The 105,698-nt window shown below is 38.2% G+C and overlaps 5 protein-coding genes across 7 annotated transcripts; 3 read left to right on the plus strand and 2 right to left on the minus strand.

Moving 5' to 3' along the window:
- Nucleotides 1-6,734: 6,734 nt before the first annotated feature.
- Nucleotides 6,735-8,713, plus strand: si:ch211-222l21.1 (prothymosin alpha-A). The gene is made up of 5 exons (XM_038269387.1): nt 6,735-6,910; nt 7,462-7,539; nt 7,856-7,919; nt 8,079-8,152; nt 8,230-8,713. Exons 1-5 carry the CDS (start codon nt 6,860-6,862, stop codon nt 8,299-8,301), a joined length of 339 nt encoding a protein of 112 aa, XP_038125315.1. The 5' UTR covers nt 6,735-6,859; the 3' UTR covers nt 8,302-8,713.
- A 3,479-nt stretch (nt 8,714-12,192) lies between these two features.
- On the minus strand, nt 12,193-25,360 carry slc45a1 (solute carrier family 45 member 1). Of its 2 annotated transcripts, XM_038269372.1 has the most exons (10): nt 25,154-25,360; nt 24,171-24,611; nt 24,001-24,093; nt 23,140-23,364; nt 20,317-21,215; nt 20,070-20,223; nt 19,808-19,984; nt 19,527-19,732; nt 15,839-16,064; nt 12,193-12,851 (listed from the first exon to the last, which is right to left on the minus strand). In XM_038269372.1, exons 2-10 carry the CDS (start codon nt 24,589-24,591, stop codon nt 12,823-12,825), a joined length of 2,430 nt encoding a protein of 809 aa, XP_038125300.1. In that variant the 5' UTR covers nt 24,592-24,611; nt 25,154-25,360; the 3' UTR covers nt 12,193-12,822. The 2 variants fall into 2 exon arrangements, with proteins under 2 accessions (XP_038125300.1, XP_038125299.1); XM_038269371.1 differs by lacking the exon at nt 12,193-12,851 and having other exon boundaries at nt 15,163-16,064.
- Nucleotides 25,361-27,212: 1,852 nt separating this feature from the next.
- prxl2b (peroxiredoxin like 2B) lies at nt 27,213-41,550 on the plus strand. Its single transcript, XM_038269392.1, has 7 exons — nt 27,213-27,396; nt 27,703-27,907; nt 28,875-28,926; nt 31,362-31,425; nt 31,602-31,677; nt 33,685-33,803; nt 40,706-41,550. Exons 1-7 carry the CDS (start codon nt 27,334-27,336, stop codon nt 40,730-40,732), a joined length of 606 nt encoding a protein of 201 aa, XP_038125320.1. The 5' UTR covers nt 27,213-27,333; the 3' UTR covers nt 40,733-41,550.
- A 1,450-nt stretch (nt 41,551-43,000) lies between these two features.
- On the minus strand, nt 43,001-76,379 carry mmel1 (membrane metallo-endopeptidase-like 1). Its single transcript, XM_038269373.1, has 24 exons — nt 76,200-76,379; nt 70,060-70,236; nt 69,694-69,738; nt 69,486-69,545; nt 69,190-69,351; nt 69,015-69,095; nt 67,626-67,721; nt 67,024-67,142; nt 63,302-63,367; nt 63,070-63,204; nt 62,295-62,384; nt 60,258-60,394; nt 60,071-60,164; nt 59,863-59,991; nt 52,796-52,894; nt 52,637-52,720; nt 52,461-52,564; nt 52,116-52,174; nt 50,315-50,434; nt 50,042-50,175; nt 49,873-49,938; nt 49,640-49,735; nt 49,271-49,347; nt 43,001-47,819 (listed from the first exon to the last, which is right to left on the minus strand). The coding sequence occupies exons 2-24, from the start codon at nt 70,214-70,216 to the stop codon at nt 47,720-47,722; spliced, it is 2,310 nt and encodes a 769-aa protein (XP_038125301.1). The 5' UTR covers nt 70,217-70,236; nt 76,200-76,379; the 3' UTR covers nt 43,001-47,719.
- Nucleotides 76,380-93,522: 17,143 nt separating this feature from the next.
- Nucleotides 93,523-103,129, plus strand: LOC119772765 (migration and invasion inhibitory protein). Of its 2 annotated transcripts, none has more exons than XM_038269386.1 (9): nt 93,523-93,593; nt 94,477-94,643; nt 96,503-96,608; nt 97,638-97,749; nt 97,837-97,916; nt 98,005-98,125; nt 101,098-101,194; nt 102,120-102,236; nt 102,879-103,129. In XM_038269386.1, the coding sequence occupies exons 2-9, from the start codon at nt 94,488-94,490 to the stop codon at nt 103,008-103,010; spliced, it is 921 nt and encodes a 306-aa protein (XP_038125314.1). In that variant the 5' UTR covers nt 93,523-93,593; nt 94,477-94,487; the 3' UTR covers nt 103,011-103,129. The 2 variants fall into 2 exon arrangements, with proteins under 2 accessions (XP_038125314.1, XP_038125313.1); XM_038269385.1 differs by lacking the exon at nt 93,523-93,593 and adding an exon at nt 93,618-93,834.
- The last annotated feature ends 2,569 nt before the right edge of the window (nt 103,130-105,698 follow it).

Genomic DNA, 105,698 nt, shown 5'->3' on the forward strand with positions numbered 1-105,698 from the left:
AGGATTTCCTAAAAGCGTTCACGAGTCTACGGAAACCGCGGCAGACCAAACCAGATGAAAGTGCGCATTCAGCTCGGCAAAGAACTCATGCTCTTCCTCAACACTGAAGTCCTCAGACATTTTTCTTTCGTTGTTTCTTTCTTTGCACAGGTAAACAGCACATTTCTTCTTCAACGCTTGCATTATCGGCAGAGCAGACGCTGAATGCGCACTTTCGTCTGGTTTGGTCTGCCGCGGTTTCCGTAGCCTCGTGAACGCGCTTTTAGGAAATCCTATACACTACTTTTTATGCTCTAAAAACATTCTAAATGACTTCGTTTCGAGTAAATTATGGACGCTACCCACTCAGGACACTTGGAATACATTGGACGACCAGTATGGAGGAATATTGACACGTTTTTTGTGGACTTTTATGGACCTTTGTGCCTCGGACGCCATAGACCTCCATTATTTGAATGTCAGCAGACAGCAAGAAGCCTCCCAGATCTCCAGATGCATTTGAGATATCAACAAAGTACTCCAGAGTGTTGTTGAGCATGGGGGTGAGTAGAAAAGGAAGGCTAATCATGTTTTGGGTGTACTATTCCTTTAAAAATTTACCGTGTTAATGCTACTACTTCCCATTCATATGCCCAGCAGTCATATGAGATTTTTAAGTGGGTGGGCATGTTTTTTTTTTTTGTTTTTTTTACCTTAGAAGTCAAAACTCAGAGTTGACTTCATAGAAAATTCAACATGCTGCAGTTGCAAGTCAGAAAATTTAATTGGATGTACCTATATTTACATCTGTTTGGCTAATAAAAATAGGACCTTTGGCAGTTTAATGGATCTACAGTAAATAGTGTAAAATAATATTCAAAAGACAAAATTTAGATGACAGATTATGTATTAAATACAATCAAATACATCTTAGTGCAACTATGGCTTTGTTTCATGTGTGAAGCAGCCACATTTAAATTTGAGGTTAATATTATGTTGACCTTAAATCCACAACCCAGATGTAGGAATAACAACCCTCACAATTCATTTATGCTCCAGTTTCAGTTAGTGAAACCACTGGGATTTGCTATCTGTAGTGCTTAGCAACCACTGCTAACAACCTAAGAGGCTTACCAATGTCTGCATTTTTTTATTAAGACATTACAGCAATATTTCACTAACATAGTGCTAATGTGAGTAACTAATCAAATTATATCAATATATATCAGAAACGAAAATAAATATTTCACCCCTGCTATTTTTTACCAATGCTTTTTATATAATATTGTGCAGGATTATGAGGTCAGGGAGTATGAAATAATGTTTTGACTGGAAAACGCCATTGCAATATTGCTGTTGATGCAATATTATTCATCACAGATAACTTAGATTTACAAGTAATAAAATGTGATAGACTAATTTTCCTATTGAATTTCCATAGCTACTCCTACCAGCAAAACACGCTAGTAAGCTAGTATGCATTAAGAGACATCTAGAAACAAATACACTTACAGTTGTCGAATAGTACTGATATTAATAATGAATTAGTGGAGTAAAAAAAGTTTATCATACCAATCATAGCTACACTTTACATGGGGAATGCCTTCTTCCACTTTTTGGGAAACTACAAACTTCTTGACTGAATAAAACTGTACTAAACCTGCTGTATTCCATCTGCAACTTGAAAAACAGGTTGGATATAAAAAGCGATGTGTTTAGTGACTAGGCTGACCGCTGTTAGCAATGTAAGCCGATAACCACACGTTACTCATGTTGTGCATTCAAAAACTCTAGTGACATGTCTCATGACGGAAGGTGTACAGTGCTATCTGTGCAGCTCCTTAATCAGAGAAAAATAACTGAGAATAAACGGTTTATGCCTGGAGTTGTCCTTCTGAATGTTTACATGCAGCAGCTACAGTGGACTTTGGGAATGGATGTGGATGAAGCCTTTCCAGGGATGTTTTAATGTTTTCTCATTTTGAAGCTGGAAAGTCTGATGTCTGAGTAGTAAGAAAATGCACCGCGAAACCCCCGACTTCCTCTCTGGGACATTTACCTTAAAGGGGAATCATAGTTAACTTTTCTGACTTGGGATGTGGAAAGTGTGACGTTCAGGAGCACATAAGATTATAGGAGGAGCAGAACCTCTGGAGTTTCTATTGGTGGATACAGAATAAGTATCTACACACCCTGCAGAGGTCTGCCACAACTTGTAATATGTTCCTTCATTATCAGTGCAGATTTTTCTTCATGTTACTTATTGCAGTTGAGGACTTTTAACAATGTTCCTTTTAACTGTATGTCTGACTTAAAGTTCCCAAGTGTGAAGTCAATATTATGTTGCTCTTAAAGCCTGCGTGAGTCAGTGAAAGGCCACCGGACCTCGCAGGACACCGCAGTTCAAAACAAAAGAGCTCAGTGTGCCCCTACCAGTTCCTCCAATTATCGGGACCCCTCCCCCACTTGGTTCTGACCTTTGCTCTTTCATGGGCCCCACTTTACTCTTCCCCCTGAAAACCAAAATTCCACAAGTGAGGTATGTTCTTTGTGCTCAAGAAATTAAGGTGAAATTAACCTGCTTGTGTTTTACATCTTTTATCCTCCAGTTCCTGAACCTAGCAGGTAGCAGATCTGTAAACCAAAAAAAAATAAAGTTTTTTTCTTGGATGCACACAAAAGGACCGTTGCACATTACACGTTTTTTTTAAATATATATATATAAGTCACTAGGAATACAAAGGGGCTTTTCTTCAAATGAGTTTTACTGTCTTTGCCCATACAGTTTTTAGTGTCTTAAAAAAAGTGTTTCTAATACTGTGAATGGAAAGTGTGGCAAACAGAGTGGCTGGCAGAAATAGGAGGCGTACAAATGACCACATCACATTTCTTTTCCATTTTTTTACAGTGACATTTCCTACTTCTCTTACCTGCAGAATGAACAGGGTGCTTACTCTTTTTTGTGTTTGTTTTGCTGTAGGTCAGTTGCAAATGGAAACATGTTTGAGGTAGGCAAATGAAGAGAAAAAAAAGACAGGAAATGATCTCACAAACAATCCCCTTCTCTTTGATTGCTCCCATTTTCCATTTGCAGAGAAAGTGAGTTATGCTTTCTGCTGTAGCTTTTAAGCCTGCTGCACAGATCCCAGGCTACTGTTCGACGGATTTTAACATTGAGGCTTTCGGGTTGTTGTCTGCCAAGATTTTACTTTTTGCAGCAGTGATGCATATACTGTAGTTTATTGCTCATATATACTTTTACATATTTAAAGTGCACTGCTTTTGGGGAACAAGATAATTTCTAATCTTTTTCCGATGTTAATCAGACACATATCCTTAACGATTCAACTAAAAACCAAACAAATCTGCAACAGAAAACTTATGACAGTTTATAAAAGTAGCTTATATGTGTTCAACCAACCTTAAAAAAAGTTCTTCCAATTCATTCAACGTCTGTGGATGTCTCTGGATGACATCCATTTTCTCCTGACTTCTGTAACTTTGTTATTTTGACTCACTTTGAGACTTTGTCACACAACCGATTCCAAAAAGATCAGTCTAAATGTTGATTGGAGTCTTTTATTATTAATCTCCCTCGACAGACCATGATGCTGTTATCTCCATATTTACCTGTAAGCATGATGTTGTTTTGGGGGGATGAGCAGCTGTGACCCAAAAAAGGTCCAGCTGAATGCAGCTGTTTACGATAACACAGAGAACCCAATCACTTATAGTAAGAAAATACTTGTTCAGTATTACTGATAGCTGTTTGGCAACTTGACTGACTAGTTTTCATCTTCTATATTCCTGCATCTTGGAAAAAAAAACTTCGATTTTCTACTGTTTCCAAATATTTTCCCCACTTACTGACTGTCCTAATTGTATAATGCTGGGTGTAGAGAAAGTATGTTCTGAATATTTTTGTTTAATCTTCCCCTGAACGAAATCTTTGTACAATGAGATTATTTTCACCCTATGCAACAACACTGTAAACTATGGCTTAAGCTAAATAAGAGAATATAGGGAAATTCCTGAACAGATCAAACTCCCTTCAAGTTAATCAGATTCTCTGCAGTTGAATGGTAAATGCAAACTCAATAGGGAATGAAGTCTGTAACTGAAAGCATGTTCCAGTATACTTAACTTTTAGCATTGGGACACTTTTCTTCTCGGGTTATAGCAGCTTTTTGATTCTTGTTAATTATAATAAGTATTTAAGTTAAAGTAGGATAATTTTGGAAATAGTTCATCATGGTCTGAAATTTTAGAAGCGTGCTTATGTTGAGAGACCATCTTTCTAAAAAAAAATGTATGTATCACCATTGTTCCACAGTAAATACAGATTCAACATAAGAAATGGCGACATGAAGAAGAATCTAATCCGTTGAAAAACCGGCTTCTACTCTGTACACAACCTTTTGATCTTTAAGAGTAATTACACTCCTGGTAATTATATTCTAGTTGAATGTGGCGTAAATGGCAACATAGGGCCTAGAGGCTTCTTTGGAGTCAGTAAGATATCAGAGTTTGAAACAAATGGAGACTGGAACTGACACAGGGTGAGATAGATTTTCAGAGGCTTCAAAGGTAGAGCGGAAATAGCGTCAAGGTAGACGGCTAGAATGGTTTATGGTTTAGCATGGTTTAAAACAAAGACTTTGACTGTGTTATAGGTGGGGAGCACTGCAATGTTTTTAATGATGAACTTATTGGGTGGAGAATAAATTGTTGCAATAATGACTAAATGGTGAATGTTAAACAAACATGTAAGGCAATAAGTGAGACAATGACAGATGGCAGAAGTTCAAGTTGAAATAATTTTTTCGGAAGATAAATGCAGCTACCTACTATAAGTCTTCTTGACATTAAAGATCTTGACATATATGACAAGATAAAACTAAACTGCTGGCTTAATTTTCAGAAAATATTAAATTCATACTGCTTGATTTTTTTAAACTATTTTTTTTTTATTACGAACAACAACGTTAGTGTTCAACTGAACAATAGATAAAAAACCAAGTAAAGCATAACTGTGAGTGTGAGAGCAATCATTCTCACCGTAGTCAATATTTTGAAGATGGACTCAGACCTGAACCTTCAGAAGCAGATAAAGGCAGTTACTAAGTCAGCCTTTTATCACCTGAAGAACATTTCAAGGATTAAATGACTAATGTCCAAGCAGGATCTAGGGAAACTCATTCATGGATTTGTCTTTATTACAACTGATACTGCAAGAGTGTCCTTATAGGTTTGCCTAAAAAGTCCATCAGAGAGCTGCAGCTGATCCAAAACGCTGCTGTACATGTTATTACTAGAAATAAGAAAGTAGAACACGTCAGCTCAGTTCTGAGGTCCTAACATTGGCTCCTTATTGTTTAGTTAATAGTCTTTAAAACCCTTCGGTTAGTCTATAAATCACTAAATGGATCAGCATCTAAACACATAACAGAATTGTTTTCAGTGTATCAACCTCCCAGAGCATTCAGGTCTTCTAGTTCCAGTCTACTCTGTCCACCCAGAATCAGGACCAAACATGGAGAAGCAATATTTTGTTCCTATTCTCCACTTATCTGGAATGAATTCAGAAGACTGTAAAAGTGCTGAAGGCTGAGTTCCTTTATATCAAAGTTAAAAACAAATTTGTTTAGATCTGCCTTAGACTGTTAAAGTTAACTGTTAACTGAGGTTTAATTGGTCTAAGTTTGTGGTCCAACTGTTTTATTTACTTTACTACCTGCTTTTATTCAGATTCTATGCTCCTTCTTTTTCACTGTTTAATCATGTAAAATACTTTCACCTGTCCGTACTGAACTGTGCAATGCAAGTACCCTTGCCTTGCCTTGCCTTAGTACAAAATCCTTGTGTCAAAAGAGATTCTTGTGTACCTTCAATTTAGAAAGTACACTGAATATTTACAGGAGAAAAAAGAACATTTTATGAGGCTTCTCTCCAGACCTTTGGACTAGTTTCCCAACAAATTTACAAATAATATGATGGTTCATCCATCATTCATTTTTTATTTACAATAGAACATCTGATCACTGTTAACCAAGAGATATTTAGAAATAAACTCAAGCTGTAAAAACAGAAACAATCAATTTATTGTAAAGTTAAAGTTGCTAGACTAAATGCATGCTAACTACTTTAACTTTTTAGAGGATGTCAATCCTCCAGATAACAATATTAATTTCCTTTTAATAAATTGAAGGTTTAAAAGTTCTGCTTATTTGTGTTGGATGAGCAATGGTCTGTTCTTGCAGAAAGTATAAAGCCACTTAATCTGGTGCAGATTCGAAGAGTTAAATAAGGAAAAGAGGTGTGGCCACCAGTTATTCACACCGTCACACTATTCCGTTTTTGTGTGTAATTTGACACCTTATTTCTGCAGAACAAACCGCTTAGACAAAAGATGTTGCCTGTGGCCATGTGGTGGAAATACTTACCTCAGTAATATACACTTAAAACGGAGATGTAGAATATATATTTACTATCATGAGTTCAGCAGCTCTTCATTTCAATCCATTGTTTGCATTTAAACATAAAAAAAAAGATATTTTTGCAATGTTAGGTCAAAAAATTTACAACAACGTGTTTAAAACAATCGACCAATCAGTGACGCGATAGTCGGAAGGCGGGAGTTACATCTGATTGACATGACATTCATCCAATCGATCCCCGCAATTGTTGACCTCAGCCAATCAAGTTGGAGATCGAGCCGTGGCGTCCAACGAGAGTGGATTTTCAACGAGACCGAGAGAAAATCTGAGAGGGGAAGACATCATTTCTCTCTGTGTCTTTGGAGCTAAGCACACGAAGACAACGATACGGAGAGAATTTCAAAAGGATTCTATTTATATAAAATAGTCCACTTAAACTAGCCATGGCCGATACAGCTGTTGATACAACCGCCACCACAGAGGTTACAGCCAAGGTGCGTCTTATTTACTTTGAATTTCTTCCTCGAGGTATCACGTTTAAAAAGATTAAACTAACTTTCTTTTTGGCTTTGAGTAGTTTAACAGAATTTGGCTTAGAAGGTCAATTAGTGAGAAAAGTGCTCGATTTAAATCGAGGCAACGTGAATCTACTAAACCAAAGGTAGATTATCTAAATTAATATTGCCTGGAAATTAGTTTTTCGACGCCAGTGCTCTACGGGGGGTTTTCTGTTGTCGATTTGAGGTTATGGAAAAACCTTGGTTTTACCTGTTAGTTTAAAAAAATGCCCTAACATGTTTCGCTTCGAGGAGACAAAGCGGCTGAAATGATGCAGCTGGTGAAGCGGAGCTGCTGTGGGCGGGAAGCCGAAGCGCGTTCACATTGCGCGGCATGGGAACTGAAACGCTCTTTTTCTAAAGTTATTTAGCACGTCGTTCTTGTGTTGTAAACCAGCTTCGTTAATGGCGTTGAAGCAATGTATATATGGAGTGTACTTTCTTTTTTTTTTTTTTTTGCGAATACTAACTGAGCTTTTATTTTGTAGGAGCTGAAGGAGAAGAAAGAAGTAGAAGCGGAGGAGGAGAAGACGAACGAGAGCGGGGACGCACCTGCCAATGGCACAGTGAGTCTGCCGCCGCCGCGTGGCCTTTTGTCTTAGCGCCCCTCGGTGTGCAGGTGTCGCTGCACGCCCCGCTCCCCCCTCCTGCTCAGCTGCTCCTTCCACTTTATAGCTTTGTTTGGGTTGTGAAATGGCACAGATGTTACAGCTCCTTTAGACGCATCCATTTGCCCCTCTAGTGTCTCACAGCTTCCTAGTTAATCCTCCTGGGAGGTAACAAGACCTCCATACACTTCCCCTTTTTTTAGTGATCTAAATGACACTATTTGCTCATCAATTCATCCACGTTTTAAATTCCCTTTAATTTCTTTTTTTATAGAATGGTGCTGAGCACAGTGACAAAAAAGAAGAAACTACAGAGGAGGAGCAAAAGAATGGAGATGGTATGTTGCACTTTTTTAATTTTGAATGCTCTCAGGTTGCAAGTGAAATATTAATTTTTGCCCTTGATGCGAGAATTCCGATTAGTGTTCACCCTTAAGTGCTACCTGAATATAGGTTGTAAAGACTCAATTTATGGTTTGACATCCCTGTCTTTGCAGAAAAAGAGGAGGCGGCGCCCCCTGCTGAGGAGACTGATGCACAGCCTGTGAAGCGCACAGCTGAAGAGGAGGAGGTGAGGCTGAATTGGAATTAATATGACGAATCTGGTGATTTCTCTGGCTCTATTTAATTGATTTTGTTTCCTTTCAGGAAAAAACTGAGACAAAGAAGCAGAAGACAGAGGAGAATGGAGATTCAAAAGAGGCAGATGTGGAGGCTTAAGTCTTTACCCTGCTACTTGTTTGCGGCACTGTCCTACCAGCCTGGTCAACAACATTTTGTAGAGCTTGTGCTTTCTATGTTTTTCGAAAGAGATTTTCCTTTTGGTTGCTCCCATGTTTTCACATTGCACTGGAGTCTTTTGAAATGTAGTGGCCCTGCATACTTCTTTTTTATGAAATGTTATTTATTGGTCTTGAAATGAACTTTTTTTTCCTACTTGTTCAAGTTGGGCCACGCCATAAGATCAGTTTTTTCATTTCCTGACGTTTCACATCAGTATATGTTAGAAGCACAATCTCTGTGGAAGTGTTGACCAGGTGTCTCATACATACAGGCAGCTGCTCACCCTCAAGGCTCATTTTTGACCTCTCAGATACATAAAAAAAAGACCAAAGATAAGTTTTAAGCAGGGGATAATAGACAGTTGTCGGCATTATTAGTTGAGGTGTCAATTTTTGTGTTAAGCTGCTACTTAATTCCTGCCTGACCTGTTTAACATAATAGATGGTGCAAATGAGTAAAGGGGCTCTCTTACACCTCCACTGATTGTGTAACCATTTTATTCTGTGGAGGCAGGAGTTTGCAATGTTAATTAACCCCTCTTAAATCTTAAAGCTTTGGTCATTTGTTCTGTATGCATTCCACGCAAGTTTGTACCATTTATACTTGGATTTTTTTTTTTTTTTTGCATTTTCAACGAGTTTTGTTATGGTTGAGTAGCCCACTTCTGTGTAGATCGCCTTTTTCATAACCAGAATGGCATTTGGTTACTTCAGCCACTGCTTTGTATATTCTGAGTAAGAAATAAATTTGTCTTTTTACTTAAGTGTCTGTTTTATCTCTGTTAGTAGGTGACTTTTTCTGAAATTACTACTTATAAAAAGTGATGTCACTTGACCTATTTTGTGTCTTCAATATGGAAAATGGCTGACTTGGATGGAGGCAGGAAGCAGCAGGGATAATTTTTCTCACTTGGTAATGGAACATGATGCACTGGTTTGCTGCTCTTCTATGGCTCCCCCATGTGGTGTAGAAAAGAATTTAAAGTAGAAATAGTGAAATACAGACTCCTCAAAACTAGTCTGGACCTATTAGTCTGTAGAAAATAGAAACATCTTGACCTCATGTAGGGAAATGGCTAAATCCTCCAGCTCTAGAGGCCTGTTAAAGACACAGATGTTTTTATTGGGTTGATGCATTTAAAACTTATCAGTTATCCAAAATGGATTTGTGAATTATGATTTTGCCGTTTGAAGCCTGAATTCCAGTTTCTTTGCAAATCTAAATATACCAGTTTATAGGGTTTCTAATGCAGAATTTGGACCATTTATTGTCTATATCCTGGCAATATAGTCTGAACACTTGGTTGAGTTGCCTTTTGGATGAAGTGTTGTATAAAAACTTCCTTAACACTGCTCTGAAATGGCACTCTGAGCTGTCCGCTTCTTCAGCTATCACCTTTTGTGGCAGAGGATCCTAATGACTACTGAAAAAATGTCAGCAGGTGTTACATGATAGCTGGCTAGTTCAAAATATAAAACAAACCTCAGATCTAGGATGTGAATGCCAAACAGATGTTGGGTATGATCAAGTCCTCCACTGGTAATTACATCTGATTTACATAGATTTTTTTTGTGTGATTTTGAATGCCAGCACATTCAACTTTATACAGAACAAAGTATTTAATTCAGATCTAGGATATGTTAATTGAGTGTTCCTTTTATTTTTAATTAGTGTGTATGAGCTGCACTTGACTAAAAGCCACTGATATCTACAGGTGCTGGTCATAAAATTAGAATATCATGAAAAAGTAGATTGATTTCAGTAATTCCATTTAAAAAGTGAAACTTGTATATTATATTCATACATTACATACAAACTCATATATTTCAGATGTTTATTTTGTTTAATTTTGATGATTACAAATGACAACAAATGAAAATCTCAAATTCATCATATCAGAAAATTAGAATATTGTGAAAAGGTTCAAAATTGATGGCCCCTGGTGCCACACTCTAATCAGCTAATTAACTCAAACCACCTGCAAAAGCCTTTAAATGGTCTTTCAGTCTAGTTCTATAGGCTACACAATCATGGGGAAGACTGCTGACTTGACGGTTGTCCAAAAGACGACCATCGACACCTTGTACAAGGAGGGCAAGACACAAAAGGTCATCGCTAAAGAGGCTGGCTGTTCACAGAGCTCAGTGTCCAAGCACATTAATAGAGAGGCGAAGGGAAGGAAAAGATGTGGTCGAAAAAAGTGTACAAGCAAGAGAGATAACCGCACCCTGGAGAGGATTGTGAAACAAAACCCCTTCAAAAATGTGGGGGAGATTCACAAAGAGTGGACTGCAGCTGGAGTGAGTGCTTCAAGAACCACCACACACAGACGTATGAAAGACATGGGTTTCTGCTGTCGCATTCCTTGTGTCAAGCCACTCTTGAACCACAGACAGCGTCAGAAGCGTCTTGCCTGGGCTAAAGAGAAACAGGACTGGACTGCTGGTGAGTGGTCCAAAGTCATGTTCTCTGATGAAAGTAAATTTTGCATTTCCTTTGGAAATCAAGGTCCCAGAGTCTGGAGGAAAAGAAGAGAGGCACTTCATCCACGTTGCTTGAAGTCCAGTGTAAAGTTTCCACAGTCAGTGATGGTTTGGGGTGCCATGTCATCTGCTGGTGTTGGTCCATTGTGTTTTCTGAGGTCCAGGGTCAACGCAGCCACATACCAGGAAGTTTTAGAGCACTTCATGCTTCCTGCCGCTGACCAACTTTTTGGAGATGCAGATTTCATTTTCCAACAGGACTTGGCACCTGCACACAGTGCCAAAGCTACCAGTACCTGGTTGAAGGACCATGGTATCCCTGTTCTTAATTGGCCAGCAAACTCTCCTGACCTTAACCCCATAGAAAATCTTTGGGGTATTGTGAAGAAGAAGATGCAATACACCAGACCCAACAATTCAGAAGAGCTAAAAGCCACTATTAGAGCAACCTGGGCAATCATAACACCTGAGCAGTGCCACAGACTGATCGACTCCATGCCACGCCGCATTGCTGCAGTAATACAGGCCAAAGGAGGCCCAACTAAATACTGAGTGCTGTACATGCTCATACTTTTCATGTTCATACTTTTCAGTTGGCCAACATTTCTATAAATCCTTTGTTTTTATTGGTCTTCAGTAATATTCTAATTTTCTGATATGATGAATTTGAGATTTTCATTTGTTGTCATTTGTAATCATCAAAATTAAACAAAATAAACATCTGAAATATATGAGTTTGTATGTAATGTATGAATATAATATACAAGTTTCACTTTTTAAATGGAATTACTGAAATCAATCTACTTTTTCATGATATTCTAATTTTATGACCAGCACCTGTACTGAACTGTCCTCCACCAAACTTGCAGGTAGAGCTCTACATATCACCCCTACAGGGCCAAAGAATACCATCTCCTGTTACTTGGTTGGCTTGCGGCAATAAGAGCTAACAAAGGTTTGGGCTTCTTTAGCTCTTTATTTCAGCTTTGCTTGAGTTGCACAGTCTCTTCATTGGTTTGACTGCTTTAATTTGGCAAATGTGTGAATCTGGAACATTTGTTCTCTGTCTTGCCTGCTGCTAGCCTGTGCAAAATGAAAATTGGCCCCTCCTTCGATTTCCAACTTTTATTTCCGCTCCCTGGCTCTTAGGAGAAATCCACAGAAAAGCCACACCTTTGTATAAAGCAGTATGGTTCAAATTGTGGGGGAATAGTAGCGGCTTATACTCTGGAAAATACGGTATTCATAAAAGACGACTGAAGCTACAAATATGTCACTAGTGAATGATAGTTTTACCATTTGAATTGATTCATGGTGCAAAAATAATCAACACAGGAGTCAAAAGTCGCAAAAATTATCATTTTAGTTTAAACTGAGCCCTGAATAAAAGTAGCTTTTACATTGATGCTAATATTGAGCAGTAAGGAGGTACCATATAACACAAAGTGTGTCCGATTTCCTCTTCAAGCAAGCTGCAGCAGCGAGATCCATACAGTTATTGTTTCCTAAGAAACGTCAGCGTGGTCGGACATCCGGTCAGTCCAGGAGGCTTTAATAGTAGGCAATTACTAACATTCTGCAGAGGCGCCTCAAGAATGAGGAGCTCGGTGGAGCCGTCAAAATAAAAGGCTCTACATTACGATAGTTTTTGATTCATGAATAGCTTGCATGGGTACAGCAGATTCAACAATAGATGAAATGTTTTTTGATAGATGGATGAGTTATTCAAAATCTAAAGGGGATGAAAAACTTCCAGTGAAGAACTTTGCAGACAACCGAGAGGTTCTCTTTCTACAGAAATGATGGTCTTAGCACGGTGGAGAAGAAGCCTACTATTTAAAGCATGCACCCTAAAGATGACAAAGAGGAATCGCTGCTGGCTCTGCAAATCCCAATAGTCGTATTTTTAACGCCGTCCGTCCAACAGTCCACATGAGTCTTCTTTCTGTTTGCCGTTCCTCTGTTTTGCTTGGTTTCACACCCCAGTTTCAACTTCTCCTCTTCCTGACAATGACAAGAATCACTGTCATTATTACAATGGAATGGCCAGGAGTACGTTGTCGGCTCAGAGATCTGTGACGCGGTTTAACGAGGACCCACTACTCTATTCTCTGTTTCTGGTAAAGCAGCGTGTCATCTGATGACTCCATTTTTTAGCTGGAGCATTGAATCAAAATATAGTGAACCAGTCCTAATTTTAAACTAGATTGGGAGAGATGTTTGTATTTTCTGCTAAAATGCACAGTGAAAATGGGAAAGCATACAGTTGTGACCAAAGGTTTTAGGACTGACTGCAACTTGACTGCTTCAGTGTTCTGGCAATTGCTTTGAGTCTAGAATGTTATAAAATTTAAAATGGAGATAACAAAGATAATAAATGTTGATTAAATTGAGTGAAATCTCAAAAACCTAATTGACAATGTTTAGGATCCCTGTAGCATTTGTAATGATGTCCTTTTTGTTTGCTGGGAGACAAATGTTATTCAAGACATAATTTTGAGTTTTTGATTTAATTATAGAAGCAAAACCTTTGCTTAAAAAAAGTTATTGATACTTTAACTTGTTAATCTGTAAGCAAATGTTGTCACTGCTTTGCATCAAAAGGGGTTAATGAGCCCAATCAAGAGCCAGGACCATTCTTTAAAGAACTTAAAAAAAAACGCTGAGCCATTCTGTCAATTACCAATGTTTCAAGGCACGGTGCTGAACCATCCTAAAACAAACCAGTCCTGTCAAGAAGCCTTGGACCCTCATTTACTGTTCTTAGCGACTGAAGTCCAGTAATCATTTCTGTCTTGTTGCATCACTGCATTTATGAACATCAACTGTACAATTGGACAACCACTCCCAGGTTGCATTGATTTTCAGTTTAACTGGCTTTAATCATGTCCAGTTTATTTAAAAAGCACCAATCCACAACAAATTTCGTACCAAGGCACTTTAAAAATAGAAACAGTGACTTTCAGTGCAGAGCTTGTTTACGGGTGGCAGCAACAAGGTTTGAGTTTTTCATCAAGCACAGTGAGCTTTGAGCATCAAGAAAGATACTTGATTACCACCAGGACAGAGCTTGATTAGGAATGGCAATGAATAGTTTTTAGGGTTTCTGCACAAGCAGTTAGTTTTGAACTATTGAATGAAGGGGGCAAAGAGGTTATCAATTTCATAGAGATACAACAAGGGCTGGCTGGCTTGCTATACAAAAACAAACTAGAGTTTATTTAAGGGTACACTGTCTGAAAAAGACATATTCAGGACTTAAAAAAAAACATCTCTTCTCTAGTGTTGCACCAATACCGATACCAGTATTGGTCAGGGCCCCGATCCAGCACTAAAATGGTGGCATAGGTATCTGCCAGTATCAACAAATAGAGCCCCAATGCCATTTTGAGAGTTTATTCAACTAATGTCACCCATTCCAGGTAGGCAATAAAAAGTTCTGCTGGATTCACTTTGTATTAGTCTTTTTCCGGCTTCACAAAGGTAAGAAGCAGCTTGACAAAGCCAATTATTTTACATCCAAGTAGTATGCAGTTTTTCATATATACACACAAACATTGATTTCAAATAGATGGTATCGGTATGGTATCATTATCGAACAATACTGCACAGCCAGGTATTGGGTATTGGTATCGGGGCCAAAAAAAGGCATCAGCTCAACACTACTTTTCACACAGGGAAAGAGTGAATGTTGCACACATTTTGCCCTAAAAACTAAGCCATTAATGTAGTTTAACAGAAAACTGTTTCACAAGGCAAATTTTCCATCTCTCCAGGACCTGTACGCCTCCAGAACTCTGAGGTGTGTAGGGCTGATCCCTCACACCCCAGCCACAAACAATTTCAAACATTTGCCTCTGGCAGGAGGATGCGGTCCATCAGGACCAAAACCTCACGCCACAAGAACAGTTTCTTCCCATCCGCTACCAGCCTTACTAACAAGGCCCAGAGATCCCCGTGACACTGACACTGCCTCTCTTCTTCCCCTGTTCAGGACCTAGAAGCTACACTAACGTAGCATCTTCAGACCTCCTGCGTTAGATAAAACAAAGTCTACTGTGTATATAGTATATAGCTACATATTGTATATAGTATATTGTATGTTTTATATTGCATATAGCTTTAGATTCTCTATTCTGTATGTTTATCTTATTTGTCAGCACCGTCAACATCAAGTTAAACACTAAAATGTTGACACTCATCAAACAACAGAAGAATTGGACTGAAGGATCAACCTACACTGAAGCAGTGAGGTTTGTCAGTCACAAAACCTTCGGTCACTACTGTACTCCATATTCCAGTGAATGTTATATAAATTTTAGCAGTTTGAACAGCCACTGGTTCCACTTTTTGGGGAAGAAATTCTGCTAAGGTGTGGTACAAGTACTGTAACTCAGAGAAACAGGCAGGTAGACATTCCTTTGGCCTTGTTAGCAAAAACAAACTGAACAAAAAGCTTTGAAGAACCACCCTGCACAGCTCATGCAGATGTTAGGCAACTGATCAAAGGAAGGAAAAAAGGGGGGAAAACTGTGGTTAGCTTACACAAAGTGATTCACACTGCTATCCTAAAGACAAACATACAAACTAGCAGGGAAAAAATGATGCAGCGAACAATCAGACGGAGTTCAGCTCAGTCACACATACACACATTCAAAGAGAAGTCACATTCTTCTGCAGAAAGGTGAGAAAAAAGCATGGGCACACACACTGTATGAACACACTGGTCATGTGTAAGCTTGTTAGAGTTGTGGCCAATGTCTGTCTGTCTGGCTCTGAGAGAGCATTGCTGATTAGTGGCAAATCTATGGAGCTGTGCTGAAACAGTGTGTGGCACGATGTGCAGTGTGTCGGTCACTATCATGGCTATAAGGTTAGACGCACTTGCACACCGCCGTTGTGTGTTTTTGTTTTTGCAAAGGTAAAGTGAATGAAGAGGCGTCGTTAAATGTGCGCCAATAACGGCTGGGTCTCGCTTTCGGGGGGCTCACCCTCAGGGGGGGGCAGCTGGTACACCACGCAGAGGGAGGAGTACAGGCAACCCACGAATGACATCAGGCTTGAAAAGTACATCACCCCCTGAGCCCCGCCCACCAGTGAGGTCAGAGGTCCCATCGCCACAGAGACCAGGATCTGAGCCAGGAAATACTGACAGCTGAGGAGAGAGATGTCTACCCCCATACCGCGTCTGGTCCCCTCCTCGGACGAGCCGCAGAACTGCAAGACAGAAACAAACACTACAGCTCAAGACCCTTGGTATTGGGTGAAGTTAAACAAGCATTTCTTTTTCCTCTTCATTATAGATTTTACTTGGCTTTCAGTCAGCCAGAAGCCCTCTATTATAAGACATGTATCCATTTTCACCACTCAGCTTCATTTATGAATTAGCATAATGTTTCTAATTAGAAGAACTCATATCAGCTGCTGTAATCCACACCAGATTCTGCCTTCTGCAATCTAATATTTTTTCAGTTTCAAACAAACGCTTGTTTTGAGAACCTTAAGATATTTAAGTGTAATTTTGCTCCTATCTAACCACTCTTCTTCTTCCACATGCAACTGCAAACACAATTATTTTATGGGGGTAGATCAACATTAGTTTTCTTAAACTTTCCTTTTCTCCATAAAGGCCAGAGTTGTGCAGAACACTGCTAATAGTCACTCTGACCACAGATTCTAACACCTGAGCTTCTTCTCTGACTAATCGTCTCCCTGCAAAGCTAGCCCTTAAGGTGAAAGGACCTTTGCTAAGGAAGTTTGTAATAGCCCCATATTCTTCCAATCAGTTTAAATACTGTTGGGATACAAATTTTAACCTAACTCTTCTTTATACTCGCCTTTCTTTTGTCTTCTCTTGTCTTCATGATGTTTGTTTGCTCTTTAATGTGCTCTAGCAAACCTTTTAGTCATTCACAGAACAGCTTTGTTTCTACTGAGATCAAATTGCCACAGCTTTTATGTGCCCGTTGGTTTGTTTATGTGGGAGTTTGCACTGGCTTTTTTGGGGGGTTTAGGGACTTTAGGGCAATCATGGAAAATTCTATGTTTTGTATCACAAGAAATCCCTATGAAATTAACAAAGGTTTTTGGATGAAAAAAAATTGTTAACTGGCTAAGCTCTGTATCACATAGATACCTGGTTCTCTGTGATGTCTAAATAAAGGTCTTATAATAGTAACCTGATTGTGTTGTGTGGAAACATCCCTGATAGCATTTACTTTCAGTTTCAGCTCTCCAAATTTATAATTTTAAACTTTAGGCTTTAATAGAGAAAATGAAAGGGTGACACTAATTATGCTTTCCTACAGAGCATTCTCTTACTGTGCTTAGTAGATTATCAAGGCTCTCAGTAACAAAAAAAGTTTATTATTGTCCCATGGGGTTCAAATGTACAGATGCTGCCTCTCCACTTTGTTTGACATCAGTCATGGGCGCCTGCACACAACAGCCAGTAACAACAGGGTTAGAGAGGCAGCAAATCCAGGTGAAATTTAAGAGAATGGTTTTCATCAAAAGGCAGTTACATTTATTGCTGCCGGTGCAAGATATGTCTGGGAGAAGAGGAACATTTAAAGTACTTATGTGAAACCATGGATACAAGTTATAATCCCAGCTTATTGGATGTAAATGAAGTTGTTGGAGCATAACGTGTTACTGCAGAAAAAACAGACTCCTTACTGATAGTCTGATAGTCTGACATGTTATTATTAAATATGATGAAAAAGCTTTCTAGACAAGTTATAATCCTCTAAATATTCTAGACTAAAAGTATTGTAGATCTATGTTGGGCATTTCTTTACTGACACACAACTTCTACTTGTAGTAAAGGAAGCTTTATGAGAACGTTATGGGACTCAAAGACAAGGTATTATGGTAAGAGCATCTACAGCCTTTACAATTTAACGTACTTTGTGGAATTGACCACTATGTCTCTTTGCAAAACAGCACATTAGCATAGTGCTGCCACCACCATGCCTGACAGTGGATTAAACATCCAACAGCAATTTAATTTAGGAGGGACAATTTAAAAAACAGAGTTTTAGTCTGTGGTTGGCCTCATAATACTGCCATGATTTCAGTTAACTGCAACAGGCCCAACACAAGCTACAATTGCCTAAATCTGTCATGAACTAGAAGAAGTAAAGAAACCAGTGTTACTGCCCACTGTGAAAGTAGGCATCACCATCCACCATTAGTGTACTTACTAAATAGGAATACCTGCTCCAATGTAGTCTAAAGAAATAAATAAAACAATTATTTGTTGTTATGGGAAAAAAAAAACAAAGTGATAGAAAGATTAAGCAGATTGATCACAATGATGTGAAGTAGATTTGGAGCAGTTGAGGTAAGGGTATCAAACCAAAAATGACTCAAGCACGGTGGTGGCTTCATTAGGGCTGGGCGATATAGAAAAAAAGCTTATCGATAAAAAAAAAATGCATATTGATCGATATCGATAATTATTGAAAAGATTTGAAACCATATTTTATGTGCAGCTCTGCCTGGACTTTTTATGATATTGCTAAATGATTTCATTTTAATAAAGAACACAAACACAGACTTCCAATTAAATCTTTATTTAACCAACTTTTTTAACCATAACGGAATTGTTTTAAAGAAAAATAACTTAAAAGACCTGAGTTATGTTATTAAATACTGACAAAGAATAAACTAAAGTGATCAGAAAAGTGACCAAAATATATATAACAAATAAATAAATGGACGCCCCCCCTCCCCCCGCCCGCATTCTTCTAAGCTGAACCTGCTTTAACCTGAGTTATTACTTTGAAGTTTCTGGCCCCTCAGCATTTTTCTCTCAATCGTTAGAAGTACGTGGGAAACTGCCCAGAACTGAAAATATATATATATTTTCCCGAAATTCCCGAAGATTCCTCGGAGGACGACGCAGATGCACGCCGGGGCCTACACAGCTCGTACTCCTGCGGGTGTGAGCGGCTGAGATGATAAAAAAAAAGTTGGTTGTGTTACCAGACTTCGTTTTCACTGGTTCCCGACACATTTTCCAGGTGACTGTGGTTTGTTTTTTGTCTGACTTGCCATGACCGAAATACTGCCAAACTGGCGAACTACAAAAACCCTTCTTTGGAACAATTTCCTCTGCCTCTCCTTGCTGCGACATCTTCATGTGCTCTGTGTTGTGGTTTGAGAGGGCGGCGCTTTGTGACGGCGTGCCTGGGTCCGCGATTGTGATTGGTTGGGAGGAAGTAGTGACTAGCATAAACCTACATGCTAGGCTACAATGAGAAGGAAGGAAAACTGCGTTTTTTTTACGGAACTTTTATCGACCCGCTTTTTTTCTATTGCGCCACACGTCTATTGATCGATATATATTGTTATTAAATTATCGCCCAGCCCTAGGCTTCATTATGCAAAGGTGCTGCTTTTCAGTCATATTTAATGTCACATGGTTCAGGTGGATAGAATGATTAATGTCTTGTAAAGTCTTAACCAAAGTCTTGGACATTAACTCTACCAAAGATCTCTGGACGACGTTTGAAAGCTGAAGAACAAATAAATCACAAAAAAGAAATGCCATTGACAGGTGCTAATCTATCACTAGAACGATATACTTAGAACAACTGGGTTTCGAGACAATGCTGTTACTCCATCAACAGATTTGAATGCATGTAGAAAAATGAAAACTGAATTGATATTTACCTGAGGGCTCTGGTAGTATTCACACAGTAGGGAGTAAGGCAGCGTACATAAAGAGGAGAAGAGCACGCCGTAGGTAACGCAGAGCGAAAGCACCACGTACAGGTTGGTGGAGAGTGTTGCAAGGCCTGTGCCCAAACCAAATGCCAAGTAGGCAAAAAAGTAAAGAGTGCGTAGCGAGAAACGTTCCTCTAGTTTCTCTAATATGGCTGGAAATTGTAAAACAGACAAGAGTCAATCACTGTTTTTCTTGCATAGAAATCTCAAATTATCTGACTGTTTACCTGAGTAGAAAGCAGCACTGAATGCATAGATGCACATGCCCCAGCAGCCCATGTTGACGCCAGCATTGTAGCGCTGGTAAGCATCGGAGTCATGAGGCGCTTTGGGGTCTCCTTCGAACACAACTTCGCCCATAAAGTCGGTGTAGAAGAGCAGCATGCCTTCAAATGACAACCAACCTACGCATAAAACAGACAGAAAAAAAGTAACTCAATATAAAAATTCATTACAAAGATGCTTTTTTTGTAGATCAATAAGTCTCACCTAAAAAATGATTAGTGCATAAACTCCTCAGAGAAGGAGGCATTCTGTAGATGGCTATACACAGCAGCTTCATGGACAACTGGGATTCTCCTGTCTCCATATTTTCACTAAGATCGCTCTCATATCGCACTCCGTTTAGCAAAATATTTGCAACCTGATGGAGAGGAAAAATAACAGGTGTTATGTTAAATAAAAAATACATTGGTACCTGTCAGACTGATTACAGTTGTCTGAATGTGATGCCAACCTGTTGGCTGAAGGTAACTGTTCTTCTCCGTCCGTTTTCCAGTGCTACAATCTGCGTTGCCGTCGGCTCCTCGATCAGTGCCAGGCTTTGAGGTCGCTTCAGGATCCCAGCAGAGGATCCCCGGTGGGGCCCGACCCCTGGGTGAGACACAGCTGTGCCTGGAGGTGCAGCTTGGGTTTGGGCATCTCCCTCAGTCTGATGCCCCTCTGCCTCCTGAGACTCTGAAGTCAGATTAGACGTCCCATTAGCCTGAGATTGCCCTTCAGGAGGGTTACCTGCTTTCTGTTGGGACTCCTCAGAAGGAGGGGAGTCGCCTGTAGGCAGGGGTATCGTGGTTGAGTCCGAAGCCAGTGCTGGTGGAGTCTGTTGACCTGTGTAGCAGTCTATAAGCACACTGTCGATGTAGGAGGTTCCTAATGATGAGGCAAACTCATTGATGCCAGTGAGTGAGCCATCTCTGCTTAGAAAGCTGCCATATTTTGGAGTGAGGGGACTCAACGGTGATATGGGGCTGGTGAGGCCAGCGCAGAGACGTGCATTGGCGCTGCAAGAATGAGCCAACGGGTCAGAATTACCCGGATGAGACTTGGAAAAGCTGAAGTTGTAAAGTCCGTCCTCATCTTCCTCATCCAGCCCCAGCATGGCTCCGGGGGGAACAGGAGGAGAAGGAGGAAGAGGGAGGCTTGGGCTTTTCAGATGGTTCTTACTGGAGTTTCTGTTTGGTTGGCTCTTTGGTAACGGCCTCTCAGGGATGCTCATCAGAGTCATGGTGGTGGAAAACACCAAAGTGATGCTGGTGAACAGATATATGACTCGCAGCTGCCCTCCCATGGACTTTCCAAACTGTGTCTGGTCCCAGGTAATGCCACCAACAATGTAGCCAAATCCTCCTCCCAGCCCTGAAATCAGAAATGATGAGAGAAATGTGCAACACTGAGAAACAGCAGTTATGAGAATAGTTCCTTTTTTGTGTCTCACCTGCCATCAACACATTCAGCCCAATAGAGGCCAAGCTGTTTAGTCCTATCGACTTTCATTTAACTTTGTGTATTTTTATCTACATTTAGAACCCGAAACATAAGATAAAATTGCCACTATAGAAATTACACTGTACATAAGTAGTTTCTTTAAAACTATTTAAAGTCTGAATGAACTTTTGTCTGATTCATTCTGTTGAAATTGTGTAATAAGAAAGAAAAGTCAATACTGTGTTAAATATTGAACATATTAAAGCTTAGCCAAGCTTCTGGTAGCTTCACTACAGACAGATCTTATGAGGTTGAGGATTTTTTTTTTATCTCCCTTGACACCAGAGGTTGAGGGAGACGTTGTGGAGCCCAGTTTGCCAGAGCATAATCAGTTTAAGCAACCCCCTTCAAAGTACGGACCCAGCAATGCCAAAATATGGTGCTATGGAAGTGGCAGAGGACCTGCTACCAAGGAGTATTATTGAGTGAGTTGATTCATCCAAAAATAGGCGATGGTGACTGATGCCTGTAACTATTAAGTAGGAGTGTACAAATTAAAATGCAATAGCCACCGTTAAACCTCTTTGGTTTAGAACTAGACATACAGTGACATTTAAGTAGCAAAGTTTGCATTTTTTAAATGCAAAAAAGTGGTATTTGGAATGAGTTACACTGTGGGATTTTATTTTCTAAAGAAAAAAGCTCTCAAATTATTAGCCTCCACTGTACCTGCAGTTTGAATGATACCAGATGATACCAGACAAAGGACAAACAGAAAGAGCGGACTTAAATAACTGAGGGAAAAACTGAAAACATCTGTGTACAATCAACTGAAATCACAAACAGGTGTAGATTGTGCCATTGAGTTGCCCATTTGAGGCCCCACTCTGTCAGTCTCCGTCACTGTGTCCTTGGGCAAGTCACCTCACCCACGTTGCCTGTTGGTGGTCTGAGGGCTGATTGTATGGCAGCCCTACTTCTGTCAGTTAATATATCCTAAATAGAGATTTATAAAATAACTAGGTGTGAGTAAAAAAGTATATTTTGACACAAGAATCGACACATTCAAGGTGTTTGTTGTCTTTTTATCACTACTCTGCAAGAGAGTCTCTACTCCTAGCCTGAGGGATTACACAAGCTTAGCTTTCTCAATTTGCTTTTTAATGAAGAAAGTTAACAGTGAAATATCAAGTTATTGTATTAATGTTCACAAACAGTAAATCAATACCTAGCCTAAACTCTTCATATCCTGGGTTACAGATATTTTTTCACTTAAACTTATTTTGTTGTTCAATTAAATTCTGCTTATTATATATTACTCCTACACAATTATTCAAAACACAGTGACCCAGTCAGAGTCTTAAATTTATTCTGACAAATAATCTGTAAAGAAAGTTAAAGATTCTTTGTCAGATTCTTTGTCAGAATAAATATAAGAATCTGTAAAGAAAGTTAAAGATTAGGGTGATACCAAGGGGAGCTTTCACTAAGAAATACATGGAGCTCATTGTCAAAGACAAATCCTCAATAAAATATTTTAAGACTTGCAAATATCTGACTATTAATTAAAAGGAATGTTTGATTGATTCCGTCCCAATAAAAGCTTTTCCACTGAACAAAGAAAAGGGTAGAGCTATTGCACCTGTGTATCGTTTTCATTTAACATTATATAAAACCAGAAAAGTGTTTTACAGGGTTCCTGTCCTGTACAAACTTATTGGATAAATAAAGTTAGATTTATATCTAAATCTGCCAGGGGACATGACTTGTATTACAATCGATGAGGAAGAAAGGTCATTATGGTTCTGACTAAGTCCACACAACTCAACAGAAACCATAAAAACAAAAACCTTACCTGCTAGTAATGCATGAATGTTGAGCCCTCTATCCTGATCCTCAGGGCTGCACACATCCATCATGTAGGCGTGGCTTGGGTTGTCAGCCGAATCGGCGCTGAAATCCATCAAAACTACCCCACAAACTGTCAGGATGATGCCCCACTTGTGATTGGATGCCGTGTCAGCCAGGGCGCCCCCAATGTCTCGACCGTTCAGAACTAAGGATAGACCAACTAAAGCCCCTATATTGAACAGAAAAGAGCAAAAATGTTACAGTCCACATTTAACTCCCCTTTGGGATAAATAAAGTATTCTTAAATCGCAAATGTGTGGCTGATACCATTAAAAAAGCCAAATAGGGGTAACACTGACAGGAAAGGCATGATTTCTATCCCATTTTTTCATATTGAGATTACTTTCTCCAACAATTAAGAATGATATGTCATTCAGGCTTATGGCTGGTATGAGGGTATGAATTGTTTAAACAGAAAATTTACCATGTTTTGCCAAAATTATTAGACATAATAATTTTTACAGCTAGATTAATGTTTTTTATTATATTAATGTATTGTTATCTTGGTTAAAAGGCTATTTAGAGTTTCATGGAACTAGTAGCTACAAGAAAACATGTAGAGCCTTACACTTTTTAAACTAATCTATTTTCTCTGGCTCTTTGCTAGTCTACAACTGCTTCCCAGGAATCTGACTTGTAGCTGACAGGGGTCTCCTTACAAACCAAAAAATTTAGACTAAACCCTAAACTCTGGTATAGGTCATGCTTTCTATAACCTTTCAAATGTTATCCTTTGTCTCATAAGCTCTGTGACTTTATACAGTGTAATGCAGGACCTCTGTGTTATTATCTGAGCATCCCTGACCTACAGCCAGAGCAAAAATGAAGGGTCTTCTCCTCCCAAATCGGGATGTGCAACGATCACTCCATGCTCCTATTAGAGGCTGAACAAGGAATCCTTCAAGACAAACACAGAAGAAAAGAATTTCAGTCTGGTTTGAAATAGAAAAAACATTAATCCACTGATTGACTTACCAAGAATGGGACTAACTAACCACACCAGGCTGTAGAACTGATCCGGCAGGCCCATTTGTAAAAGCACAGGTGTCACATAGGCCGTTTCCATGGCGTAGCTGAACTCAATCCCAAACAGGATGCAGCCATTAAAGAGTAGCTCACGGAAGGTCCGTCTAGGAGGAAGCTCGCTGAGGTCCAGCTGGTCCAGGGGACAAGGCGTGTTAGGTGGGGGAGGCGGTGAGGGTCTTATCAGTTTCCTACGCTTCGGCTGTCTTTGGAAGTTGTTGGCTCTGTGACTGAGGTGCCTTGTGGTGGATGTTGGAAAGCTGGCCGTCTTGGGTAATGAGGTCCTCCAGAGGCCTTCCTGAGCTGAGGATAACCTCCCTCCTGGACTGACCAGGAGGGGGTCAGTGGGGGTGCCCATGCCTGGAGATGACATCTCTCTCAAGCTGGAGTACACTGTGGCATGAAAGAAGTCTTATGCAGCACCAATATAAAACTGAGGCGTGACAAAACTGTTTTTTTTTTTATAGTTCAGAAGAAAAAAATGATATAGTTGTGTTTTGCAGAGCTGATGATTCCAGACACAGCGCTGCTAAGAGGACACTGCAGAGATGAGCGGACGCACTGCGCCCACTGCCCATGTGCTCTCCGGCTGATACAGCAGTGTTCTCTGCGGCAGTGCTCTCATCACGCCTGTTTCCATTTTAATTTTTCATGCAGGAAGACAAGGTCGGACACAATGGACCCTTAGCAGAGACTGGTACAGGGATAATTCATCACAATCGGTCGCACTTCAACAAAAATCTGAGGAAAATGCTGATTGCTGCTGTTATACTTGCAGCCTTAGGTCGGTTGACTCATCCCAAATTATTCGTAAATGATGCTCTGAATTTTCTGGCATGGACATTTAAAGGTCTTAAAGGTGAATAGGCCTACCACCAAACAGCCACGCGTGATAAGAGAAAAAAAGGCGTGCAGAGTGGAAAGATGATAATTACCTTCGTGGGGCGACTCGTCATTTATTGCACACTGTGTAGGTAAACAGTGGAGCCATTATGGTGTGCAGAGAGGCGTAGTGTTGATTATAGGAGTCATTATTATTATGATTTTATATATATATGTATATATATTTTTTTGCTTTGTTTTCCTTTGATGCGTCTTCCCCCCGCTCTGCCGCGTCCCTTCTCCTCCTTCCCCCTCCTCTTTTCTCCCCATTCGCCTCTTTTCCCGGTCTGTCCTGTGACGTCATGCCCCTCCCTGCAGCATCAGCAGCACCAACACATCTGCCCCCTCCACGCAGCGCGCGTCCTCCAGCGTGTTTAGGCGACTACACTTCGAGAAACGTTTATGACACCTGAAAATAATGAGATATACAACTTACCTGTCTGATAATAATCAGTCTGCACTATCTATCTATCTATCTATCTATCTATCTATCTATCTATCTATCTATCTATCTATCTATCTATCTATCTATCTATCTATCTATCTATCTATCTATCTATCTATCTATCTATCTATCTATCTATCTATCTATCTATCTATCTATCTATCTATCAACTGGATGTTTTGTATCTTTGTCTACCTATAGTCCCTTTTCACCAAGACTAATTATAACAGGCTCTCATTATTCTAGAACAAATTTTGTTTCATACTTGCTGAGATACAATTTCAAGCAACAACAGTGACACATTGTACTTTATTACAACTAGCAGCCTTATAGTCTCAGTAGGAACACTGATGTATCTTTAGGACAACCTTCTAACTCATATGTCGAAATGTGTTTTAGCATGATTCCAAGCAGATGGTTTTATCCACTCATGTGCAAAAAAACACTATGACAGCGTATTTAAATCACCCATTAAATATTTGAACCAGATCTTAAAATGTACTTAATATAATTAAGTTTTTTTGTAACATTAAACATTCAATTTAGAGATAAAAAAAGCCACCATGTATGAGTGTATTAGTGTTATGAACTAATATAGCGACATCTGAATCTGAAATGATACAGATTTTGTATTCTTTTTTTTAAATCAGCATTATAAGTAATGCATCAAGTCTGTTCACATTTATTTTTGGTCTTAGTGTTTTGGTATAATTATTTATCAATAGCATTTGTTGGTGTGTATTTCTTTTCGACTCGTGATAATGGACGTTTGAATATGAATCAATCATTTTTATTGTTGTGTTGTAATGAGATTTGGAGACTACATCCTCCTATGTCTGAACAATAAAAGACTTAAATGTTGCATGAAGGTTCTTGGCCGTTATACTTTCATCTGTAAATATTCTACTCCTCCCCAATTTCTGTTGTTATTATTATCAATATTAATAATAACAATTTTAAAATTATTTAGAATTATTTGCATCTCTTTATTTTGTGTTTTTTATTTATTAATTTAAGTTTGAAATAAAGTTTGTACTCTGAACTTGTAAATTATTGTGAATGCTAAATCATCTTAGACTATTATTATAATAGGTTGTTGTTGTGATTTATTTTTTTAAATATAATTTATTCTCATTGTTGTTTCAGTTTCTGTTGTTCTGGTAAAGCGTATTCGTCTTTATGCCATAATTTCAGTAATATAGCAGAGGAAATCAAAGCAAAGCAAATATAGCTTGGAAATATAGCAATAATATTTTCTGTTGAAGGAATTTGGAATTGTGTTCAACATTTCTGCTCACCAAATAGCTACATAGTTAGCAAAGGATCTAAAAGAAAAAGGATCCATGTATTGGACATTAAGACAGCTATAAAATGTACATGTTGTTTAACTAGAACAGGTAACAAAGGTCAGGCAATAAAAATCCATCACCTTTGAGTTCCCTTGTAGTAAACCTTATGCAATGTGCGTTATACAAATGTCATATTTTAAACTATTTACGCAACAGTTAAAGTTTAAGCGATGAGTTAAAGGAAAAAAACACAGCGTTAAGACTGTTCAGGAGGAGATCAGTAAGCCCTTTCTCATAATATTTGATCGCGCGTTTTGATTCGTCAATCGTTCAGCAGTACTAGTATTTGATTGGATGCTACCACACAGTGGGCGTTACCGGAAAAGAGTGTTTTGCAACTGTTGTGCAAGTGAATTGGGCGTTTTAGGAGAATTTCAGGAGTCCCGCTAGTCTGTTTCTGAAGCCGGCTTTATTTTAAAGTCTGTATACTGTAGAAAAAATGGCTAAAGTCAATCTGGATAAAGTTGGACAAAATCTTATCAAGGATCCGGAGACCAACTCTGTAAGCTGACTAAGGAGGCTCCGTTTGAGACGGACGTTTTTGCTTATTAGTTCTGTTAATCCGGGGCTGCTTTTGGTCTCAATATTGTGTTTATGTTGTATGTTTAATTTAATATTTTTATTAATTCAAAGAAAATTTTTTTTGGCTCGTTATCGCTGTTCATAATGGTAGTTTGTTGTGACATAACATTGATCTTATGGGAGTAAAGGCGTGACAGTAAATCATGGTGTCATCATTGACAAGTTAAGCATATTTTTTCTGTCATGAGTCACAATTTCCTCAGTTTCATTATCCTGACTGTTTCAGAAAATCGAGTTTCGGACTCTTTGGCAAGATCAGGCTGTGGTGGTCTTCTTCCTGCGGAGGTTTGGGTGCCAGGTGTGCCGATGGATGGCGTCAGAGATCAGCAAGCTGGAGGCTGACCTCAGGGCCAACGGGGTGTCCTTGGTGGGAATCGGACCAGAGATGTTCGGCCTCAAAGAGTTTAAGGAAGGAGGCTTTTTTAAAGGCTGTAAGCATCTCTTATCTCATGACACTTAAAAATGAGTTACTGATAAAAATGCATGGTGGATGTTGAATCAGGGATGACATTCCAATGAGGTTAGAGCTCATTCACATAAAGCCATCACTGTCCTAGTGTACATTGAGTGGGTGTGTTCTGGGAAAACAAGTCTGTTCACTATGCTGGTGGAGGTTCTCAGTCATCCAGGTCATAGTCATTCCAAAAAAAGTAAAAAAAAACAACAACAAACCACTGGACTTCGTTTTTCAAGTTTGAAGACATTTCGATTCCCATCCAGAAACCTCTACCAATTAAAAATGTCTGAATTAGCTTTGAGTTCCAGGCTTTATAGAGCATGCTTAGAAAACATGCAATTTGAATCAAAAACAGGTCCACCCTTTAGTAATCGACATAGTGATGGGGTTGAGATGATCTATCATCTCGACCCCATCGCTATGCAGGGGAGCAAAACATCACGCCTGATCAGCCAGACCAACAATGACTCTAACAACTCCCTTTTCAGAGGCATGGGCCAGTATCGGGTATTGTAGGCCAACAAAGACCTCAATGATGCCCCATTACTAAGGGCTGGACCTGTTTTTTTGGATTCAATCCAACAAAGCCATAACAAGGCTTTGTTGGGCTACTCTATAAAGCCTGGAACTCAAGGCTAATCCAGACATTTTAAATGAAAAAAGCTTCCCGGATGGGAAGTGAAACGTATTCAAACATGGAAAACAAAGTCCAGTGGTTTTTTTTTTTTTTTTTTTTTTACTTTTTTTGTAATGACTATGACCTTGATGACTGAGAATCTCCATCAGCATGATGATCATTTTTTTCCCCCCATAGCACACCCACTCAGTGTCTAGTGTGACAGTGATGGCTTTTTTTTGGAAAGTTTGTTCCCTGACTACAGCTCTACTGCCACTCTTTTTCCACAAGGTGTGTAAAAATTCATCTGTCACTGTTTTTTCAGCCATTTATGTGGATGAAGATAAGTCGTGTTACAAGGATTTGGGATTTAAAAGGTGAGTTTATGTTACTGTAAATATAAATACAGTTTGATTTTTTTGTTTGTTTGTTTTTTGTTTTTATGAACTTACCATGTCTTAGACTCCCCTTTAATTTGGCTCTGAACACCCTTGAACCTTATCACAAACAACCATAAACTTCTATTTTGATTTCATGTCAACATTTTTGAATTAATATAAAGAGTAAAAGGAAGAAAATCACAGCTTTCTGTTCATTATTATTATTATTATTTTTTTTTTTTTAAACTAAAGCACCTGAAATGTGTCATTTGTATTTATGAAGTTAACACTTTGTTAAACCACATTTAGGTGCAAATATAGGCAAACATTATTTAGAATGTTTGGCCTCCACTGCTTTGGAGCATTTGCTGACCACAACACAGGTCATGTCAAGGAACTTTACAGAGAGAATTCAACCAGATCATACAGTCAAATTGTTTCAAAGTTTTCTAAGGAAAACCAGTTGATTGCATTTACTCATCGACTCAAAGGAAAACCCTTGCACCAAGCATGCTTGTAGCAACAGTGGAGAGGAAAACTCTTTTATCAGGAAGAAACCTCCAGCAGAACCAGGCTCAGTGTGAGCGGCCATCTGCAGAGGCCGACTGGGGTTCAAGGAGACAGAAGCAGAGATACAGAAAGAAGCATAGAAACAAAAGACAACTGTCAACCAGCTTCACAGGAAACGCCCAGCCAGGCAGACAAGCTCAGAGGTAGCTCACATGTCAGATGATAAAAAAGAGAGCACATATAATTAGTCACAATCAGAGAAACAGCAGTACTCTGGAAAAACAGGCCAAGCTCCAACATCTGTTAACAAAGATTTTTGATAGCAGAAGCACAGCTTATCTTTCTCTCCAGGATGGTGTCTCATCCAAACAGGAAAAGACCAGATGAAGCTACTATGATGAGAAAAAGCAGAGGGAGCAGAACAATCGAGATTAAAATAACACATTCTGGAGAATAGAGATAGAATAAAGGAGATTGATGAAAAGGGGTTCCCATGTTCTCCAGCAATCTAAGCCTAAAGCAGCATAACTAAAGAGATAGCACTGGATAACTCGATCCCCTCTAACTATAAGCTTTATCAAAAGGGGAAGTTTAAGTTTGTATTTACATGAATTGGTAATCTTAGCTCTGGCTGGATGTTACAGGCTGGGGTCCTTCGAGAAGGTGAACCTTAACACCTCTCTGTGGTTTTCTGTAGTGTCTAGCTGGTTTTCTTCTAGCATTACTTTTCATTAGTTGTAACGGATACCCGCACTTGCTAGTATGAAGTGCAGCAGTATTTCTTCCAGCATGTATATAATTTTTGATAAGGCCTTAAATGTTAAATATTACTCTGATCTCACTATAACACATTCTTCCACTTCTGTTCTATTTGGGATGTTGTATACTGAAAATATAAGCTCTTGCAGCTTTCTTAGATAAATGGTTATCTTCTTATCCCCCATCCATAAACCTGTGAAGTGTACTACTAACCAGTGTCCTGTTAACACTAGTGATGCCCCAGCTCAATATTGATATCAGATATCAGCTTGTCAGCCAAAATAAAAAAATCAGAACCTAAAATCTCAGATATTACCATACTGATACATTCCAGGTCTGTTATCATTTTTTAACCTATTGGTTATTAATAAATAGCTCAGTTGGTCTCATACATGCTGTTGTCAGCTTTTATTATATCTATATGAAATATAATTTCAAGCTTTTCAAATATTTCACGTTATATATTTGTCATGTATGATTCATGCTGATATTGTGTCTGTCAAAGTTCCAATACCAGCATCGTATTGGAGATGGAAAATCCTGTATTGTCTAGTTAATGGACCGCCCCACCTGAGCTGTGGATCTCTGCAGCTACTTTCTTTTGGTTTTATGATTTAAACTTTCTCCATAATTGTATCTCTGAACTGTCTGCTTTGTACCTTGGTCCTCCATGATGCTGGTCATTTACAAATACGGCAAACATCTCAGGTTTTTAACAGAACAGCTGGATTTTTACTGGAACTAAGTGACACACAGGTGGAACCTGTTGCTAGCATCTGAGATGTGAAGGTGTTTTATTTTGTTTGGGGGTATTAGAGTGTAGGGGGCTAGAATATATGAAAGAAATTTATTTTTTCTTCAATTTTGTTCAAGCTTGCCAAATACATCACACAATAAAATACAGAGATGTGTTTGGTTGTCATGTAACAAAACCTGAAAAAGTTTCTTAGTCATTGCAGAAGGATTTGTATGTAGGTTGTAATGGAACTGTGTGTAGGGGATAAATTATTGAAATGTGCTAACATTTGGTAGCTTCTTGTGGTGAATTACAAAACACTAAATCTCCATTAAGGTTTGTGTGTGTTTTTTCTTTCTTTTTGTTTGTTGTTGAATTTTTTACCCCATTTAGCTCTAGTGAAAATAATGATCTTTTTCCTCCTCAGGTACAATGCTGTCAGCGTGCTTCCTGCTGCTCTAGGGAAGAAAGTGAGAGATATAGCCTCAAAGGTAGATAAGTAGTCTGTTTTTATTTATGGATAAAGAATCATACATACAAAAACTGGAAAAAAATGTCCTCTGTTATTTAGAGCTTATAATATTATTATTCTACCACAGTCATTAGATCTATAGAGTGTGTTGTGATAACAAATTTTTTCTGACCAAGATTTGTCTGCTATCCTCAGGCTAGTGCTGCAGGAATCGAGGGAAACCTTTCAGGAGATCTGTTGCAGAGTGGTGGCATGATCATTGTTTCAAAAGGTAGTCTGTCTGTCTGTTTTGTTAATAATTTGGAAACTCAATTTTCCTATATTTCCACAAGGGGGCAGTGGTGTTTCACATTGTAACTGTAATCAGGTCAATGCTCAGCAGGGATGTTCACTACCTTCTCTTTATTTCTTGGCTCTAAAATTATTTAAAAGTCACATTTTGGACAGCTTTGATTTCATATAAAGGGTCTGATGTTTAGTTAACAAGTCATGTACTAATATGTTAGAACCTCTCCACATTAAAATGGGAAGGAGGGATTTATTTATTTTAAACAGGTAAATCAGATCAACATATCATTTCCCTGTTGATTCCGATAATTTTCAGGGTCAAGATAAACACTAGGAGCCAAAAATGGAAGACTGCTTCACTGCTACTTTCAGTTAATGTGCTGATGGTCTTTAATGATGCTTCAGGGCAGCTTGCCCTGATAGAAAGGAGTTTAAACCACAGGTCGCTCTGTCCTGTGTGGCTCCACAATTACATCTTTATTCCGCTTAAACTCCTTCTTGGAAACCGCCCAACTTCTCACTGCATGTTAATTTATGCTGGGATGTAACCAGGAAATGGTTATAAGTTACGCTAGGGTAATGTTTGAAAATATAACTGCACTAAACAAAGGTGAATATTTTGAAAAAGACGTTAGTAAAACAGTATATTTTATACAATATTGTTGAGCTGGAAAAAGGTAAATCTGGGGAAACAATGGGGGAAGAAAGCAAATGGGCTTTAGCTTAACATAAAAATATTATAGAATCTCATTATCAATATATAATGTTTGATACTCTAGATTTACTATATAACAGGTAGTGAAATTACATTTTTTATTTTATTTTGCAGTGACGTTGAAATTATAATTATAAGAACAGAATAATTATAAACATAAAGACAACTACAAGTTTCCGTGCACTTCATTTTTTTGTCATAGGGCCACTTTAAAATTCCTTTGTCTGCCATCTAAATCCTTTAACCCGATTCTGTTCAAAAGTAGATCTGTCTGAAAAACAAAAAAGAAACTGCAGATTTGAGGATGTGAGCTGTTTTCTTTGCTAATCTCAAACAGATAATTCTGCTATAAACTCTGGTTTGGTGCCCCTTGTTGGATTGGAGGAAAAAAACTAAAAGATAAAAAATAAAAAAATAAAAATTATTTTTAAACATAACTCACAAAGCATACAGATCCCCATCAATCTGGATACTCTTTCGTTGTCATGCTGGTTACCTGCTTGGTCACACATTACTATGAATGGTATCCCTTTCTTTATAGTGGATGATTTTGGCAGTTTTTTTTAAAGACCCACCCTCTCCAATTGAAAAATAAATGCACACGGACAACCCTGGACCCACTCCCAACGGGGGAACGCCTATTGGATAGCTGCATAAAGCTGACTATTAAACGCTTTCGAAAGCATGTACAAGGCCCATTTCTCCTCGTGTACGCTCTGTTTACAAGTTGCTATTTGCTTCATGCAAGCTTACTTTCCAAAAGAAGATTGACAATTTTTCCACTATGTCAGACTCACCACAAGTAAGAGAAAATGGGGACGAGCACATAGGATGACCTTACGTAAACCTATCACCAGAATGATTGACAATTAGAGGACGACTTATTTTGATGATCCACCTGGAAAAACAACATCCTCCACTTAAGTGCCATTTAAAGCAAGTCAGCCATTTTGGTTGTTATAGACACTAAAGTATAATCAGCTAACGCCATGTTTACTCCTCCCACAAACTTCTCGGGAGAGGAGGTCAGGACTGCGGGTTGGTTCCTACGTCCTCTCTAATTTAAAGCCCTCTATGAAATCTTGCATGAAGCTAGACATGTCCACCAGCTGCAGAATCCCACTTTAAGTTCTCTATATATTCAGATTATCTGATGTTTCAAGACGGGAAGATACTGCCGAACACCATCAGGCAGACACTAATTTTTTATTTACTGAACAGCTGAAAGGAATCCTGTCTTTTAATAAAGTTAATCTTATTTCCTTCCGTGTATAGGTGGAGAAAAGGTGTTATTCCACTTCATCCAGGATTCACCAGGAGACTTTGTACCTTTGGAGGACATCACCAAGGCTCTCGGTATCTCTGCCACAGTGGAAGCTGGGCAGAAACCTGTGGTAAGACCTTTTGTTAAACTGATAACCCTTTCCTGATGCTTTGAGAATTGAATTGTAGGGTTGAGCCCTGTTAATAAAGCAGGAACCGTAGATAAAGCATTGTTCTTTACTAATCTATGTTGGATGAAGGGTGGCTTTGGTCCATGTTTATGATTATATGCAAAGAATTGGAATAAAAATCTGCTCAAAACTTAATAAATTATTGTGAAATGAATATCTGCTTACCGTATTTTCACGACCATAAGGCGCACCGGACTAAAAGGCGCAGTATCAGTTATGTGTCCCATTTCTGTATTTAACACACACATAAGGCGCACCGGACTATAGGGCGCGTTTTTTATATACAGGTACATGTCCTCTCAGGTGGATTTTCCCACTTAAAAACATATTAAAACTACTTTATTCCCACTGATCACAGCAAATAAAGCTGCAAGGTGTATTTATTACAAAGTATTATTCAAACCTGGGAACCGGCCGTGAGAGACACATCGCTGATGACACAGGGCTGTGATTACTCCTCTGATACAGTTTATTGACGCATAAATTAACTTAAAACATAGGCAGGATAATAATCTGGATGAACTGACTGCAATGATTAAATTTTCAGGTGGACTTTCTCACTTAAAAAGATTTAGATTATTTAGATGAAAAAACACCTGCGGAGGTGAGCCCGGATGCGCCGCGGCCCAGAGGCTGCTGTTGAATTAAGTTTTCAGGTAGAAAAATAGAGCTGGAGCAAAACTGAGTATGATTGTGCTTTATTCATGTATTTATTACAGAGTATTAATCAAACCCCTCAAAGTCCTCATCCTCTGTTTCTGAATTAAACAGCTGCGCTAAATCCGACATGCCAGTTTCCCCTTCTTCTTCGCTGTCAGAGTCACTTTCCGTGCCGGGCGGCTCCTTGGAAATGATGCCGGCTTTTGCGAAAGCTTGAACAACAGTCCCAGCAGAAACGTTAGTCCAAGCATCAACAATCCATCCGCAAACGGTGGCATAACTTGCCCGGCGCTGCCTTCCACTTATCCTGAAACTGTGGTCTCTGTCGGCCATCCATCGCTCCCACGCCGCTCGCAGCCTTACTTTGAACGGCCGCTTCACACCGATGTCGAGCGGTTGAAGTTCCTTTGTCAGACCTCCCGGGATAACAGCGAGCACAGCGTTCATTTGATTCACCTTTTTTTTCACATCAGCTGTGAGAAGGGCACGCATGGAGTTACATATTAACAGCGATGGTGATGAGTGGAAAGAAAACCACCTGGTCTCCTTACATTCAGCCACTCTTTCATCATCTCCTCAATGAGGTGGTCTCAAAAGTCGCAGTTACAACACACATAGGGCGCACCGCACCATAGGGCGCACCGCACATTTTGATGGAAAAATAAGACGTTTAAGTGCGCCTTATAGTCGGGAAAATACGGTAAATTGATTATATATGTTTTACATGAATATTTAACATGTTGATAAAACTGTGAAATAACAACTAAATGCAAGTAAAGTTTTCAGTTAATTATTAAATGTATTTCATAATAAATAAAAATAATATTTAATTTAAACATGCATTCCCAAACTAGAGATCATTGTGGATTCATTTGGATGTTCAACTGAATGACTGTCGGCCAGTCAGTGTCAACGGGTTGAACCTGCACCCTTATTGACTCATCCCAAAAAGCGACTAGTCTTCCTTCTGATCGGAATGATAATTACTCTTCATGATGTTGGCAGTGAAGCTGTGGCGGAAAGAGCTGTTGAGCACGAAGCTGAAGTTGGTCTCTTGAGCACTTTTGCGTTCCATAAATTTCTTAACTTGAAGTTCCAAAACTATGAATTAGATACCCTCAAGAGTAATCTAACATGCTTCCCAGAATTAGTAATTTTTGTGTCAACAAACAAAAATTCAACAAGATATTACTACCATGTCACAAAGTATGGCAACTTCTAAATATGCAGTCATACTCGAAGTTGTGAAATCTCAGTGTAGCTCTATAAAATAAAATATTTTATCCATAAAACCATCTTTTGATAAATAATTGCATTTCACGTTTATTGCTTAGATCACTGGAGATGTGCTTGCATTCAAACATTACTGTAGTTTTATAACAACATATTGGAGTTTGCAATTCTCCCTGGGATTTACACCTAGATTACCTAGAAAGTCATATTCATCCTATTACCAACATCAGGATTAAAATTATATTTTTGTTGTTTGCTCTAACGGTATCAATGAGAAGGGTAGAAAATGATCTGAAGCTGCAACAATGGGGGATTAACGGTAAATCGCCAGGTACAAAAAAACAGTTCACAGCTTTAAAAGTCTGGATGAATTCACTCAGAATTTTCACTTCTCGTATTAATATGATGCAATGTGGAATCAGGTTCCAGCTTTTTTGTCACTCAAACATTATTGAAGTAAAAAGTCCAACTAACCAGATGAAATTATATTTTGGTGTTTATTTTTTATCTGCTGCCAGGTCCTCCTCACTACAGAGGGGTTACAGCTGGAGGATGGGATGCAATTAATAGTGTTTGGGATGCATGGCTGTTTTAGATTACACTGATGTTTAACTTGCACTTTTACTCCGTTATCAATCCTTTGCCCCGTCATTGAGACTTTCTTTTCCTCTTCAAGTTTCTGTAAGATGAGTTTTGGTCTCTCACACAAGAAAGCTCAGAAAGCTCAACCTTCTGCGCTCATCACTGTGATAGGTCTTTCACCTAGAACGTTCCCCTTTATACATGTGCATTCAGAGATTCATGAACAGTTCCAGCTGGGTTGAATTTGCAAGTTGATAACCAGCTTCATGGTACCGTTGATCCTGATTGCCATTGTTGGAGGAATCCCGCTGGGTTGAGCTCGCTTCATGGTACGGGCCTCTGCTGCACACTAAGAGAGAGACGGCATGCTACAGCGAGAGGAGGCTATGCCTGTGAAGCCTGTATGGGTTGACAGATATAAAAAAAAACAACTTTATTTTACTAAATAAAAGCTAAATGCAGTATATACCGTGGGTTTGTAGTTTCAGACTTTATTTATGCCGTAGGTGATGGAAACGGAAGTCTTTGTGTGTCTCAAGATTGGCAAATGAAATGACCCCTGAAACTGATTTAATATTTTCTATTTGTCGTTTTTGATGACAGAATAATCAGGAACAACACTATATTTAACCAAACTGTTCCACTTGAACCTTCTTTGCCATTTGATGATTACAGGCAAACGTGTTCGTGCAGGGCAACTTAATGTAATTCCATTAGGAATGAGGCTGTGCACTCGGTCAGCAGCAATTAACAAAAATTCGGACATGTGCAACAGAGGTAAGGGCTGCGCGAACAGTCCGCTCTCAGGGACAGGGCTGTCATGATTGCGTCACTTTTGCTACATGCACCCTTGCACCATGTTCAGTGCAGTGATTATAAATCATGCATGATTCTCCTGTCTTCTTTTACTTGCCTCTTGTGACTCAAACTGTCATTACCTCGGAGCCCAGAGGAAGTTTATAAAAAAAGTAATCTATATGCTTGTAATCTGTTTTCTTTATATGCAAAGTATAGAGCAAATACTAAATAAAAAAAAATTTTCTCCATTTTTCTACATAATTTTTATAACGTTTAATAAAATTTTTTTATCATATTTTCATTATTGACTTCAAAAAAACAAATGAAAGAATGATACAAACATCCTAATCTATGTAACTGACTTAGAAATAATTTTTTTATATAAATAGGTTTTTGTTTTTTTTCACTGAGTACGATCATCATTTGAAAACTGTATTAAATATTTTTTCAGGTTACATTGGTTTCACCTAAGTTCAACTGATAATCTGAAATATAACGGAAAAAGAAAAGGGAGAAAATCTGTGAATTTATTTTTTTTCTCTTTATTGCAGCCACAAAACCCCATAGGGACTAAATACTGTAGTAAGATAAATTACCCACAGTGTAAATTGTGGGTCTGTGATGTCGGTGTCTAATGTGCCGTGCGATAGAAATTATGTTTGAAACCCAACTTCTGTTTATATTGTAATTACGTTTCAAGGACTAATCGCTTTTGGATCAGTGATCTGAGTCCAGAGCTTGATAGAGATGTCCTGTGATCGTTGGCTTTTTTGATAAAGCAGATAAATTCACCACATGTACTTTTACCATTTTTCTTTCTGGCTCTGTTGCTTTTTCCCTGTGAGAGGCCAAACGTCAGAGCTGTTGTAGCGTCCCCCCATGACCTGTCTGACAACCAACAGATGTCATTGGGAACAGGAAAGACCTTGTTTCCTCTCAGGGGTCATAATGTGTCTGGAACAAGAGCAAGTCACAAGCTGGAACCGTCTTGGGTTTGGAAGGAGTTTGTGGTTAAAAAAAAAAGAATTAAAAAAAAATTTAAAAAAATTGATAAATCGTGTTCCTGACAGTTGGAAGCCTGAAATTCCCCCCCAAAAAAATAAAGAAATAAAGAAAAACTTTTCTCGAGGTACCTTCTTCATATACTAGGCAAAACCATGAATTATCGGTTTAATGTCTTCTTTAGAAAATTAAATTCCGTATGATTGAACTTAATCCCAGAATTTCCATGATCCTGTCCCGTTATCTCATTTGGTTTATACAGCTGGAAAACAGTTTGTAACAGTGAGCTTAAAGACCAATAGCTTGTTCCCCCAATTTGCGAATTTAAAGGCGATAAAACTTGTTCTTTTATTTTTAGCGTTTGCAAGCTAGTTTAGTTTAGCTTTTAATTTTGAAAATGTTTAGTTTAAAGGTATAGAGGAAAATCTTTTATTTCCACATGGATAATCTAAATAATTGGTCCTCCTAATTATCAATCATTCTGGTGGTATGTTTACGGAAGGCCGTCATACGTGCTTGTTCTATAAGCTATGTTTTTTGCTCATGCGCACTGTCACTGTGTAGAGCTACGGTCTCAGACAGTCATTGAATCTCACCTTTCTCAACACGGTTCTTTGAATATGACCGAGGGTAAGAAAAAGTGTCTACGAAGTGTATCAGAAGAAAAGAAAGGCCTCAGAAGTGGCAAGATATATCCAAGAATGCTTTGCGTGGAGAGCTCTCCTCTGGGATTTACTGTCAGAGCAACCCTGCTGTCACCATAGGCTGCTGCTACCCAGCGGGCTCAAACAGCATAGATGGCGCAGGCATCACACAGTGGAGGAGATACGTGACCAATGGGGAGCAAAAAGCAGTGATCATCTGTCCGAATGGTCAGTTAACTGAGTTCACTATAAAGTCCACTATATAGTCCCCGCTCTATATAGTGATTTAGGGGTTAGGCGGACGTTCAGACACATCAAGCTTGTATGAGCTACGAGAACAGCAACTTTTCAACAAAGCGTACTTGCAGAGAAATGGGCTTGTGCATGTTCTCGCACGTATTTAATTGGCGTTCCCTCTCTGGAGTGGGTACAGGGTTGTGCATGTGCTTTTTTCTTTTAAGTAGAGAGGGCGGGTCTTTTAAAGAAATTTGGGAAAAATCTTCCACTATACCTTTAAGTTATAATTTGTCTTTTATGTAATAAGACTTGCATAGGGGAAGACTTGCTTAATACTTATTTAACTAAATATGTCACCTAAGAAATATCAGCAGTAACCAATATAGGCTTATGGATACTATCTGCTAATAGAAGATTAATGAATGCAAACTTCCAACTCATTCTGTAAAACTAGCATCCCAGGTTTGCCTCTCCTCTCCACCCGTAGCTGCATTCATATTCTCTTTCTCCATTTGTTTTAATGCACATGAAGGCTGCAGCTACCAGGGTTGTGTTTAATGCTTGGCAGGACAGATGCATGTTGTTTGCTGATGAGGTGCATCAGCATAGCTTATTGCTGTGATTTGTTCCAGTAGTTATCATACAGTGTGCATGCATTAGACTCCACATCGTACCAACGTTTATTAGATCCCACTGCATTCTGTCATGGAAGAGTTTTGTGGGATTGCAAACATTTTACAGTATAAAGAGGCCATTGTGGAAAGTGGCTCCAAAGTAGATAGAAAAATGTTGTGTAAAATGTTTCCATCTACTCTGTGAAACTTTTGGAAGACAAATTGTCATTTTTTTTTAAGATTACTGTCAAGATTTCTAAGGCTTTTTTTTTGCACTAAAATCCATATACATTTTTGTATAATTAATTTACAGACTGGTTTGTGTATTTTATGTCATTTACTTGTAATAATGTTTCACTCACACGACATGCTGATCAAATTTCTAAAGCATTTTGATTTATTTTCTGCTTGACAGAAACGGGACTTGTTTCTTTTTACACCATCTGTGCTCAAGAGCTCTGGATCTGGCATTGGTTTTTTACTTGATGCCCATATTTAAATTTTCCCCCTTAAAAGAACCAATCCATATTTTCATAATCTAGCATAAATTACCTTTGCTCCTAGTGAAATCCTTCTAAAAACCTTTTTTCTTTTTACCAAATCTAAACTGTGTTATTCATGCAATCAAATTCAATTGTCTTCTTACAACCATTACATGATCTGATGTTAAGAAAGAAAATCCTGTTATAAAATAATGATCCAAGTAATAATTTTAGAAATTAAATCAATAGAAATAAGAGTTAAATGATCAGGTAATAAGTTCTAAATGTAAAATCTGCCCTTTTACTTCTGACCTTCAATTACAAACTACTCTACTATTTAATCAATTGTAGGAAAGAATTACAAAAAAAATCAACCATAATATTTTAAAACATGGAGAAAAAAAAGCTGCCATGTGTCTTTTAGGTCTTTTGATTCGAGACAATTTAAATAAATGTAATAAAAGTTTAAAATCCATTATAGTCTCATACCATGACGATGTTTATGGTTGGTCACTGACTTGATTTGTTCAGACTTGTTCATGTATCATGAAGCTCACTGTGTGTTTTGCTTTTTGTACCCTGTCTTGCAGTGCAATGATGATGTCTGCACACGATGAAGCAGAAGCGCCCGGTTTCACCTGAAGTGCTCAAATTGGAAGTTTTTTTTTTATTTTATTTTTTGGAAACCAAGCCAATTGCTGGGAAGCAATGACTGTCAACTCACCTATTTTGTTCAACTTGTATACCAAGAACTGCAGGTGGAACTCACAAAATTATGTTATTATTTTCTGATGATGCAGCAATTCTCTGCCTCATTTCAGACACATTGCCCTTAACTAGCTATAGACAGCAGATTAAATCCTTTGGTCAGAGGTGTGAGGAACACTTTCTGTTGTCTAAAAACACAGGAACTGATCTTTGATCTGAAGGCAGTTTATCCACAATCAAATGATCACCCACAAATGTCTTGGAATGAATATGAATGGACTATTATGCACAGTCAGGTTGACTATGTCTGTGACAGGTACCAGCAGCGGCTAGACTTCCTATGCAGGTTTTGGGCGTTTGATGTTTGTCAGAAAGGCATGCTGCTATTTACTATGTTGTAACAGAGAGAACCATTAGGTATTGCATTTTTTCCGGGTTTGGTCACCTAAGGGCCAAACTCACTGGTCTCATACAAAGAGCTAAGATGTTGTTAGGAGTTAAACCGCATCCCTAACTTAAGACCATTATCAGTGAAACGATAGGTCCAGGTCCAGACAGTTTTCTCGGACCCCACTCATAATCTCTATCAGTATCTTCCCTCAAGTCGCTATCTCAGAGTTACTGCATGTAGACCCCGTTGGTACAACAAATCATTTGATCCTTTTCTATTAAATCCATAAACAGTAAATTGTGACAGCAGGCAATAAATTTTGGATTGGAAACGGCACTAACTGTTTTATGCATTCATTTTTTTCTAATTGATTTATTATAAAAGTGGTTTTATATGTGAATTTAATGTGACACTTATGGCTGTCGATTTTGCAGCAGTCAGAGTTTGTACACAAGACAATTTTCCATTGAGACAATAAGATTTTTACCTTAAAATCATAAAATCGGTCAGAAAAACAAAACAAAGAAATATAAACTGACTGCATAACTGTGCAAAGGCCTTTGATATGAGCTCTTTGGCTAGCTAAGACTTCTCTTGTTTACCTCATTGTCCATTCTCTTAGAACAAGATCTCTCTCTACATATACTGGTGTTTGTATTATTTGTCAATTTGTGTCAGATTCCTACTGGGCTTACCCCTCTCCAAAATGTTAATTCCTTTGTTGTTTAGGATTCATCTTACCATTAATACTGTTGCTGAAGCTATAATCCTTATTGAGCTGAAGGTTATCTAGTAATTTGGAACCATGATAATAACCTAATTTCTTTCTGGAGTAATGTAATGCCAAAGCATGACTATGCCACTGAATTTATCTGTCTTAAGTTTATACATTCTCTTAGGTTATACAGATATTTTTGTTGTTTATACCTTTCTATTTTCTGGGTAATTATAGGTGAGCCATGTTTTCTTTTCAACGGGATGCCTCTTTCTTTCAGACCGATTCCTTAGTCCAGAATAAAAAGATATTGATGCATATAGGGCTGCAACTAACAAATTTTTGCAAATCAGTTAATCAGTGGATTATTTCTTTCAATTAATCCATTAATAATCCCATAACCAAAGATTCCTTAAAAAAGATATTTGACTGAATTAAACCAGGTAAAACTAAAATTTTTACTTGAGGACTTCTGGATAGAACATATTGACAGGCAAAAACATTTTTTCCTACTTAAATGCAATATATATATATATATATATATATATATATATTTGTTTTTTTTATTACAATTTTGATATAAGTACTGCTCTAAGTGGGTCACTCTGTCAGCCAAAGACATGTTTTACAGTCTCTATACTCCAATTAACGTTTAATCATTTAATTCAATAATAGATTAATCATGATTAATCCGATTGTTTCAGCCCTAGCTGTATATCTAAAACCAAAACTTAATGCTGTTTTGGTTGCTCTCTCCTATTTGATGATTTTGATTATTCATAAACTCTCCAAACCATGGCTTTAGCTAAGTATTCAAATGGTCAAATATAAAAAAAAAATGCTACCAGGAAAGATATTTTTTAATTAAACAGGATATCTGTCATAGATTGAAATATTTTCATTATAATTAATGATATTTACTGTTTTTAACAGTGATTTCAGAGCCAGTTATTAATCTATCCAACACAAAAAAAGATATGTTGTAATTCCACCTTGCTTTTCTTTAATTCTGTTAAATGTTCATTGACTTAAATAAATGGATTAAGTAAAGAGGACATTTAAAGCAAACTCTTGATATTGCACCAGTGGAGACAGACACTTTAATAGCAATAATTACAGATCTGAGTCACAAAAATAGCTGTCTAGATAATTACATAGCAGCAGGAACATTCATAGAAACATCTTTAACATCTGAAGTCTTGCAAAGCAACAGTTTTACTTGCTAAATATGTCTTTAAATAAATAGTAATCTCATAAGGGTGTGCAGGTGAAACAGAATAATACATTTTATAGAAAATAAATGCATTTGTACTTGGTTGATCATTTCAAAGCAACAGTTTCACTATGTGAGACAAAACTGAAGTAAGAAACAGATGTACCTGATTTCTGTCAGGTATTATGCACAATCAACAATTACACGTTTATATAAACTCAGTGTTCTGTTAAGAACAATTGCGCTGTTTTTAAGAAAAAAAGAACACGAATCAAACTCGAACCTCTACCAGCTATCCAAAGCTGCGTCTCAACTTGACATTTAGCCTCCAGCTATATTCCACCATCCGTAACAACCATGATTTTTTTTTTTCTTTTTAAGAAACTGTTTGACAGTTTGGGAAATATGTAATTGGCTTAGAGGAGATGGGTAGTCAATCAGGGAATTTTTACTAATTTCTGGTAAACATAAAGGAGAGGCTAGCTGATGGTTGTCTCAGCATGAAGAGCTAATTTCTTTATTGATTAACGTGTTCAGCTGCTGCTATTCAAATTCAAGACATAAGGTGGTTATTTTCTGGGAATTCTGTTTATAATTTTTATTCTGTTTTAAATTAAACACTGTTTTAATTAAAAGTGGAAGCAGTTTCTTAAGAAATGGTTTTAATATCACATATTTGATTTTACAGAGCCTTTATGCCTTTCAAGAATGTGTGATATTTCACTATAAGGTTAGGTATTGGACAGTCCGCTAACTTCAGACAACATCATCAGACCAGCTTTACAATTACAGACTACTTTTTCTCAGTGGTTGAGGTATCTTCCAGTATCCCTCCCTCATTGTGGTTGAATGCCTTGCTCTAGATTGCAGACCTTACTGAAAGTGATCAAATAAGCCTTCTGAGGATTCACCAGATTTCACTTTGTAGTATCCTGGAGAAAACAGCCTGTACATCCTTCTGATCACGGCTGTCATCCAGCTTTTTTTCTGCGACTCAGTTTGGAGGGCATGCCCATGGAGGGCATCTGTATAAAAATCAGAAAAAGCATTCTCCACTGGGTCTCTTTGATGCAGATAGTTAGTTACTCTGCTCTGAGTTTCTCATTGTCTCTCTGTAAGAACTCAGCCAACATGCAAAAAATGCTCTGTCGCCTATTTCTAACATTTCATTCTTTTGATCTCTTCCAACAACACTTAGACCTTAGTGAACACAGTGGAAACGCATTTCGAAAGATGCGTTTCCATTTTCTCTTGATTTTAATCTCTTTACCACAGGACACCAGCCATTCCTCTTTATGACTATAGAGGAAGTGTCAACCCATCAACATCCTGCTCCGTTCTACACCCATTCATGAATAAGTTCAAAACTCCTCAGCTTGGGGCAGAAACTTAAAACCCACCTCCTCATTTTAATAGCAACTCGAAATGACTCAGCTAGGCCCTGGAATGTACCATATGGACACATAATTAGAAATATTTTTTTTTATTAGTGTGTGACCAGAATGATCTAGATCTATATGATGTAGGTAACTTGCTCTCTGGGGTATGAATATGGCATGACAAGAACGTTTCTTTAGCCCTGCAGCTGTAAGGGTTGGGTGAAACAAAGAATGAATATGAGAAAAACCGATATCGCCAGTAAAGTTGTTAAATCTGTTATCCTATGGACCATGCTTTTTGCCCTAGGTAAAATGGTATCACGGAGCCTTTAAGAAAATCAGATCATTCTCACTAGTCGTGTAACGCTGCAAGTCATGAAATTGGTCACCAGCCACTCATTCAATAGGATAATGATTAAAAACAAATTACGAAATCAAAACAGAAACGCTCATCTCACACTTTTTCTATGGTAATCTCAGTCAGACACCTAAATCTCACAGAAAAAAAAAAAAAAAAAAAATCTGTTGGCTAAACAAAAGAGGAGAGAGTAAAACGAGAAGCAATGATCTGCATAACCTCCAGAAGTTGCACATCCTCCAACATGGGAAAAGGGCAAAGAATGTTGGACATAAAAATAATCCAAAACATGTTTTTTAATATGATAGTTTCCAGCCATTAATCATTTTCAGTCAGATAATTTTTTTCTTTTTATTTTCTTAATTTCAGCACAATATTATGGAAATTCAATTAAAGTAAAAAAAATAATCTATTGTTAACAATAATCTAATATCTAATGTTTTTTTTTTAACGTGCAGTATATTTCCCAAATGTCAAACACTTACCTGAAAGGTGATTCCTTAATGCATAAGAATATCATCCTAAAGACAATTTCAGTTTTTATATTAAAAAAAAAATCAGAAATTCATAGTGTTTCATAGAACCAATAACAATAAACAAATGTTTAGATAATTGTTAATATTATGGCCCACTAAACCACAGGGAAGACTGTTGACTTGACAGCTGTCCAGCAGGTAGTGACTGATAGCCTTAAAAAGAAGAGAAAGTCACAAAAAACATTGCTAAGTGGCTAGCTGTTTAGAGTGCTGTATCAAAACTAAGATGTGGGATTTTTTTGTGTAAGGAATAAAGTAGATAATAAAGGGTGAGTATAATCTAAATTTTTTATTTTTTTTCCCCACAAAATTAATTTGTGGTTTTATTTCCAGAGAGCGGGCTGCACACTGCTGTAGGCTTTACCACCGTTTCTTTGCAGCAAGTCCTGGAGTTTTTTTTGCATGAAAGATGCATATGTGGGTTCTCACCAGGTTTCAAAGTTTGCAAAATGGTCTAAATGGTCTGCAGATTGCTTTTAGGAAGTAGTGTGTAGTTATTTGTCTGTGTTCCACCGCCATTTTGCAGAGGTAGGTGGGATGAGATTGATTAGGTATTGGCCATAACGCATACTCTTGAAATATATAGTTATTTGTATAATCAATTTGATATGAGATTTTCTTAGTGTACCAAATAAAAAAGAATAAAGTAACTTTATGATGATATACTGATTTACTGATATGCAGCCATAATTCATTCGTACAGCCATCAGCTTTGATGAGGACAACCGTCTGTCATCGGTATTTCCCTGCCCAATCATGTGTATCACAACAGTATATGCCAGGAGGTGAAGACCAAGAGACAGACTATAAATGATCAGCATTCACATTCAATAATACAGTCTCTTCGAGACCTAACAGTCATGTTCAGTATCCTAAGGCAGCCTAAATTTAATGCACAACAGGAAATATTCCAGCCAGCTGTCTGATGTCAACTGTGTTTAAAAGCTCTGCTCAGCCACTATCTAATATGATGTCGGTTCTGCTTTGATTCTCCTGTCATTACCTCTTAATAAGGATAGAAAACAACAGTCCTGGCCCTAGCCAATCTTGTTTATAGCAACAGTGTCCAGTTATGCTTCCAGGGCTTTGTCGATTGGCTTCAGCAGTCGCCTCATTTAGACCCACTGCACCTTTCTTTTCATCCTATAGACCACTGATCAGTGTTAGATCAGAAGGTAGGAGACTTTATCATCTGTTGCTCTTCCATGTGTGTATTGAAAGGGTTTCCTTTTTTCTTTCATGTAACTAGCTCTGCACAGAGGCTCAAACTGCTCTAATTACTGATTCCTGTCAGGGGAGCAGCTTTTCTACTAAATAACTGGAATTTGGAAACATTATTTACAAGTTTGATGATCTGACTAATACTATACAGAAGTTTTAATCTTTCAGGCAGGCATGAAACAATGCAATACATCTGAGGCATCAGGCCGTTGATGTTAAGTCCAAACTAGGTTAAGTTTTCATTGCTATTAGTACAAGAAACATATAACTTTTAGAGTTTTTAATAAGTTTAAAAGCTGCAAACATTTTCCCTGTAAAGGAGTGTGGTTTCTTGCTGATTACTGCAATAATTCTGGACTAACAATAATTTGCAGAAGTGGAGGAAAAAAATAGATAAAAGGATTGCTTTGGAAATGCTGCCTATATTAGTGTAACAAATATGGAAAGCCGCAGTTCTATATGAATGCTAATTCAAAAATTTAAAGCTGCAAAGATTTAACAGTCTTAAAGTCTTTGGGTGATTTGTTTTCATATAACTGTAACCAAACTCACTGAGTGTGTCTAATCCACTGTGGTTTTACTGTAGCAAAGACTCTTTCGTTTAATTTATATCAGAGATATGATCTTTCCTTTTCTTTCTAAGGTGGCATGATGTCCTAAAAGCAGACCTAACAAAGGCGCCTGCGGGCCAAGTTCTTACCATATACTGTAAATCAGACCTATATAAAAATGGCTTACTGATGGTTTGTTCATCAAAAGCTCTAAATCCATCCAGGTAGGCTTTAACCCTCCCACAAGGGTTTTGTTTTCAAACGTACCCTTTTTATTTACTCACTTGTTTTTTAGTAGGACACAAGAAAAAGAACAAGTGACCTCCTCAACCAGAGACAACTCTTCCAGTTCAAAAGGAGACTGGGGTTAGAAGGAAACAAAGGTGTAGTCCAGGATATCATGAAGGTTTTACACATCCACACGTCTGCATCTAGGTTTAAGTCATTGCTCTGCTCCAGATAACTGTATATCATTTGCCAGCAGGGCTTCTTACAAAGCAAATCTTTTCTTTTGACTTGAGCAGTGGGATTTCTACCAGACACGGCATTTCTGCTCGGGGTTCATAGGACTGCCAATGGGACACTGAAAGGCTTCTGAGAAGGCTTCGAAATTCTGGAGAGATCCAAGAACCCTAAGGATGAAGAAAACAAACCAATGAGGACAAGGCCATTTAAAAGAAGTATTAGATGAGGATTTTTCAATGATCCTACTGCAAATTATGCAAATTTGAATAAACATACATTTAGGATGGAAGGTTCAAACCTTTTGATCAAGTCCCTTGAGATGTAGCTAAACTGATAGTAATTACATCATCCTTACAAAAAATGAAAACACATTTCACAGTTTGTCATATTGCAACTTCAAAAGTATGTCATTTGGATTTGACATGACAGACCACAATGAAGATCAAAAATGCATTTAAAATATTTTCGATAACAAAATCTAAAACCTGTAATTTTTTTTAATTTAGCCCAATTTAATCATTTTTTTGCAAACCAACTTTTTAGGATATTTTCCGTTTACCCCTGAGACTAAAAGGATTTCTCAGAGATGCCCTGCAAAGAAGGTATTGCCAAAGTTTTTTGTTTAGATTCAAGTCTTTGCTTATGCATTTTGGTCTTTACAGATAAAGCATATAGTGGCTCTATTTCTACTCTAGCTTTCTGCATAAGGTCAGATTTACAGAGTTAACAACTCTTGACATCAAGTGATCGGACCTGATTTTTGGATGTCTGTGGCAAATATTCAACTTCTTTAGTTCTTGTCTGATTAATACTCTCCTTCTCTGGCGTGTTTTTGGTAAGTTCAGTGTTTTCAAACCCTTTTAGTTTTCGGGTGATGTGTTCAACAGGGGCTGAGCTAGGTTGGGGGCCACGGGTAGCCTTAACCCTTAACCAATCATTGGCCACTTCTGTGGCCACCCCTACCAGGTGATCCCTGGAAGGGACATAATTTACAAGCAGTTTAGAAAACATGGATTTCTAAATATATGCTTCTTTTTTGAGTGAGGGATTTAGGAAAATCAAATACGTCATAATTTGGAAAATACAGATGTTGTGTCTGCCGGTTTTCCTCTTAGGACAGTGTAGATTGACTCTGAGGTTTTGATGCCTATCTGCTTTCAGCCACCCCTCAGTACACGCTGGTTCCTGCCACCCCTATAAAAATGTCCTGTATAGGGGGAGTGGCAGCCTAGTGGTTAGGGCATTGCGCTTGGAATCCAGAGGTTCTGAGTTCAAGTCCCACTCCCACGGACTGCCACTGTGGGTCGCTGAGCAAGGCCGTTAACCCCACAATGCTCTTCGGGCACTGCACAATGGCAGCCTTTGTTCCTTCAGTGAAGCGTTGTTCTCCAACAGACCTCTGAAGCCTTTACTGTATCTCATGGATTTTGAAGTTGAACGATCAGAAAACAAAGCTATTCCTACTACTTCCCATGTTACCTTCCTTCTGTTGGTCTTTTACACAACAGCCTAATAAAAGCAATCAAAGGTTGTTTTGAAAATATGATAAGAGGTTATCAAAAAGCTTAAACTGTATGAACATCTGATGTCTTTAAATGTCTACACTAGAGTATCTTACCTGTATTCTAATGGACTGTGCGAGTCTGTCTTAATGGACTGGCTGGCGTACTCAGGCCGATAGGCTCCACACCACACCTGGGGAATAAGAACTGCATTAGCAGAAAGTTTTTTTCATTTCTTCGGGTTTTATGCAGACCTTTGTTTAAAAAAAAAAAGGAGTTTAAATATGATCATGGCTTCCAAACAGTTACATTTTCTTACATATATTTTTTCTGGGTTAGTTCAGTTGATCTGTTTATTGTTTGGTTCATTTGCATGCCTAAATGACTGCAGAGGTGTGTCTCGATTTCCAGATTAAGAGCTGATTAAGCCCCCTCAATTTGCTAAAAGGCCTCACTTAAGGATTATGTTTTCTATCCTCACTTACTTGGGCGAAGTTTAGAAAAAAAAGTTGTTTATGATCCATGTCTAGACCAGGCAGTTGAGGTTCTTCACCCTCAGTTTCCACCCACTTTAGATAAGCCTGTAAACATAGACCTTCAGTTAGAAAACCCAGTGCAGGCCAACGGGAGTTAATTATGAGCTATGTAGTGTTAGACTTGTTGCACTAAAAGCAGTTACATGTGTTTTTTGTTTTTTTTTCTGGTGGCTAACACTTACCTTATATGCTTGACGAACCCCTCCATTGTCTGCAATGTTCTCCCCCAAAGTACTGATTCCACTAACCTGCAATCACCCAGCCAAACAAACAGATAAACACCCTCTGGTGGTTGAATAATATGTGATTTACCATCAAAACAAAAAACACCACCAAAAACAGGAGACTTACATTCTGTCCACCAGCTAGGTTCCAGATGAAGTTGCCATATTGTTGCACCATGCACTGTGACTGTTCCTTAAAGTGGTCAGCAGAGTAATTACTCCACCAGTTCAGCATATTGCCATCCTTGTCAAAATTGCGCCCTGCAAGGAAACATAAGTCACAACTGCAGTTTTCCTCTAAAATGGTGTACTTGAGAACCAACATTAATTAAGTTATTGCTCTTCGATGGGAAAACAACTTTATTTTTATCATTTTGGGGTTAAATCATTAATATCTCACCATTGTCATCAAAGCCATGAGTGATTTCATGCCCAATAACCATTCCGATTCCTCCAAAGTTAAGGGCCTGATGCTGATGTTTACTGAAGAAAGGTGGCTGCAGGATTCCAGCTGGAAAAACTGGATAGATAGAAATAAGTAAAGAGTAAATACTAGTGATGGACCAATATACAACATTTTACTTTCAATCTGAATCTGATACTTCTATTTTCTGCAGATCCACATTCTTTTCCAATACCAGAGCTCACTTTCCTTTATCATTATCATCATTACCGTTAATTTTTTTAAGAGACTGTCATAAATTTCTCTCTACAAGCAAGTATGATATGTATGAATGTATATTCCAAAGGGCAACTTGAGATTAGTATAGGGTCAGAGAAGGAAGTCCATCAAATTCCTTCCTAAAAACACTATAGAGCTGTAAGAGTTCAAACTGACTATATTTATTAAATCAAAGACAGATGCTCATAAAGGGGAAAACTTTCCAGCTGTTTGTGAGATTTTCAACCTAAATTAAATTAGATATAAAAGAAGACTGAATAGAGCTGCCCCTAAGGATAAGGCCGATTTTCAATGAAAGCAAATCTAGAATCTTATTCAATATCAGGTCTGATATAGATATTAATATTGCATTGGTTCGTCTCTATTAGATTCTCTGTTCTGCTGTTCCTCTGAATTTTCTACATTAAATCATGTTGCAAACAGCATCTTCAATTAAATTGATGGAAGAACTTTTTAATGACTGCCTTTATCTTCAAATACAATTGCAAGCACCATAGGACAATTTTAGGGCAGCTTTGCTTAGCCATCAACAATATATCTTTCCAAAGCATCACGTGAACAGATGTAATGGAAAGTGTCTATGAGTGTTCTTTTTCATGGTTTGTTAAAGATTCTTGATTGAATTTGGGCGTGGACTTTAACTGGACCCTTCTAACTCAGGAATGTGCTCTGATTATTTCAGTCTATCCATCATTGTTATTAACCTGAAAGTGAAATTCTCCGACTAGGTTCTCATCACCTCTAGCCAGATTCCCCACAGCATGATACTGCCACCAATTTATTTGTTTATTTTTTTTGACCAAAGAGATATTATTTATAGCAAGATAATAAGTATAGGTTTTCTGCATGACATTGCATTTAGCATATAGAACAAAAATGGAAATGTTGGTCTGATCTTTGCAGAGCACCTATTTCTACATTATGCTGTGTCTCTATGGGACTCGCAACAAAGGGGTTTGTTGCAAATTCAAAACAAGATTCTCATAGCTTTCTTTCAAAAATCTCTTGGTTCCTGGCACTCTTTTGTCAGTCAGATTTCTAAAGAGCCTGATTAATAGTTATTCTGTGAGCTGAATCTCCTACCTAAGCTCCTAAGCTCTGCAGCTCCTTCAGAGTTAATATGTGCCTTGAGTCAGTGAGTACTGTGTATCTGACCAGTCTGCTGTTTGTTTTGGTCCACTGATTCTCATTTAGTAATGTTCTCCAACAAACTTTGTAAATCTCTTCAGTGGACTATCTTAAGTGGGTGAAGAAAATGTGCTGCTGCTCTGGAGTTAAAGCAGTAATAGAGTAATGAGGGCTGAATAAGGATAGAAACCTGCCTGATATTTATAAATAAAAACAGATTTTAAACCATCCATCATTTCACAATCACAACTAGATTTGTGCTGGTTTATTGTATAAAACCACATTATGTTCTTAAAAAAAAAGGGTCAACGGTTATGAATATTTCTGGGAGGCACTATAGAAGCCATGTGTCTGTTATAGGGAGCTCCACTAATCTCACTGAACCTCTCACCTATCTGGTTCCTGTTTGGGGAGTAAAATGCATTCACCACAGCGGCTCCGATGATCCACCTGGGGAGACATTTAAATAGGATAAAAACGTCTTCTTGATTATGCAAAAATCCTTTTATTGCATTCACAAAGATTATTCTCTGAAACTGAAAAAGAAGCTGACTGAAACATCCTCTCTTAATGTCCAGCACAGTGACAGACTATAAAAGCATCAGCTGCATATTATTTTAGCTAAGTGCATCCCTTTGTATTATACGTGCAAAAGAAAAAAAATAACTAAAACAACACAGTGACCATCAGCCTGATCTTAGGAAAACAAGGGTTTTTTGAGGTATCTGCCCCTTACAGATCAGGATCCACTGGCTCTCTCAGCTTCTTCAGGCTCTTCTGGGCTTCAGACTTCAGGTTCTCCAGAATGTTTTCAAAATAGTGCTCCTCACTGAAATTCAGCTAAAAAAAGAAATCTAATGAGCAAATATTTTAGACAGCAGACACTGAATACATGCCCAATTTTTTACTTACATGAGCATACTCCTGATCTAACTTCTGGTTGCTTTCCTGCAAAATATGGTCTGGATAACCAATATGCTCCTTTATAGCCATAGCCTATAGAGATGCAGAACAGTTAGTGTGATATTAGAAGGTGTTTTGAGGAAAACTCTTGGTTACTTCATTTTATACCTTTTCTCTTGCTTTTTCTTTGGATTGTGTGTCCATCCAGCTCAACTCCTCCAATGTTTCCACATAAGCTGTTTGGATCTTACTGATGAGGTCACTAACCTGTGAACACAAGAAATATACTCATAGACTAGGGCAAGACTATACATGTCACGATACTAGGGTCACGATACATTATTATATATTATCACAATATTGCAATATCACTTATACTGTGATATTTTACACAGCTATCAAACTAAATGTATGGATAAAAAAGCAAGTTCTGTATATGTTCGTCAGAAGATGTTGATCATTTAGTTATTTTTGTATCTATGGTGTTCGGAGTTTGAGTCAGTCCGTGTCTTCCATTGTGACTGCCTCAATTACAGATAAGGTGCTGCGGCACACAGCAAAAGGGCTCCACAGCACTATCTGCCAGAGTTGCAGAAAAATCGATATTAGGAACTGAAAGCTTGATACTATATCGGGCAGGCACGAATCAAGATATATGGCAGAATAGATTTTTTTCCACACCCCTAGAACAGACTGTATTTATTGTTGCAAATAGAAAATGTAACTCTGATTAAAAGCCCAGAACAATAAGTCTGTGATGGGCTTAGAAATAGTGACCCTTCGAAAAATAAAATGTGTTACTTAACTTATAATATGTTCTATTATAAGTTAATTATACAGTTCTACATCAAACACTTGATTTTGATCAATTTAAAGCAATTTTATGTTTTAATGTTCTGTTTGTTGCTTTATTGAGATTTCATAGAGTGCTTCAGAACATTCAGTATGTTTATGTTGGTTAATGTTATGTTACTCCTATTAACAACACAAGTGATAATAAAACTGAAGATGTTAGAATATGTTCTCATCTTAACTTGTCTTTGAGTTATTTTATGTTATGTGTTCATGCATTCTAATTTACATTGAAAGGTATAGTTGTAAGTTCTGCATCCTGTCACTTTCTGTTTATGTGCATGTTGTACTGCTGTTGTCCACTGGGGGCAGTGAGACCAAGTTCGTGTGTAGGCTGCATTGTTCTAATAAAATAGAAGAAGTGAAGACTTTGATAACTGGAACGTTAGCAATAAAGTGAACACAGTTATCCAACAAAAGAAGTGTGGTTTATTGTCAAACATGAGTACTGAACAAGAAAACGCAACAGGTTATGGGCCCAGGCACCGCACGGGAGGACGATGGGACAGACTAGTTTTCAACGGAGACGAAAACAACTACGAACTTTGGGAGGTAAAGTTCCTCGCTTACTTAAGAACGCTAGGCCTAAAAGACACCATCCTATCTACGGCGGAGCCAGACGAAGAGAAAAACGCGGAATGTTACGCGGAACTAATCCAGGTCCTCGATGATAAGAGCCTGTCGTTGGTGATGAGAGATGCCGCCGACGATGGGAAGAAAGCTCTGCAGATACTACGCGGGCATTACGCCAGCCAGGGTAAGCCCAGGATCATCGCCCTTTACACGGAGCTCACGTCCCTACTAAAGGAACCCGGCGAAACAGTGACAGATTATGTTTTACGTGCTGAAAAAGCGATAACGTCTCTGAGAAATGCAAAAGAGGTTATTAGTGACGGACTAATAATAGCAATGATTCTGAAGGGACTCCCAGAATCATACAAACCTTTTGCTATTCACACAACACAGAGCAGTGAAGATTTGACGTTCACTCAGTTTAAGAGCAGACTTCGAAGCTATGAAGAGACAGAAAAGTTTGAAAGCAAACCGAAGTCAGATAATGTAATGAAAGTGGACATGACAACAATAAACTGCTACAACTGTGGACAGCGGGGGCACATGGCGAGAGACTGCCACCAAAAGACCGCGCCAAAATGGTGCAGCTACCACAGAAGTACAACCCACAGTGACGAGACATGCAGAAGAAGATCGAAACGGAAAGATGATGCCAAGCAGACTTCAGACATGCAGGACAATCATGAGGAGGACCAGACCATGGTATTCAAAGTCAGCCAGAATCTTCCGTCTGACAACATCAGGCTTAATGGAATAATGGTGGACTGTGGAGCCACATCACACATTATCACTGATGAAGAGCTGTTCACAAGAATTGATAAGACTTTTGACCCAAGTAGACACTACATGGAACTGGCAGATGGAAAGAAGATGAACAATGTTGCACTGAAGCGTGGTGATGCACAGATTGAACTGTTGAACTCAAAGGGGAGGTATGTTAAAGTTGCTCTGAAAAATGCTTTATTCATCCCATCCTACCCACAGAGCATATTTTCTGTGATATCAGCTACAGCTAATGGAGCCAGTGTAAAATTCACAGATGGGCAGAATGAACTGCTGAGTAAAGATGGTACTGTGTTCCCTATTGAGGCACATGAGAAACTGTATTACCTCAGAATGAAAAGCAATAATGAAGGATGCATTGAGGAAAACTTAAATGACATGATGAGCAGAGATAAAGTGAAGCTAGCTTGTGATCTGAAAACATGGCATGAAATATTAGGACATTGTAACATGGCTGATGTTATGAAATTACAAAATGTGGTGGAGGGAATGAAAGTCACTGACAACAGTAAAATGGAGTGTAACATCTGTACAGTAGGGAAATTTATCAACAGCAGAAACAAAGAGTCAGATGTTAAAACGAGCAAGCCACTAGAGTTGGTTCATACTGATCTATCAGGACCCATTGACCCTACAGGCTTAGAAGGACACAGATATGCGATTTCCTTTACTGATGACTTCTCAGGATCTATTGCAGTCTATTTTCTGAAAAACAAAAGTGATGTGACTAAGGCAACAAAGCAGTTTCTGGCAGACTGTGCACCCTATGGTAATGTTAAATGTCTTAGGTCAGACAATGGTACCGAGTACACATGTAATGATTTTCAAACACTACTCAGAGATAAAGGCATTAGACATGAAACGTCGTCACCATATTCACCACACCAAAACGGAAAAGCAGAGAGACAGTGGAGAACGCTCTTTGAAATGGGAAGGTGTATGTTATCAGAAAAGGGCTTACCTAAAGAACTGTGGCCATATGCTATTCAGTGTGCTGCCCACATTCGCAACAGATGTTATAGTAACAGAACCAAAAACACCCCATATTTCTTGATGACAGGAAGAAAGCCCAATCTTTCAAACATGTGGGTATTTGGATCAGAGTGTTACTCATACAACAACCACCACAAGAAATTAGACTCAAGAGGGGAAAAGGGACTGTTTTTAGGGTACAGCAAGAACAGCCCAGCTTATTTGGTGTACCACCCACAGGCGAGAAAAGTTTCCAGACACAGACTAGTAAGGTTCATCAAAGAAAGTGGTGTTGACCAACAGATACAGACAGATATTTGGGATGAAGGGATCCAAGATCATAGATACCCGATGCAGGCATACAGACATGATGTAACACCCTTAACCCAGGATGTTACCCAAAATGTCACCCCAAGTGACAAAGAGGAACTCACTCTTCAAGGAACTCAAAATGCAGAATTTCCAGATGATCTCACTGGCAGTGAAATTGATGATGATCAAACTCAAACAAAGCAAAGAGATCGTTATCCAAAAAGAGAGAAAAGACCCCCAAAATACCTTGAAGATTACCAATTAGATCCTAAGACTAAAGATGCAACACAAATAACTGTTGATCATTGTTACAGGGCTGTGCTTGGTATCCCTCAAACATTCAGTGAAGCTCAGAAGTCACCACAGGCAGACAGATGGAGACAGGCAATGAGAGACGAAATTGACTCTCTTAAAGAAAACGAAGCATTTGAACTGAGCGTTCTACCAGAGGGTAGGAACACAGTTGGAGGGAAGTGGGTATATACACTCAAAGAAAAGGAAGGGAAAGAGATTTTCAAAGCTAGGTATGTAGCAAAAGGCTACAGCCAAACAGAAGGTATAGACTATCATGAAACCTTTGCTCCAACAGCTAACATAACATCAGTGCGAGCATTAATGCAGATAGCAGTTCAGAACAACCTTAAAGTACATCAGATGGATGTCAAAACAGCTTATTTGCATGCCCCAATTGACGAAGAAATTTACTTGGAACAGCCCGAGGGGTTTGAAAAACAAACAAAAACAGGACAGAAATGTGTGTATAAATTAAAGAAATCTCTGTATGGATTAAAACAATCTGGAAGAAACTGGTACAAACTCCTGAATGATCATCTTGAACAAAACAACTTTGAAAGGAACCTAGTTGATCATTGTGTGTATAGAAAACAAACAGAAAATGACACGGTTATTGTGCTCATTTGGGTGGATGACTTGATCATTGCTGCCAACAGCATTGATGTTTTGGACAGTTTCAAAGAAACAATGAAATCAAAGTTCAACATGAAGGACTTAGGCAAAATATCGCATTTTTTAGGCATACATTTTGAACAAAAAGAAGATGAAATAAAAATGAGCCAAAAGAAGTACATCCTAAAAATGTTGGAAAAATATGGAATGTTGGACTGCAAACCAAGATCCACCCCATGCGAACTAAAACTTGATCACAAAGAAAATCGTGAGTGCGATGAAACAAAAATAATGAATCCTACAGACTATCGTGAGATAGTAGGTAGTCTGATTTATGCCATGACCTGCACCAGACCAGACATCAGTTGGATAGTGAGCAAACTTTCCCAGACTTTAGCTAAACCTATGACAGAGGATTTAGTGAATGCTAAACATGTTTTGAGATATCTGAAAGGTACTTGTGAGTATGAACTTAGTTTCAAGAAAAGCAATGAAGACTTGAACCTCATAGCCTACAGTGACTCTGACTGGGCATCCTCAGTAGAGGACAGACGCAGCACCACAGGTTATTGTTTTAGTTTAACGTCACAAGGTCCAGTCATTTCCTGGAAATCCAAGAAACAACCAACTGTGGCTCTTTCCACTTGTGAGGCTGAATACATTGGGTTAACAGCTGCTACACAAGAAAGTCTACATTTAAGTCAACTCTTAAATGGTATGGATAGCAAAAAGTACAGCTGTACAACGCTTCATGGTGATAACCAAGGGGCCATTGCATTGTGTAAGAACCCTGTGAACAGACAGAGATCCAAACACATTGATGTGAAGTATCATTTTATACGTGATGCATTGAGAGAAGGGAAAATAAATGTGGTGTACTGCCCATCTGAAAATATGGTTGCTGATATCTTAACCAAACCCGCACCAAAAGCAAAATTCCTGAAATTCAAAGGATGGTTTTTTGGACATTAAGTATTTGAAGGTAAAGAAGATGAGAACAAGGGAGGGTGTTAGAATATGTTCTCATCTTAACTTGTCTTTGAGTTATTTTATGTTATGTGTTCATGCATTCTAATTTACATTGAAAGGTATAGTTGTAAGTTCTGCATCCTGTCACTTTCTGTTTATGTGCATGTTGTACTGCTGTTGTCCACTGGGGGCAGTGAGACCAAGTTCGTGTGTAGGCTGCATTGTTCTAATAAAATAGAAGAAGTGAAGACTGATAACTGGAACATTAGCAATAAAGTGAACACAGTTATCCAACAAAAGAAGTGTGGTTTATTGTCAAACATGAGTACTGAACAAGAAAACGCAACAGAAGACATGAGACAATGGGAAGATAATTAGATATCCACAAGGACCAGATTAATCCAAAGGAGATATTAAATAGAGGTTCATTTATCTTTTTGACTTTATTCCTAATGTATTTTTTAGTAGACAAGTGGAGTGGCTGAAATAATGGTGTTCAATTTAGAAAATAGTGACAATGTACATAGCTGTCAAGTGCACACAAATAAACTATGAATAAAGTTTAAATCATTTTGGAGGAAAACTTCTAAATTCTCATCCCCTCCACAAAAACTCACTGATTCTCCAAATCATTCTGACTGCTCTTTACTGTAGGTAAGATACTTACTAACCATGACTACAACCTTCACCAAATGCAAACCATTAATTTAACCCTTCAAAGCCTGTACCATGAAAGAATTGAAAGATTTTTAATTTTTCTTTGTAAATTAGAATTTTCATAGAACTTTCTGTTAGATGAAATAAAAATAATACATTTTGAAGTTAAATTGCATCAATGTTGATAAGTTAGGATTTTTGTATAATCTTTGATAGGTTTTTTGTTTACTACGTGTGTGATTGTGTAAGTCAGGGTTTTCAAGAACAAAAACATCACACCGATGATGCAAAAACACATTCATGAAAGATGATACACTTAGCTTTAAAGGGTTAAATTATATAAATTAAAGGTTATTTCAAAACAATCAGTTAAAAAAAATATCTGGTCCATCATGAGAACTAAGTAGAGAAAAGTCGTGCATAGGTTGTGCTTTGTGTTGGTGAAAGTTCTCAGTCATCCAGGTCGCAGTCATTTAAAAAAAATAATAAAAAATGTAAAATTAAAAACAATCTTGGAAACGTCCAGTGGATTGTTCCTTCCCATCAAGGAAGTTTTTTCAATTCAAAATGTCAGGAATAGTGTTGAGTTCGACGTTTTATACAGTAGCTCATTAAAGCCCTTTTTTGTTTTGAAAACATGCGTATTGGAACAGGAGAAGGTGGCCACCCATTTGGAATAGGTCGTTTGGCTTCTTTTGTTAGACTGCAATACCCCATACCCATCTGTCTGAAAGGTCGGTCGTTAAAGGAGATTGTCGGACTGGCTGAATAGATGAGGTCAATTTTTTTTCTGTTAAGAACCAAACTAAAGTTTATTCACATGTCCATGAGGAGCAACTGGTTTACACTAAGTTAAAATTAGACTCAAAATGGATCAAACTGATATTTATGAAGGAATTTATGGGATTAGGGTGGTGCTAAGATCCATAGATGAATTTAGATTAATAAAGAGTACCTTTACCATCTCAAATTCGGTTTCATTTGTTTTGTTTTCATATGAAAACTTATTATATGTTTTATTGGTTTTTGGTATGCGGTAAGTAAATAATCTAACTGTATTTACTCATTTATTATGGCTTAATTTCTACTTGACCAAGAAAATATATAAAGATTCACATGTTGAAAACAGACTGACTTCAGACTTAGGGAAATATCAGCGCTTTAACATATATAAACTGATGCAACTGCAGAGGAAAGCCTTAAACACTTACCATTCGTTTACTTTCTCCTGCAAATGTTTCATGCACATACAGAGCTCCAACAGCGTTCTCCATACTGCTCTGAACATAGCGGACGCATTCCCTCCACCAAGCGTCCTCCACAGTGGTCCCATATAAAGCCTGAGTAAACATGCACATAGTTAGCTTGTGTTGGAGCAAGCTTTTCTGAACCTGCAGCATGAAAGTCTATTGTTTCAACCTTTCTGTAGCGAGCCCTGGCATCTTTGAAGCGGCGGCTCAAGCTATTAACTCTGTCTGTGATGAGCTGCCAGGTAAGATAGTTTTGCATAGTTCTGCAACATCAAGAAAAGGTTTAATTTGAATTGTTCTGATGTAATTTTTTTTTTCCATATTTATGTCTCTTCAGGAAATGTGAGTGCACTAACCTAATACTGTGTCTGGAGAGGACATCATTCATCTTTTCCAGGTAGGGAGAGCTGTACACAACAACCTCCTCATCAAGCTTGATATCGATGGACACAGTCGACAGGACGCCTTTTATAAACCGTGTCCAGTTAAAACCCTAAAAAAAGATAATCAATTTGAATTTTTGTTGCTCTCATATTCTAAAAATACATGTTCAAAGTTACCAGTTACTCCAATCTATTAACGGATAACTTTATCTCTAGCTTTAGCCTCACAATAAGATATTTTCAATCTTTAAAGACAATCACTAGATATTTAGTTCCCAAGACCACCTGTTTTAAATGTCACTACACTTTAAAAGCCAAAGGAAAGTAAATATATTCAGAGTATTATGGAGTTTGTTCTTATTTTCATTTTGCCTGTAAAGCCCCAGTCACAACTTGACGATTTAGTACAGCGTATGCCTGATGTACGAAGAATCTGGCAAAAACAGCGGCATACTTTGGATAAGTTTTGGGTATGTTTTGCATAAGTTATGAGTACATTGAAGCACGCTGAAATCCCCTGGAACACATCGAGATACAGCAAGTACGTTGAGTACGTCCCGACATATGCCAGGGTATGCTCATACCTGGGGCATAAGTTACAGGTAAGTTATCTGATCGTTGACATACGTTAAGTGTCAGTTACTCATAAGTCGTGGCGTCTAGCTTGTCCAAAACCTATGAGTAACTTGTGCATAACTTATGTGTAACTTATCAAGAACTTATCTCCAACTTCTTCTAACTTACAGCTACTATATAAAGGCGTATTGGCAGCATTTTGGTATTAAAGGGGGGTCAAAGGAAGAAACCGTCAGTACTTCTCCAGACTTCATCCCCATCATAGGGTGAGCGAGAAGGTGAGCGTGATGGATCGTCCCTGCATTCATGCCCACCACCAACAAACTTCCTAGCCGACATGATGCTGAATCTGCTGCGACTGAAAACCTTTTTTCTTTCTTTTTCTTTTTTCCTTTCATTTTATTTTATTTTTTTTGGGGGGGCGACAGTAAACAGGAGCTAGGTTGATCCTGCAATCAAACACATCTTTTTATGCAGGCCGGTTGCATCGTTGCACCTGAGGGGAGCAGCTTTAACTAATGCTGCTGTGCGTTCTGCATACGTTAGGCTGTTGTTGTACATAAGTTCTGGACTTGTGAATTCACTATGTATATGTCCAAAATTGAAGAAAAAAATACTTTGAAATTTCAGCTTATGCCAGTTTTTTAGGAGATTCTGGGATGTCGGGCATACACGGCCTAAATTAGCAAGGTGCGACAGGGCCCTACCTAAAATCTGCTTAGATTGGATGTTTTTCCATTAATCAGATAACATAGGAAACTATGAAAAGATCAAGTACCAAAATTATGCTACATATGTATTTATTCATTTGAGAATATTTTTGCAAGACAAATTCAAAATGACACCTTAAACCATTTTTTTCTATATTTGGGAGGTACACCAATACTGCTTGTTGCAAAACACACCAAAACATGATGGCTTACATCTCTGGGATTGACAGGGCAGAGAGGTGTTCTCAGGCCTGCAAGTCAATGAAGGCCTTTGGCCCTGAGAACTGTGGGCTGGCTCTTTATGTTGCTTTTGTAACAATGGCTTCTTCCACTCTAAGTGATCTATCAGCTCATGTCGGTACAAAGCTCTTCTATAAGCTTCCGACAGCATCTTCACAAGGTATTTTACTTAAAGAATGAACCAGTCTTTTGGGGGTCCACATTCCTTTTCCTTATATTATCCCACATTTCCCTGATCACATAAAAGCATTGTTCATAGACTCTGATCTATAATGCCCCTATATAGACAATATTTTACAGTAGTCTTAATTAAACTGAAACAGAGATGTTGAATGTTTGATTTGATGTAATGCAGAAAGAAAAAAAAAATCCCTGCCTTTTTTAGAGGGTATGGACATTTGTGGTAACAATGGAGGGTTGGAAGGACAACAGAGAAAAAGGCCTTGCAGCATACCACAGCAGAGCAAAGATAAATCTGACTTACGTTAAAGCTATAAGTGCTCTGCAGTTCCCCAAGGGTCATCTTGTTGTACAGAACAGTGACATCCTGCCGTTCCTCCGCTGGTGATGTAGCCTGTCCAGGAGCAGGAGGAAAAGGAAAACTGAAACAAATCTTTGAGTTCTCACATTTTGGTTCCTTCTGCCTCTCTGCTTTTTCATGTTAATGTTTCACTGCAAAAAATATTACTAAGCCATTTTAAAACAGATTTTAGGACAGCTTTTACCTCCTCTAGGTTACAATTCCCCTTTCTTTAAAAGGAAAGCATTACAACAAATTGGAAGTTTTTTGCTTTGCTTTAAATATGATGGGTTTCATCATTCTTTGCTGAGAAAAGCATCATTTACAGCAATAAACCAGTTCATTCAGTTGTAAAACTATACAAAACAAAGTATTTTAAATGTATTTCTTTACAACTTTACCCAGTGTTCCAACGGCTCTTATGCAGACGCTAGGTTCCACTAAGATGTTTTTTAAACAGTCTCTACTGATCTGTAGTTTCTATTTGGAGCCTCATCATATGGGTTAACCATTCCTCTCTCCTGTTTATGGTTCCATCACAGTTCAGATTGTTGTGGTCTTGGTGTATCCCCAAGATTTTCAAAACCCTATGCCAAAGTAACAACTATGGTACAACAACCACATTGTGAGAAACACAAAGTTTTTCTCAAGCCCTATTTAAGTTTATCCTTTATTTTCTTGAATTCAATAGACGTTGTTCCTCTCTAAGGTGCTTTCATGAATCACGATCCACACTCACATTAGCGATGTCAGTCTCCAGCTCCAGTACTTGCATCATTTCCTCCCAGACCCTGTCGTCATCCTGAGTCATGTTTTTATCTTCTCGGGTTATTTTTGCAATAGACACCATGAAATGCAGATAGGCCTCTCGCACCTATGACACAAACATAGAAATTATTAGTTTGTTTAAACACAAAAAAACACTATTGTTTATTTTAGGTATTTTTTGACAGATACTGGCAAAAAGTGACCTTTTTGTAGTTCCCATCATTGAAATAATAGTCTCTAGATGGCATTCCAAGTCCTGGCTGGTCGATCTAAAGAAGAAGTAAGAAATATATAATCTATTAGGCATTTTAATTGCTATTTACCTGACAAAAAATGAAAGAAACTTTAAGAATTCAGTCTGACTTTCTGTTCTTAGGATATTCTTTTGATTTGTACTGCTTAGATAATAAAAAAACAGAGCTAGTAAATGAAAATAAAAAAAAATATATATTTTATTTTCTAATGTATCATTTTTCAGTGTTAAGAATCAATCATGGAATAGAACTGAGTGCAGGTTTTAGGTACTTAAATACTTCAATGGAAGTGCATCACAAACAAAAAAATCCAAAATGCATAAAAGTGTAAGTCTCTTTTTTCTTTATTGAATTCTTTCACCTCACACTTGAATGTTTTATTGAAGGAAGCTGCTCAGTTTTCTTGAAGAAAGTCATAGCATGCCAAAAGACACCATGAAGCAGCTGGTGGCTGTGGTTTAGGCTTTTACATAGATATAACATTTTGACAGGTCTATTTCTTACAGGTAAAGCACCTTCCTGATCACAACTATGCACATTTTCTGTATTAATCTACATAGGTTTATATGTCTTAACTTCTATACGGGCAGGCCATATGTTGATGTATGTTCCTTTTTAGGTTTGGGGCATATAACAATATATGTTCCTTTTAGAATGTTTGCAGTAAGATGTTTTTAAACCTAGAAATCAATTTAGTTTATGAGAAGCCAAAGAAATTAGGGAAACTTTTCTAAGGTTTTTTGTACCTCCAGTAGGGATAACTAGAAAGCTAAAGCCTTTTTTTTTTTTTTTTTTTTTTTTTTTTTTACAGTTCTTCACTTACTGTATTTAAATGTTAAACCATGTCTTCTTTGAATCTAATTTCAAATTCAGACAGCTTATCTTTAATTGATGTGTTTTATGCTGTTTTACTGAAAACACGGTAAAAGAAAACCTATGTCGAGGTTCTAATAAAAATTGAGCATTGAGATTCTTTAACTGGCTGCAGACAGAGTTACATCAGTGACATCAGTAAAACAGCAGAAATCCTTTAGCATGTCTGCCTTCATGAACATGCAGAACATACATTGATCATCAGAATGTTCACATCACTCGGAGGAGGATATGCAACTGTAAAAAAAGTACCACCCACAATGCGATTTATTAAACCTGAAACCAGTACCATGTGCATTTTCTGAATCTAATTGAAATAGCACACAAAAATTACTGTGGTCAAACAGGAGAAGAAGGTATTGTTTTAGAAGAGATGGGTTAATCACGAGCTTGCCAAAAACAAATAATAAAGCAGATACATATTGTCTATTACCGTAACCAATTTTATTTTTGGGAAAATCATTGTGCAACACTGCAGAGTTGAAATTTTTCTGGTGTGCCGTTCAGAGCCACTGCATTAACTCTAGAGGATTAAAACAATGGCTTTGACTGGTTAAGACAGCTGGAATTATATAAATGCCAGAAGGTAATTGGCTCTATTATTCCCTCCAAGTCACCTGACTATTTAATTTTCATTTAATCGTCTTAACAAAGTTTTGTCATTAAAGTGAGCAGTGCTGTTGTGAGTTTTCTGCCTTTGGGACATACAAAAACAAGAAAATAAACTCTTCTGCTCTCAAAAAGTGTCCCTGGTGGCAGCCTCTTAATTTACTTCACCTGTCTAGCTGCGTCCGGTTTCTCATTACAATTCTGTGAAACCTGCTTTAGTCTCTATTTAGACTGCTTGCTCCCAGTCATCAGTGCCAGATTATTCAAGCCTTTGGTGAGAGTTCTATAGCGTACCTGATTGTGTTCTGATTCCTTGATTGTGACCCGTTCTGCCTCTGGACCTCTGGGCCTACCTGTTCCTGTTCCGATCTGTTTGCCTGACCTGTCTTTAGACACCTGCTGGATTCTGCCTGTTGAATGAACCTGGATCTTCTTCCTGACACCGACCTGGATTTCCCTCTTTACCTCTACGGGTCTCTGATTTTAGCTTGGACTCCTGTGAACCTCTTTTACACCTGCTTTGGCTTCACCTCCTGGATAGTACTACCTTCCTTCCTCTGCTTAGATCAAATGTCATGTCAGTTCTGCTGTCTTCAAGGCTTCAGCATCTGGGGCTCTCTGGGCAGCGTTTGCCAAGTGGTGCTGGGAGCCATTCGGCTGGAATCCACCTCGTCCTCTGAGCATGGACTGAACTTTAAGACTAGATTAGTGACTCCATCAGATTAACGTGGTTACTAACCTGCATTTCTCTTCTGCAGAGGTTCCTGCCTTTGACGTCCTTGCAGTTACTGCAGATCCACCGTTTTTTAATAAACGCAGTCCTCTGTTCTGAGCATTTACAATCTGGGATCTTAGTAGATCAAGGGCTACACTGTACATGTCGTTTAAGCCAGAATGATCACTGACAACATTTTAGACTTTATATTCATGGAATTTTAGGTATACTTTGGCTGTTATGATACACCTGGTATAACATTTGGTCAAGCTTTGTTTATTAAGTTATATTTTATTTCACAAGCCCGCTTTCAATTAGGGGGACTTTTAGCCATTACCCACAATTGTGAAGGTTTAGGCAAAACTTTACCTGAACAATTAAAATTTCCAGGGGACACCCTTTACATGGTCTTAGTCTGGAATATGGCTTTCAGATTACGATGGGATTGTTGAGGTGCTTCACAAGTGGCCTTTGCTTTAGTTGGAAAATCAGAACTTTTGCTGCTCAACTCGCCGCAACAATCAATCAGAGAGAGGCAGCACTATGTGTTGGTGTCCTAGTAGGATATGCAGGCACAGATGCAGGTCAACAAACCACCAAAGTGGGGTCAGGTGAGACAAAATAGCTCTGTGACAGACTCTTATCAGCTCATAGCTCTTGGAGTAGGTGGTTAAACTCTCCACAAAGTGAATGGCTCTGAGGTATCTGGTGAATCCAGACACGATGCCCAGACTTTTGACGATGCCATTCTGCAGCTGTAGGTAGTAAAAAAAGCCAGGCCACTCTTTCAGTTTCATCCGACATTGCACAAGATACCAGTAAAGAGAGCATCAAATATACGGTCGACTTACATCTGAACTTAATGTGGACAAGCATAAAAGAAGAAGCAGCAGACGCTTGTTTGCGACTTAAAGCACATTCAGTGTGAATGTAGCATTACTTCAAAAGTTCTTGAATGTTTTTGGAGATGATCATTGTTTATATTGTCACACCCAGCTCACCTCTCCAGCTGACAGGGCACAGAGACAAAAAAAACCCCCACTAGCTTTCACTAAGAAGTGGAACTAAAACAGATCAAATTTATTTAGGTTGGTGTCTAAGGGTTGGTGGTGTTTTTTGCTTTCAGCTTTACAGCTAATTGCTTTACGCTGTCGCAGTTGCTAGATGGCAGAGGTAATGCTGAGGGAAGGATAGGAATGGCTGGTTATGCCTTTGGTTTCTCATTACTGTCACCCACTGGAGTGGAGATGTAGTGTAGTTTTTTCCCAAAACATCCCTGGTTATCATTAGGCTGATTCAAATCCATATTTCACAGCGTATCAGAGCAGTGTAAACACAAAGGACATCTGAATAAAGTAATTTTCTATTTAAATTTATTTTACATCGTATGAATTCATAGTTATAAAAACAAAGAGGGGAGAAAAAAAGCGTTAATAATTGGTATGTGTTGTTCACGCTTGAATAAATGTCTTACATAAATTATGTGGCGTTGAGAGTCTCTGTCATCCGTCCACACATATAGATCCAGAACCACCTTCTTGTGGAAGCGAGCTGTAAGCATGGCTAGAGTGTCCTCAAGACTCCAGGCTTCCTCTGAAACAATGACAGAAATAAAAAGTTTCAACCCACTTGGCCAGCTTTGATTATCATAGGTACTGTAGAAATCTAGGTAGCTTCCTGTGTAAATCCCTGTGTGCAGATGCAGCTATGCGTAGCTAATTCTATTTGAGCCGCCATCCATGATTACATTTAATTAAAGTGGCAAGAGCCTGGAGCATGAGGAAGAGAAGCACAGCCTATTTAAAGCCTGCTTCAGAGTCCTGATTGAGGACTTGCTCCTCTACCCACGCACCACCCTCCAGAAGCCCACACCTGACTGCTTGGCAGAAAAACATCATCCTTGACGGGCCTCTTGATCCCACCAACAAAAGCCTGTACTCAGCAATCCTCTGAGCACAAAAATAGAAAACGGAGCTCTGAGTAAATGCATGTATTTGGCATGATGTGATGTGCTGCACAGGTGCCAGTTTGTGTAGGAGACGCTAATCAGAGTGTGTTTGGGAAAAATGTTTCTACCTGTTGTGGTGTTCCAGTCCTCTGACGCCACAGGCCAGTCTCCAATACTGTTGATAAGTTTCAGGAGGGGCTGTGAATCCCGCTGCTCTATTAGGCCTGCAGATCCAAAATTGTCCAGTCAAACGTTTAAGATCTCAGAGGAAAAACACATTTGTTATCATTATACAAAGATGCCAGTTCCGTCAGCTCCGACAGTCCTGTACCAGACACAGTAATTATTGACATGTGGTGTGCAGTCTTTGCATTTGTTTAACATCGGCTAAAAATACCTCCAATACTGAAACTGATATGAATTGTTTAACCATAGGCCCATCTTTACTTGTTTGCGTTGTGTGGTAATTTTAAATCTATCAAATGAACTTTAGTATTCTACAAAGACAATCTGAATAAATTGTGCCTTGTGGCGTTTTCAAATAAGGATTTCATCTATTATGGCGAAAAAGGTATTCAAGCAAACCTTGTAAAAAAGCTATAGCTGTCGACCTTTCTTTTTGTTTAAAAAGCCACACCTTGGCCAAATCCATTCCAGACCCACAGAATCAAGATATAACCCAAACAGAACCTGTCTGACAACATGAGGTAGGCTGAAAGATCTGAAATAGCACATAGCCCCAAGAAATTCAGAGAAAGTCAAGAACAGATGAGAAACAATTTCAAAGATATCTGTCAGTTTGAAAGGGTTTCAAAATTCAGGGGATTTCAGAAATATTTTGCTCTCTAGTAGAACATTCTGAATGAAAACATCCAGCAGTATCAAGATCATAGCTTAACCACACTTTGGTTAGGTGACAAACCAATGAACTAAAGTAAACCTGCAAGTTTATCACTGAAAGACAAAAAATAAATTCTTTTTGGAGATGCTTGGTCAAAGTCCTTGGCCTTAGCGTTAGTCGTGTAATATGCTGTGAAGTGACCTAATACAGGCTGCTCATGCTCTAAAGCCTGTTACGTGAGGCCAAAACAAAACACTTCTGCCAAGAAAAGTGGTCTAACTGGATATAGAAGAACTATTGCCACTCATTATAAACACGAGTTTGAATCCATTCTCACAGATGGTGGAATAACCAAGAAAGAATTAAAGACCAATTATATTTTCAGATATGGCCCAATTGGGTTGAATTACCCTTTTTTTTCCTTAAAACTGCATTGTGTGTTTACAAAGGTTCTATTTGCTGAATTAAAATTTTATTTGGTGATTTGAAACATTTAAGTAAGGGAGAAATTTTTTTTTTCACAAACGTGTATGTTTTTTTTTTCTTTTAACAATTAAATATATATTGAACTATATATATATTTGATTTTTGTCAAAGCTCAAATCAAAGCAGAAAACCTTTCTGAGTAATACTTAAATAGCACCAAAGATTGAAAAACTTTTAAAGAGAATCCTACTCTCATTCATGCAGGAGCTATAGAGGGTTTTAGCCTTCTTGATGGCATCTCTGTCCCGCTCATTCTCTGTCTCAAGAACACCTGCAAAAACAAAACAAATAACAACACTTCCTGCGTGATCGAAGCACTCCGAATACTGCAGCCCACTGAGCACAAAAGGTTAAGCCTTGCTGACCTTTGAGGACAATCTCCAGTTTGTCCCTCAGAATGTCAAAGACGCTGTGGCGGGAGCTCGTCTCTGGGATGACATGTCGCTCCAGCCAGCCTCCACATGCGTACTGGTAGAAATTATCACAAGGCTTCACAGATTGATCAATGTTCTGCAAGAGGCGAGCAGCTGCATGGGGAGAAAAGGAACAGGGGGGAAGTCAAGAAAGTCAAGATTTATGATCTCGTTTTCACAAGGGGTCAGAGTGGATTTTATCTAGAAACTAATATGGAGATCAGGAGGGAAAAGGGGGCTCATCTCACCTGCAGTGACGCAGTCTGCAGTAGTGCACACATTGTTGAGATTGGAGCGAAACATCTGGTCTATAGCAAACAGTGTCAACAGTTATGAAAGAGTGACCACATTACACCCCAGCTGAGACAGAAGACGTGATTGTGCAACAGCCCAACACTTTAGCAAAGCCTATGAAAGGGTATTTGTTCCATGTTTAATTTGCAAGATTGGACTCACCTTCACCTGTTGAGCTCCTGGGAACACTTGGCCTGTTTGATTGTTCTGGAGAGGGTTCAAAGCAAAATAAGGTAATGCTTGGGTAAATTTTCCGGTTTTCAGTGATTAAAGATCATGTTTCTATATAAAAATAAAATCCAGGTATTCAATAATTTTTAGTGAACCCTAAGTGCTAAATACATTAGTTTAGAGTCTAGTTTTGAGCTTGTTTGAGATTAGCACTTACATTTGCATGAAAAAACGATGTAAACAGGTTGAATAAATATAATTTGGTGGCATGATTACACTCATAAACCTTCTTAGCTCTGTAGAACGCTGTTGCTTCTCTCCATCTGAATCATCTAGACACTTCTGAGGTTCCTTTACCTTTAACAGCTGATGTGTAGAGGACGACCAACCCCGCCAAGGCACAGCTCACAAGCAGCAGCAGAACAGAAAGACTGATTTCTGCAACAGTCCAACGGCGCTTCACAGCTTTACTTGATTTCTCCATGATATCCATTTGGCTTTCGGATTTGCCCATATTCCTCCAAACTCTCGGCTCTGGGGGGAGAGACACAGTGAAAGTGTGGGATGGCCCATGCACAGAACCACCACTATAAGTGTGTTTGCATTTGTCTGTGTGTGTGTGTGTGTGTGTGTGTGTGTGTGTGTGTGTGTGTGTGTGTGTGTGTGTGTGTGTGTGTGTGTGTGTGTGTGTGTGTGTGTGTGTGTGTGCATGTGTGTAGGCAGGGATCCATTGGTAAACTGTGCCAGCTGACCTGCAGGGAGTGAGCTTCAACTGCACACAACTGAACACCTACAACAACTTCAAAAGTTCATCCTGTTGCACAAACACAAACTGATTCTCTTTTCTGGAGATATCCAGAATATTTCTACCTCAATCATTACTCGTTCCTGTTTTTAAGCTTTAAGTTTTACTGTTGTGCCTGCATAAGTTTCTACTCTCTTAATTTCTGCCAAATAAACTCCATAAAAGTGTCAATAATAATCAAATCAGAACTATAAAAAAGTCGAGAGAAAACTGATTTTTAGCCATAAATCATGAAAGTAAAGATCCACACCTGTAATCCACCTGGGGAATTCCTCACACAGCTTGAACAACCAAGGGATAGAAGGTCAAAAGGTGTTGGCCAAAAGATTGCGATGATATACTATACACAGCAAACATAGCAACAGCAATCCAGGAGAGAGGCAACAGTTTGTGATCCTCCACCAAGGGGTACATTCTGCTATGCGCAATATGGCCCTCCACCAAGGGAGCCACTGTTTAAGAAGTGCCATGTTTACTTAGAATAAAAAAATAAAAAAAGCTTTTCAGTCATTTGCATCCAAATGTTTTCTATCACAGCTAAGGGTATTGTATGCTATAGTTATGGTTAATATTGTATGGAATCATGTCCCTCCAGTGACCCTGAATGAGGGTTAAGTTGGTACTTGATTCCCTTATTCTTCTGTGTTAAACCAAAAATTTTGTTTTACTGTTTTGTGATGTTTATTGAAATTTGTTTAGGAAACGCTATGCCCTTTTGTTTAAAGGTTGAAAAAACATGTTTCCCCAAACAGGAGAAGAAATTAGCCTTTTTTTTATACATTTTGTCCTTATAAAAAATTGTGACTGAGATGTAATAATAATAAATTATTGAATTCTTGACTGAAATATTTTATAAATGATTGCAAAACATCTTTAAAATCTCTTACTGTTCCATTTTGGTAAGCCTAACTTAATAATGATCCATGTACCTTTTTTTCAAAGAATTTAGTTCACATGCTAAAAGTGTGTGCTAACCTTTCTGATCTCAAATTATATGATGATCTGAATAGGGGGGCTTCTAAAACTATGGATGTTGCATTCTGCAGAGTAGTCCCATAAACATGGTGGAAAGGTTTTGTGTCCTCTGTGATCCTGAAGGCTGTGTTGCCATCAACCCTGGATAGGCTCTGCTATAGCATCAAGGTAAGATCAGACCAATGTGTGTTGTGATTGTTTGTGTCCATTTAGCTGCTCCCATATCCAGGGGTCATGACAGTGAGTCAGTAAGAATTGGTACCAGACATGGCAAAGTTTCTACGCTACTTGCCCTTTGTGTTGTTAGGATTAAGATAACTTTGCACTGCAAGCTGGATTGTCACGAGATCTACAATAAATCCATCGTTAAAGACTCCCGCTAATACGTTTGTCTTGTAACAACCAGGGCGTCAGACCAATTGCGTGCCAGCCGGGTTATCTGGGGTAGGACATGTAGGAATAACAACAGTCAGAAGTGCCTTGCAGGGTCATTACAGACATGGCTACACTGGAGGCCTCACCTGTCGACACAGTTTTAGTTAAAATAGCAACAATTTCTTGTTAAAAAAAAAAGGAGCAAATAAAAGCACTTTGTTCAATTATTGATGGGAAAGATGTCTGTTCTTTTCTACTGACAGGATTTGGAAAAAGTTAGAATTATCAGCTTACTCCGCTAGCAGTGAAAACCCTCAAGAAGCTGCAGAGAAATCCTACTGTGATCTCCGATTGGCTGAAAGCGTATTATGAAAGGCAGATACTAGCTGGCATGTCAGCTCAAAGTATTGTACTAATGTCCCTCCTTTTCACGGACAGACTGAACGGCAGCCATCACAGATTGATAAGGTAGAACTTAACTCAGTTCTATACATACCAATATGGCTACTGCCAGGTTAGGATTTAGAACCGCATCACCGACATTGGTCTCTTAATTGTTCAAGGAACAGAAAATAAAAGTAAAGGAAACACCCTCTGGTCAAGCAAAGAATTGACTACAGGGTGGGATGGAAAATGAATAAAAATAATAAAAGACAAGCCATCACACCCAGAATGAATAAAAATGGTGCCAGACTTGGATCTCCCTGGTGAAAACACCTCCCTGGTGGTCATGCCTTTGCTCCTGGGACTCTATTTGCATGCATGATCTACATAGAAAGTTACACAGGTAAAGTGCAGTTTGAGCTTCTCCTGAGTTCTATTATACTTCTGAAAGTCTCTGTTGCAAATACTGGCAACAAATGTGCTGCCTGAGATAGATCTTAGCTGTGTATCATGATTGCACCAAATACATGAGTTCAAGCAATGTTTGTCCATATATGTGCTTGGTACCAAGTAACCTTGGGACAAAGTTTAAGGTAAAAGAGATGATTTTTGAAGTACTTAATTTCCCTATTGCATAACGTCCCAGAACAAGCAGGAAAAGAAGAATAGAGTTATGAATTAATCACCATCAGATTGGTTGATGCTATCCTATAGAACCTTGAGGGCCAAAAAAAAAGTGTGCAGAGTCTAAAGAAGAATTAGGCAGTATTCAGCAATTTCTAAGCAGATGCTCCTCAAGAGGTCGTTCAAATTTTACATGAGAGTAATGCTGCAATGAGCCAAGATATTTATCAACCAATCAACCATTCAACCTACCACCCAAACTTCACCTGGGCCCTCCACATGCAGGAAGACAAGTCAGGTTCAAAGTGTGAGTCAAGTGAGATTGGGGTAAGGTTCATGTATTTGGGCATGCTTTGGTGCATTTCTCAGTTAAAGTGTCTTTAGAGCTCCAGGATTAAATCTTTAAAACTTTAAGTGTTCTTAGTTATTGCTATCTGAGCAAGAGTTGATCTAAGAAATGTCTGGTTTTATTGTTTAATGTCATATGCAGCTATTCATGCATGAGCAAGTGTAAATATCTCAGAGCAATTTTTCCCCACTTTTCCCCTCAAACAGATGCATAAACAATTAAAATCATAATTCTGCTCCAAGCGAGCAAATTTTTATGCTGAATAATTACATGTGTGAAAGCACAATATTGCAAATGAGCATTTGTGCAGAGAACAAAACAACAATCACTAGTAGTTGAGTGTTTCTATTTATCTATTCACTACTCACCACCTGTTTCTTCCATAACCATCAGCGTTGCCCAATCGTTAGGTCTGCCAGTGGACAGTCTGTAAATCAGAGGTTCATACTGTTGCGCCCCATTAGTCCCTGCTGATGAATACTCACAGGCACAAAACTGGTGCCTGTTGAGGTTCTGCTGCAATCCCCAGACAGAATCGGTGTGCATGTGATCATTTCCAAATGCAAATACCAATATCTTCCTTATTCCATATATAATCTGCCTATAATCCCCCACTCCCCCCAAAATCCAGAGGCCTTACAACTGCAAACTTAGGAAATATTTATATATTTATTAATATTAAATATTTATTCCCCCAAATTACCCAAACAATAATATAGAGATTTCTAACAGCCGTGCTTGGTCTAAATAAAGTTAAGCACTTTTTTGTAGCTTGGCACTGTATTCCAGCACTACAGATTGACACTGCCCTAAAGTTTAGGAAACCTCTAATCAAAATACACCCATTGCTGTAGGTCAAACGTGTATCCAAACTAAAGAAAAAAGCCAAACAATATGGTCAGGATATTATCCTGAGAATTATTTCCAAACCAAGTCTATAAACTTCAGTTATTTCTATTGAGAGTAAGTGCAAAAGTACAAAGTGAGAAGGAAGTTACTTGTGGTTTTATAATCTTTACGCAAAGGAAAATCCAGAACTTTTGAAATATTACAACCAATTTGCTTTTTTTGTATCAGTAGATCCATCTGTGAGGAAATCAACCTTAGTATGCATCAACTCTATATGGCTCAAACCTTTGTAGGTCGACATCAAGAAGAAGGTAGTTGAAAATAAAACAGGATTAAGTTATAAAATAGTATCTCAAACTACGAACAACTTGATTCATTTTTTTTTAAATTGAATGAGGATTGGCATAATTGCAAATGACCAAGAAGAGCATTTCCCACCTCTGACAAAGAGACTTTGCTTATGATCTATAGGCAAGACTGAGATTAACCATCAGATGTTCTCCATCCAATACAACTGAGTTAATGTGTTTCTTGTGAAAAAGATTCACCATGTAAAAGCTCTTAAAGCCGTAATGAAAGTAAAGCGTCAATCTTCTCAGTACTTCAAACATCTTATTTAAAGAAAATTTAAATCCATGTATCTTTTTTCTTTCATTTCTCAGTTTTGCAAACTGTATGCATTTATATCACATATCTTCACCGAGAGCACATAGACATTTATTGCTGCACAGTAAAGTAATTAAATGTGTAAAGTCAAAGGGACATGATTTTTTTTAAGGCAATCTAAGTATTGTTCCTGTTAAATTAGTGTCAGAGAAATATTTTATATTTATATTTATATATTATATATATATATATATATTTTTTTTATAAATATTCTGAAAAAATGAGAATAATCTGACCATTTTATAGCAACCACAGTAATAAACAAAAATAATTTAAACATAGTATAAATGTTTTTATTAAAAAAGTCAAACATTTGAATTAGTAAACTTATTTATCAGCTACAAATATTTAATCCAGATAAAATAAATACCTAAAATAGATTTAAATGTTGGACTTTTCATTTGCTGATAAAGCCACACATTTTTTCTCATGCTGTGTTGTTTAGAACAGAAAAACCTGACTGTGTAACAATATATCAACACACAGTGTTTCAGCTGGGTGTATGTAACTAAGCCAGTTTAAGCTGAGTTTTAGGTGTTTATACGGTGAGAAAAACCCACCAAACACTGACAGGATTGTCGCATCATCGTTTCTGAGTCTGAGGGGGATTTTAGAGAGGAAGCATGATAGCGTTATCCACAAAGGGGCTGACATTTCCATTCTGTCCACCTTTGTTTGACCAGATAAAAGACTTGTTGGGTGTCTCCTCAGGAGAGACGGGTGGATGGAACAAAATGTTAAAACACAAAAATACCACAACTGATGATCCAGACTAAAGTGTATTTACGAGTCACAACCAAACAAACAAGATTTTTCATAACTTTTAAATGCAACTCAAGTGTTTATTTATCGGATAAGCAATTTATCACACTTATACCTAGCTTCAGAATCCAGAAATGTGTTGATAAACAAAACATATAAAGTAACAGTTCTTTCTCAGGAGGTAAAACTCTTAAAATGATTTTGTGCAAAAAGTAAAAGACTTTATTATTATTATTTTTTTTTTTACATCCATAGGAGGAATGTATGACAACAAGGTGTCAGAGTGCAAATCTAACAGGTCTGAGATTTAAGCAATGAGATCAGTTAGCTGAGAATGAGATTAATCTGTGCTAAATGTTTTACAGTGTTCAGTGCTTGGTATTGTTTCCCAAAAAAAAACAAACAAACAAAAAAAAAAAAAAACAACAACACAGGATTAACTCACTGGTCAGGCTGTGCTTGCAAACTACAAACTCCTGTTCACAGGTTACAAGCTCTTCCAAACATGGAGCACTGACATGTCTATTTTCCACTTTGATAAAGAAAAAAATGTCAACAGCCTAAAATAGAAAAGCAATGAAAGTTTTTTTCTATCTCCTTTTGGGCTGCTGAGATTCTGGCATGAGTTGATCCCTAAAAGCAGCAACTTACATTGCTCTTACTTTGGAACCTGGCTGCAAACAGGTATTTATGTAGCTAGAGGCTTACCTTTGTAGTTTGGTTGGAAGAAGTCCCTGAGCCGTCTCCCCCCACAGCGCGCTAATATCTCAAACACCCCTGCTGAGCATCCACTCAGAGCTGGTGTGTGGAGAAATGAGTCTATGCTGCCAGCTGAAGGAGACCTGATCCAGTGCAGCCCGCTGCTGCTGCTGCTGCTGCACAGGGAAGAAGTGAGGCAGCAGAGAAGGAGGAGGAGGCAGATGGGAGGTGATAGGACTGGATTGGTCCTATCACCTCGTGATTACATGACTGTGATAAGGACAAACATAAAGGAAGTGCACGTTACTGGGTTATTATATGTGTGCTTGATAGACTAAGGGGTCAACAGGATGCTGTGAGCATCAGTTCCTCCTCTCGCTGTGGAGTGTCTGCAGCTGCAGTGCAAAGAGAACAGAAAAATCTTTTAAACATGCTCATAATCAGCTCGTCTTTTAGATAATTCCAAAACACGGTCGGTCTAAAACTCCTTGTTTTTTATTGTTTACATGCTGTCAACCCTAATGCCATATTCTCATCCATCGGTTCTCATGTGTCCTGGAAAGCTGGTGTTTGAGGAGTACTGGCACAGAGATCTGAACTCTGGCCTTGACTCATTGATTAAATGCCTCATTATCAAGCTGATTAACCAAATTAATTAGCTGTTAACAAAGAAACAATGGTTGCTGCTTTATACATACTTCTTCGCTCAGGTGCTTTAGAGACAGGAGACAGAGAAAATTTTGATGTGGATCAAACAGCACATGCAGCTGAGAGAAATCTCTCGGAAATGTTCGCAGTGAAGAAGCTGCAGTCATTTAACAAGACTGATGGACTGGAACCCACTGGGGAGTCAGGATTTGCAGCTGAGTTAATAATTTATTCATGGATTTTATGAAGCAGAGAGAATGCTTCCTCTGGTATATTTATTGTGTCTACCATAGCATTTAATTATTTCAACATTTCATTTTGAGTTTACTGTCAGTTTGACAGATATTTAGGGGTTTTAATGTTTTCAGAAATAGAAATTATAATTAACCATACAGAGAATGATTTCTGCGTAACGCAGCGAGCGCACAGATGTGACCTTTCACCTCATTTAACAGCTTCCCTCACTATATCTTCACCCTGATTATGCCTCTGACTCTTTAAAATATATGTTTTTATGATCTCAACAAAGTTATTTACAAATAAGCTGTCCTGAATGCTTGCCAACATTTTCACTGATCAACAAAATTCAAAGAGCTTTGAAAGATTCTGTAATTAATTTATAACTAGTTATCACTTTGAATATTGGATCTGAATGGGACCCGGTGTTTAATTCAACAAAATTATTACATGCTTAAAAACTTAAATAAGTAAACTGCTTCAGTGGAGAAGATGGTTTAAGTTACAATGATAAATGTTTAGGCCTCCTTCTAGTTTAGAAGGAACATTTGATTCAGTAATTAGCTGTCTTCTTTGATGTATGCCTTACCTGCTTCTGATTGGTTAATCTGCACCTCATTAAAACTCTTTACTCCAGAGCTGATAAGTCTGTTGGATATGTTAGCAATAAATGTTTTTGTGTTTTTACGTAAAAACACAAAAGCAGCACCCCTCACTTCAGATCATCTTCAATGAAAAAATAACCAGACAAGCCCCGAAAATCACCTCAGACCCCACTCATAATCAGAGTATAGTTTCCTCCTTGAGGTCGACGTCTTAGAGTCCCTGCCTGTAGATTGAACGGCTATAAGAACCCATTTGTTCGGCTTCTGCTATTAAGGCAATAAACAGTAGCAAGCAGTAAATAGTGTAACAGGCAATGGTATACAACATTTAAACTAAACTGACATGCTTTTTTATGTTATTATCTCATATAACATAAAAGGGTTTTTATACATTTTTTATAATTTTTTTATTGTGAATGTAATGTAAAATGCTTCCTTATGTATTTATTTATTGTCTTATAATGGAATTTCTATAGCCGTGTTTTTATGTGTGAATGCAGTGTGACACATAGTTTGGACTATGTAGCAGCCAGAGTCTGTACCCAAATCAAATTTCCTTTGGGACAATAAAGTTAATCTAATCTACTGTAATTTCTATGATGTTGGGAGGCATCTCTAATCTCCAGTCCTTCCAGGCTATCTTTAATTGATTTATTTCTAAACCTTCAATGAACCACCTTGAGGTATAAACAATGTCGGTGTTAACTGTAGCTTTATAGAGTAGAATCTTTGTTTTAGATCTGTTAAGATATTTGTTAGCAAAATATTAACTTAAAATCGACTACATTCTTATATCCAAGCACTGCAACCATACAAGTTACTTCATCTTTAATTAAGCTGTAAAATGGAAATAATATGACAGATATCTACAAACCAGCTAGTGCATGTTTGAAATGTTGTGGACGGTTTTCTTCATGATTTCCATTTAACAAAGTATCATATTTTAACACCTACCAATGCTGATTTAAATGCCAGTGTCACATCTTTATGTTATCTTCTTGCCGGGTAGAACTAAGAAGAGACTCTTACTCACAGAGATCACAAAAGGTCATGACAGAACATGCAACCAAGCATAAAAATGGGTTAAGTCATCTCTTTCTTCTCCTCTCTGAACTATGAAATCATCCCGCAGGCACTGAGGTAATGCAAGCAGAGAGAATCTAACATTTTATGTCTTTAAATTCATGATTATTATCCATTGTTATTAAATGTCCATGATTTCCATGTTGCTTTTTTGCACTAATAAATCCACCTCTTTTAATGCAGTCCTCTTTTTGTAGACCTTTAAATTCACAGGGATAATTTGAGGAGGTTGTTTGGTTTACCTTGTTCTTTCCTCTGCTTGTTAGCAACTTGTTTTTTAGCTTCAAGGTCAGTACAATGTGTCATCTGCTCTATTTTGTCATTTTCTTTATTTAACTTCCAACATGCTCCTTTGCTACCATCCAATCCTTCCCTTTCTGTCGTTTCCCATCTAGATATTACTTGAGAGCACCCAATATACTTGGTTTTAAAGAAGTCTAATTACCTTTAAGTAGAGCACCTCGACTTTAATTGTCAGAGATTTATTTACTGTCAGGGCGTCTGTATTCACACAGCCTGTTACCGAATACGAGACTGTCTCGGTGATTAGTGGATCCGAAAAACAGGCTTGAAAGCTTTTTAATTAGGCTGCTGTTTATGAATGCAACTGCTCAGATTTGATAGAGACGGCTGTGCAACTTTGCTAAAATCAGGGGGCAGAAAACGTGAATGTGACATGTTTGACTCTAGGATTCGCAATAATGATGGACAGACAAGAAAGGTTTATTGGAACCACTGTGCAGCAGGAAGGTTCCTCTGGGGTAATGGTGACGGTCCAAGTGAGCAGTGAGAAGGAGAGCTAAGTGTTTAAGATTGGAAATCATGAATGACGTTGTATAATGGATGAGGAGAGGTTCTTACTTTTAGAGACAGTGATGGAGTTCCTGTAAAGGTGAGCCTTATCCACAGAGTGTGAATGGGATGGGTGGATTATAGTTTCCTTTGCTGTTTCTTTTTAGAGTAGAGGTTGGTGGGATGACGCACAGGTGAGAGGAAAATAATCTCAAAGAAATATAACAGTAGCAAAAGCAGAGGAGCAATGAGCAAGGAGAGTCTTGAGATGCCTTCTAATCACAATGAACGTGAAAATAGAGCATTTAAAGGCAAGAACAAGTTTCTACATGGAAAAGACAGCAAAGGTAAGTGGCAGAACTTCAATGAGACAATGATGGTAGGCATGGTTATCATCATGACCAAAACAATCTGCCATTTGCTTCTGGGAGTTTCCTCCTCCTTATGTTCTACCTGATTCGGTGTGATTAGCTGCAGCTGTGGGAAGTAACCTTCTAGTCAGCCCCTGCATTGAGAAAAGGTGATTGGAACCACAACCGCACATAGTCAGAGTAGAGAGAGAACAAAGGGATTTTGTTGATCCTCACATATAATTGCTATTAAAAAAACCCAAAAAAAAACAAGCAATAATTGTTGGTATCAAGCTGTTATTTCAGGACTTTTCTTAAATGAGACAACTGTGTACAATTATGTAAGATGTGTATAAAAGCTGTACACGGTGTACAAATAAAGTACCTCACCTATCCTTGTCTTTTGCATGAAAACATTTGAATGGTTGCTTTTCCTTGTTCATGTTTACTGAACAGCTGTTTTGTTCTACATATTTCCAAATGCATAACTATTAGAATTAAACCAACACACTAAGAACTCATGATATAGAGAGAGATTTGTTTTTTACCTCTTAGACCCTCCTATCTGCTGATGATGGGCTAAACTGACTGAGAAGGCATAAGATGACTGAACACAGATCGCTCTGATGTTTTCCTCTGCCAGGATCGGCTAAGGAGCTTTCACCTGGAGGTTGAGCAATGTCTGTATTTTTATTAGCCTTTTTAAATTGAGGGTATCTAGAGTTGAAGTCAACAACATTCAAAAAAGATCCAAACCCAAATCCTGGGACCCCACAGCGATGTGTATACTGTCAGTCCATTATAGTACTCACTGTAAACAAGCCAGTTTATTTCCCAGTCCAAGTTTGCTACTTTCAGCTTCACCTGCGACACGGCACTGTTGGACTTAATGTCTGGGTTTGATGGAGCTGCTTTCAGAGGAGCTCAAAGCCACCTGGCTGGTGAAAAAAGAAACTGAACGATGCATTAGCAAAGAGACCTACTAAATCCTGGTGATAAAAAGAAGTTCAGAAGCAAACTTTATGTATTCAGAGCAACTGAGAAACTATGATGATCTTGTTTGCATTTGCAATATGATCTCATTTTAGTTAATGGGACAAATAAAGAACAGACGGGCTGTTTTTACACCACATCATCCATGTTTCTCGAGTACTTAGATGTATTCATTCCTACCTAATATTTTAAATTTCCTGAGATTATATCAATGATTTTATAATGTTTTATTTGTTTTTATTTCTGTGTATAGTGATGCAAACCTTATTTACACACTTTTATGCTTATAAAAAATGAATCTAACATCTTCATACATTTCTCCCACAACCACATACTTTTTGCTTGTTGATCCACCAAAGACCTCAAAGCCAACCAAATAATAACTTTGCTCTTTTATTCACCCAACCTTAATCCAGCTTGTGGATTTGTGGGTCCCTCTCAAACATTAGATTTACAGTGAGGGAAGACTATACCCCTGTATGGGCTCTACTTAAGAGGCTGTGGCTGCTGCTTCAGCAAAAACTGACAGAGAGTTTGTGATAATCACTGAAATAAAAGGTGACTGTATTTGACAGGGGAAAGGTTAAAAAAATCTGAAATTGTATCAAGTTTTCATATAGTTTGAACTATTTTTACACATCACAGATAACTGTTTTTATACAGGAATATTCATGTATAAGGCTGTGAAAAAATAACCAATAAGTCAAACAGCAAACCTTTTTCAAAAGGTCCTTTTTATGCGGTCAGGTTTAACAAAGAAACAATCAAATGGTCCAATCAAATTAATGGATACAAAAGAAGTGATTGTTGTTAGTAAAACAATCAAGAAAACAATAATGACTTATTTTCTTCTGCTTATAGCTGGAAGTATCATTCAATGATATTATGGAGGCGCTATGACTTTAAGGGGCCATTGTCACTGGTTGACAAACATGTAAAGTTAATTATCAGCACATAGTAGGCGGAGGAACAGAATTTTTAATATTGTTAAATAGTAGCCTGGCCAGACTGAGTCAGTCTGCTAAGGCACAATGCACCCCAGTCTAAAACAGAGCCGACCAATCACAACGCAGAAGGCAGGCCCATAATGCAACAGCGCTTTTCTGCATCAGTAACAGTTGAGATTACAGCTGCAACAAAGTTACATTTGGTTAGGCCCTTTATTATGTCCCAAAAAAACTGATGATATTGTTAAAATTTCAACAACTGGCTGCTTTAGAAGCTTTTCTTTTATTTTGAAAGATTTGACATCGCTCACTCTGTAAGACCTGCCCTCTAAATCAGACTTTACCTGCTCCTTTCCAGCCTTAGATGCCACAAATAAGTCACAAACTAGTCTGTCTGGAAAAGCTAGTACAATAGGAGTCAGGCAGAGCATGTTCAAATTAAATAAACCTGGCCCATGAACAGTGCGTCGATGACCCTCACATACAATCTTTTTTTATTTTACAGAACCATTGTTTGCACAAGTTTGTAAAGTAAGTTCTGAATCATTATATTAGAAATATCAATCAGGAAACAGTGATTATCTGGGAAATTTATACACAATTATACACCGTCTTCCTCCCACAGTCCAAAAACATGACTGTTATGTTAATTGGCTTCTCTAAATTGTCCTTAGGTGTGAGTGTGTGTGTGCACCTGCCCCACTGCAACCCACCGCGACCCTGGCAAGGACTAAGCTGGGTGTGGGAAATCCAGGTCCTAACGCGCTCAAAAGACAATGTCCAGACTGGAAGGTTTGGGAACTCTCCCATTTATAATGCACAAATTGAGTATTGAATGAGATCCAAATTCCTGGGTGGTGGTCTATAGCAGCATGCAAAGATAATGGTATTATCAATATGTGGATATGATTAAGCAAAACCAGTATATAAAAGAGTGCAGTAAAAGCTGTGTGACCTCTCCACACGCTCCAACACTGCCCTTATCTTGGCACTAAGATAGATGTCCCCCCCGGCGCCACCAGTGATAGAGCAAAAAATAAGAGTGTAAATTCTCATACTAACCAAATACCACCAACAAACCAAACAAATTTGGAAGAAACAGCAGTAATGATCCTGATTAAGCACAGATGGTTGCAGAGCAAGTCCATCTGTACGACATGACAGTGTTAGTTGTCCTTACACACTTTATGTCAGCATGGTAGCATTTAGGTAGATTCATTGTGTTCCTTCACCCTCAAACAAAGGCACTGATTAACTGGTATGTTCCCTCTGAGCTGATTTACTGCTTCTGTTTAATAGGCCTCGGAGCAGGCACAAAGGCTGTTAAGCACCCTGGCAGCATAAAAGCGCCCCGAAATGAGGTACTTCCACAGCCCAATGTGGACCGACCTCATGCAAGGAAATCTTCCTGGTCTTTGCTTCATCTCACAAATCAGCCTCTGATAGATAAGCGTCTGTTGGGGGAACATGTTGAAATGCAAGTGACCAGAACATGACTTTGCTTCTCCAGCATCTTCGTTCTGCAGACAAAACAAAAGCATGGCAGTGCATAATTACTTTCTGGGAATCAGTTATTTAAAAAAGACATGAAAACAGACAGTTTACAAGAAAGAATAATCTACTCTTGAAGCTGTGGCGATGAAAATCGTTCAGTGTTTATTAGTATCAATTGCTATGTGTCTGCTTGCAATTTGAAGTTTGTTTGATAGACCTAACATTCCTTCATTTTTAATTATCCAGTCTTATCCTTGTTTGTGAGCTTTTTTCCCCAGTGTCTGTCCAAACACATTATAAGCAAACATTTTTTTTTTTTCTTTGGCATTCTTGTCAAAAAGATTTAATACTAAACAGAGAGTTTTTTTAAATGAAAATAACAAATACTTTGATTCGAATCAACCGGATTTAGGCAGACCCTTCAAATGTTTTGGGACAGCTGGTTTCTTTTATTTCAGCACTCTATTATAAAAATGGTGGTCCTTCTTTTTGTGTGTTTGTCGACAAATTCAGTAAATATATATTAATGCAAGCACTACTATTTTATGGGGGACAAACTTAAATATGATATTTAATTTTAACTGAAGCATCAATAATTTGATTTCGGGACAGCAAATGTATAAAGTAAGAATCATATGCCATCCATTATTTACTGTCCAGTCCTGAACTACTATCCTGCAACCTTTAGAGTCATCCCTTCTCCAAAACACGTGAATTAGAACTCTGAATTAGATAAATGGCTCGTTACCAGGCCTCTGCAGAGCTGAATGAGATGCTGATGAGATGATTCAACCTTTCAACTGTGTTAAACAAAAGATGTATCTTAAAGTTTTCAGTAGAGTGATTATCAATGGAAAGACTTGGTTCCCCTTGTATAAGGCTATCTGATTACAAAAGAATGGAAATTTTGTCTTCAAAATTAATTATTGTGAGTAAATGGATAGGTGATAAAATTATATTATTTTAATAAAACTGATATGAATTTGGAAGATATTAACATGATTATGCAGCAATATGAGACATTGTCCTTCTCTACAACTAAACTACAATCACAACGCCAAGAAGTCAACCATCTTACACTATATATTTACTCAGTTTCTTTAGCGGATTACAGTTGAAATAATTAATTCCCCACCTACATAAATCAGGGTCTTTTACTCTCCTCCTGTCCTATAGGTGGTGGCAGCTATAGGACAGCGCTGTGGCAGGTCTAATCCTCCTAATCTTAATGACTTCCAGCACTATTGGAAAAGCTGCAGGAACAATCGACCTTTTCCCTCTTTTATCTGCAAAAAACACTCCCCTTGCCAATCCTGTCACACACACTGTCATGTCAGATCCCCTTTTCTTGGCTTTCACCCTCTGATTAGCCTATCTTCATGCACTCACACATGCTCTTTGTGTTATTTATATAGAGTCTCCTGTTTCCACCAATACCTTCCAATACCTTCTGTGAAAATAGTGCAGTTGGCATGCTTTTAACAAACAGACATGCACACTGAAAAACACGGTAAATGTTCTTTTCCTTCAGGTAGTTTTAGGGTTTTTTTCATCTTCCCTCTTTAATAACAGCAAACTTCAGGAGTTCAGGACATTTCTCGGTTTAGTTGGTTTAAAACAAAATACAGAGATAGCTGGAAGAGAAGAGATAATGCCAAGGATTCTTTTCTGAAGGCCCCACACAGGGAACAACACACTTTGGGTTCACTGGACAGTTGCTCAATACAAGAAAAATGCAGAAGTTACAATTTAACAGGAAAACATCAAACTCATGAAACCCTGAGGGCTTTAAATTGAAACATTTACCATTGACAATCTCAGATAACATTAACATCAAGACTTTATTTACAGTAGTTTATGCTTTGTATGAGCTGCCATAACATGGCTGAAAAAGATTTAGTGTTTGTGTTTTTCTCTGTTAGATTTAAATTATGATATAATTGTCAGGAAACAGCAGTTTCACCATTAATTTCGGTGTTTTATCTCTTTTATTATTTATAATCAAGTTTCTTCTGCATCCTACAAGTGGTGTGCCTTTATTACTTTGTAACGAGCATTTATGAGAACAACATGTTAGTTTGGCTTTTCGGGAGCTTGGGATCACTAAGTAGGAACATCTTGTAGAATAATGAATAAATCAAACACAAGTGTGTACCATCTGGTTTAATCAAAACTGGCCATAATTCCCAGCTATTCATGAATACAAAAGATTTCCATCAAGATTCTGTATTAAAATATGCAAATTAAGACATTTCTGTCTCTTTTCTATAGAGCTGCTCAAAAACTAACATGAAAGTATGTATTTTATTCATGGCCTAAGTATTACAAATTTCAAATTCGGTAATTATGTTTAAGTTTTTTTTTTTTTTTTTGAGTTTTTAGTTACACTTTGATTTATGTCATTCAGTGTTTTCTAGATAATTGGTTTCATTTCCTTTTTGTGTGTCTTTTTATTTGGGTCCTATACAAACCTCCAAACAATCTGACAATAGGAATCAGTGGACTTTTTTTTAAATCTTTTTTTATTATTTTGTTTCTCAATGACAATGTTATAATGTTTGTCTTTTATTTGTTTGCAGTTCAGCTATACCTCTGATGTTGCTTTTTGGATGCTTTTGTCTGAAATATTGGTAAATGGCCTGTACTTATATAGCGCCTTTTTTCAAGCCAGGAGACTTGAACAAAGAGCTTTACACTACATTCAGTCATTCCCCCCTTCATGCACACACTCACGGTGGCAAGCTGCATTGTAGCCACAGCTGCCCTGGGGCTCACTGACAGAAGCGGGGCTGCCGTACACTGGCGCCACTGATGGTGGTCTACTGACCGAGTGTCTTGCCCAAGGACACAACGACAATGTCTCCCTCAGGACTCTGCCTTTCTCATTTTACATCTTATTTTATACTGGGCCTCTTGTTTCTTCACGTTACTCTCCTACTTGTCACCTGTAAGCTCACTGCAATGATAAAATGACAACAAAACCCTCCTCTGTATTCATACTCCAAAGACTCTGAGCAGCTCTTTGGATTTTCTGCATGTGCTTCAGATCTGAAGCCTCTTTACACTAAACAGTCCACTAATCAGTCCACCAAGCTCTGCCTGCCTTCTTGTCTCCTCTGCTCACTCTCTTTGGCAACCATAACCTCCAGGACTCAGCTACACAACACTTCAGGTTTGCACATCATATACCATGTGAATTCAGTCTGATCAGTACTGCAGCCTTCTTCTTACCACTCAGACTTGGACAGCAGCTCCAGAGTCCTAATCAGACGTGAATAGGTTCCTAAAGTTCTAGATAAGTCACTTGTGGCAACTTCAACTGGGGCTTTTCCATCAAGTGAAGAAAATCGGCTTCATAATTTTACAATAAAAGACCTAAACTGCACACAAATGAGCAATGGACAGGAGACCAAGTCATATCATCTTTCTTCTAGTTATAAAGAATAATAGAATGCTATAATGAGAAACATTTCCAGTAATGTACACTATATTGCCAAAAGTATTTGCTCACCTGCCTTGACTCACATATGAGCTTAAGTGACATCCCGTTCCTAATCCATAGGGTTCAATATGACGTCGGTCCACCCTTTGCAGCTAGAACAGCTTCAACTCTTCTGGGAAGGCTGTCCACAAGGTTTAGGAGAGTGTTTATGGGAATTTTTGACCATTCTTCCAGAAGCGCATTTGTGAGGTCGCACACTGATGTTGGACGAGAAGGCCTGGCTCTCAGTCTCCGCTCTAATTCATCCCAAAGGTGTTCTATCGGGTTGAGGTCAGGACTCTGTGCAGGCCAGTCAAGTTCATCCACACCAGACTCTGTCATCCATGTCTTTATGGACCTTGCTTTGTGCACTGGTGCACAGTCATGTTGGAAGAGGAAGGGGCCAGCTCCAAACTGTTCCCACAAAGTTGGGAGCATGGAATTGTCCAAAATGTCTTGGTATGCTGAAGCATTCAGAGTTCCTTTCACTGGAACTAAGGGGCCAAGCCCAGCTCCTGAAAAACAACCCCACACCATAATCCCCCCTCCACCAAACTTTACACTTGGCACAATGCAGTCAGACAAGTACCGTTCTCCTGGCAACCGCCAAACCCAGACCCGTCCATCAGATTGCCAGATGGAGAAGCGCGATTCGTCACTCCAGAGAACGCGTCTCCACTGCTCTAGAGTCCAGTGGCGGCGTGCTTTACACCACCGCATCCGACGCTTTGCATTGCACTTGGTGATGTATGGCTTGGATGCAGCTGCTCGACCATGGAAACCCATTCCATGAAGCTCTCTGCGCACTGTTCTTGAGCTAATCTGAAGGCCACATGAAGTTTCGAGGTCTGTAGTGATTGACTCTGCAGAAAGTTGGCGACCTCTTCGCACTATGCGCGTCAGCATCCGCTGACCCCGCTCCGTCAGTTTACGTGGCCTACCACTTCGTGGCTGAGTTGCTGTCGTTCCCAAACACTTCCATTTTCTTATAATACAGCTGACAGTTGACTGTGGAATATTTAGGAGCGAGGAAATTTCACGACTGGATTTGTTGCACAGGTGGCATCCTATCACAGTTCCACGCTGGAATTCACTGAGCTCCTGAGAGCGACCCATTCTTTCACAAATGTTTGTAAAAACAGTCTGCATGCCTAGGTGCTTGAATTTATACACCTGTGGCCATGGAAGTGATTGGAACACCTGATTCCAATAATTTGGATGGGTGAGCAAATACTTTTGGCAATATAGTGTATCATGACATAGCAGACTAGTACTTCTTAAGCACAAAATGAGTAACTTCATGTTTTTGTTGTTGATGTGTCTGTTATCTGTGTCTAATGAACAATGAAGTGTTCTGGCAGCAGGTGTAATTGCTTGGAGCCCAGCAATTGGGATGTAATTAGAGAGGCAGAGAGGAGAGTATGGCTTCACGGCTGGCACCGTTTAATGATAATGGGGAGCAACACCACAGTATCGTGGTCAGCTAATCATAGCAGGCTGGTCAGGACAGATCTCAGTGCGTCCGAACCGTGACCGGAATACAGAGCAGCAGCTCGAATTCTCAGTTCTACACCATTCACTCTGTGGGGGATCAAGCCGAAGATTATGGCTCTGAACCAGCATCACCCATATCACCATCATTAGTGTCATCATGGATGGACAGATTTTGTTGTAAATAAACAAAAGCCACCCACAAGATGGAATACTACTGTCAACAGTTGGACAAGCACTGGCCGTCCTGTAAGAGAGAGGAAAATAACATGTTGATCCAGCAATGCTGTAAATATAACACAGTGAAAGAGTTTAACCAACAATCCAATTAGCTTACTTTATTTTCTCCAGGTACTCTCAATTAACTCTAAGTATCATTTGCAATTATCACAATGAATAACGTTGCCTTCATTCTGTTGTTTCTCCTCATAGAATGTAGTCCTGACTCAGCAGTTTTGTTTTAACCATATTTATTTCCTAAATGGAGCCTTATACGTACTGTGCAGCAATGCTACTGCTATTAACTTTGTGCATTGTGTTGTTTTTTCTTTCCCATAAAAATTGCAAAGGACACAGCGGTTCGTTGTTGAGCAGTTGGTGCTTTCTAGGAGGAGCCTTTGACAGAGCTTTCCTCCATTTAATGTAAGTCTATGTTTTACCTTTGCTCAATGCTTGTGTCATCATCTGTGTGCCTTTCCTGAATGGGACAGTTGACAGAGATATTGCTACTATTGGCTCAGTGAATTTGCTTACATTTCAGGACCATAGCACGTAAAACCTTTTTGGTGCTTCTGAATTATGCAATGTTCATTGTTTTTATTTGCTTTAAATACTTGTATGACATCAAGGTTTACTTACAACTTTCGCCACTATTCGTCGGCATTTTTTGTTTTTCCTCCGAGCGTGGGGCATCGTTATAGGGCTTAGTTCGATTCGCAATAATTCCTGAGATATCCAAGGATAGCGAGGATACATCGGACCCGTCCTTCAAATTGGGCAAAAAGAAGGACGCATTTTAAGGCCACATAACGAGGACTCTTGGAATCCGACCAGACCTCGGCGCCGCGCTATGACGTAAGCGTCCTTTGAATCTGGCCTTCTAAGGATACGTCCTAGGAATTCGAACAGAGCATAGGTTTTGCTCTGTCTCTTTTTCTGTTCAAGTCTTTCATGAACATAATGCTGACATTAACTTTGTAATTTTTCCACTAGAAAGTAGGCGTACTTTTTTTGTTTTGTTTTTTTGGTGCCAGTTACCTTGTGTGGCCATTGCTGATATTCACCAGTAGAAAGTATTCATGGCTCTGTATGTCCTGGTTCAACTGTATCTCTTTTCTTGATTGGGCCTTTACTGAATTTATCACCCCCATTAACTTTGTGTATTCTCTGTTTTAGTCCTATAAAAGGTAGTCTCCGACCAGCACTTTTACAATTTCCATTCTGCTTCCTGCTGTTTCAAATCCCCTGCTGTCTTCCAACATGCTTTCTCAGAGTGGGGAATTGCTAAATATTCCATGGCTGTGTGGAATCACTGCAACTCCAACAGACACATTTTTTATGATTCTGTTTGACTTGGATTACATTTGATTGTTTGTATTTAGGTCTGAATTTGGTTATGTTATTTGTGAGTATAACTATAAAACAAAGCTATTTGAACTTGGTACTATCATATTAAAGTATTTCAAGGTGAAACTGTCTGTTCTTAGATGGATTGCAGAGTTACAACTGATTTTTGTCTTTCCATGTTGTAAATTTGTTTGCAGTAAATCTCTACCCTTGGAAGAAGATGCTCTGACTTTTATCACTCAAGAGATATTTTAACCATAACAGGTTGGGAACAGAAGGAATCTAGTTTCCTTGCATCTCAGAGGGTTTGTTAGTGATTTTATTAAAAAGACCCCCCAGTCTTTCTGTATTTTGTTGTTGTTGTTTTTTAAGACTGCATAAAAGTTTCCTCTAAACTGACAGACCCTCACATGTCTGGAAAATGCAAAATATAAGTAAGTTCAGCAATTTGTTAATGGGAACCCTAAACTAACCCTAAACTAACATAAAAAAAGAGCTCTTAACTTTGAATCAGTGTTTGCAGCAATATTGTTTCTTTGTTAGTGTTTTGTGGTCACTTGTTTTCAAGAGGTATTTTAAACAGTTTTACCCTAGTTAGACTTCAAATGTTTTTATCATCTTGTTTAGCTTGTTTGGGTTTTCAAAGAAAAAAAAAAAAAAAAAACGACATCATAACGGATTCATTATAATTAGAAAGACAATACTAGTTTTTTTTTGTTAAATGATCTCACACACTGATGGTAAATTCAAGAGGACCACACTTCTCTTCTATTATTCAGTCTGACCTGTACGTATCCCTCTTATAGTGAGGTTTGGCTCATCTAAAAATAGGACAGGTCCAGCCTGGTACAAATAAAGAGGTCTACAAAGAGAATCATCAGGGCTGCCCTTCCCTCTATCCAGGCCTAGTACTGTAACGTACAGGATTTTGGACCCAGGAAACAACTCAGAACGGTAAGTAGAATGCAACAGTTTTTATTTATAATGGAAGGCGCAGGGGGCGTACAGGCGGCTCTCGGTCAGGAAATCCCCTGTGGCAGAGACAACAGGTTAGTGATCAGCAATAAGAGAGCTAGAGAGGAACTGAGGCTGGATCACTAACCTGTTACTGGGTCGCAGGGTGGGCGATTAGCACCGCTTAGGGTCCGGGGCAGGAGTCCGATCGATGAAGGGGCTTGTGGAAACGGTGGCCGTTGAGCGGCGGATGGTTAGCTGAGGGCTTAGGCCGATGAGCTCCAGAGGCAGTTTGTTTGTGGATTCAGAGACGGGGTCCAAGCGAAGGTACAGAGGGGCAATCCAGAAGAGAGGTCCAGGTCCGTTCGAGGGTCCGTTTACTAGTGATGGGCTATCTGAAGCCAGGCTTCGAGGCTTGTACCGAGTAATAAGGGGGCGTGTCAATGAAGCCCCGCTTCGAGGCCTGTGTTGTCTTGTTGAAAACCACGTGACTGGCAACAAACGAGGCCTCGCATTGCATTGGTCACGTGACTGCTTCATTTTGCGTGTCGGTTTTCAAAATAAAAGCGCGATGAATCCTGTTTCTTCGTGGGTTGTAGTAGGTGGTTTGGTATCAGCAGAACAGTTTTCATCAGCAGTGGTTGAAATGGAGCCGTCAAAAAAGAGAAAAACCTCTCATATGTGGGAGTATTATGAGATGACAGATCACAACCTGAAACAGTGAAAAAAGTCCTATTCCTAAATAAAAACAATTAAACCTAAAATCCAGAAATTTCTATATTTTCTTTTGTTTAATCAGGAGATGCATCAGAATCACACATCAAAACCAGACTAAAAGCCATTAGAAGAGGCAAACTCTATGTGTAACTTAATATTAAGAATCAGAACTAGAACTCCTAGGAAGAGATGATTTTAAACACATTCTGTCTTTAAGGAAGCACGTTTCAAGCTCAAAGTACACAGAGTCTGCAGCAACAGTCACTCAGTTCTCAATACATTAAAGTAACACATCTTCATTGTCTAATAAGTCCATGACATAAAAGAAAACCTAACACCACCACTGATGGTCAAGGATTAGATTGGCTACAAATCATTTTAATAATTAAAACATGACAATTGAATAGGATTCTCCTCTTACTAAACATGAGTTTGGTGAAAACTTTGTGACAATATTGCATTTCCTAATATTTGGAAGTATGATCCAACTGAGTTACAAGGCTGTTACAGTTTCACCAGCAGATGTCACTAGTGAGTGATGAATGAAGCATCGAGTAATGAACTTTTTTTAACACTTTGCGTTGGAAAGCTTCATTGCTTCATGAGGCTTCACTTGCACATCACTACCGTTTACTGGTTTGGATTCAGAGCAGGCAGTCAGAATCAGATAAGGGGTTTGGCAGGCTCGGAGAGAAAAAAGGGAAAAACAGGTCAGGTAACAGGTAGGCAGGCAAAAAGTAGAAGAGCTGGAAGGTACTCAAAAGATGGTTTGAGACGATCTGGCACTGGGAACAGATCCAAATGAGCTATATATAGAGGTGGGACCAATTAGAGATAATTGCAGGCAGGGTGGAGTGAGCAGGTGTGAGGAGTTGGAGATTAAGCCAGCACCAGTGCCGAGATCGTCACAAGTACAGCTGTGGGATCAGGATAAAGACACTCAAAATCTCTGCAGATCCCACACATCCAGGACAAAAACTATTTGACTTTTAGCTTTAGATTGACTGAGCAGAGCTGTTTGCAAAAAAAAACACACCTCTCGTCAGTAGGCAGCTGGAGATAGGCACCAACACTGGTGTTGACCCCGCTTGGGATAAGTGTGACGGAAAATAGGTGGATGGATGGCTATGTGAAAAATAGCAGCAATGCCACCAGAGATGAGGAAAAAATAAAAAATAAATAAATGACAGCAGCATGTTATTTAACTGGCTAAGACAGAAACTGTGGAAAAATTAGCATGAATGTTAGAACTTATTGAGGTTGTTGGGGAACAGTGATGGTTATAAAGTCTTAGGTGCTGGGAGGAAGGATCTGTGATAACGCTCCCTGGTGCATTTAGGGAGCCGAAAGATTTTTCACCACATTACTTAAAAGCAGAGGTGAATAACTTGTTATATTTACCTAAGTAACCTTTAAAAAAAATAAAAAAAAATACTGCACAATATTGAGTAATATTATGATGACAAAGCCAGATAAGCTTAGAATTAAAATCAATATTCTTGTTCCTACAAAAGCTTTGATATTTAATATAATATAGATATTTATCATTAATATTTTTTCAATATCAAATTTGTAACCAACAGTTACTCAGCACTTGACTTGCCTTTTTATAAAGTAGCCTTTTTTACTCGTATCTAAATATCTTTTTTCTTTTTTACTTTTGGCTTCATTAACAATACATTGGAATAGTGCTACTCTTGAGTAAAATTTGTGGGTACTCTCCACATCTGCTAAAAAGTTATTTATACAGGCCAAACAAGACAACCAGATTCTGAAGAGGCTTTTAAAACACCAAACCCAGATCCTTGGTCGTAAAAGAAACATGCCACGGCGACTCTGCGGCGCCCTCTGCTGTTCACCGCTCTCTAACGCAACTTGACCGAAATGTTCTGCTGTCCCTTTAAGAAAAGCTTGTGTATCTACGTATGGGATATTCTCAGCCAATCATAATGTGTTATCAATGCATTGTCATGGAGATGTTGGAGTCTGAGCGTTTAAAAAAAATGTGAACCCATAATCCGTACGTGTTTGGTAAATTCACACAGGTAGTTCTACTTTGTATGTTTGTTATGTCTACATATAGAATAGATTCCATGCGGGAGCGTAACAAGCATTTGTTTGGAAGAGAGAAATTAGAGCGAATGAGCGGCTGCAGTTTGAGCCGCAGCAGAGGGAGAGAGGACGAGGACGCGGAAGAGCAGAGACCCGAAGTGATGGTGACTCTGCCGGAGGGAGACCAGGTCCCTGCCAGGGCAGCATTATTAAAACCTTCAGTCAGATTTACGGGTAAATACATTTACGGAGCGATATTTTTCCCTCCATAAGACGTTTTCCTTATTCTGTATCGAGAGCATAAAATACAACGAATTTTTATGGGAAAAAAAAGAAAAGTAAGAGCAGATTTTCTAAGGAACTGCATACTTAGGATTCTATCCTTGCCATCCGAAAAGTGAAGTCATTACAAAATAAATATATATGTCAAGATTTATCACTGTTAATTTAAATTAATCGTGAACACAGCTAATAGATACATTTTCACAAAACTTGCACAGGGCTAATTGAAAATATTAAAGGTTGTTTGTTTCAATAAACCACAGCGACACCTACTGGATGGAGGATAATTGTACTTTAGATAAAGGTTGAGTAGAATGTAGAAATGAGTTTAAAAAAACCCAATTTGATTAATTTAAAGTAGGTTTAACATTTGTAATAACCATTCATTATAAACCATATTGTTTAAAATACAAATTATGATTAAGATGCAGATATTGAGTGTTATTTGTGTTTTTTTTTTTTGTCCAAAGTTTCTCTGTTATATTTTCGTGCAGCTTTAAGAGACAAATTAACTTGTTAGTAATTCAGTGATATTTTTTTAAATGCATGTAGCGATTAAAAATTCCTAAACATTTCCTTCATGTTTTTTATCAGATAAGCAACAGATGCACCAATGCTCCACCCGTCACGATTCCTACAGTCATTCTGCTGAACCTACAACCCTGTCAGACAACCTCAGACATCCTCGGGACAATTTTATTCTGCAGGACACCAGGCCGCTCCGTATCTGCTCTTCCAAAGTAATGCACAGTAAAGTCCAGGTAAGCACATAAACATGAGCTCGCAGCAGCTGTTTGTTTGTAGCCACCTGCAAAATATGCCAAATTACAGTATTTTTGTATACAGGCTGTGGTCACATCTGAAACTGTCATCTGAGCGATCTGATCACGACCTTATAGTGGAGCACCTCATATGAAGGTGTGAACACCCAGTTTTTTTTTTTTTAGACTTTTAGAGGTCATCTGGGGCACTTGTTTCTCTGTTGACTAACGTTTCTATCAGCTGATTTAAATCAATCATACTCAGTTAATGTAATATAAAGATAAGGTTAGTTCCTGTATAAAAGTTTTATTGCTGGGATTGTTCTAAAACTGAAACAACAAAAACTTTTGGACAGTACAAACAGCCATGGGTTTTTTTTTGTTGTTGTTTTAGACCAGGCATGTTTTCCTCCAATACTTGTGGTAAAGGTAAATTACCTGAAGAATACAATAGAAAAAGAGGGAAACAGGTGGGGGAGAGTTTTTTTTGTTTCCATGAGGGATATTCTATCAGGGATATTCTTTGGTGTTTTTTTTTAAATGATAAAACCTGCTGTGGTCACTGGGCTCTTAAACTTGTCCGTCCAGCCGCTCTTATTCATTACTCTTTATCAGAGAAAGCTGACAGATGTTTAACAGATGTGGGGTTTTATCATTTAGTGAGTGAAAGCCTCTCTGCAACGATGCAGAGCTTTTAATGCCATTCATTATTTTATATGTGGTTTCTCTCTCTCAAGGTCAAATAGCATAGATACCACATTTAAAACAACACACTGGCTATGTTGTGCAATGAAATGGAGCAATACTTCATAGTGAAATATCAAATGTGTGCATAAAATATTCAAAACGAAGCAAAGAATGAAGGGCAATGCTTATGATGTCAGATTGATCTAGATGCAAATGGAAAATAAGTAAGCCTTTAAAAGGGGTTTTAAGTTGTGGCTGTGCACAGTGATCCTGTTAAATGAAACTGGAGCAGCCAAAGCAAAACTGGATCACCAGTTTAATATCTAGCTTATTAAATGACCCAATCTAGCTTAGAACGAGTTTATCCCTAAAATAACTTGAGACAAAGACATCTGGCATTGATCTCAGTTGTGTATTTAGATAAACAGAAAACACAATATATTATTAAGGAATAAAAAAAAAAAACCTATTTCTAAAGTTTACATGTTTACCTCTAAAATGTAACATAGCTAAGAGGAAGTACAAGCTGCCTTCCTGCTTCCTTAAACTGACACATTTTCATTCACTGGCACTGAATCAGACTTTACACTATTTAAATGTTTAAAAATAAATCTATTTAAATTTTTAAATAAAACTATTCAAATCTAAAAATATGTATCGATTTAAGCCTGTTTGAGTAAAGCAGTCAGAAGAAGACAGTTGTCACTCTATATGAATAAAAACTTTATTTAATTTTCATTTATTTTAAAGCAAAGCTGACCTTCACTCACCAGTTCACAGTAAACTAATGATGCTTTACTGGTATTTTATCAAATGGTTTGTTTGCCAGGATGAACAAATCAGAGTGTTTAGTTTTTGAGTACGCTGAACTTTCAGAGTAAACATTTAAAATGTGGAAGTCACTGCTGATAAATCTTACCGGAGATCCCTACCTGGAAATTTTACTCATTGGGTGTTTTTTGTTTTAGATATTTGAGTCATTATTTGGAATTTCCAATCTTTTCCTTGTTCAAAACAGTTTATTTAACTTTTACTCATGTATGCAGTCACCATTGTCCTGAAAGTCTTTATTTCTTTTGGTTTAACTATGTAAAAAGGGATCTAAATTTCTTTCTTTTGCTTTGTTGAAACGGATTGGATTGGAAGATGATGGTTGCTGTTTTCTTTTACAGAAGGACGTCCGACAAGGAGACGGGGTCCAGTCAGGTGAATTTGAAAACCAACCTGTGTCAGACAGACGTCATGTGCAGCCTTTACTTGGATATGATTGGATAGCGGGTAAACCTCTTTTATTAAGCTGACACACAAGGAAACACACACACATATTGAGACCTTGATTTATATTTTAATTCTTTACACTTCCCTTCCAAATTGCCTCAATATGTTGTTATATTTCACAGTGGTTTGGTTTTTAGGTACCTGACATTTCTGTAAGGCCTTCATATTTCTATTAAATCAACAGTATTTGATTTGCTTCAGCAGAAGAAGTTGGATCAGGGAACTAGGAGTAGTTTAGTCTAATTTCATCTAACAAAATGAGAGTGATTGTCTATTGTTAGGGTTTAACTGGTTTTACCAATGTAAGGGGGGAAAAAAAAAAAAGGTTTTTCTTTCCGACACCAAACCTGTTTCTACATGTTAACAGATTCAGGCTATACTTTGCCATGTGGGCCACTGGTTCAGTGAGGTACAAACTATGAGAAAGTGCAGATAAACACTTAATTTTCACAACTTTTTCTTTTTCTTAAATGTAATTTAATCAGAAATCCATATTTTGCTGTAGATATTTAGTTTTTTGTTTTTTTTGCTTAATGTAATATTAAAATACCAAGTAGATGACTTGGGTTTTAGCTCAAATAGTTTTTACAAGGGTCCCTGAGTAAGACCCCTAAACCCTAGAATACTCGCCCAGCATCACTGTGTGTGCAGCCCCCTGCTCCCTTTCCTTAGGGAAATTGGACAACTATACAATAAAAAAAAAAAAATACAAACATAGATGCTTATTTCTCAGGTCTTATTTTAGGTCCTATATTTTACATCTAGTATAGATAATTTTTAGGTCTTATATTATTTCCCACTTTTCCATTTTCGATTTCCTCCATTTGTACAGCAGACACAGTATGCCAACATGGTTTGGCTTTTTTAGTTAAAAAAGCAGGTAAAATAAAAATAAAGCCTAGTGAACTGTAGTTATCGAAGAGTGGCTCTTTGGAAAGCAAATCAGAAGAAAGTATTAGTGATCAGCCTTTCACCCTGTACCTTAATACCATTGCAGAAGATTGACAGGGGTCTTCTTTTTTTCCTAAGGAGTTCTAGATGCCGAGGACTCCTTGTTGGAACGCTCTGACGAGTTCTTCGAAGATCTCCGTACATTTCGATCAATCAATAAAGACGAGTGTGTTCACCCTGGACCAGTAGAGTGAGTCTCCTTACCGCCTTGCTCATCAGTAACAAGGTGTCTGTGACTGACGGCAGCGATGTCATTCAAACCACTGACTCGTTTCAGATCTTTCGAGGAAAGCCGTCTTTTCCCGCCACTCCTACGGGATGAGGATGACAAAGAAGCAAACACAGACACTCATCAGTGTGAGATGGATTATTCCTATTCGCCTCATTGTTTTGATGATCACAGCTGGTCCAACACTTCCCTCATGTGTTCATCCCTTCTGTTCAGGTACTTTTTCCTACAGGATCAACTACAGGCTGTTTCCTGTCCCACTAAGCTCTGAGGAATGCTGTCCAGTGTGCAAAAAGCCCAAATCCTCTCACCCTGAGAATGAGCCCGCCCTGATAAGGTACTAATGATTCAAACTTTGACCTCCTTTTTTTGTAGGGGTTATGATTACCTGGTGCCACTGAGGGATTTTTTATCTGGCCCTTCAGAGTCTCTGTACTTCACCCTAATGAATGGTCTATTTCACAAACATTTCCAAGACAAAGATAAAGTCCAGAGTATGAAAACTTGAAATATAGTACTGAATTCTGTGTTAGAGAAGCTCAATAACAGTATGAGTAAGAACACAGGGCTCCTATGGTGAAATGGGTTTTCACTGAGCCTCCAGCCATCTGACATTTCCCTTTTTTTCTGTCAGCAGGAAAATCCTTGATCTATTCAGAATTCTAAGTTACATTAGCATCCTTTTTGCTCCTGGCATCCTCTGCTCCTCTGTTCGCCTTATCTGCTCCGCTCCCCCATCCTTTCTGATCAGTGATGCATTTGTAGGACCTGCCGCAGCCATCATACTGATCTGAACTTGCATATCAGCTGCAGTTTCCTACCAGCAGAGGCCAAAATTCTACTGAGAAGAAATTATGCTTTAGCATTTTTTTTTAAATCAAGATATGATAGACAGCAGTCAATCAAGAAATGAAATGGAATAAAATAAAAAAAGTATTTGGTTAGAAGACTATTTAAATAAGTAGCTGATCTTATATTTAAAGGTTTTATCGGACAGTCATAAAACTTATGAAACCTATAATTACAGTAGAAAGTTAGAGCAAAATTATTTCTAATAAGTTGAACTGTTTACTGTATGTTAACCTGACCCGCAAATGTCCCGATGAATTCAGTAGATAGAAAATGACTAAGCCTTTGTGCAAACGAGAAGTTTCACTTCAACAAATTCTGTAGGTGTGTGTCTCTGGCACATTTTGGGCTAAAACAGTTTAGTGATTCACACAGGATGGAGATCTAGAATAAATATTGTTATTACAAGAACTGGAGTTTACAGTCATAGAGGAAATGAGTTCTGTGACTGAGAAGGGGTTTCATGGGAAATATGAAAGGATTTGAGGGAATATTAAAGGTGTAGTGGAGGATGTTCTTTTTGTCGGTTGGATTATCAAAATAAGTGGTCCTCCTAATTACCGGCAGTGAGTCTAACATAGTGAAAAAAATTGCAAATCTCCTGGAAAGTAAGCTTGTATGAGCAATGCAAACAGGAACTTCTAAACAGAGCGTGCGCAATGAGAAATGGGCTCGTGCATGCTCTTCCACATGTTTAATAGGCGTTGGGAGCAGGTGCAGGGTTGTGCAAGTAGATTTTTTTTATTTTCTTTCGGGAGTGTGGAGAGGGTGGGCGGGTCTTTTAAAAAAAAAAATCATGAAAATCCTCCCCATGCCTTTAATGTGTTTTCTCTAGAACATACAGTAGTCCTGTATGATGTCTGTGTAAATCACCAGATGATTCACTTAATTTTCCTCCCAGCATAAAGTCAGTCTTTTACTACTGTAACAATCCTATGCTTTTAAATTCATGTTAGTGATATTTAAGATGGTAAAATTTCTTCAGATCTTCCAGTTTCTGTCTGATTGTTGACCCAGCAGGGGGCAGCATATAGGGAGAACAATCAATTGAAGTATATTACCTGCTAGTATACCACTAGCAGCCACACAAATAAGAGAAAAGGAAGTCGTATCTGCTGTCGTAAAAATTATGCTTAGAGGTTTGTGTTGCGAGATTTCCCATTTCTATTTATCCTGTTGTCCACCTCACTTTGTGTAATTCAGAATCTCTGTTGACAGCCTGCTCTGTTGATACATATGCATTAAACCTAGTCAGATCTTTTTGTTTGATTAAAGGAGAAGTTCGGTTTTTTACACTTTAAGCCCATTTTCTGTAGTGTCCAGGATGAAATCGAATGAAGGACACCAAAATTTTGACAATTGGTCCTGTCTCTGCTTTTTGGCTCATTTAGAATCAACCCCTGGCTGCTTTAGAATAGCTAGCATAGAGCATGTCCGATAATGTCCTTAAAACAACCTTAAACGTTCTTTTTTTAAAATATGCTACTCACCGGGTCGTCAGCGCTGTTCAATGACGTTCCAAAAAAAGTTTCGTAAAGAAAAAACGTTCCTGTAGTGTTTTATTTAGCATTTTGTAAATCCCATTGAGTTCTGTAGGAATAGTCAATTTTCCGCTGCCACCGGAAACGGAAATGGGGCCTGTTTACACAGTTGTAGTCTTTTCGCTTCACTCTGTGTACTCCGACGTCGAGGTGCTAACGTCTCTGTTAAACACTTTAAAAAACTCTGAAAATGGAATACGAAAGGTGGATTCTTGATTCTCGACGTCGGAGTACACAGAGTGAAGCGAAAAGACTACAACTGTGTAAACAGGCTCCATTTCCGTTTCCGGTGGCAGCGGAATATTGACTATTCCTACAGAACTCAATGGGATTTACAAAATGCTAAATAAAACACTACAGGAACGTTTTTTCTTTACGAAACTTTTTTTGGAACGTCATTGAACAGCGCTGACGACCCGGTGAGTAGCATATTTTAAAAAAAGAACGTTTAAGGTTGTTTTAAGGACATTATCGGACATGCTCTATGCTAGCCATTCTAAAGCAGCCAGGGGTTGATTCTAAAAGAGCCAAAAAGCAGAGACAGGAGCAATTGTCAAAATTTTGGTGTCCTTCATTCGATTTCATCCTGGACACTACAGAAAATGGGCTTAAAGTGTAAAAAACCGAACTTCTCCTTTAACTCAAATTTAGAAGGCATATAAAGTTTGGAAAAGTATTTTTTCCATGAAAATAGAATAAATCTTTGAACTATCTGGTTGTTTCTTTCCTAGAAATCCATAAAATGTATGAGCATTTTCTATGGATCCTTTTTTTTTTTTTCTAGATTAGCTTTATCGGAGTGTTTGTGGGCCTTTCTTTCTCTAAATCACAGCCTAAAAAATGTAAGGGTGAATACATTTTTAACACCTGATGTTACAGTCCTTTTTATCTGTTTTCCCTGTTTGTTTGTTTTTTACAGGGTCAGCATTCCTCGCAGCAATCTCCTGCCACCTTACAAGTACAAAGCTCATCGGCGAAGCAGCTTTGATCCTTCAGACAGTTTGGGATTACCGTCGGTGAGTGAGAAATGCACTAGGATGGAACACGCCCCCAAAAAAACAGTAAACCGGTTTATTGAAGGAAGGGGTCGGGATGGATGAATTGGGAGAGAGGATTGGTTATTTTAGGGGATTGCTTTAAAGGCTTGAGAGGAGGAGATCTTGCTTTTGTTTTTTTTTTCCCCAGCCTGCTCAGGATCCCCCAGATGAAACCTGCTTCTATGATAGTTTTCTTGGAGTTCTCTTCTCTCTCAGTATGCATTAAATATGACTTAAAATGTTGCTTTAATCATTCATACCTTCAATTTTGTGTTTACCTTATTGTAGGGGTGAACAATAATTCAATGATAGCATAATTTTATTCAATATTACTTTTAAACTCGTTTCTGAGATTTCAAGAGATGTTGCACTATGCTTAAAGCATTTGTGACTTTTATGTATTTTGTTTTCTATAGTAAATACTTCTAAGATGTTATATTGGAGGAATTTTATAAACAGGAATTGTTTTCATAAGTTTATACAGGATTCTTGTACAGGATTGAGGGGATTCTTAGCAGGCTTTCTGAGACTTTGGTTTATCAAAATTATATTGTAATGAACAAAACAAACAGCGTTTATATTGTAGCCCAGTACCTCAGCATTTAGATGTCTGCGGGTTTCATAAGTTGAAAAATCAAGAAGGGGTGTGCCAGCAAGTTTACAGCATATTTTCTAACTCTGCAGCAAAAATTGTGATTTTAATATTTGTGTTTTACTGCAGAAAGGCATTATTGAACAGCTTTTCTAATTCTTTTGTTTAAGGATGACCTTTCTGTGTTTCATTTAATATTGATATATGATTCATACGGTCCCTGTGAAGGAAGCAAGAATATAATTTTAAGTAGAGGCTATGTGAATTCAGCTCAAGGATTTTGCTGTCCTTAATCTCCTTGTCCTTGTGCAGCACTGTCTCTCCGGATGGTCGAATGCAGGCCAGGACATCCTGCCTCCACCCAGCAGCCTAGACCTGCGGAGCTCTATCAGGAGGAACTTGGATGGCTCACTGAGCCAAGAACTGCAGGTACCACTCAGGAATCTTTGTAGAGTTCACAATACACAAACATATCAGAGCATTAATTTAAGAAATGCTAAAACAAACCTCTATCACACCAGTAGTAACATCTATCTCACCTGCAGCATAGCCTCTAAATGTACAGGACCAGCTCCGTTTTTCACCAGCTTTGGAAAAGATAAGAAAAAATACTTTCATTTGAGTCAATAAATTTAGGGGTAAGATAAATATTTATTAACAATATCCCCAATAACATAATCATCAGGAACCCTTACCACCATTTTACAATGAATCTATCTGAAGGTTCTGTTTCTATTATTATTATTATTTTGTTAATAGGTTTCTTGGAACTTCTAAATTAAAAATTGATGGCTTCCTGTTCCACTGAGGTTTTACATACAGTCAGAATCAGAAATACTTTAATAATCCCAGAGGGAAATTACTTACAGTCCCACTTCTTTTAGCCACTGCCAAATCAAGAAGTCCTTGGGATGTTTTTTCTGCCAAATGAATCTAACAATTGTTTTTTTGTTTTTAACTTCAGATTATGTTTGTGCAAATTAATGAATTTATTGAAAAGTCTTCCTACACATCTTCATTGGACAGAGGAGCAAACGATTGAGACTTGGATTGTTTTAAAATGCATTCCAGGACTTGTCTTCACCCCGAAGAGACCAGGAGCCTGAGCAGATCCCTGATGTGCGACGCTTGGCCCGATTCAACTTTCAGCACTTCTCTCCAAAAAGAAAACCAAGAGACCTTTCTTTCCCACTGGGCTATTAGATCATCTATTAATTTCTAATAGACTGTAACTTGAGTTTTCATCCTTATCATCCAAAACTGTCTTTATCTGTCTGATGTTTTTCCAATACAATAAATTAAAACAGGAATCTGAACCTTAAGTCCAAGTGTTGCTGTAATTGGCTTATGAGCTAAACAAAAATCATGTTTCTTTACAGTTCCTTTTTTGTCCATGTGAATTAAAGCTGGAAGAGATTTAAACCTCACATGTGACCATGGCTTTTGTGGAAGTAAAGCAATAGTTGGAAGGTTGCACAACAGTGGAGATGCACAACATTTAACACAAGACTGTTTAAGAATAACTTAAGGAAGCCTGTTGTTTGCAAACTGAGGAAGTCGCACTGAATCACTTCCAGCCTTATTTGGGGGGGTTATCTCCTCCAAATGTGTTGTTTGCTCCTCAGTCTTTATAAACTTCTTTTAACTTCCTTACTGTGGGGGGGGAGTCTTATAGTTCAGATGGGTCTGTTGTACAGTACAAAACAGGAGCTGCCCTCCACAGGAAACCACAACCACCTATACTAACTAACACTTCTGTGCCTTTGAGATCCCCCCTATGATGGTGTAGGTTTGTGTCTAAAAGGCCAACGTTTTTGAACATGTTTGTGATGTTTGATTGATTCACAGCTTTTTCTTTGAGCCCATCAATTCTGATTTGAAGTGACGGAGTTTCACTCAATAAATCCTTGCAGATGAGCCGTAATCATCCCATTACTGGAGGCAGAACTTCTCAGAAACAAAAGGGGAACATTTTCAGAAACACACAAACAAAATGCACTAGAATCGACAGTAACAGTTCAGAGCATCGCTGCGCTTCTGCTGATGCAAAGACATTTCCCTCCTTCAGGAAATCCTCTCCTCCCGTGGACATAAGCAGGGTCTGAAAGCGGTTTGTGATCAATCAATCATCATCCCTCAATATGTTAGTTCAAACACCAAACAAGTAAAGTTAGGCTTCTAAGGTTTTCACCACATTACTCTGCGGCTCAAAAAGACCATTTATGGTTAAAAATAAAACCGACTAACATGAGGATTAGGCGTGCCATTTAAAAACCATCCTACTAAAGAAAATGAGTCATATACTGTAAACTAAATCAGTGCAAAGATGCCTAGAATCGTATTTAACAACTCTTGCTCCTTTGCTTCACATATTTAGCCGCAACGAAGGTAAATATGACTCAAGGTAAACAAAATAACTGCATGGACGACAAAGGCAGCTTCTGTTTTACTTCAGAGCCAGAGAACATCTGAACATGTGGGAGGGGAAAGTTTATTCTGAAATGTCAGCATCACACAGGAACAAGCTGCTAGTCACAGGGGCTAGAAGCTGATGGGCACAACATGTGCAAGTACGGCTTTGTGGCTGCAGGTATTTTAAATGGAAATGCCTTGTAGAAATGATTCTTATTACCTTAAATCTTTTTACAGGCCCCATATTACAGCCAGAGTGTAATCTATTTTAATGAAACCAAATGTTTTTAGTTACAATTCTTAAAAATCCTGAATATGATTTGATTCTTCTGGACTCTTTACTTTTGCAGCTTTTTTTTCACATATCCTGTCAGCATTTCAGGCATGCTATATAGAGAAGCTGGTTGCCTGCATGTGACGGGAGTTTAGGTTTGCAAAAAAGGATATCTAAAGTAGGGCTGCAACTAATGATTATTTTGCTAATATGTCGATAACTTTTTCAGTTAATCAATAGCAAAAAGATCCTTAAAGATTTATTTATTTATTTAATTTTTTTATCGAATTAAACCAGCTGAAACTAAAACATTTCCATTTGAGGAGTTCTGGATAGAGCATATTCATAGATGAAAATGTTTTTTTATCTTAAATGCAAAATATTAATATTTTTTTCCTATTTTTTCTGCTTGCTTTGGCTTGCTGTTGTCCGATAAAGGATGTATTTTAGAATCTCTATACTCCAGTTAATGATTAGTCAATTACCATATTAGTTATTTCAATAATCGATAAATTAAGTTTAATTCGATTAAATATTTCAGCCCTTAGGTAAAGATAGAATCCTAAATTAGTGTGAGGGATTGCCTTCCAGTCAATGAGTCAATGCAAACTGGTTTTCCTTTTAATCAATTTGACTGTATGATCTGGTGAACTGTAAAGTGACTTAAGATGACGTGTAGTGAATTGGCGCTATAGAAATAAACTGAATTGAATTAAATCTAATAATTCAATCTAGACTGGAACCAGGACTAAGTAACGGACAACCTGTTAGCTTAATTTTTCTTTGTTTGACCTTAAATAATCAGGTTTTGTTTTATCTTTGTTTGGGTCTTAATATCTATAGGAAGGGTTTTGGTTTTTTTTTGTTACCTGAAATTAAACAGAGTGGCCACGTTGACACCGCCATCTTCATATCTGTTGGTCAACCTGAGAGGCCAGCACCAAAACAGCAGACATCAGCCAAAAACAACAGCTTAAACTCAGAGGGACTACAGTAGGAAAGGAACATTACCATTTTACCTGGTGATTTATCCCTTTAAAGCTCCAGAAGGACTATGGCCCACCATAGCTAATCACCACCAACAACCTGGGACAGCATCCAGATGCATAGTCTAAAGCAGCGGTCACCAACCAAGACTGAACTGCTTCATGGGTACTGAGGCATAGGACGGGCTACAAATACTGACCTATAAACTGAAGGAGTCA

The sequence above is a fragment of the Cyprinodon tularosa genome, unplaced genomic scaffold, assembly GCF_016077235.1.
Source record: "Cyprinodon tularosa strain WSP-4 unplaced genomic scaffold, ASM1607723v1 ctg729, whole genome shotgun sequence".
Lineage (NCBI taxonomy): Eukaryota > Metazoa > Chordata > Actinopteri > Cyprinodontiformes > Cyprinodontidae > Cyprinodon > Cyprinodon tularosa.

Excerpts from the sequence above, each read along its gene's own strand:
- mmel1 (XM_038269373.1), bottom strand. The coding sequence starts at position 70,216 with ATGGGCAAATCCGAAAGCCAAATGGATATCATGGAGAAATCAAGTAAA. Across the intron at positions 69,739-70,059 it reads CTACACATCAGCTGTTAAAG|AACAATCAAACAGGCCAAGT; the intron begins GTAAAGGAACCT and ends AACCCTCTCCAG. Across the intron at positions 59,992-60,070 it reads CCAGGGCTCGCTACAGAAAG|GCTTTATATGGGACCACTGT; the intron begins GTTGAAACAATA and ends ATGTTTACTCAG.
- slc45a1 (XM_038269371.1), bottom strand. The coding sequence starts at position 24,591 with ATGTCATCTCCAGGCATGGGCACCCCCACTGACCCCCTCCTGGTCAGT. Across the intron at positions 24,094-24,170 it reads GTTAGTTAGTCCCATTCTTG|GATTCCTTGTTCAGCCTCTA; the intron begins GTAAGTCAATCA and ends TTTGTCTTGAAG. Across the intron at positions 20,224-20,316 it reads CAGTTACCTTCAGCCAACAG|GTTGCAAATATTTTGCTAAA; the intron begins GTTGGCATCACA and ends CCTCTCCATCAG.
- prxl2b (XM_038269392.1), top strand. The coding sequence starts at position 27,334 with ATGGCTAAAGTCAATCTGGATAAAGTTGGACAAAATCTTATCAAGGAT. Across the intron at positions 27,908-28,874 it reads AGGAGGCTTTTTTAAAGGCT|CCATTTATGTGGATGAAGAT; the intron begins GTAAGCATCTCT and ends CTGTTTTTTCAG. Across the intron at positions 31,426-31,601 it reads TGAGAGATATAGCCTCAAAG|GCTAGTGCTGCAGGAATCGA; the intron begins GTAGATAAGTAG and ends TGCTATCCTCAG.
- si:ch211-222l21.1 (XM_038269387.1), top strand. The coding sequence starts at position 6,860 with ATGGCCGATACAGCTGTTGATACAACCGCCACCACAGAGGTTACAGCC. Across the intron at positions 6,911-7,461 it reads CCACAGAGGTTACAGCCAAG|GAGCTGAAGGAGAAGAAAGA; the intron begins GTGCGTCTTATT and ends TTTATTTTGTAG. Across the intron at positions 7,540-7,855 it reads ACGCACCTGCCAATGGCACA|AATGGTGCTGAGCACAGTGA; the intron begins GTGAGTCTGCCG and ends CTTTTTTTATAG.
- LOC119772765 (XM_038269385.1), top strand. The coding sequence starts at position 93,618 with ATGTCTACATATAGAATAGATTCCATGCGGGAGCGTAACAAGCATTTG. Across the intron at positions 101,195-102,119 it reads ACAGTTTGGGATTACCGTCG|CACTGTCTCTCCGGATGGTC; the intron begins GTGAGTGAGAAA and ends GTCCTTGTGCAG. Across the intron at positions 102,237-102,878 it reads CACTGAGCCAAGAACTGCAG|GACTTGTCTTCACCCCGAAG; the intron begins GTACCACTCAGG and ends AATGCATTCCAG.